A 144,179-nucleotide genomic window follows, 5' to 3' on the forward strand; every position below is an offset into this window, starting at 1 on the left:
CTTCCTGGATGGGCCGTTACTCAAAAATGCCTGAAACTTTGTTTTCAACAAATTAGTCCGCTCACTATAAAAGAACTGTCATACCCAGGGTTAGTTTATTTGAAGCAAAAACCATTTTTAACTTTACACAGTCAAAACTCACTTAACTGGTGGCGGGATCGCTTCGAAGGCGCCCCCCACCCACCCAACTCTTACCCCAGTGCATTGCGGGAAATGTAGTCTCGAGCTACAGTTGAATGGGTACAGGAAAACCGATAGAAAACTACAACTCCCAAGAGGAGACGAAGCGGGACTATTTCCCAGTCTGGCGGTAGCTCCGTGGGAGGGAGTTGGCACTCTCTCTGCCTACGTGGGAGAGAAGGCAGGGTTGGGGGAAGTGTGGAAAACCTCCGGAGGCGCTGCCGCCGAAGGAAGATTTGGTGGGAGGAGAAGTAGAGGGTTAAAGACAGGCTGGGAGGGGAGAGGTAAGGAGGACAAATAGGTCGCCGCTCCTGAGGCGGCACAAAGTTCTTCGAGATGTGGCTGAAGCCTGAGGAAGTGCTGTTGAAAAATGCGCTGAAGCTGTGGCTGATGGAAAGATCCAACGAGTACTTTGTCCTGCAACGGCGTCGAGGCTACGGGGAAGAAGGCGGAGGGGGACTTACAGGTAAGCGGCGGCCAGCAGTTGTGGCCAGCGACACCTGAGTTAGGGCTGTGTCCGCTGTCACTTAAAGGGTGGCGAGGCAAACAGTTACTCGCCGCCGCCCGCTGCCTCGTCCTAAACCCGCGGCGGCGGCAATGGACTGGGGATATTCTGCTCGCGCCACCACCTTTCTGCTGCGCCCACAGGGTCCCGACTGTATTGCACTGGAGTAACAGTTGCTCTTTGGGTCGGACCCGGGATGGGAGCAGCTAAGGAGGAATCCAGTAGTACCAGGTGGGTCCCTTCCCATGGGGGAGGGGCTTGATGGCCAGTGTCTAGCTTGACTAGTCCCGTTAAGACCGGCAATGGGAGCGGGTTCGCGGTTGTGAACTTAACTTTTTTCAAAACCTATACAAATAATCACCGCCCTGGGAGTGAGTGCGCGGGGGTGGGGGGTGGGGGACATTGTGAGGACGTGGGAATCCTAAGGAGAATGAAATGCCCCACTCACACACTGAGAGAGGCTTCAAGTGAGATTTGGGTCAGGGCTTGATGCCGGGCAAGTAGAGAAGCTGCCTCAGAATTACTCACCTCTCCCAGTATTGCATCTTTCGCTTTATATATATATCCAAGTTTTCAATCCTTGGGATCTCTGTTTGTGTTAAGCACGCGTTTCTCTCCAGTGAGTTTGGCACTGCCTCTTCTTTCAAAGATGTGTAAACCAAACCAATTAACCAGAAGGAAGTTCAACTCTTCCTTCCTAACCCACCCGTCCACAGTTCTTAATTTTAAAAATTCAAAACTGCTCCATGTCTGAAAAATCCAGAGAAGGCTATTTTGAGATCTTTTTTTCTTGGGCAGGGGCTTTCCAACTTTTGGACCTTGGGGAGGCAAGAGCTGTTTTTCATGCTAATTCCTGGCTTGGTATTAGGACTTTGAAGTGGTAGACCAGGCTTAATTTGGGGAAGGTAATGAATGGAGAGGAAAGAGACATAAATCTAAAAACCTGAATTTTGGTCCTATCCTTATCTCTTGGTTGTTGGATGACATTTGTCAAGTTCTTTCATATATGCAATCTTAAAGCACTACTGTATGCTACAATGAATTTGGTAATTATAATTCTGTTCTCTGCCTTTAAAGTGCTGGATTAAGGGTGTCAGGTGGAAGTAGAGGAGGAAGATAGCTGGTTTACTAGGAAATTATAATTAGAACCGAATGACTGAGGGTTGAATGAAGAAGACACTTGGCTTAAGTGACATTGATTTCCCTCTTCAGTTAAAAAAAATCCTGGTGCCTACTTTATGGAGTTTAGAGTATAACATAGAAGAGAGTGCTCACAAAGGTTTATTTATGTTAATGCAAGCTTCCCCTAATGTGGATACAATTCATATGTCCAATGAGATATATAACTTTACAAGTAACATTCATCTAAGCTCCAAGAAGGACCTCTAGGCAGTATGGGAACAAAAATTTCCCAGGTAAACCTAGGATTTAACTTTTTTTAATCTTTAAAAATTACAATTTATTTTACAGAAAAGTTTTCATTTAAATGGCAGTTTCATTTAAGTGAGAATTTCTTAAAGCAGGTCAGTTGTAAGTGGATTTTTTTCTCTCTATCCTAGCCACCCTTTTTATTAGTTCCCCAATTGCTAGAAAACAAGGACATTTGTCTGAAGATGTAAACAAAGATTTCTATCAATCATATACGTATGTCGTGACTTATGGTCAATTTGTTTCTGCATGATTGTTTTACCTGTGACATTGACAAGATACCTGAAATCACCACAAAAGTCATGTAAATTAAACAAAACAACTCAAAAAGGAGCAAAGAGCTATTTTAAAAGTTTCCTTGGTTTCCTTTGGTCCACAACAAAAGCGTATGCTGATTTTCATGGCTGTTTAACTAACTGTCCTCTTAGTTAAATTGTGAAACCAAGAGCTTTGCTGTTATATATTCATTAGCATGAGCTTTCATCAGAGCATGAGTATATACTGGCAAAAACTTTCTTTTGTCCATTTTGTTTACTTTATGTGTTGTGTTATGTGCTATCCCTTTATAAGATTAGTTTATAGGTTTTGTATAATGGAGAAATGATAATGACCACCAAGAAATGTTAATTATTGTACTTTAAGGTTTGTTTTGTCAGGCAGTGGTGGCACAGACTTTTAATCTCAGCACTCAGGAGGCAGAGGAAGATGGATCTCTGAGTTCGAGGCCAGCCAGGTCTACATACTGAGTTCCAGGACAGCCAGGGCTACAGAGAGAAACCCTCTCTCAAAAAAACAACAACAAAGATTCGTTTTATTTGATATGTGCTAACTGGCAGTAACCACCCAGTAATATAATGTCTTGAGTATGGATTTGGTGAAGTTAGTTGGTTCCATTTTCTGTGAGAGGTCTAATTATATAGCTCAGGCCAGCTTCAAACTCACTATTTTCCTTCCTCAACCTTCCAAGTGCTCGTATGATAGGCATACACCAACACACCAAGCCTCATGGACTTAGTTTTCTTTCATAATGATGTTTCTAACAAGAGAATTTTGACATTAGAATCACAGAGTCCCTTTTCTAAATTTTTTAGCAGCTTTTTAGTGGAAATTTGGTAGATTACTGACTGACCATTTATCATACTTTGTCCTCCTTAATTATCTTGGATCACCACAGAAGGGAATTTTTTTTGAAATTTTGTTATACCTAAGGTGGTTGTTTTTCTTTTATTTAGAGAATATTTTATCCTGATTTTCTCTAGTTGCCTCACATGCCTTCTCATGGTTGATAAAGGTAAAGACTTCACTACTGCTGCTAAATTTAGAACCTTGTTTTATATAATTAAAATAATTTATGCATATTTGGCTTATTAAGCACAAATAAGCAATTTTCTCTGCTTGGCGGATGAGAGCCACTACATAGACTGCATCCTGTTAAGTACTCTACTGAATGAGGCTTAGGAAGACCTGCCAATCAGGAAGTCTTAGGTAGTTTGTTGAGAGAATTTTACTCTTGAATTTTTCATACCTGAATAGTGGTAAGCAAGGTTCTTAGACATTAGATTTATAATTACCATCAGCAGACCTTTTTTTAAAATTCCATGTAGAGCAAAACTAGAAAATTAGCATTAAAACAAAAGATTTAAAATATTCTCTTTCCTTATTCCTTCTTTTATCTTGGTACTGTCCCTTTGAAATTGAAGCATCTGTATAAACTAGAACATGGTTACATTTGAAATAGGCATTTTATTTGAAAATATTTGAAGTAACTTTTTCGTTTTATATCTAGACTTTATAAATCACTGTAAATGATTTACTCTGAACACGTATCTAATAAACAGAACTTATAAAATTTTAGTGACCATACCACAGAAACCCAACGCTTTTCTTAAAAAAAAAAAGCTTTTAAAAAGCCCTCAACTCAAGAGTCCAACTCTGAAAATGTTCATTTTACATATGTGTTAGCAAAATACTGCCGCATTTCATGCTCACAAAGGAATCATCTGATAAAATGTTTGGTACCCAAAGGGTAAACATGCAATTTTATGATAGGCTTGGAAAGTCCTGCTCATGCTAAAGGTAAATTATCATATTGGCCTATTAAAAAGAAAATCCCACATGGCAAATAGTAAGAAGGGAAAAATCATATTTTCTGCCCCTGGCCTGATCCCTGTAAAATCAAATAAAAATTATCTTTAAAGATTTTCTTGGGGTTAGAGAGATGGCACAATGGTTTAAAGCAGTGACTGCTCCTCCAGAGGACCAGGTTCAATTCCTAGCACTCACATGGTAGCTTATAACTGTCTATAACTCCAGTTCCAGGAGATCCAACACCCTCTTCTGGCCTGCACAGACACCAGACATGCAGATATACATACCGGAAAACACTAAAAAACATAGAAATAAATAAAAAAAAACTTCTTGGAACAAGAAAAAAGGAGCTTTATAGGTTTTGAGGATTAAAATGGTCAGTGTTATCAATTTTCAAGGTTTTTTTTGTTGTTGTTTTTTGAGACAGGGTTTTTCTGTAGCTTTGGAGTCTATCCTGGAACTTGCTCTGTAGACCAGGCTGGCCTTGAACTCATAGAGATCCACCTGCCTCTGCCTCCCAAGTGCTGGGTTTAAGACCACCACCTGGCAATTTTCTAGCTTTTAAAATTAAACTAAAATTACTTTTCTATTTAACATATAAATCTATATCTTTCCCCCAAAACCCTTTGCACATAATCTACATATTTAACTCTTAAGGATTTCGGGTTCATGACCCTAAGGTGCACAGGAGCAAACATTCCAGTCTGTGCCACAAAGGAAGGGGCCCCAGGAGCAGAGAGGGTAAGTAAAATGGTGAGACGCATATCAACCAATACCTAAAAAAGCATGAGACTTATAAGACAGGCAATCAATAATCCTTATTTTCATCAAGAAAAAAAAATGACCAAACCAGCTATTTTTTTTTTTTTTGGTTTTTCGAGACAGGGTTTCTCTGTGTAGCTTTGCGCCTTTCCTGGAACTCGATTTGGAGACCAGGCTGGCCTCGAACTCACAGAGATCCGCCTGGCTCTGCCTCCCAAGTGCTGGGATTAAAGGCGTGCGCCACCACCGCCTGGCCAAACCAGCTATTTTATTTCTCAAAACTTCAACCTGACCTTTCACATTTAAAGAAATGATATATACCTTTGGGACATAAAGATTCAGATATAGATATAACACACATGTCACACACATACCACACACAATGTGTGTGGTATGTGTGTGTGCGCGCGTGCGTGCGTGCGTGCGTGCGTGCGTGCGTGTGTGTGTGTGTGTGTGTGTGTGTGTGTGTGTGTGTGTATCTTCAGAGGTATTAAGATGTTCCAGACAGGCAGGGGAGCACAGTGTGAAAGACTCCTCTGGATGTTAAATTACGGGATTTTTTTTCCAGCCTTCACATTGTGCAAATGCACCATCCAGTGATCGCACTTTCTTCATTAATCCTGTTTCTTTTACCTTCTTTGACTTTTTCATATGTATTTGGTTTCTTTACAGGTATAATATTTTTTACAAATAAAGGCTTAGAGTGCTCATCTGTGAAATGAAGATAACATTGTCTTCTCTATCTCAGATCACTGTAGTGTGGGTCAAATGGGTTTTGAAAGCTGTAGTAAGCATTTCATATTAGATGTTACCAAAGAAGTCAGTCTCAGTCCTCTCTCCCTCCCTCTCCCTCCCCCTATTTGCCCACTCTTTCCCCTAATAATTATTTTCTCATGTTGTATATGGAAATTGATTTGAAGTAATAATATTGAATATGTCCAACATAATAACACTGTAAGAGCAAAATACTGATAATCACTGGAGAATGTTATGATGCTGATTATGCATCTGTTATTTGTAATCAGAATAATGTAGACATTAGAATAATTTTTCAAGACCAAGTTCCCTTTGATCTATGATTGCCCTAAACCTAGACTTTCCCAAATAGTACTTTTATAGATCTAAGCATCACTTGTACTGCTGAACGGTATTGAAAAATACACATAATTTTAGTATTTTTAAAACATAATTCTTAAAGAAGGGATAGCAGTTTAAATATTGAAAGCTCGTGCTGCTTGTGGATAATTCAGGAAGGACTATGGGTATAAAGTAAGCTGAAAATAATAAAAAGCATTTGACGTTTGCCACATTGCTGTAATAGTGGTGACATGGGTTTTATGTTGCCTTTTAGTTAGAAAATTTTCCCTGTTTTCATCTTTTTGCCACTGCTATGTAAGTACAAAAGGTAATACAAAATATTAAATGTGATGGTGTATAATGCATTCACTGAACAAGCATTTACTAAGTGCCTTCTAAAAATCAAGAGTTGATTTGTATGTTTTTTTATTTTATGTTTATGGGTGTTTTGCATAAATGTATGCCTGTGTACCACATGAGTATGTGGTGCCTATGGAGGCCAGAAGAAGGCATCTGGTCACATGGAACTAGAATTAGAGTTGAGAGCCTTCATGTGAGTGCTGGAAATCAAACCCAAGTCTTCTGGAAGAGTGGCCAGTGCTCTTAACCACGGAACTATCTCTCCAGGCCGCAAGAACTGGTCTTAAGTCCTGAAGATAAAGCAATAATTAAACAAAATTATTTTTATATGGGGTCTCATTCTAGCCAAGAGCAGTTAATAGCCAGATCCTGTGTGATATGACTGGAGCTGATAAATAATATGAAGAATAAAGTGAGATATCATGACAGACAAGGAAGGGGTTTCATATTTTAGAAATTGATCTATGAGCAGAGAGAGACTGGAGGGACTTAGAAAATATGAGCCAATCATGTATTTGGGAACAGGATAAATTGAAATAATTCTTGGAATGATTTTACTGTGACCAGATACAGAGAAATGGGGTGGAAGCTGGTCATTGTTATAGATTTTGGTTAATAGAATAGTCATAGTTCCTACAAAGTTTGAAGTCTTCTAGAACAGTTGATAAACAAGTAAAACAAATATATTATTACTGGGATAGTCAGTAGCTCAATTTGTTGACTTATTTAATCTATGAACAAAGACAAAATAGAAACCTCCAATGCAATTTTCTATACCTAGCTCTGATATAATTTATGATTAGCAGAAGTGTTATTAAATGAAACAAAGTTTTCTTAAAATCAGTGATTAATAACAATAGCTGAAATACTTGTGGCAGAATTCCAGTGTGGCATCTGTGGAGCTTTTTGCCAAAGTCCAATTTGAATCATTTTTTATTTTAATCATCTGTCTATAAGCACTATCAATATCTGGGAGGCTGTTTGCTAGGGAGAACTGAGAAAGACATTCTAACTGGGAGAAATGACGCTATAAAGCATATAGCACTTTTGGGGACACCATAAATATTCCAGATACATTTATTTGGAATTGAAAGCATGAGACTCAAGATATGGTACTGTTAGTAACTATATAAAGATTGTTGAAGAAGAATATCTTCATCTATACCAGAGGAAAATCTGAAACAGTGAATTAAAGAGACCTAAAAATTAACACCCCTAAAGGGTCTCTGATAATCTTTCAATTTGAAGTGTGGGTTCTTGGGGGTTTTTTTATTTGTTTTTTTTTTTCATCCTTATATAGGATAAAAGAGTACAGTTTTAAATCAATGAATAATAACATCTGGGTTTTATTATCTTTGTTTTCTTCTTATTTTAAATGAACCAAAATAGTGCTCTGGTTAGTTTATGTAAACAAATATTGTATTATACTTTTAATTTTTTATTTTTATTTCTTTATTAAGAAATTTTCTACTCACTCTACATACCACCCACAGATCCCCCCTCCTCCCTCCTCCCACCGTCTAGCCCTCCTTCCCAAGCCACCCCACATCCCCACATCCCCCAAATCAAGGTCTCCCATGGAGAGTCAGCAGAGTCCTGCACACTGTGCCTAGGCAGGTCCAAGCCCCTCCCCATATTATACTTTTACTCATTTGCTATCATGCTTTCTGCTTTACACCTAGGAATTTTGGTGTTGTATTTTACTTAAATTTCTGAATTAGTCTTTTTTTTTTTTTTTTTTTTTTTTTTTTTTTTTTTTTTTTTTTTTTGGTTTTTCGAGACAGGGTTTCTCTGTGTAGCTTTGCGCCTTTCCTGGAACTCGCTTTGGAGACCAGGCTGGCCTCGAACTCACAGAGATCCGCCTGGCTCTGCCTCCCGAGTGCTGGGATTAAAGGCGTGCGCCACCACCGCCCGGCCTGAATTAGTCTTTTGATACATTGACATATGAGTCTTAAATAGTACGGTTTATAAACAAAGATGCTAAGAATCATCCTATTTTCCTATATTTTAATGTTGAGAAATGTCACTAGGTTTAATTAACCAAATATCTACTATTTTTAACCCCATAAGACATTAGAAACTTCTGTCTGTGACAGCAGTTGCTTCCATAAAACAGTTCGAAGCTCTAACTGGGCATGGTGGCATACACTTACAATCCTATCACTTTGAGACCGAGACAGGAGAATTTGTGATTTTTGAGGCCATTCTGGGCTTTGCGGCGAGATCCTGCCTCAACAAAAAAGTTTTTCTTTCTTTTTAGTAAATAAAGATTTCAGTTAGAGAAAGAAATGTGTGTGCATGTAAAAATTTCTAGTTTTCAAGTATATGTCTTTTAAAATGTTCAAGGATGAAGAATACAACCTAAAAAAGAATTAATTTTTATTAACTGTTTTCCAGAGCTCTTTGGCAGCTTTCAAAATGCCATGTGGCTATTGGGTTATTCTAAAATAAGCACTCACAGTTCTGTTTGGAGGATTTAGATCTGGTAGCAAAATAATAGAATCAGGAAAATGTACAACCTCTGTTGAAAACACTTTTCTTGTATTTGAATATATTTTTTTACTAAGTGCATTGGCAGTTTACTAATTAGTTTTCTCATTAACATTTAATGAGGTTGACATTATAAAAAATTCAGTAAAGGTGTACTGGCCAGACGTTGTAAGCATGGCAACTTATGATTAAAGGATCAGCTGTCAGGTTACAGCAGTTATTACTATGGACAAAATTTATAACCAAACATTTTACATAGACTAGAAATGAATCTAATTGGTAATTAGAAGTTCATTTACATTATTCTTTTGCAGATAGAGTAGCGTTGTCTTACACAGTGCCCTCAATCTACTTTATAAACAGAGCTGCTTGCCAAAAAAAGATACACAGTAGTTTGTGTACTAAACTCGCATATTGGTTGATGAACATATCATGGTTTGCTTTTTTGTTGCTATGATAAAACACTCTGACCAAAAACAACTTGGGGAGGAAAAAGGTTTATTTCATCTTGTAGTTTACAGTCCATCATCTGGGGAGGCCAAGGCAGAAACCCAAAGCAGGAGCTTGAAGGAGAAACCAGGGAGAAACACTGCTTACTGGCTTGCTCCCAGACTCTTACCTTTCTTATACAGTCCAGGTCAACCTTCCTAGGGATGGTACTGCCCACAGTGGGCTGGGTACTCCTACATCAATTAGCAATCAAGAAAATGCCCCCACAGATGTTCCTTCAGGCTAATTTGAAGGAGGCAATGCCTTAATTGATGTTCCCCTTCCTACATATGTCAGGTTACAGCCAGTATTAGCCATTACAAGCATTATCTTTAAACTGTAGCTGTGTCAATGGCCTTTCCTTTAACATTCAACCCTTTATAATTCCTTGCTTATCACAATCATTGATCCAATACAGAAAAAAGACATTCATTTCAAATTTGCAAGTATCTGAAAATGGAAGGGACAATGTCATTGATCTATGTACTTTTTTTTCAAATCCTCAGTTTATTTATGCATGTATACACATACTCATGTACATTATATATTTTTTTTTCTTTCTTTTTTTTTTTTTTTTTTTTTTTTGGTTTTTCAAGACAGGGTTTCTCTGTGTAGCTTTGCGCCTTTCCTGGAACTCGCTTTGGAGACCAGGCTGGCCACGAACTCACAGAGATCCACCTGGCTCTGCCTCCCGAGTGCTGGGATTAAAGGCGTGCGCCACCACCGCCCGGCCACATTATATATTTTTAAGTAAACATAAAATATTATAATTTCCATATTGCTTTTTTAGTGTTCCTTATATCTCCCATTCCTTCTCCCTCTGTATTGCCTTTCTACATCCCCAGACAATGCCCCCCCATTTCCCTATTCCACTCTTGGCATCATATATGCACTACTATCTGCTAATCTAGAAATCTTTGTGTCCTATTGATCTTTCACCATCCCTTTTTATTTTCCTGGTTTGAGGGTTACCCTAGGTTTTATTCTCACATGCAAAGATTGAGAGCTAAGAGCCACAAATGGGAGGGAACATGCAGTATTTGTATTGTACTTTTTATTAGATTTTATTTGTTTACTGTAGTATTTGGGGGGAGGGAGAAGAGGACAAGTGCGGGTCAGTTCTCTTCTTTAACATGTGTCTCAGAGATCAAAGTCAGATATCCAAGTTTGTCAGCAAATACACTAACCCACTGAGCCATCTCACCAGCCCAGATCTGTGTTCTTAACACTAGCTGCCTGTTATATTTGACTGAGGAACATTTAAAAGCAACTAAATGATATTGGCGTATTTGTGGAGAAATTGATGACTTGGATTTAATTTAAAATATTTCTGGAGGGAAGAATAAATACAAGTGTTGATAATTATTGGAACTAGATTATGAATACAGAGAAGTTCTGTTATATTTTATTTTTAGTGTTTGAAAACTTTGTAATAAAAAGTAAAAAGAATAATAACAACCTTATGAAAGATCAATTAAATCATAATCCCTGGGCTTCAGTGTTTTCAAAACTTAAGTTTTAAAACCCTTCTAAGCCGGGCAGTGGTGGCGCACACCTTTAATCCCAGCACTCAGAGGCAGAGGCAGGCAGATCTTTGTGAGTTCAAGGCCAGCCTGGTCTACAGAGTGAGATCCAGGAAAGGTGCAAAGCTACACAGAGAAACCCTGTCTCGAAAAACAAAACAAAAAAACAAACAAAAAACTCTTCTAAACGACTCAAATTTGTAGTTTGGGTTGAGAATCATTATCATGGAACATAAAAAATAATGAAGATATAGAAAGATCTGGACAAATTGGAGTGCTCAGGCAAAAGCAATGATATATAACCAATCAAACAGCAGAGTATAGAGCCCAGGCCTAATTGATACATCTATAACACAACTCCTGCACCTAAGGCTCAGGGATCACTGCGGAAGAGGGGGTGAGAAGATTGTAAGAGCCAGAGGAGCAGGGAGTTTGTGTCTCCTAGAAATGTCAGAAACTACACCCATGAAGTCTCACCAACATGACTGACTAAACATGAGCTGAGTAAGGAAGACAGCAACTGTAGACGTGCCAAAATAGATGGAGGGAAGACCATGGCCTCAACCCTACGCAAAGAACTACTGGCAATTACGGAATGCTGAGAATGGGAGAAATAGGCTTTCCTAGGGAAGAGCACACCAACTGGTTATCCATACCAAATGGTCATCCCCGAAACATACATACCAATGACATTTTACAGACTAAACAGGTTGTAATTATGTAATTATGCATTATACACATACATAACAACCATAACAATAACAACAACATTAAGAGAGGCCATGAAATTGAAAGAGAGCAAGGGGATGAACATGGGAGGAATTGGAGGGAGGAAAGGGAAGGGAGAAATGATATAATTATAATATTAAAATTTTAAAGGTTATTAAAAAGATTTCATTTTTGAACAAAGAAATCAATGATGTAAAATTAAAATGGGTAAATGTAAACATTTATATATATTTAAATCATTTCTACTGTACAAATAATACCTAGATCAGTGCTTACATTTATAAAAAGAATCAGTGTATTTTTATCACAAGCATAATTTAATAATTATGTAGTATCCAAAACAGCTAGCCATCTTAGGCTGCATTAAAAGAACCATGGGAGTTAACTGGAGATGTTGCTTAGTGGTAGAGTGCTTGCCTAGCATGCACAAGGCCCTGGATACTGAAAGAAAAAAACAATAAAAAGATTCATGGAGTCTATAATATAATGGTCTATGTATGTTCAGACCTTATCTGGTATTGAGGTGGGCTTGTTTTGGAGATGAGTCTCGGGTAGCCCAAGTTGATCTTGAACTTCCTGTGTAGCTGAGGATAATCTTGAACCTGTGACTGTCCTGTCTCTATCTTCAAAATATTGGTATTATAGAAAGGAGCCACCATGTCTGGCTTAGTAGTCAGGGTTGAGTGACAATTTTAACCACTATATCCAGGATAGGCCAAGTAGTTGGTGGGACCTAACTGCAAAGTGAAAACTAAATGGCCCTTTAAATCATAAGGATTTTAAGATACTGACAACAGAGTATTAAACAAAGCAGTCATTCTACACACAGAGCTCTATGTACAGATCATAAACCCAGATAACAGGCCCTGACTATGACCTTTGGAAATACAATTCCTTCTGTATTTTAGAAATAAGCAGCCTTGGTGAAGTAAAGGCAAGGGATACTGTATAGGAGGTACATGTGCTAGAAGTTAGATTCTATGACCAGTCAGGATGTTTACCACTTCCAAAGTCTGTGGTTCTTTATCCTGCTGAAAAGATTGGCTTGTGGATAGTAATTATTGTTCACAAAAAAGTGCCTTTTAAAAAATATGTAACTTGGCATTTTTGTAATATTACTGTGGCATTTAATAAAAAACATAATTCACATTAATTAATGTACTTATTTCCTTAAGAAGGTGGGTGTAACTTGTTTTTCAGGATGCTACCAAAACCCATGGACTTTTACCAGAATCTGTAACATTGGTTGATATCTTAGTTATAGTCATTAAAAGGATAATTGAGTATCTTTATATTTAAAATGTCTCATTCTGCCGTGCAGCTGACAGTGTCTAGTCTATTGTGAATTTGTGGTAGTTACAGAGGTTTCCCATGATGTTCAGGCAGGCAAATGATGAACCTCTGTGTGTATGGACAAGCAACCCAAAGTTGCTTGCTTATTTTCTTGTACTTTAGAACTCAGACATTGGCACATATTAATTCCTGTATGACTTGCAGGGACTTGATGATGATTACAGCTTAATGAGCTGGAAGAGTTCCCTAAGTGACTAGAAATGTATTCTAGTGCTAGCTTCCAAATTACTTGTTGCATAGTTTTATATTAACTGCCTAATTTCATGCACTTATAAAATCCTAACAATTTCCTTTTATATTATGTAAGACATAATGTCGTCAACATTTTTGTTGCCAAAAATAATAATAATAACCTTTCTTGTCAGTGATTTTGACCACTTTGTCCCTAGTGTCACAACCTATCAGAGGAGTGTTGTGTCACTTGGAAATGATTTTGTGTCCTCTCCTGTCTGTCTTCTCTTCCTCCTCAGATGGCCACACTGCCACTGTTCCTTCTGCCAAACTTTACCCACTTATTTTTCACCAATTCTTCTAAAATTACCTTTTATAATGTGCATGAATAAAGAAATAACAATTGAACTAGTTTTATTAAAAATCTCATAAATAAATAAATAGCTTTCCTTGCAGCCATATATTTTTTTCTTTTTTCCAAACATTGTTTAAAATTAAACTCTTTGAAGACAAGTGTCAAATAAACTAGCAGCCAAACTGCCCTGTTGTAAATACTTTTCCCCCCCTTTGAGATAGGATCTCACGTAGCTCAGGCTGACTTCACACTTTGTATATAGCCAAAGCTGACTTTGAATTTCTGCCCTTCCTAAATGGTAGGATTCCAAGTGTGCACTCCCACGTCCATCTTTTAGTAAATACTTTCGTAAGTTTTAATTTCTTTATCCTGACAACTTTGTCATATGCATATATGTATGGATACACATGGATTGATTTTTTTCAGCCAATCTCCTTTATCTTTTTGCTACTACTCTTTTGTCTTTTGAATATTTTCATTCTCCTGTCTTCAAATTGAGAACATTCTCCCTTTCTTCATTTCCTGAGTAATTTCACTCACATTACTCTTAGAAGACTATCTGCATAGGTTTAGCTCCTCTTTCCTTTACCCTTGACCAAATGTCTAACTTCTTAAAGCAACCACTTTGATGCTTAATTATCTTTCTTGTGATGCTGAAATCCTCTGATATTTCCCACCTCATTAGCTGAAGTATCATCATCTCCCCCCTCTCTCACTCATTCCCATTGTCTCTTATCCAGTATCTCCTCTGAAATAGTATCTGTCTAGATTTTCTGATTCTTGATGCTTCAATAAAATCTTCAATTCATACCTTACTTTTATTTTCCTTTAACAGTGCTGAAAATCAAACCCCAGGGTCTCCTGCATGCTAGGCAAGCACTCTGCCATCAATTCTATCCCCAGCCCACATCCTAACTTTTGACCATATCAAATAATTTCTTTCCTTTATAGTCCACATGCTGCCATTGCAGAAATCGTCTTTTTTAAAATCCTGCTTCATTTTCTTATATAAGGGATGGAATACCTACCATATGGACTAGAAAAGCTTGTCACTATACAATTTTAAAGAGGCTTAATTTAAGCCCACTGCAGGGTGCTATCCTAATTTGAAGTATGTCAATAGGTAAAACTTTAGTTCACTTGATTTTATTTTATTGACTTATTTTATTTAAAGAATTTTTCTTTTTGAGATTATACTTACATCATTTCCCCCTTCCTTTTCCTCTCTCCATACTCTACCATGTACCTCTCTTTGCTTTCTTTCCATTTTATTGGCTCTTTTTAAATAATTGTTTATATATGTGTATGTATATTTTTTCTTAAATATAACCTGCTCAGTTTGTATAATGTTATTTGCATGTATATCTTCAGGGCTGGACATTTGGTGTTAGGGTGCAGTGGTGTCATGTATGCTTCTTTTTAAAATTTATTTTTTTAATGTGTGTGCAATATATTTTGATATATTCTTTTTCCCTTATCCAACTACTCCCAGATTCTCTTCACCTCCCTACACACCCAACTCCATGCATTCCCTCATTCTCTCACTCTCATTCTCTTTCTCTCTCATAAAACAAAAGTGAAAACAAACAAATTTTTTGATTGATTTATTTTATGGACATGAGTGATTTTCCTGCATGTATATCTGTGCACCACATGCATGTCTACAGATGGTTGTGAGCCATCATGTGGGTGCGTGGTCCTCTGCAAGAACAGCCAAGTACTCTTAACCACTGAGCCATCTCTCCAACCCACAGGAATCCTTATTGAGAATTTTTCCCACTATCAAAATCCTTGGTCATATTACTAACTGACATTATGCTACATTTGTGACCCTTTTTATTTTATGCTTAGTCCCATATCCACACTCCTATCTTTTCAGCTGAGTCAAATTTCCCTTTCTATTTTCTATTCTCTAATTTGCTTCCCATTATGATTGTAATGATTTCCATATATGCCCTCTTACTTGTATTTTCAATGAAAGCTAATTTGAAATCTGAACTCTTTTCAAGTGGGTAAAAATAGGAAAAGAACCAAAAGCATGGTTTATAATTGTTTTTGATTTTTCTTGAAATAATATATGCTGAAATTATAAAGAAATGCTCATAGAGCAAAACCATCACTCAGCCAACCAAAGTTTTCAAAATGGAAAAGTAGATGGATATATTTGAGCCATTCCATGGCACAGTTAAGGTAACACCTTATGCACTATTATACTTGAAGTTAACATACAAACCCAGAGGTAGGAAATATAGTTATTCGCAGAGCCCTTATAATCTAGATAAGGAAGTACACATATTATATATGAAACACTTAGAAAGTAGTTGTAATAACAAACCTAGTAAGTAAATACTCAGTTATGTAGTATAGAATTTAACTGTTATAAGTATTCAGAGAAGAGGGAAAACATTATTGCTTGGCATTGCTACTAAAGATTTCATAAGGGGAGTGGATCTTAGAGGAAATATGCAATTTGGATTAGCTGCACTTAGCTAGAAGACTTTTGTTAACATTTCTCAGTAAAAAGATAATTGTTCAGCAAAGACCCTAAGGGAAAAATTAGCTGGCTATTTAAGAAAACAGAAAATTTTGTTCCAGGAAGTAGTAGGGAATATAATCAGATAATTACAATGGAACTAATTGAGCAAGAACCTTGAATTCAAAATTGAGGAATTAGGAATTGTTGAAAAGAAAATCATTTTACTGAAACATTCTTAATAATGATAATTGTATCTTATTTACATATTTAAGATGTTCTTATACAATACAAAGTAACTAATACTGAATATTTCACTATGTGCTGAACAGTGCTAAGTCAGTGGTTCTCAACCTGTGGGTTGCGACCCTTTTGGGGGTTGAATAACCCTTTCACAGGGATCACCTGTCAGATGTCCTGCATATCAGATATTTACATTATGATTCATAACATTAGCAAAATTACAGTTAGGAAGTAGCAACGAATATAATTTTATTGTTGGGTCATCACAACATGAGGAACTGAATTAAAGGGTGGCAGCATTAGGAAGGTGGAGAAGCACTGCACTAAGTGATAACTCGTTTCATCTTTATGATACCCTTTTGCACTTGATTCTTTTTTGTCCTCATTACTTTAAAAATGACGATGTAGAAATAGAAATCACTTTATCAAGCTCAAATTGGAGTAAGTGACAAAGTCAGAATTCATTCGCTTATAGTCTCTGGTACTAGATTCTACCTCCTTGTCTAATAAATACATAACCTTCTTATAGAAGTTAAATACTGCGAATAAGATATGTGGACAGTTAAGCTTCACATATTTTTATTGAAATAAAACAAACACTACTTATATTGATAAAGATTAGTCTTTCCATCCCAAATACGTATTTTTTGTTTGGTCTATATTATGTCTGGTTAGGTGTGGGTGTTTATGTGTGTATGCATGTGCTTGGAGGCCAGAGGACACCCTTGGATGTTGTTCCTTAGATGTCATCTACCTTTTTTTCCCCTTTTTTTCTCTTGTTGGTCTGGAACTCACTAGGTAGACTAGGCTGGTTAACCAATGATCCCCAGGGACCCAACTTGTGTCTGCCTCTCCAGTGCTGGAATTACAAAATATGTGCCATCATGTACGGCATTTTTAATGTAGTTTCTGGGGATTGAACTCAGGTCCATGACTGAACTAATCTCCCTATCCTCCATATATATTTACTTTAAGAAAAAAGTCTCAATAAAGGCTCTTTAGAGTAGAATTTTTTTTAAAATAAGTTCATTCATTTGTCATTTGAATCATTTTTTTTTTACATCCTGTAAAGTCCTTATTTTAACAATTCTTTTCTGTTACAACAGGGCTTCTAGTTGGGACTCTTGATTCTGTCTTAGACTCTACTGCTAAAGTGGCTCCATTTCGCATCCTACACCAGACACCAGATTCTCAAGTTTACTTGTCAATTGCATGTGGTAAGTATGATAGTTTAAAAAGCCTTGCAGTTCAAATATAATCAAGATACTAAAATAATTATAATAGAACAAATTGAGCCTCAAATTCCAAATTGAAGAGTTAATAATTACAGAAATGAAAATACTTTTGCCAAAACATTCTTATTAATGAAGATTTTAATCTTATTTAAATGTATAAGATATCCTTATCTAAAAACAAAATCACTAATATCAAATGTCACTGTACACTAAGCATTGTTACAAGTGCTTTGTATGTAGGAAAACTGAATATTCAAATTTACTTATACTCCTCAATTGTTTTGAGACTTGGAAGCAAGTTAAATACAACTATTCTTTGAGAGTATAATGATACCACTTCTGTTTTAAGAATGATTTTTTTTTTTTTTTTTGGTTTTTCGAGACAGGGTTTCTCTGTGTAGCTTTGCACCTTTCCTGGAACTCACTTTGTAGTCCAGGCTGGCCTCGAACTCACAGAGATCTGCCTGGCTCTGCCTCCCGAGTGCTGGGATTAAAGGCGTGCGCCACCACCGCCCGGCAGTTTTAAGAATGATTACAGGTTATTGGGAGATTAAAAGTCTAGTGATGTGAGAATCCTGAAGTATGTGGTCCAGCAGTATAGATTCTGAGCATGCTTTTTTGGTCAGTGTTATTGCTACCTGAGACCTTTTTGTTTTGTTTTGGTTTGGTTTGGTTTTTCGAGACAGTTTCTCTGTGTAGCTATGGAGCCTTTCCTGGAACTCACTTGGTAGTCCAGGCTGGCCTCGAACTCACAGAGATCCGCCTGCATCTGCCTCCCGAGTGCTGGGATTAAAGGCATGTGCCACCACTGCCCAGTTTACCTGAGACCTTTTCTAAACTTAGTAATTCCTTACCAACTGCTGGGAAGATTGGACCTTCCCTATTAAATATCAAGGTTCTCTTTTTCTTTTGTTGTTGTTGTTGTTCTTCTTCTTCTTCTTCTTCTTCCTCTTCCTCTTTCTTTTTCTCCTCCTCCCTTCACCCTCCTCCTCCTTCTCTTCTTCTTCACTGAGATACTTAGAACATGGAGTTTAATGTGAGCCCAAAACTTAAAGGTTCTTCCCTGAAAAAGTAGAAGGCTGACATTTGAATTTTTTTAATTCACATACCTGATATTTCTCAAAAGGCATTGTAACCTTGAAATATGGAGGAATGATTTGCAGGTAGTGCTATATAATCCTTCATACCCAGATGGTCCTGATCTTTCCACAGAGTATATTGTGGGTAGTGTGGGAAAGAGATTGTGATGAGTTTTCCTAATAATACAAATCAGAATACTTTCAACTCCTGTGTAATATTTGTCTTTCATTCCCATGTCATTTCATTTCCATTGTGATATTGAACAAAACTAGAATCTTCGATTTCTGGCCTTTTTAATATTGACTGATTTCTTCTTTTCTCCTCCCCTCTTTTCTAAAGTGGGTGTGTATGTGTTTGAGAAAGTGCACATGAATTTGTAGACTTCATTATTTGTGAACATATAGCATACGATTACATTAGGTTGTGTGACTTTGAAAGAAATTCCTCTCTAAATTTCCTTTAGTCATCCTGCTGAGTCTATTCTCCTGGCTTTTTAAAATTACATTCTATCAAAACTGAATGCAGGTAAGATTAAGAGAATTTCATAACCTCAGTTCTGAAGCTGATTAGCCAAAATGGTTTTGAAAAAAAAAGTCCTTTCTACTTTAAAAAGGTAAAATGTGACTGTTCTTGCAAATGAAACTGATATATAAATGTAGTTCTTATTCATATCATGAATAAAAGTCTGACAGGATTATGGAAAATGAACAGTTTTGCAGTGTCAATAAAATTTTAACTGTGGTCCTCTCTATATATCATGGGAATATTCTGTGAAGTCAAGATTATTTCTTTTTAATGAGATCTGTATAATCTACATTTCTAGGAAGGTTTTTAAAGATATTTGGTAATGGGAGGAGTGGGGCTGGATAATGAAAGTTTCTATAAGTGAAAGCAAACCTAGAAATAACAATATTTAATATGACCCTCAGTAAGACAGCTAAGACTGATGCAGTAGATCTTATGGTTTACTATTGCCACAGGGTTTCTGACTTCCATCATGCAATGTCTGGGAGTTCGCTAAGTTTTTTTAGTGAATGGACTGGTTGTTTATCAAAGAGTTTGTATGTTTAGTAACCATAGTAAAAAGTCCACATTTGTACAGCAATGCGAAGGACTGTCACATGCTTGCCATTTTCAGCCATGAAGAATTTAGACACAATGCTAGTAGTTGTATTTGACCACAGGGTAAAATGTGTGTGTGTGTGTGTGTGTGTGTGTGTGTGTGTGTGTGTGTGTGTGTGTATTTCCTACGTGTTTTCTTTTTTAAGATAATGATTGCTTTCTAGGCACTAATTACTGTTATCTTATTTTCAGAATTTTTATATTTCTTCTAAGTTATAATCACTTTTCTCTCATTTTATTAAATATTGCATTTTTTATTTATAATAAATATAACTACTATTTGTGCTCATATATTCATATGAAATAGAGAATAAATATGTCTTTATTTCTATATAGCTCTCATTTGTGAAAGTGACAAAATAGTTTTATTTCTTTTTAAAATAAATTTGTTTAAATATCAAGAGAAGGTTTATTAAGGAGTTTTCCTTGAATCTTTCTTCTCTATATTATTAATCAGGGGCCAACAGAGAAGAAATAACAAAACATTGGGACTGGTTGGAGCAAAATATCATGAAGACTTTATCTGTGTTTGATTCAAATGAAGATATTACTAATTTTGTACAAGGCAAAATAAGAGTAAGTGGAATGGATGAGTGAATAAAGAAGATGTAGTTTGTATTCACAGTAGAGTTATATTCTCCCATAAAGAAGAAATTATGTAATTTGTAGAAAATGTATAGAATTGAAGATAACTGTATGTTAAGCAAAAAGAAAGCTAGACTCAAAGCCAAGTAGCCCATGTTTCTTTCATATGCAGAATTTAAATTCTACACCACACACACACACAGACAGACACACACACACACAGACACACACACACACACACACACACACACATACTCACATACAACTTGAACGACAGTACTACTTAAAGGAAGGAGGGAAACTAATGGGAACAGAGAGAGAAATGGGGATAAAATGAAAGACAAATATTACGTTTCTCTCATACACAGATTTTAAATATATTAAAATCTAGATTATAGAAAGAGAAGTAGGAGAAAAAGACAAATATTACATGTTTCTCATACACAAATTTAAATGTATATTAAAATCTAGATTATAGAAAGAGAAAGGGGAAAAAGACAAATATTACATGTTTCTCTCATGCACAAATTTAAATATATACAAAAATCTACATTATATATATATATATATATATATATATATATATATATATATATATATATGGCATTGAAATTGGGAGTAGGAAGGGGTCTGTGAAGTAGAGATAGTGGAGGACAAGAGAAGGTAATGGAGGTGAATTGTGAGCAAATTACAATGATGTACATGCATGGAAATGGAATAATGAAACCCAGTTTTTATATATATTTACTTTTAAACAACAAGAAATTATGAAAATCAACTTAACTTTAGTTTCCTCATTACTTTAGTTGGTATGAGTTCTAAGCCCTCAAATAAAATGTGCATGACTCCAAAAAACATTGAGTGATATGGATTGTGGTAATAAATTTGTAATCTAAGATTACAAATAAAGCTTGCCTGAAGATCAAGAGGACAGAGCCAGCCACAGAGTTAGCCACAAAGGTCAGGCAGTGATGGCACACACCTTTAATCCTAGCACTCGGGAGGCAGAGGCAGAGATCCGTCTGAATTTCTGTAAATTCAAAGCCACCAAGGACTACAGGAGATTAATCCAGTCTAAAAGAGAAACAGTCAGGCGGTGGTGGCACACACCTTTAATCCCAGTACTTGGGATCACATACCTTTAATCCCAGCACTAGGAAGATTGAGACAGGAAGTGATATGACTGGGCAGAGAAAGGAACATAAGGCAGGAGGAGGCAGGAATTAGGCCCTTTCGGCTGAGGACTCAGAGGCATTCAGTCTGAGGATTGGTGGAGACAGGATCTTCTCTTTTAGGCTGAGGAGCTGACGAGGTGAGACGTGGCTGTGGCTTGTTTCCTCTGATCTCAGCATTTACTCCAATATTTGGCTCTGGGTTTTTATTGTAAGACCATTTAGGATTCGCACAACAATGGATATATTCTGTAAATGGAGCACTAAAATCTTCAGCCCTCTTAAGTAAAGATTGGAGGTGACACAGATGGTCATCCTCACACGAAACCTTTTTAGGACTATCAGAAGCACATGTCTGAATGCCAGAAATAAGTGGTGCAGAAAACTGTACAATGGTTTGGTTTTTTTGGTTTGGTGCTCTTGTGAATATTCCTAGTGGTGTTTTCATTTCACTGTCTCTTAAATAGGATTTTGAACAAAGCTTTTGTTCTTCATTCAGAAGATGTTTGACACCTACATTTGTGATAGCTTCTTATAAGGAAAAAAACCCTGCTGCAAAACTAAAGACAATGTGTTCATCTCTATCCTAAGAGAAGTATGTATATGCACACGTATATACATACAACCTATATATCCATAAAGGCCTATTTGATCAATACTTAAAATTAAAAACTTTAAATCTGCACTTAAACATGTAAAAGATTTTTGTTGCTAGGTGATGGGAAGTTTTCAGAAGCTATTTTATCTCTTCCAGGGACTAATTGCTGAAGAGGGAAAAGATTCTTTTGCTAAAGAAGATGATCCTGAGAAGTTTCGAGAAGCCCTTTTGAAATTTGAAAAGTCTTTTGGTTTACCTGAGCAGGAAAAATTAGTAACGTATTATTCATGCAGTTATTGGAAAGGACGGGTTCCTTGTCAGGGTTGGCTCTATCTAAGCACCAACTTTTTGAGCTTCTATTCTTTCTTGCTAGGATCAGAAAGTAAGTGTTTGCTTATTGCTTATCATGGCTTTCAATTTTCTGAATGACCTAGCAACTCAGTGGCATTAGGTTGTGTATACAGTAATGGAATTGATATTAAAAGTAATTAAATTATATGCTCACATCAAAGAGGTTTCAACCACAGAAAGAATTCCCTTAAGGCTCTCTATGTAAGACAGGGAACAATTAAAATGTGTATAGAAAATCTTAGACATTATGAGTAGCAGACGAATTTTAAATGATAAGCATCTGGTATCTAACCACTTCTGCCTTGTTAGAAGCTGTCCACTTGCTTTAATATGTGTTTTAATTCTTGTTTTAAACATACAACATAAGCTAGTAGCCATTGTACCTACATCTCATTTTGCAGCCACATATAATCCAATGGTATTATTTATAGCATATGTATAGCTTTTAAATCAATGGTTATATAATTAGATAATTGTATAAAAAGAAACAGATTTAAACATCACATCAAAAATCTTTTTCTAATTCTTTAAAATGATATCTGTTCCATGTACTGAGTATATAACTCAGTGGTAGAGTGCATGTCTGGCATGCATAAGGTCTTGGGATCAAGCCAAGTACCATTAAAAACAAAACAAAAAATCAAAAACATATATCTATTTTTAAACTCACTGATTATTATATATTTATGACAATGCTTCAAAATTTAAACTAAATTTGACCTCTAAAGTACTGTGTTATTTTTCCAGTGGTCATTATAAAAGTACTGAATTATGAACATAAATCAATATTGAAAATTTAATTGCACTTACTTACAACTCTTATTTGCAGTTAAACTCATTATCTCCTGGGATGCAATCTCAAAACTAGAAAAGACTTCAACTGTTATACTAACAGAGAGTATTCACGTATGTTCACAAGGAGAGCATCACTATTTTTCAATGTTTTTGCACATTAATGAAACATACCTTCTTATGGAACAATTGGCAAACTATGCCATAAAGAGACTTTTTGATAAGGAAACGTTTGATAATGACCCAGTCCTTGATGATCCTCTACAAATTACCAAAAGGTATTTAATATTAATGTTTACTTCTCTTTTCATCTATTATCTGTTGGGGGTATGGGGGAGTCATGCATGCCAAGGCATGGGTACAGAGGTCAGAGGATAACCTGTAGAAGTCAATTATCACCTTCCACCATGTGGATTCTGGGGAGTCATTTAAACTCAGGTTCTCAGCCTTAGAAGCAAGCACTTTTACTCTCTGAGCCATTTCACTGGCCCCAATATTTACATTTTAAAGTATTGTTTGACTGTAAGAATGGTATAATGTTATTAACATTAAAAGTTAAATGTTCTATGTTATATGATAGTTTTTCTTTGGGGTTGATCATTGATGCATATATTTGTAAGTTTATTTGAATACATTTCAGAACTGCTTCTTCTCCATGAAATTTAATTCTAAAATATAATAGAAGTTAGGTTTGGAAATTATTATTATTTTTTTATTTTGCAATACAATTCAGTTCTACATATCAGCCACGGATTCCCCTGTTCTCCCCCCTCCGGCCCCCCTCACCTTCCCCCCAGCCCACCCCCCATTCGCACCTCCTCCAGGGCAAAGCCTCCCCCGCAGACTGAGATCAACGTGGTAGACTCAGTCCAGGCAGGTCCAGTCTCCTCCTCCCAGGCCGAGCCAAGCGATCCTGCATAGGCCCCAGGTTTCAAACAGCCAACTCATGAAATGAGCACAGGACCTGGTCCCACTGCCTGGATGCCTCCCAAACAGATCAAGCCAATCAACTGTCTCACCCATTCAGAGGGCCTGATCCAGTTGGTGACCCCTCAGCCATTGGTTCATAGTTCATGTGTTTCCATTCATTTGGCTATTTGTCCCTGTGCTTTATCCAACCTTGGTCTCAACAATTCTCGTTCATATAAACCCTCCTCATTCTCACTAATTGGACTCCCAGAGCTCCACCCGGGGCCTAGCCATGGATCTCTGCATCCAGATCCCTCAGTCATTGGATGGGGTTTCTAGCACGACAGTTAGGGTGTTTGGCCATTCCATCACCAGAGTAGGTCAGTTCGGGCTGTCTCTCGACCATTGCCAGCAGTCTGTTGTGGGAGTATCTTTGTGGATTTCTGTGGGCCTCTCTAGCACTTTGCTGCTTCCTATTCTCATGTGGTCTTCATTTACCATGGTCTCCTATTCCTTGTTCTCCCTCTCTGTTGTTGATCCAGCTGGGATCTCCCGCTCCCCCAAGCTCTCTTTCCCTCGACCCTCGCCCTTCATTACCCCCACTCATGTCCAGGCTGTTCATGTAGATCTCTTCCATTTCTCCGTCATTGGGCGATCCCCGTGTCTTTCTTGGGGACCTGTATTAAATAGGATTTGTGTTAGAGTCTGTCTTAGTTCTGGTTTCTGTTGTTGTGATTAAACACCATGACCAAAGCAACTTGGGGAGGAAGGGGTTTATGTGGCTTACACTTCCATATTACTGTTCATCATTGAAGGAAGTCCGGGCAGGAACTCAAACAGGGCAAGAACCTGGAGGCAGGAGCTGATGCAGAGGCCATGGAGGGGTGCTGCTTACTGGCTTGTTCCCCATGGCTTGCTCAGCCTGCTTTCTTATAGAACCCAGAACCACCAGCCCAGAGATGGTACCACCCACAATGGGCTGAGCCATCCCCCATCATTCACTAAGAAAATGCCAGGCAGTGATGACACAAGCCTTTAATCTCAGCACTCAGGAGGCAGGAGCAGGCTGATCTCCCAGTTCAAGGCAAGCCTGGTCTACAGAAGAAGTTCCAGGACAGCAGGAGCTACATAGAGAAACTGTGTCTCGAAAAAAAAAAAAGAAAGAAAGAAAGAAAAAGAAAGATAAGAAAAAGAAAAGGAAAGAAAGAAGGAATGAAGGAAGGAAAATACCTTACAGGCTTGTGTACAGCCTGATCTTATGGAGGCAGTTTCTCAATTGAGGCTCCCTCCTCTGATGACTCAGCTTGTGCCAAGTTGACTAGTGAGCAAAGAGTAATTTCAGAAATGTAGAGAGTTTAATGTGGTTAGGTAACTCTAAATTTGTCTATTTGTAGTCTAGATAATTTTAATTATAGAGTAGTTAAGCATATTGTTTATTTTTAAATTAATTTAGTGATACTATTAACATTTTTATGTAGAGACAACTTAATAGAGCCAATAGATCATGGACTTTAGTTTCAGACTGGAGAAGTCTCTTGAAATTATCATTTCTCAGAGCCTCTGTTTACTTCTCTGTCATTTCTACCTCTGTGGGCCCTTCTTAGGAATGAATGAAATGTGTGGTGGCTAAATATAAAAGAATTACGTAAGTACTAATCATTATTAGTGCCTATATCAGAAGTATCTGACTAGGTGGAAGTGGGGACATGTGTATATAATCCCAGCACTTGGGAGGCTGAGGCAGGAGTTCTAGGCCAGCCTGGACTACACAAGGAGGCCTTGTCCTCAAGGAGGAAATAAAAAAAAAAAAGACTATCTGATCATTGTTCATCATTATATTCAGTTTGCTGAACAAAGTCAGTGAACAAAGTCAGTGAACAAAGCCTTTCATTCTAGTCAACACTTAAACATTTGACTGGAAGGGAATTGCCAAAGGGAAGAAGGAAAAGAAAGGATCCAGAATTAGCTACTGAAAGCCATGTGGGGCAAGGAAGATGAGGATATAGACTGGCAACGTTGAAGAGAAACCTAATCCAGAGTCCTCTAGATAGACTAGAATAAGTGATGCAGAGGTTTATTGTATACTACCCAGACCATTTGGTGACTAGTCATTTCTCACACAGTTCCTAAACTATTCCCAAAATTCAGATGCATAAAGATTACTTTGTGAGTCTGGGAGCTGAATTTTTATACTTTATTACCAAAGTCAGGTCTCTGTATGATTTATAAATAGAACTCTTTCATTAAGAATTCAAGGCTTGGGGCTGCAGAGATGGCTCAGAAATTAAGAGCACCAGCTACTCTTGCAGAGGACCCGGGTTTGATTCCCAGCACCATACAGTGGCTCACAGTTGCTTGTAGCTCCTGTTCTAAGGATCTGATTCCTTCTTCTGACCTCCATAGGGACCAGGTACACAAGTGGAGAACAGACATACATGCAGACAAAACATTCATACAATAAAAATAAATACAGCTATAATTTAAAAAAAAAAAGAGCTTAGGGCTGGAGAGATGGCCTAGCAGTTAACAGCACTTGACTTTCCTTGCAGAGGACCCAGGTTCAGTTCCTAGCATCCACATCAGGTGACTCACAACCACTTGTATCTCCAGTTCCAAGGGATCTGACATGCCCTGGCCTCAAACATCTCCATGCACATGGTCCAAATAAACTCATACCGGTACACCCACATTCACATAACTAAGAACAACTTAAAAGATTCACTTCATATTGCATTATTGTTAGGCATTTGCTTTTGTAATTTTTTTCCTTGATTGACCACTAGAAACATTCTTTTAAAAGTTATTTTATTTTCTCTCACAGGAACTCACCCCTAGGTGAAGAAATACAAGTAATTAGTGACTGCTGAGAAAGGGAGAACTAGTTTTCCCCAGAGATGAGCCCCTAATTGTTACCTAGTACCAAGTGAGCAGCCCTAAAATCATGTGCATACAAGTAATACTAAACAGACTCAGCAAGTTATATTTATCTATATATTATACATATATCAACATATATATGTGTGTGTGTATATACATACATATCTATCCATATATACACATATATCCATATATATATATATATATGTGCATGTAAGCATGCATACGTACATATACATAATAAATAAAAAGAGACCATGAATTTGAGAGAGGGTGATGGGGATGGGAAAGGGAGGAGTTGGAGAGAAGGAGGATATAATGTTTTAATTAAATATAAAACCTGGGGCCTGGAGAGATGGCTCAGCAGTTAAGAGCACTGGCTGCTCTTTCAGAAGACCTGGGTTCAATTTCCAGCACCCACATAGTGGCTCACAACCATTTGTAACTCCAGTCCCAGAGGAATCCAACACCCTCTTCTGGCCTCTTCAGGTACTGTGTGTACCTGGTACACTGACCTTTATGCAGGGCAAAACACCCGTACACATAAAAGTAAATTTTTAAAAAAGGAAAAAATACAAAATTAAAAAAAAAACTTTTAAAAAGTAAATTCATATATGTTAAAATATGGTCCAAGAGATCATGTGTCAATGAATTGTCCATTACCAAGTCTTTATTTAAATGAGGTAGAATAAATTTTGTCTTTATATATCTTTGACTGGGTGTATTGAAAGCCACATATATCTAAATCCCTTTCTCTAGTAAGTTAAGAATAAATAACTTACATAAAAAGTCTTCAGATCACAGTTTTAATGGAGCATCTTTATTGCTTCTGTTTGCTTTACAAGTAAGTGCTCTATAATGTAAACAATCTGGAAGCACAATTGCAAGCATTTAGTGTATATCCATTCATGTGTTTTATTACATAAATTTGAAAATGTTTGCAAAAATAGGGCTTAACACACCATACTTCTCTTCCTTTTATAATAATATGTCACAGAAAATTTTCCATCTACACAAATGGACTGTGATCAGTCACCCATTTAAGTAACAGTGAAATAGCCCATCAAATTACAACTTAAGTAGAGTAAAAATTACATGGGTTTCTGGTTATATATATCAGGATCATTTTGTTAGACATGATAAAGTACTACACTTTCTAACAGTAGGTGTAGGAAGGCTGAATTTAGTTTCAATTTTTCTGGCTTTGAGTTAGAACTTGCATAATTTCCTTACTACCCCAGATGGCATCGCTGCTTAGCACAAGGTATTTAGTGCCCCTAGAAAAATCATGCTCTTTAGAGCGACAGCTTTGTATTTATATATTTATCTGTCAGTTAACAAGGTTCATCTCTGTTGACCAACTCCTGTCCTGTGCCCAGCATGGTGCAAGCACTGTTGTTTTGTTCTGTTCCAATTTTGGATGTTTTTAAACAATCATGTAAAATTCTGCCTAACCGAATCTTGATAGTCTGTTTTTCCTCTTTAAACTTTAGTGCCACCAATTTTAATTACTTGATTTTATTTGTATGAGTACAGGATTTTCTAATAACCAAATATGTAAATTACTGTATTCCAAGGTTTGTTTTAGCCATATTAACATATTATTAGTATATTATAATACTAGTCCTTCAGAAAATCACTCCTAATGTTATTTTGAGACCTATATTATCTCTAAATTTTATGCATCTTAATCTATAAATAAAATAAAATTGGGAAAAACAATAAATGAAATAAATTATCAAGAATCTGCGTGTTATTTTATTTTTCCATTTAAGAAGTCATTGAAGAAAATACTACTTGATGTTTAATCTTTCTGCTTTATAGTTTATATAGATTAATCAATATAGATATGTGCATACTTTAGAATTCATCATTTGAGCCCCTTCCTCCCATTTTTTCTTTCCTACAGAGGTTTGGAATATCGGGCCCACAGTGAGCAATTCAAAGCCTTTTTTAGGCTACCCAAAGAAGAGACTTTGAAAGAAGTACATGAATGTTTCTTATGGGTACCATTCAGCCACTTCAGTACTCATGGAAAAATGTGCATTTCAGAAAACTACATCTGCTTTGCTAGCCAGGATGGGAATCTATGTAGTGTAATCATTCCATTACGAGAGGTAATATAAATTTGGGTACATATAAGTTTTTAACTTATGGAATAACCTTTAATTCTATGAATTAGTAAAAGGCTCAGTAAATGTATCCTCTTAGCAATTTAAAATAAGCACTTAAGTATAAAATTACTCTTCAAGTTAAAAACACTAGCTTGTGAGATATTTTTAAATTCCTTTTAGTACAGCTTTGCAGAAAATGAAAATGGGAAAAAATCTTAAAGCAGATAAAGTTTTAGGGTGACACAAAATAAGCTTGATCATTCTGACCCTTAAGATATGATTACCAACATTTAGACTGTCACATTTGATGTACTTGTTCAGAAACAATAGAATTGGTAACTTTCATGTCAGTCAAAAATTAGTTTTCATCACTGAATGTTTTGTTTGTACTGTCAATTTTAAAGGCCATGCTACTTAAGCTTTTCCTTGCAAAGTAAAGCAACTTGAACTGAGGAGATTTGTATCATCATGAGCACAAATCTCTCTTTCAGTAAGTCATACCACAGACCAAAACTTTGAGCCATGACAGAGTAAGCCAAACACATACTATCTGAATGTGTCAGCACTAGGAGAAAATGTGATTCACTTATTTATCTTTTTACTCCCCAGGTCTTAGCTATAGATAAAACTGATGACGCCAACAGATCTGTCATCATTAGCATCAAAGGAAAAACAGCTTTTCGTTTCAATGAGGTTAAAGACTTTGAGCAACTGGTGGCAAAACTCAGGCTCAAGTGCCGGGCAGCTTCAACTCAATATGATGTTAGTACAGAGGTAATTTCTATAGCAATCACATAATTTTGAAGAAAAGCCTGTATTTAGAATAGCCGTTCTTTCAAAAAGGAATCCATAGTAATTTTCCTTTCATACCCATATTTCTTATTGTAAAAGCCTAAATCTAAAGGAACTCTATATTCTATACTATACACAGAAGTAAAATTTAAGGACTTTAAAGTGTTTAGGAATTAATACTTTAAGAAATACTATAATCTGATCTTTCTCCTGTACATACTGTTTTTCAATAAGCACACCTTGTATGTTCATGCAACTTGACTTTTAACTCAGTCTGTGAGAATTTAACAGGCCCTTAATTGTTCTCTCTTACTGGGACTGGAGAGATGGTTCAGTGGTTAAGAGTACTGGCTGCTCTTACAGTGGACCTTGGTTCATTTCCCAACACCCACACTGGTTAGCTCAGAACCTTCTGTTACTTCAGTTCCAGGGGAACTGATGCCCTCTTCTGGTGTCTGAAGTAATTGCATGCACATGGCGCATACATAATGTGCAGGCAAAACACCCATATACATAAAATAAAATTTAAAAATTAAAAATTTCCCTCTTGTTACTGCAGAGATAGCAGTCTTTACATCATATTAAATATTTTAATGCTTAATTATTCAGCTTTACTAACATAATTTAGTTCTAGATTTTTTTGGCATAGGTATTTACTAGGAGAGAGGGATGATGAGATGGCTTAGCAGGTAAAGGGACTTGCCACACTCACCTGACAACCTAACTCTCCTTCCTAGAAGCTAAAGTAAGGATGAAAGAAGAGAACTAACTCCACAGAGTTGTCCTATGATTGCTGTACATACACACAAGTATTAATCAATAAAATCATTGTTAAATACACAGAATGACTTTTCCATAAACTTTAAATTATAAAAATATTTAAGAGATAATAAATACTCTGAACAAAGAGTACTTAGGACCCAATCTTTAATAGGTCTTTCAAAGAAATGTGTACCAATTGAATTCAAATGAATTTTCAATTCAGAATCCAGGAGCTCTGTGTTTTTACATATTTATAAATTGTACCAAATTTAACTAAATATATTTTAATTAAAGATTCAAAGGTAAATAATCAACATTGACTTTTCTGGTTATATTGTTTTACTTAGATTGATATATAGAGCCCTTTATCACTGTAGAGCGAAGAATGACTATATGCTGATTCAATTATAATGCAGAATTAATAGATTAAGGCTTCCCTCCAATAAACCACAGTATTTTAATACATGTGTGTCATCTCAGTACCAGGTACAAAATCCTCATGCAGGGCAGGAAGAATTTTTCTTGCCTGTACTTTTACAAATCATTTTTTAGAATTTCTTTAGTCAGTATATTCCTTAGCTTGATGCAAGAGCACAAATAAAATTTAATCAGTTTTAATAATTACTCTCATATTCTTCCTTATATCAAATTTGTCCTGTCATTTTTTCTTTCAGGTTTAATCTGTGATAGATCCAGTATTCTGGGTATCCTTCCCTCACCTTTAATCTAATGTGGGAGGAACTACAAATTTTTCTTGGAAGCCTCACATGCCTCTGCTAGTTATATATCCTCCATTGTCAAGAAAAGATTTTGTTTCAAAATGTTTACCATTTCTCTAGATAAATCAGAATCTCTATCTCTCTCTCTTTCCCTCTCTCTCTCTCTATCCCTCCCTCCCTCCGTGTGTGTGTGTGTGTGTGTGTGTGTGTGTGTGTGTGTGTGTGTGTGTATGCTCTAGCATGAACACACTTCTTAGTGTTTATGTGGATATCATAGGATAACTTGTGGGAGTCAGTTCTTTCCTTCCATCATATAGGTCGTGGTGATTAAACTTAGGTCACCAGACTTGGCAATAGGCACCTTTACCTGCTGAGCCATCTCATCAGTTCATAACCGAAGATTTCCATCTTAGCAGTGGTAAAGAATTTTGACCCATTTTAGTATTATCTGTATATATCTAGCTTGTAACAGAAGTTTTCCCATGTCCTGCCCGGTTCCACAGCCACTCGGTCCCAAGTAAACACACAGAGGCTTATATTAATTACAAACTGTATGGTCTATGGCTCAGGCTTCTTCCTGCCTAGTTTTTACAACTTAACTCAACCCATTCCTGTTAATCTGTATTTTGCCACGTGGCTTCATAGCATTACCTGCTCTGTCACATCTTGCTTCTCCTAGCTGTGGCTTGCAGCTTCTGCCTGACTGTATTCTTCTTCATCTCCGTCTTCAGTTTGAATGTACCACCTAACCTTATTCTGCCTCATAATTGGCCAAACAGCTTTATTTATCAACCAATGAGAGCAACACATATTCACAGCATACAAAAAGCCATCCCATAGCATTTTCCCTTTTCTGTCTAGTTACTTGGGACCGAGCAGGTGCGGGACTGGGCAGGACACAGGAAAACTTCCACTACACAAACTATATCTATATTCATCATAACAATTAGTGAAGAGAACACCTTTTAAAATGAGATAGGGGTAGGGACATATCTCAGTGGTATACTGCTTGTTCAGCATGGATAATGTCCAGCATTAAATGCCTAGCACTTAAAAAAAAGCCAGTGCAATTTGATTTCTAAATAACAGAAGTTGTTGCTTCATTCTTTTATAGCTATAATCAACTTACCTAAATAATGAGAAAAATGCGTTGTGTAATTTTAATAAATCCAGTGACTTTTGTACTATAAGACTTTTAAAATTGAAATCTAGAGTCTAAATCAACAAATCTAAATCTGAGCATAGAAAGGACTTCAGGAAGTTTGTCCTTTGTCATAGGACCTATGAAGACATAAAAATATGTTACAAAGGACAAATGCTTCCATAAGTAATTGGGATTATGCATAAGCACCAGCTCTGTCCAAATTTTAAGTAGCTATAATTACAGTGTCCCACAGTTTAATAAATTATACCAAAACCTGAACAGGTTTTATAAAATTCTGACTAACTGCTTAAAAAACATACTAGTCATTTGTTTTATGTGTATAATAAAGAAACATTACTAGATAAATTTTGAAGCTACTAAATATAGGAAAATTGGGCTCTTTTAGCTTAGCTTGAGGCAAAGAGACTCCAAGACTAGAAAGCACTACTAGAGATCCCTTACTTTATTTTAATGCATTACAAATGATCATAGGACTATAGAACAGTGGTTCTCAAAAATTGTGGGTAGCAACCCCTTTGGGGGGATTAAACAAACCTTTCACAGGGGTTATCTAAGATCATCAGAAAGCATAGATATTTGCATTATGATTTGTAACAGTAGCAAAATTACAGTTATAAAGTAGCAACCAGAATAATTGTATGGCTGGGGGTCACCACAATATGAGGAACTGTATTAAAGGGTTGCAGCATTAAGAAGATTGAGGACCACTGCTATAGAATGTCAAGAAAAGTAGAACTGGTCTTATGCCTTAACGTGTTTAGGTAGGCAAATGTTTTTGATAGATTATCAAAGCACATGTAAATATATCTAATTAGTTGTTGATTTTTGTCTGAATTTCTATGTTTTTAATTATAAGTATTGAGTTCCAGGAACACTTATTCTATTTGATAGAATGATGTGTTGTCTACTTCTAGAATTGCAAATAAAAGACCATAGAGCTGGGACCTGTAACCCCAGCTACCTGGGAGGATGAGGCAGAAAAATTACAAGTTTAAACACAGCCTGTGTAACTAAGGGAGTCCCTGTTCAAGAATTAAAAAATAAAAAAGGCTAGAGATATGGCTGAGTATTACTACACTTATATTTCATGTATATCCCTGGATTCAATCCATATTTAAAACAAACAAAGGAGATTTCTTTTCATCAAGGACATTTTATCTTTTTATTATTAATATATTTTATTATCTGAGGACTTCATACATGCATACAATATATTTTGATATAGTCACCCCTGCTCCTTCTTATTCCTCCCAAATCACCTTCCAACCCCTCCCAACTTCATGTTTTCTCTTTTTTTTAAAACAACCTACTGAATCCAATTTGTGCTGCCCATATATTCATGATTATGGAGTTACCAGCTGGTGCATGACCACATACCAGTGCCCACACTCTTAAAGAAAGCTAATTCTCCCTCCCCTAGAAGCGATCAACTTTTAATAGCTCCTCAGCAGGAAGTGGGACCCCTCACTTTCGACTGGAATGTTGACTGGCTTGGTGTTTTGCAAGTCTTGTGCAGGTACCCACCACTGCTGTGAGTTAGGATGGCAGTAAGTGGTCCTGTCATGCCTAGAAGACACTGTTTCACTGACATCCTTCTTTTAACCTCTAGGTCTTAAAGCTTTTTTTCTCCCTCTTCTAAAATGTTTCCTGAGCCCTGGGGAAAAGGGATATATTTATGTCTCATTTGTGCCTGATGACTCCAGAGACATTCATTCTCCGCACTGTATCTCGTTGTGAGTTTCTACATTATTTCTGTCCACTGTACAAAAAAAAAAAAAGCTTCTTTGATGAGGAATGAGAGCAGTACTAATCTATATATATAAGAATATGTGTTTAGAGGGCAGCTTGATATTATATCATTCATTTAGCAAAATAATAGTACTAGGTTCTCCCTGGGACCTGTGCGCTTCCCCAGCCATGGGTTCTTTGTCAGATTTACAGTACTAGACATATATTTCTTCTTTTGTAGTGGGCCTTAAATCCCATCAGAAAGCAGTTAATCACCCCTGTAATATTTGGACCAATATTAGACCCATCAGTGTATATTACTAGGCCATTCACAGGATTCACAGCCTTTGGTACTATGAAAGGTGGCCAACAAGGGGGAAGTGCCCTGGCCAGTACCAGTGTAATTCTGCATGTCCTATGAACAAAGTATTTGGTGTTCAGAAATAGCATTCGTAGCATCAAGTTCTTGTGACAATCAAGAGCAGTGGAGATAGCCTACATTTTTAGGTTGTCTCTAGGATAACTTAGGGAAGTATCCCAAGCCTGGCACTGGGTTGTTTATTTGACAACCCATGGCTTCTGTGAAGAACATTTTTTCCCCTGTGCTGAGTAACTCTAAGTGTGTGTGTGTGTGTGTGTGTGTGTGTGTGTGTGTGTGTGTGTGTGTTCTTCTGTGTTACTCTCCCCTCACCACTTGAATCTCCCTCACCATGATTCCCCTTTTCCATTTAATATCACCTGTGTTCTACTAATTTTTCCCCAAAGGAGAATTGAAACAAACAAAAAAGGAAAAAAGAAAAATAATTAGTTATTTATTATACATAATAATACAGACAGAAATAGTAATTAAACCTATATAGCTGATTTTTGTTTGCCTTAAGAATAAGGAGATCTGGAGGGATGACTCAGAGGTTAAGAGCACTGGCTGCTCTTCCAGAGGTCCTGAGTTCAATTCCTAGCAAACCACATGGTGGCTCACGGCCACTTATAATGAGATCTGGTGCCCTCTTCTAGCCTGCAGGGATAAGTGCAGACAGAACACTGTATACACAATAAATAAATACATCTTTAAAAAAAAGAATAAGGAAATATTAGCTAGAGACTTCCCTCTCTAGGTAAAGGCATTTGCCACGAAGCCTGACAACCTGTTTTTGATCCCTGGGAGAAAAGAAAAAATGATTTCAGCAAGTTGTCCTTTGACCTACACACACACACACACACACACACACACACACACACACACACACACACACACACAAATAAATAAATAAATAATAAATGTAATTTTTTAAAGAATAAGAAAGTGTGTTTTCTGTGACTACAATTACAAATAAGTATTTTAGCTCAAGGGGAATAGATTAATTTCTGAGTTAGGAAACCAGAAATTTTTTTAGAAATAAAATTAATAACCTGTTTTAAATTATGGAGTATGAATGGGATGCCCTTTACAGTAAGCTTCTGGTATTTTGAAAGAACTGTTCCTTTGTAACTTTTTTTATAGCTTAACCCTGCTTCCCAATCACTATTAATTGTGTTGTGTTTATATGTTATGTCTCTAGATAATATGATATGTTAATTCTGTTATTTTATAGAAAGTTTATACACAAAGAAATATTAACCTTTGCCCTATATTTCCTTTACTGTTAAAGCCATATCCTATTTCTAAAATCAGTGCTTGATACAAAAAAAAAGAAAAATGGAAAAAACAGGCGTAAGAGAACTTGCCATAAAATAAACAACCTATGTTTCTTTCTACATGGGATTGGATTTTGCTCAGAGAACAAAAGGTCTGAGTTCCAAGTTTATTCCTCTCATAATTGTGAGCACCCAAATCCAATGCCATTTAGAAATAGTAATAACCATGAAGTGAAAGCCAGAGGGAAAAAAACAATTCACAAGAATTAAGCTGTGTTGCTTAAATAATCTACTCCATTACACTCCTTAACAATTCAAATATTAAAGTGTTTTAAGCCACTGTCTTTGTAGATGAATGTGATTTTATGCATACTTCAGGGGCAGTTATGAATACAACTAGAATACTTGCTATTACTCTTGAAAATTTCTATTTAGGGTTTTTTTTTCACTTACGAGCTTATTTTTCTTCCTCCTCTTGAATATTTTTCTAATAGTTTGAATATACTATCAATATATAATTGGCACCTTGGTCGTATAATAATAATGTGCATTGCTTGAGATTTGGCCTGCAGGCATCCATTTTTCTGTCTGTATTTACAAAATATAAGATGCTACTTTCCATCTACCTCAGCCATGGACATCATTTTTATCTTCCTTAAGCTGGTAAAATTTGAGGGGTCAAATGAGTTTTCTTTTAAATCACTTAAGATCTCTGGCATGGTTAATTTTCAGAAGCTGGATAAATGATACACATTACAAGTAAAAACAGAGGTAATAAAAATCACATGGAAATACAAATAATTTAGGATAGATAAACCAATACTAAAAGCTGAGCAAGATGGTGCATACCTGTAATCCTAGCACCCCAGAAGCTGAGGCTGGAGAATCCTGAGTCCCAGGCAAGCTTGAGCTGTGAGACTCTGTCTCAAAAATAAAAGTAAAACAAGCAAATAAAAATCTGTAGTACAGAACCAGGGATCCCTGATTTTAAAATGCACTATACAGCTATAGTAAATACCATTGTGATCGAAGCATTAGGATGGACATATATGAATGTAATATGTTGTTGGTTTTTTTTTTACTCTTTACTCTTTGGGGGGCCCACCACCCAGCTCCCAAGTAATTACATGGAGACTTTTTCTTATGAATGCCTGGCCTTAGCTTGGCTTATTTCTAACTAGTTTCTCTTAACTTAAATTGTCCTGTCTACTTTTTGCGTCTGGGCTTTTAGTTTTATCTATTTTTGTATATCTTTTCTTTTCTTCTTATTCCATGTATGGCTGGGTGACTGGCCCCCAGCATCCTCCTCTCTTTCTCCTTTTCTCATTCCTCTCTCTTCTCTTTTTCCCCTTCTATTTATTCTTTCTGCCAAGAAGCCCCATCTATCCCTCTCCTGCCTAGCTATTGGCTGTTCAGCTCTTTATTAGACCAATCAGGTGTTTTAGACAAAATAACACAGCTTTACAAAGTTAAACAAATGCAACATAAAAGAATGCAACATATCTTTGCATCATTAAACAAATGTTCCACAGCATAAACAAATGTTACACATCTTCAACTAATATTCCACAACAGTAATGAAATCAATAGTGTAGAAATAAAGCCTAACATTTATGATCCATTGACTTTCAACAATGAGAGAAGTTAATTCAGTAAGGGATTAAAATCTTTTCCACAAATGGTTCTGGGACATAGATAACCATATACAAGAAGTGTACTTGGACCTTTTCTTTGATAACCATATACAACAAGTGTACTTGGACACTTTCTTTAAAGCACTTATAAAATTAAGTCAAAATGAATCAAAGAACAAAACTGTAGGTCTGAAACATCATAAGTCTTAGAATAAATGTAACAATGAGTCTTTATGCCTTTGAGTTGAGGACAGATTCAAACAGATATTTCTCGAAACAGGATAATGAAATGACCAAATAAGCACATAAAAAGTGTTTCTGTATTGTGTGTTGCTAGGGAAATTCAACTCAAAACCATAATAGGGTGCTATCCATTCATACCCGCTAGCATAGTTATTATTAAGAAGGTTGCTGGTCAGGCGGTGGTGGCACATGCCTTTAATCCCAGCTTTCAGGAGACAGAGGCAGGTGGATCTTTGAGTTTGAGGCCATCCTGGTCTACAAAGCGAGTTCCAGGACAGCCAGGGCTACACAGAGAAACCCTGTCTAGAAAAATAAATAAATGAATAAAAAGAAGGTTGCTAATAACAGTTCAGGAATATATAAAGAGTCTGAAAACCCTATGGACTGCTTCTTGGAATGTAAAGCAGTATACTGCATTGGAATATAGTTAGGTAGTTCCTCAGAATGTTGAATATAGATTTACCATATGCCCAGTAATTCTACCCATATATATTGAACCATGAAGACTAAAATGTTCTCACAAATACTGTTCATTGATATGCCCAGTGAAATTATTCATAATCACCAAAAACTTGTTAAAATATCATTGTCTACAAAATTATGATTAAATGTAATGACAGTGGCATATTGTCTTAGGGTTTCTATTGCTGCAACAAAACACCATGACCAAAGAGCAAGTTGGAGAGAAAAGGGTTTATTTGGCTTACACTTCCATATCACTGTTCATTATAGAAGGAAATCATGACAGGAACCCAAACAGGACAGGAACCTGGAGGCAGGAGCTGATGCAGAGACCATGAAGGAATACTGCTTGCTGGTTTGCTCCCCATGGCATGATTAGCCTGCTTTCTTGTAGAACTGAAGACCACCAGCCCAGGGATGGAACTATCCACAATAGGGTGGACCCTTCCCCATCAATCACTAATTAAGAAAATGCCCTACAGCCAGATCTTATTGAGGTGTTTTCTCAATTGAGGTTCTGTTGCTAAAGTTTTCCTGCCTGGCCCACAGTCAGAGCAAATCTCTCTCACCTGCCAGTCCCACAGCCACTCAGACCTGACCAAGTAAACACAGAGACTTATATTGGTTACAAACTGTATGGCCGTGGCAGGCTTCTTGCTAACTGTTCTTACAGCTCAAATTAATCTATCTCCATTAATCTATACCTTGCCACGTGGCACGTGGCTTACCGGCATCTTCACATGCTGTTTCTCATCGTGGTGGCTGGCAGTGTCTCTCTGACTCAGCCTTCCACTTCCCAGCTTTATTCTCCTCCTTGTCCTACCTACACTTCCTGCCTAGCCAATGGCCAATCAGTGTTTTATTTATTGACTAATTAGCAACACATTTGCCATACAGAACATCCCACAGCAAGGTTCCCTCCTTTCAGGAGTTTGTGTGTCAAGTTGACATAAGGCTACCAGCACACATTATAGGGCAGTAACAAGAAATGAAGTGGTGATTTGTGCTATTCCGTGTGTAAACCATGACATATGCCAAATGAAAGAAGTCCAACACAACACAACACATAATGTAAGATTCCACTTATATCAAAGTCTGAAATATGCCAGTTTATAAATACAGGTAGTTGTCTAGAGTCTGTGTGGAATGGAGAAGTGATGGGGGTGACTACAAATAATACAGGGTTTTTCTTTTGGTAGTTTTAATAATGCTAGTAAGACCATGTATGTGAAATCTTTGAAAATGTTTGTTTTTCTTGGGAACCTGTTTAAGGGTGAAGTTTCTTACAAGTGTAATGATTTTAACATTATAAGAAGTTATTTTTAGTAGAATACATGATTTTATATGTGAGAGTTCCCATTTTATAACCACCACAATTTATATATATATATATATAAATATATAAATACACACACAGAGATATATACATATATATATATGTGTGTGTGATAGTTAGTTAGTTAGTTAGTTAGTTAGTTAGTTAGTTAGTTAGTCAGTCAGTCTGAATTTGAGACAGGACCTCATTTTGTACCCTAGACTGGCTTTTAGCTTGCAGTGTTTTTCAGGCTGGCCTTGAACTTGCAATCCTACCTCGGCCTCCTGAGTAATAGGATTATAGGTATGAGCCATGTTATCCAGCTTATTTATGTTTATGTTTAGTTTAGCCATTTTTATTCATGTGATATGGTATTTCACACTGGTATAAATTTGTATTTTTAAACAACTGACAATTTTTAAACAATCATTGATCCTATTTGGTGTGCTCTTAGCTTTGATGCTTTTCAAGATACTTTTATTGGTTAACATATTTGGAATAGATCATCTCTACTGTATTCTAGCCTCCCAGGATGATGACAAACATTGTAGTCTTGATTTTACTGAGAATTATTATTATTATTTTTTTTTGAGACAGGGTTTCTCTGTGTAGCTTTGCGCCTTTCCTGGAACTCACTTTGGAGACCAGGCTGGCCTCGAACTCACAGAGATCCGCCTGGCTCTGCCTCCCGAGTGCTGGGATTAAAGGCGTGCGCCACCACCGCCCGGCGAGAATTATTTTTTTTTAACATGCTGCTTTTTTAAAAATTTTGAGGCAAGGTTTTGGCATCCCAGCCGGGTCTAGAACTCACTGTGTAGCCTAGGCTGGCCTGGACTGGCAGTGATCTTCTTGTCTCAGCCTCTTGAGTACTAGGATTACAGGTGTTTAACATAAGTTGTTTATCACTTCTTGCTTTCAGAATTCTCTCTTTGGATTTGACTTTCATAGGTTTGGCTATGATGTATGTAGGTGGGTGATTTCTCATTTTTTCCTCTGAGTTTGTTGAACAGCTTCTTTTTTTTTTTTTTTTTTTTTTTGGTTTTTTGAGACAGGGTTTCTCTGTGTAGCTTTGCGCCTTTTCCTGGAACTCACTTGGTAGCCCAGGCTGGCCTCGAACTCACAGAGATCCGCCTGGCTCTGCCTCCCAAGTGCTGGGATTAAAGGCGTGCGCCACCACCGCCCGGCTGTTGAACAGCTTCTTAATTGGTATTCTGTGAGTAACATTTTATGAAAATTGGAGCGTTGTTTGCCATTGTCTTTTTTCAGATACTTTCTGCTCTGTCTTACCTCTTATCCTCTCTTGGGACTTGTGTTACACATAGATCATTGCTTTAATGTTTTCCCCCGAGTCTTTGAGACTCCATTTATTTTTCTTTATGTATTTTATTTTTTCACTTGTGGATAATCTCTACTGATTTGTCAAGAATGCCAATTCTTCTGTTTGCCAATTGAAATACATTCTTTGAGTGAACCTTTGAGTTCAGTTATCAGCTGTACAATCTGTACTTTTACCATTTCTGTACCTTTATCGATGTCCTCTATTTTGTAGAGCATAACTTTGTATATTTTGTCTTTTGAATTAATAGATTTTATTTGAGCAGTTTTGGTCATATAAGAAAAATTAAACAGAAAATACAGTTTCCTTGTACTGCTGTCTGCTTTCTCCTCTGACAAGGATTTCTCTTATTACTGACATCTTATGTTGTTTTGGTAAATCAGTTAACAATTGATAAGCCAGTACTAAAATATGTTACTATTAAATGATGTCCATAATTTACAGTAAATTTCATTTTTATACTATACAGTTTTGTTGAATTCACACTATAATGTTGCAGCCATCACAGCATCATACAGGAGAATATCATTGCTCTAAAAAATCCCATGTGCTTTTTACATTTTAAACCCCTTGCCAACGTCTGGAAGCTATTATCTTTTTATTGTCTCTATAATTTTGTATTTTCTAAAACAGTATGAATTGAAGCATATCAAATGTAGCCTTTCAAATTGACTTCTTTCACTTAGAAAGATGAATTAGTCTTTTCTCAATACTGTAATTTGGTATCAGATCTATTTTAGTGCTAAAACATACCCCATTTTTAGTTGTGCCACAGTATTTATCCTTTCACTCACTAAAGGACATCTGGTTGCTTCCAGCTTGGGGCAATTAATGAGTAAAGTTACTCTAAGCATTCACATGTGTGTTTTTGTGTAGATGTGTATTTAACACATTTGGGTATATGAGTGGCAGTATCATTACTGAACTGTGTGTTAAAACTGTGTTACTTTTGTAAGAACTGCCAAACCATCTTGCCAATTAGCTATACCTTTTTTTTTTTTTTTTTTTTTTTTTTTTGGTTTTTCGAGACAGGGTTTCTCTGTGTAGCTTTGCGCCTTTCCTGGAACTCACTTGGTAGCCCAGGCTGGCCTCGAACTCACAGAGATCCGCCTGGCTCTGCCTCCCGAGTGCTGGGATTAAAGGCGTGCGCCACCACCGCCCGGCCCTTTTTTTTTTTTTTTACTAGAAATGAGTAAGAGTTCTTGCTTCACATCCTCACAGTCACTTGGTATTGTCAGTGTTTTGATTTTAATAGGTATGGATTGTTTTTTAAAATGCATGTACCTAATGCTATGTGATGTTGAATATTTTGTATATTTATTTCGTTTATCTCTTTATATCTTTTGTCTACTATTTATTGGATCATTTATTTTATTTTCCTCTGGTGTCCTCTCAGTTCCTTCAATTCAAGCTACAAATCGTCCATTTAAAAATTATTTGCCCTCTTATGAATCCTTGTAAATACTTCCTGATTTTCATTAAGCCAATGCCATAGTCTGACTTTTTTTCTTTGTTCTCCTGGACAGGCTAGCCTTTTCTAATGTTTAACAGAAGGAGTTGTTAACATATTCTTAGTTAAAAGGCCTAGGATGCACCAACTTAGTCTTTATGATATCTTGCCAAAAGGTTCTTTAGTTGTGCCCTTGGGTTTTACTGCTTTATTAATAGTGGCTCTGGCTTTTATCTTTGCCTTAGGAACCAGATCTTGTTTTGAGAATTGTCTTATCATGTATGGAAACTGAGAATGAAATAATACATTTCTAAGCCAGCAGATTATAGCTCATTTGTGTTTAAAAGTTCATTCCCTAGTTTGCACCCATGCTATGTGGCCCCCAAAGCTTGTCCCTGAGGGTTGGTGATGTGACTGTTTGTCCTGAAAGCGTGAGGTCCTGGATTTATTCCCCACATGCCAATAAATTAAGCAAATAAACTTGTACTCTTGCCAAAGGGCCTGTTACTTCTTTGTACAGTGGAGCAAATACACATTTCATAAAATCTCAAAGGAAGGGTGGGATTTAGACAGGAAGAGAATAAATGTCAAGGGTTCCACTTGAGTCAAGGTGTAGAAAAGGAGAGAAATGCAAGGTATATTATAAGACAGCTGGGCCACCATGAACACAGTGCGATTCTATTCCTCTTCCCTTTGCTTTCTTATTAAAACATTGAGGCCGGGCGGTGGTGGCACACGCCTTTAATCCCAGCACTCGGGAGGCAGAGCCAGGTGGATCTCTGTGAGTTCGAGGCCAGCCTGGGCTACCAAGCGAGTCCCAGGAAAGGCGCAAAGCTACACAGAGAAACCCTGTCTCGAAAAACGAAAAAAAAAAAAAAAAAAAAAAACAACATTGAATTCCTAGTTTGCATTTTCTAGTGTCCATTTTTACATCCCTTTCCCAGTGCAAATACTACATTCAAATCTTCTGTTATTTGGTTCACATGGGTTGTCTTTCTTTAGAATACCCTTCAACTTGCCTACCAGTACACTGACTTACCTCTCAAGGCATAAAATGAACACCACCTTCTCTGTAAGATGTGTGTACACTCTCACACTCACACACACGTGTGCAGAACAAATACATGTGCAGTTCAAAGCCAAAGTACCCATGTGGAGGTCAGAGGACAACTTTGGTGTATCTGTGTCTGCCTGTAATCTTGCCTAGAAGTGCTGAGGCTACCCATATATATTATTGCTTACAGCTTTGCATAGGCTCTGGAGATCTGAAGTCGGATTTTCATGCTTGTATAGTAAGAACGGTTTTTTTTTTTTTTTTTTTTTTTTCGAGATAGGGTTTCTCTGTGTAGCTTTGCGCCTTTCCTGGAACTCGCTTTGGAGACCAGGCTGGCCTCGAACTCACAGAGATCCTCCTGGCTCTGCCTCCCGAGTGCTGGGATTAAAGGCGTGTGCCACCAGCGCCCGGCAAGAACGTTTTTATATAAATTTATTTATTTTATATCCTGACCATTGCTTCCCCTCCCTCCTCTCCTTATACTCCCTCCCCCCTACTCCCTTCTCCCCTCTCCCCCATCCACCCCTCTTCCATTGAAAGGGTCAGGCCTCCTATGGGCTTCAGCAAAGCATGGCCTATCAAGCTACCATAAGACCAAGTACTTCCCCTTGTATTAAGGCTGGGGAAGGTAATCCAGCATGAGGATTATGTTCCCAAGAGCCAGTCAAAGCACCTGAGACAGCCCCTGAACCCATTGTTAGGAGTTCCACATATAGACCAAGCTATACAACTGTCACATATATGCAGAGGGTCTAGGTCTGTCCCATGCAGGCTCCCTGGTTGTTGATTCAGATTCCATTGAGTTCTCATGAGCCAGGTTAGTGGTTTCTGTGGGTTTTCCTGCAATATTCCTGACCCCCCTGTTTCCTATAATCCCTCCTCCCTCTCCTCAGCAGGACTCCTGGAACTCTGACTAATGTTTTGCCTTGGGTCTCTGAATCTGCCTCCACCAGTCACTGGATGAAAGCTCTCCAATGACAACTAAGGTAGTCACTAACCTGATCACAGGAGATGGCCAGTTCAGGCTATAGCAAGAACTTTTGCACACTGAGTCATCACACACCCGGCCCTTTGAGGTATTTTTTTAAAGACCCACCCATAAGTCTTCCTTAATAGGTAGTGTATGTTATAATAAAGTAAAACTACTCCTAAATCTTGGAGTCTTAACATTACAAGCATTTATTTCTTAGGTCACAGCTGAATGAGAGTTGACTAGGATAATGCCAACAAGCTTCACTCCATAAAGTTCATATGGGGTCCCAGGTTCCCAATGGCTTCCCCACCTTCTAGTATGGAGATTGGCAACCTGTAACCTGTTGTGGTAAATAAAATTTTGAGACATAGCCATGCCATTCAATTATGTTTTGTCAATGAGTGCTTTAATACCACAATGGGAAAATTGATTAGGGACTTTATGGTCCATGAAACTTAAAATATTTGTCTCTGACCTTTGCTTAAAACTTTTGTTGATCCCTCGTCTGAGATTCTCTGGGCCTATGAAGAGAGAATCTGGGTCCTTTATTTATTAAATGTAATTTCTTCAACTCCTTGGATGTGTTGATAATATCTGCTTTATAATCTTTGTATATGAAATCTAACAGCTAGTCACCCTCAGGGACATTTTCTGTTGGCTCCTTTTTTTAAGTTCTTGATTTTATTTTTAAGCCTACCTTCCCAAGATCAACTTCTGAGTTAGCAGAATTTAGCAATCATCCCATTATGGGTTAGATTTCCTTAAGTGCCTTGAACTTTTAAGTCTTCCATCCTTTATCCAAGGAAATATTTTGTGTGAAGATGTTACTCAAACATAAGTTTATAAATCATGAATCTTTTCATTTCCCACTTTCAAAGACCCTTTTCTGTCACATTTATTTTCTTGAGCAGCTCAGAGGGGTGCACATGTGTAGATACTTCTAAATACTCAAGAATATATCTAAGCCTTTCAAAGTTCCAGATGGTTATCTGGTTATCCATATCTTCCTTTTGGATTTCTAGCCACCCCTTTTTGTTGCCCCAAATGAAATGACAGAGTTAAACACCTGTGATATTAGAAGCAGGTCACCGGGGTTTTCTTTAATGCCCTGGAAACCGAGCTCTTTTTCAGAGCTGAGCTGTGAATCAAATCAAATAACACCTTAGAAGTGGAGATTTGCCAGGAGCTGCCAGTTTGATCAAATATTGACTGTGCTGAGGATAAGGTGTCACTTAGGGGGAAATCCAGAAGATCCACTGACTGCCTTACTGCTGGCTTTTTCTCATGGCTACTGCACATCTGAGTTAGGGCAGGAACAGCCTCAAGTTAAAGCCGCTCAGGCTCTGGTGTTCTTACTAAGGCTCATGAGGGGTTCTGATGCTTCCTTCCTCTCCCCATCCTTTTCTGTGTATGCTGGGGATGAACCCAGGTTCCTAAGCTTGCTGGGAAGTCACTCTTCCACGAGATATAGCATCAGCCTGCATTACTTTTCCTTGAGTAAATTCTTTAAAGTCATTCTTTACCTTTGGTTAACTTGTGGCATTCTGAAATGGTTTGTGATTGAGAGTATTGTGTTGCCTTTGTTGAGGAATGGGCTCATTGAGATTCTGAGTTTGTTTTTTCCAAGATCACTTTGTTGACACCCTTAATTTTGATAAGAAAATAATGCTTCTGAGACATTTCCTTAATATTTTAATATATCCATAGATTGTGGCTTATGAATGGCAAACAGAACATTAATGCATTTTTTCTTTGTTTTGTTTTGTTTTGTTTTTCAAGACAGGGTTTCTCTGTATAGCAGCTATGGCTGTCCTAGAACTTGCTCTGTAGACCACACTGGCCTCAAACTCACAGAGGTTCAACTGCCTCTGCCTCCCAATTGCTGAGGTTAAAGGTGTGTGCCACCACAGCCCAGCAATACATTTTTCTTAATTAAAGTTGTGAGCATACAATGAGGACAATCACATTCTGACTTTCTTTTTCAGGTTGCTATTAGTTCTGACTCTACAGGCCCACCTGATAATTTTGGGGAGCAACCTTTGACATGTCAAAAAGAATGCAGCAAAACTGTGAACACTGAAGCTTTAATGACAGTATTTCACCCTCAAAATTTGGAGAATCTTGATTCTAAAATGGTAAGAAAACAAAATAATAATTGAATCTGTGGATTAGAGCAGTCAATGGAAAAAAACTTTTAGAACATACTAGATCAGTGGTTCTCAGCTTTCCTAATGCTGTGACACTTTAATACAGTTCTTCATGTTGTGGTGACCCCCAACCATAAAATTATTTCTGTTGCTGCTTTATAACTCTAAGTTTGCTATTGTTATGAATTGTAATGTAAGTATCTGTGTTTTCTGATGGACTTAGACAACCCCTGTGAAAGGGTTACTTGATCCCCACCTCCCAAAGTGGTTGTAGCCCACAGGTTGAGAACCACTGTACTGGATGGTATCAGAACAGAAAGCTTTACTTTTGAGGTTGGAAGTATGCCTAGTTTGGTTCCACAATACTCAGGCTATTATCTATCAACAGTGAAGAGAAAAGAGGAATGTTGGCTATTCAGCCTTAGTCACGTGGGTTTCTAATAATCTCTGCTAAACCCAATTTGATTTTGGAAGAATAATGGTTCAAAGCTTTTACCTTCCATGTGTTAGGCTTTTGCAATTTTAGGAGTTTGCATACATTTAAGTTTTTTTATGTTAAGGATTCAGTACTTTACTATGTGAATATGATTTTTGATTTTCTAAATTTTTGCTCTGCATATATTATTTCATGGTAAACAGAATGAGCAAGTTATCTTAAAGAAATTCATTTTTCACTGTTCACTTTCCCTGATTTTTCTGTTACAGTTGAAAGAAAAGATGAAGGAACAATCTTGGAACATCTTATTTTCTGAATGTGGGCGTGGTGTTAGTATGTTCCGGACAAAAAAGACCCGAGATCTAGTTGTAAGAGGGATTCCAGAGACTTTGAGAGGAGAGCTCTGGATGCTTTTCTCAGGTATTATACTTATTTGATTCATTCATTTAGTAGACATTAAGTATGCTGCTTCTAGGAGTTATGCTCTAAGCACAAAGATGGCTAGGATGTGAGTTCAGACTAGTTAAAGAGAAAAAACTGTATTTACATGTGCTTACCTAAATATCTACGTATCTACTATCTTACAAGATTAATTATTAGGCAAGATGTGTATAATTGGGGGTATAGGGTTCATATCTGTAGCATCAAGGGAAAATTAAAAGAAAAAACTTAATAAAAATGTTATCCTGATAAATAATGACAGCTATGGGTGGTCTTTCTGTAAACTGTGAATATGTGTTGTTCTCATTGGTTGATAAATAAAGCTGTTTAGCCAGTAGCAAGGTAGACTAAGGTTAGGTGGTACATTCAAACTGAAGATGGAGACGAAGAAGGGTGGAGTCAAGAGAGATGCCAGCCCGCTGCCCAAGGAGCAACAAAATGCTAGCAAACCAGTAATGCCATGGCTACATGGCAACATATAGATTACTAGAAATGGGTTAATTTAAGATGAAAGAGCTAGCTAGCAAGACACCTGAGTCATAGGCCATACAGTTTGTAATTAATATAAGCCTCTGTGTGTTTACTTGGGACTGAACTGCTGTGGGACTGGGCAGGACACAGGAAAACTTCCATCTACAAATGACTTGATGTTGTAGACTCATGAATTGCTTCCCTTTTCCCTCATTTTCTTTCTTTTTTGTGTGTGTTCAGATATTATTTGAGCATAAAGCTAAACCTCAAGGTAATAAAATGCAAATATACCACTATATGAAAATCTTAGCTTTGTTTGTTATATTATTCATTTTATATGTGAATGCAATTGTCCTTGCAGGTGCTGTTAATGACATGGCTACTAATCCTGGCTATTATGCTGAAGTGGTTGAACAGTCCTTAGGGACCTGCAACTTGGCTACTGAAGAAATTGAACGTGATTTACGTCGCTCTCTGCCTGAGCACCCAGCATTTCAGAGTGATACTGGCATATCTGCTCTGAGGCGGGTACTGACAGCTTATGCATATAGGAATCCCAAAATAGGATACTGCCAGGTATAACTTCACCGTGATCTCAAATATTATGTGCATATTTCAAATGATATTATCAAATTCAACTCTAGAATTTTGGGACATATGATAATGAGAGCAGAGATAGGGCTGAGATTGATAGTAGATATTATTAAAGTAAGTAGGATGATAGTGGGAACATTTTAAAGTATTGATATCTCACTATTTTCTTTATTTTAAAGATTTATTTTTATTTATGTGTATGTGTGTATCTCTGTGTGGGTATTTGCCACATGTGTGCAGGTACCCTTGGAGGCCAGAAGAGGGCATGGGATCTCCTGGAGCTGGAGCCACAGAGAGCTGTAAGCTGCCCAACATGGGCACTGAGAGCTGAACTCAGGTCCTCTGAAGAGCACCAAGAGTTCCTAACCACATTTTTTCATAACAATTGGATTATTGTTCTGTAAAAGACACTGTGTCATGTGCTATATAAAGATATATCAGATAAAGATCTTGTCAGCAAAAATATGTATATATATATAGGTCTGAGGAGATATATCTAAGTGGATAACGTGCTTGTAGTACAAACATGAGGACCTGAGTTTGACTCTCTAGCATCAATGTAAAAAAAAAAAATCAAGGTACGGCAGTGTGCATCTGTAACTCTAGTGCTGGGGAGAGGTGGAAACAAGTGGATCCTGGGGGCTTGCTCTCCATCCAGTCTAGCTGAAATGGCAAGCTTTGGGTTCCGTTAAAAAAAAAAGTGTCTCAGCCGGGCAGTGGTGGCGCACGCCTGTAATCCCAGCACTCGGGAGGCAGAGCCAGGCGGATCTCTGTGAGTTCGAGGCCAGCCTGGTCTACAGAGCAAGATCCAGGAAAGGCGCAAAGCTACACAGAGAAACCCTGTCTCGAAAAACCAAAAAGAAAAAGTGTCTCAAAAATAAATAAATAAAGTGGAATAATGACTGAGGATGAACTCACGACATTGGTCTTTGGCCTTCACATGTACCTGCAACAGGAGAGCACACCCATACACCCGTGTACATATGCACACAATAGCTAGATAGTTAAATGAATATTCATTGGGAAATTGAAAATCAAGGGAGACAAACTGAATGCAAAGTGAAGTCAGGATTTGTAATAAACTATTTTCATCTGGGAGTATCAGAGAGGGCTTCATGGAAGAGCTATGTAGCTTTTGCAGGTCATGGCAGTTTGTGAATTTTCGACATATAGAAATGGAATTAAAGAACTTTCTAAGTGAAAGGATTGGTGCAGTCTAATACAGATAGAGGTAAGTAAAGAATATGTGTAAGGTCATGTACTGTTTAATAAAGGGGGGTGAATAAAGCAGTAACTTATTTGGAGAAAACACTGGGTAGTTTGGGGTTGGTTAGGAGTTTAAATTTTATTTTATAGACAATGGGGGAGTCCTTGGTAAAAATCCTTTAGGGGTTCACTGTGTTAATTAGGTAGTTGACTGCTACCAGACACAAATAGATAGTAACTGAAATATTATAGAATATTATTTACTAAAGGAGGAAACAGAAACAATAATTTAGGTCAGTAGACAGTTCTCTTTTGTGAGATTAGTAAGGGACTTGGGCTATAGGTTGAAAATATACTGTCATCTTAGAAATAAAACTGAGATTTTGATAGCCATTACATGGAATCTACAGATCAACTTGAGGAGTATTACATATTAACAATATTAAATCTTTCAAACTATGAACACAGGGTGTTTCCTTCATTATTTAGTAGGTCTCTGGTTTCTTCTTCTGAAAAGATATTAGATAGCTTTCAATGTAAAATCTTAAAACTTCTTTTGATGATAATTTTATTTCTAAGTATTTTTATCCTTTTGAAATTATAGTAAATGGATTTTTGTCTCTATTATTTCTTGTTAGCATATTAAAATACAGTTCATTTTTTGTATACCAATCTTGTCTCCTTTAGCCTTGCTGAACTTATGTTGATTCTAGAAGATCATTGGTAGATTTCTTTCATGTTTCAATATATGTGTCTTTCTTAGGGTTTCTGTTGCTGTAAAGAGACACCATGACCACAGCAACTCTTCTAAAGGAAAAACATTTATTAGGGTGGCTTACCTTTTCAGAGGTTCGGGCTGTTATTATCATGGCAGGACATGGCGGCATGCAGGCAGACATGATGCTGGCCACATCTTAATCAGAAGGCAACAAGAAGTGGTCTGTAACACTGGGCATGAGCACATATGAGACCTCAAAGCCCGCCTCCTCAGTGACACGCTTCCTCCACCAAGACCACATCTCCTCCAACAAGGTCACACCTCCTAACAGTGCCACTGCCTTTGGGGGCCATTTTCTTTCAAACCACTACAATATGAAATCATGGAAGCTGCATAATGATGTTTTTCTCCATTCCAATCTGAATACTGTTCTTCCTTTTTTCTTGCCTAAATGGATAACCTTAGATATAATGCTAAGTGGAATTGTTAATACTATTATTTTACTTTTTGAGATGGCATCTCATTATTGTCCCTGCTTGTCTAGTTCTCCTGGACTTCAGTGATCTTCTCACTCCTTCCTTTTGAGCAGCTGGGACTTGTTACAAGTGTACCCCAGCACACCTGGCTTTATAGTTGTATTGAAAATGAATATTCTAGTCTTGTTATTTATCTTAGAGAGAGCCAGTCTTTTGTCAAATAGTATGTAATTAACGGTAGAGGGTTTAGTGTAGATTATCAGGTTGAAGAATTCCCTTTATATTCCTAGTTTCTGAACATTACTTTTAAATATGAGAAAGAGTGTAGATGCTGAGTGCAGTGAAACATACCTATAATCCTAACACTTAGAGGATAGGGCAGGGGATTTTGAATATGAATTTAGCCTGGGCTACATACTGAAACTCTGTCTCTAAAAAAAACAAAGCAGAAAAAGGAGTATTAGATTTTTAATATTTTGATATTTTAATTTAATACAACATTTCTCCCTTCCCTTTCCTCTCTCCAAAACTTCTCTCATAAACCCCTTCCTGCTCTCCTTCAAATTCATGGCCTCTGTTTTCACTACTTGTTATTGCATGGATGTGTGTGTGTGTGTGTGTGTGTGTGTGTGTGTGTGTGTGTGTGTGTGTATCCCTAAATATAACCTGTTCAGTCCATATAATGTTACTCACATGTATGTTTTCAGGGCTGACCATTTGGTACTGGAGAACCATTGATATGCTCTTCCCTGGGGAAAAGCACCTCTCCTATTCCCACTTTTCTCAGTTGCCTATAGTTCTTTGTATAAGGCTGAGGCCTCACGAAATTTTGTAAAAAAAATTTTTCTTTGTGTTCACTGACATTATTATGTGTTTTTTGTTAAAATGGCATATTTCATTGATTGGTTTAATTATTTTTGCACTACTCTTGCATTTCAAGGATAAATCCCAGTATATATTTTTGTATACTCTCAAGTTTGGTCTCTTATTGTCTTGTTGAGGATTTTACATTCATATTCTTGCATGTGTGGCCTTCCACTGCAGCATGGTAGACATCAAGGGCTGCATTCATAAATACACTGCTGTGTAATTAGTTGTCTCGTAATATCTGTGTCTAATTTTGGTGTCGGTATTTCTTAGAATGAGTTGGATTATGTGTCTTGCTCTTGGTTTTTACATGGCTTGTGAAGGACTGGCGTTACTTCTTTAAATGTTTATAGAACATGCCAATAAAGCCAGCTGTTCTTTGCTGTCTTTGTAGGAAGTGTTGCCATTGCTATTTCAATCTCGTATTGTATCTCCATTCTTCCTTTTCTTTCCTCTAGAACTGGTTTTAGTAGTTGGTATTTTTTAAAGAAATTGCCCATTTTATCTAATTTGTTAACGTACAGTTGTTTACCACATTCTTTCTATTTCTGTAATATTGTTTGTATGTTACCTCTTTTCAGATGGTAATAATTGGAGTTCACCCTCTCCTTTTTATCTTTTTGCTTAGGTTACCTAAAAGTATGTAGTTTTAAAGAATACTGTTTTTAAAATATTTTGGTGAGCCTAACTTATTTGTTGAAATTCCTTTTTAATATATATTTTCATTAATCCTTTGAGAATTTTGTACAACATGTTTTAATCACATTTATCCCCCCTTCCCCTACTCTTCCCAGATTTACCCTCTTTCCCTTCCCACCCAACCTTGTGTTCTTTTTCCTTCCCCTGCCCAATCAAGGCCAATTGGTGCTGCTTAAACGTTCTTGCATGTGTGGCCTTCCACTGCAGCATGGTAGACATCAAGGGCTGCATTCATAAAGAAAACTAACCCTTCCTCTCCAAGAAGCTAAGAATTGCCAGGAGCTCCTCAAAGAGGGTTGGAACTTTGGGCCCAACTATCCTCTCCATGCTGGGATTTGCTCTGCCTTAAGCTTGCATAGGTCTTGTACATACTGTCACAACCACTTTGAGTTCATATTTGCAGATGCCCTCCTGTATCCAGAGGACACTGTTTCCTTGCAGTCATCCACGACCTCTGCCTCCTACTCTTGTTCTCTCCCCTCTTCTGCAATGACCCCTGAGCTTTTGGAGGAGGTGGTGCAATACATATGTTCCAGTTATACCTGAACATTCTGTATAATCTTATTCTCTGCACTTTGGCTAGTTGTGGCTCTCTGTGTTGACCCTCATCTACTGCAGACTTTTTCTGATGAGGGTTTAGGAGATACCTTAATGTATGGGTATGATGATATCGTTAAGCATTGGTTTAATACTAACACTATGTTTATTTGGCAGAATAATAGTAGTAACTTCTCTACTAGGAGCTATGATCTCTGTAGCTATAGGTTCCTGGCCTGATAATGGTTTCAGATATTTCAGGTATGGGTTTCATTTTATGGAATGGGCCATAAACATAAACAGAAAGTGGTAAGTTACTCCCACAACATTGTTTCCACTGTTGCACCAATGGGCAATGTCTTGCAAGGACAGCCATTATTGTAGTTCGCTGAGCAAGACTGATGTTGAGTTCTCTTTTCCTATTCCCTACCACTTTATGATTGCCAAAAGCCCAAAAACTAGCCAGTGGTGAGAGCTTGACCTTCTTCTTTCTTAGCGTACATGCTGGCTGGAATATAGCTCAGTGATACAGTGTTTGCCAAAGCCCTGGCTCTCATCCCAAGCGTCTCCGAAAAAATACACATAAAAAGTATACATAAAGCTATAAGTATACCTAAAGCAATATCCATGAACATGGATTTTTAGACAGCAATGGATGTGCTAGAGTTTTTCAAAGCCCCCAGATTTTCTTCAAATGTTTTTGTTAATTTCTTGTTTGGCCCAGCTGTTACCCATTGCCTCAGGCAGCCGCATGCTCAATAGCTACCTCTGATTATTTTTAACAAACACTCCGGAGAAAAGGCTTTTGTGCTAGATGAACTCTGTGTCAGGTCAAGTAAAGAGAGCTTTGTAAATGGAGTATTCCAGAAGGGTACCAGACAGATTGGATAGTGGCAGTCTACAAATGGTACTTTGAAAGAACTCCAACCCCTTTCTCTTCCTTCCAGTATAAGCAGAAACTTAGGTAGCAATGGAAATGGAGAAGAAAGAATATATATAAAAAATCACTTTGTTGCCAGGTGGCGGTGGTGCACACCTTTAATCCCAGCACTCAGGAGGCAGAGCCAGGTGGATTGCTGTGAGTTCGAGGCCAGCCTGGTCTACAGGACAGGCACGAAAACTACATAGAGAAACCCTATCTTGGAAAAAAAACCCACTTTGTTAATAGAAACTGTAGGATTTGAATCAAAATTGCATGTACCAGATAAAGAGTTTCTACAGTGATGAAAATTGAAATAACTAAGAAGACAAAGTATTTAAAGACAGGTGATATTTAGTTTTGTGAATAATGAAGTGGTTGGTTTGATTTGATATCTAAAGGGATAAACTCCAGGAGATAGTTTTAAAGTTTGTTTTCTCCAATATTAGGATATAATTCACAATTATATGTTTTGTTTTAAAGACTCATAATAATTAAGATATTTTAACCCATTGATGATGTTTATAGCCATGATATTACTGCTTCATTTCCCTTTAATAGTACTGTATAAAATACCTGACTACCAAGTGTTAACCTTACTATACATTGCTTTGCTTTGGATTAGCTTCAAGTCCTTAGATTGCCTTTATTGTTACTCACTTGTCATTATTGCTATTGCAAAATTCTATGCTTGAAGAAGAAATGCAGTTATTACCTAAGCAATAATCACTTCTTTGTTTCTTTTCTATGAAATGTAGGCAATGAACATTTTGACTTCAGTATTGCTTCTATATGCAAAAGAAGAAGAAGCTTTTTGGCTTCTGGTTGCTGTATGTGAACGAATGTTACCCGATTATTTTAATCGTCGAATCATTGGTAAAAACAAATATAAAAAGAATACATACACACAAACATACATACATATATCTACACATGAATGCTGGCTTAATCTATTTTTGCTGCTATCACCAAATGGCACAGACAGTAATTTATAAAGAATAGACGTTTATTTTAACTAGTGATTCTAGAGGTTTAACTAGATGTTGGCATTGTGCCAACATCTGCTCAGCGTGTTGTCAGGGTCTTATTGCATCATAATAATGTAGCATAGGATATCAACTGGCCAGACAGAGCAAGCACACTAGAATTAGTTGCTTTTTATAATAAATACACTTCCATGATAACTTACTAATCTATGAATTAGCTAATCTATTCATTAAGGCAGAGCCCTTGTGACCCAATCACTTCCTGAAGGTCCTAACTCTAAATAGTATTAATATGTGAATTGAAGAGTGGTTTAGTTTCTAACATAGGAATTTTTTTTTTCAATCACAGAAGACTTAGTCTTTTCTAACAATTTTAATGTCTGTTGTCTCTTTGGTGGGACAGTGGTTTTGTTTGTGGATTTGGGGGACATTTGTGTGTTGAGACAAAGTCCAGCTGTATAGCTCAGGATGTGTAGCTCCAAGTAGCAGTCTTCCTGTCTCTCCCAAGTGCTGAGAATATAGATATATACCACCAAGCCTGGCTTCTTACCTATTAAATTACCAATCAAACTGAAGAGTTGGTAAGTTAGATTGAGAAAGACAGAAAACACAAGCAGTATCAAAATGTTACATTGACTGATACTCTTAGGCAAAGACCTATGAATATCAAAAGTGTAGTTGGAAAATTATTTTATATGTTACTTTTTCAAAATTAAGGACTTGGCCTGCTCTGTAATGAAAAGGAATATTTAATTTGTGTTTATAAACACTAGATTGCCAAAATAATGATGATTTGAGACATCCAGAGCTACTAAGGAAATTTTTAATAGTTTCTTGATGGGAGGGAGACTTAAAGTCTCCATATTCATATGAGTTTATATATAAAAAAGAATCAAATTTTTCTTTATTAATTGTGTGGTATTATCTTTAGTTATCAAATATATAAAAATCTGTGACCCCATTTTAATACCTATAGAGTACTGTACCTAGGTCTTGATTATGTTGTCTTTTGTTTTAAGTTATGTGTGCATTTACCTTTACTTCAATCAATATTGAATTCTAGTAGGACTAAGGATGTAGCTCGGTGATAGCATGTTTGCCTGTTATGCACAGGCCCTGAGTTATATCCTATGACCACAAAAGATACTAAATTCTTTGAAGATGATCCCACATCATTAAATAGTATCTAGTGCATGTCTCTGACTGTAAGAAGGACTAAGGAATCCCTCAAATGAATTGAAATTGAATTTCTCAAGTGTTCTTAGGTTCATAACATTCAACTAGCTGTTGCAGAGATGTGCAAATTATAGAAAGGCACTAAAGAGTTCCTATTTGAAGGAAGTGAGATGAGCTGTATCAGGAAGCTAATGAAAGGGGACAGGACCACAAAGAAAGCTTTTTGAAAGGTGGTCATTTTTTAAACTTGTTTTGATGTTTTCCAGGTGCCTTGGTGGATCAGGCAGTGTTTGAAGAACTTATTAGGGATCACCTTCCTCAGCTGACGGAACACATGACTGATATGACCTTCTTTTCCTCAGTTTCTCTCTCATGGTTCCTCACACTTTTCATTAGTGTGCTGCCTATTGAAAGTGCCGTGAATGTGGTGGACTGTTTTTTCTATGATGGAATAAAGGCCATTTTACAACTAGGATTGGCAATACTTGACTATAATTTAGACAAACTTCTGACATGTAAAGATGATGCTGAAGCTGTGACAGCACTAAACAGGTATTGTAAGAACTATAGCATTGAAATCTGGAGGTGGGCCTGGGAAGATGGATTAGCAATTGAGAATGCTTACTGCTATCCCAAATGAGTTCGATTCCCAGCACCGTGTCAGGCTGCTATCCAGATCCAGGGGATCCAATAGCCTCTTCTTGCCTCCATGGGCATCCCAACATGTATGGTGTATAGACACACAAACACATAAGTAAAAATTTAAAATCTTTAAATCCAGTGGAGATCTGAGTGATTATGTTGTTCAGGCTGCTTAGTTTACCAGTGAGGAAACTCAGTTCTAGAAACGTCAAGCAATTTGCTTTAAGTCACAGAGGTGGTTGAAAGAAACAGCCAGGCCCAAAGTACTATCCTTTGTATTTAAATAGAGTGCAGCAAGAGTAAATCACTTTGATGTGAACAGTTAGGTTCCTTACACGTTTGTGCTAACATCATTAATTCAGTAAATCATAACATTAATAATTCTCCTTTAAACTAGAACGTGTCTATATAGAAAGTAATCTGAGGGGCAGAGAGCTAGTTAGCAATGTTAAAGCATCCAGTGGGGAAAATTATCCTGGTTTCCAGGTGGTATCAATCTGGTCGGTTGAATTTTATTTTCCTGGTGGATTTTGTATGAATGCTGCTCTGTGTTGGGGAACATGGGGTTTTGAGTATGTAGATGTATATTCATACATTTGTATGAGTTACATGAATGAAAGTTGAATTGGCAACTGTTATAATGCTTCATCAAACCCAGTTCTGTACAGAATAATATAGACACCTCCCTTTGGCATTCAGAACTCTAAGATAAGGCCTCAGTTTTCCTTTTTAAAACTCATTTCCCCTTTCAAGCTTCTATAGACCTGATATTCTTTCCATTCTGAATGTGTTTGGAGTTTTTGCCAGGTATGCACTGAACCTGTTCACTTCCCTCATGTTCTTTCTCACTCCTGAAGTGATTTTTGCATCTCATTCCTTCTACCCATTTTCTTAATTCCCAACCATCTTTAGATTCTTCTTGTTCATACTCCTTCCCTTGTGTTCTCAATTAAAATTGACCTCTGACTGATAGCTGTGGTTTTCTCTGCTGCAACTATTTTAGTTTCACTAATTTTTATGTTATTGTCACTTTTGGATAGGTTCTTTGACAATGTCATTAATAAGGATAGCCCATTGCCTTCAAATGTTCAGCAGGGTTCAAATATCAATGATGAAAAAAGCAGTCATACTAAAGTGGATATTACAGATTTGATTAGAGAATCCAATGAGGTAAGTTTTGTGTACCATAAATATGATTACATAGTATATTTAAATATTTATAAATAATTGCATGGCATACTTATATATTGTATATTAAGAATACAGTAACAATGCAAACAAACAACTTAAAAATCTAACTTTATTATGACATTGAGTTCTGTGAATTGATCCTAGGTTGTATAACTTCCTCTGCCTCAATTTATTTTTCATTAAATGATATTAAATTTACTTGCTTTCACAAATGATGACCACTTTTAACTGTGTATCACTCTATGAAAAGTTAAAACTGATTCTCTTTTGCAGACTAAGATTTTGACCAATGTTCTTAGTCAAGACACATAATAGATGGATGTAATTTTCTCCAGTGAACACATATAAAAAACTTAGATGGCAACGTGCGAAGTCACTGAACAGATCAGGAAAATAGTTAGAAATAGAATCAAGGCCTCAGAGAATTGAGTCTGGTGAAATTCAGTTGTAAGAGAAGTGGATGTTTATTATGAATTAGTATCCACTGAAATCATTTTTTGCAGAAATATGGTAGTATTCGCTATGAAGATATCCATAGCATGCGCTGTCGAAATAGGTTGTATGTGATACAGACCCTGGAGGAAACAACAAAACAGAATGTGGTGAGTATACATACACCCTGTGGGGGAAACCCTGAAGTAACTTTTCTTTAACTTCCTTTAAATTTAACCTGCCACGTGAATAAAATGAAAGAGCTAAACTTTAGAGCTAGGTTCTTGCCTTCGCTTGCCTAGTTGTGAGTTTTTAGAGAGAAATGTTGTTTTCTTCTGGCTGAATGATTGTGTTTATTTCAACATGTTTTATATTATTTGACCTTCAACTGTACTGTGAAGCAGTATTGAATGCTACAATGTAGGCATTTGAGCAACAAACATTTGTGGCATGCAGCTTCAGTAAGAATAGCTTGGTCTGGAGAGATGGCTCAGTGATTAAGAACATGTACTGCTCTTCCAGAGAACCCAAGTTTGGTTCCTAGCACCCATATCCAGCAGCTCATAACTGCCTATAGCTCCCCCTGCAGTGAGTCCAGCCCCCTCTTCTGGCTTCCCCAGGCATTGCACTCAAATGTGCTCAAACCCACAGATAGACATATACACGTAATTAAAAATCAAAATAAAAAAAATAGCTGACCCTCATAACAGCAAATGCTTCTAATAAATATTATTTCTCTGTCATACCTAAAGGAAAATTAAAAGTGTATAAAACGGAGTTCACTCTTAAAATATTTCTATGGTTCCATAGGTAACTGCTAATATTGGTTTCCTCTGGTCAGTGAGATGAATAGATCACTGATCCCAAGGGGAAGAATTTTACTTTGCTGTTTATATTGTTCTACACTGTTTGATTTTTTATCATTATGATTTATTGTTTTATAAACCTCCTCACTTAAAAACTGGGTCCTCTGTCAGGCAGTACTGGTGCATGCCTTTAATCTCAACACTTGGGAGGCAGAGGCAGGTGAGTTCCAGGACAGCCAGGGCTGTTACACAAAGAAACCCTATCTCTAAAAAGAAAAAAAACTGGGTCCTCAGAGATGCAATCTAGGAAGATTAGCATTTCTGAAGACTCTAGGTTTAGATTTCAAGTAAATAATTCAGTAATGTTACTGTGATATAGGGCGGAGAACCTCTAAATATTAACTTAAAATATTGGTTACATATGTTTATCACATATAATTCAAGCATTAAAGAAACATAAAAATGAAGTTTCCTTACCCCACAAGTAACTATCTTAAAATGTTGGTAGGGGGAGGAAATATAGATTTTTAAAAATGAGATCACGCCGGATGGAGTGGTGGTGGCGCATGCCTTTAATCCCAGCACTCAGGAGGAGAGGCAGGTGGATCTTTGTGAGTTCGAGGCCAGCCTGGTCTACAGAGCAAGATCCAGGAAAGGCCCAAAACTACACAGAGAAACCCTGTCTCAAAAAACCAAAAAAAAAAAAATGAGATTACACATTATACCAGTCATTCAAATATATAATGATCATTGCATATAATTAGCTCTAACTCATTCTTTTCAGTGCACAAAGTAGTATACCATGATATAATTAATTCTTCAAGAATTTCATACAGTGTATTTTAATCATGTTCATTCCCCTCCACCAACTCCTCCCAGATTCTCCCAACCTCCCTATCCACTCAACTTCATGATCTGTCTCTTTTAAACCCACTGAGTCCAGTTTTTTTGGCTGAGTATTCCTGGGAATGGGGCTTGCCCTGGAGTACAGTCAATACACTAGAAAATTGTCATTGCCTCTCTCAATAGTCGTCAAATGCTAGCCTCTCAGCTAGGAGGATTTTGTGCCTACCTCCCCTCCTACATGCTGGGATTTTGTCTGCTTTGAACTTGTATAGGTCTTGTGTATACTATCATAATCACTCTGAGTAAATATGTGCACCTTCCCTGTGGTATCTGAAAAACAATTTCCATGAAGTTATCCATGACCTTTGACTCTTACACTCTTTCTGTCCCCTCTTCTGCATAGATATCTAAGTCTTGTGAGGCAGGGTGTGATATAGACATCCCACTTAGGGCTGAACACTGCAAAGTTTCTTATTCTCTACCCATTGACCAGTTGTAGGTTTCTATATTAATTGCTGTCTACTGCAAGAAGCAGCTTTTCTTTCATTTTTTTATTTATTTAAAAATTTTCATTTTACATATCAATCCCAGTTCCCCCTTTTCTCCCACACCCACCCCTCATGCCATCCTCATCCCATCCCATCAAGCCTACTCCCACTTTTACCCCAGGGTACTTTTGAGGAGGGAGAAGTGAGAAATATTTAGATGGAAAGATAGAGGTGAGAGAGACAGATAGAAACACAGGATAGCTCGGGAGGGCCTGGATCTTTATCCATCGGCCCAGAACTTTATTCAAAAGGACTTTGTAGATGTAACCAACCGTCTTATTAAATAAGAAACACAGAGCCGATTCAGAGAAGAAAGCCACGAGGTCAGAACTAAGAGCCTCACCCTTCCTGCTTCAGCCAAGAGAGCTCTCCAAAAGGGGCCTACTTCCTGTCTGTTCGTCTTTATATAGACTGTCTGTTCTGCCTTCTTATTGGTTGTAAACCCAAACACATGACTGCTTCGCTACTGCCTGTATGTACAGCCCTCCAGGTCCTCTATGGTATTGAGATTAAAGGCGTGTGTCTCCAATGTTGGCTATATTCTTGAACACACAGAGATCTACCTAGCTCTGTCTACCAAGTGCTGGGATTAAAGGCATGCGCCACCACCGCCACGCTCTTGCTATGGCTCTAATAGCTCTGACCCCCAGGCAGCTTTATTTATTAACATACGATTAAAATCACATTTCAGTACAAGTAAAATACCACCACAGGACTTTTTATTACAATGCCAAGGGGCGAGGTAAAAGACATCCCCCTGCTAGATACAGCCAAGTGTAGACCCTTCCAAACACCTGATACATAGGTCCATGGTCCAGTCATCCTCTTATGCAGTCCTGCTAGTAAAGCAAGCTCAGATCTCATTAGGAAACCTCTGTAGGCTCCCACACCCATCCCTTCCTCAGAGAGGGTAAGGCCACACATAGGGAATCAACAAAGTCTGGCACGTCAAGTTAAAGCAGGACCAAGCCCCTCCACCCTGCATCAAGGCTGAGCAAGGTATCCCTCAATATGGAATGGGTTCTAAAAAGCCAGTTCATGTACCTGGGATAAGTCCTGGTCCCACTGCCAGGGACCCTACAAACAGATCAAGCCACACAACTGTCACCCACATTCAGAGGGCCTAGTTCGGTCCCATGCAGGTTCCCCAGCTGTCAGTCCAGAGTCCATGAGGTCTCACTAACTCAGATCAGGTGTCTCTGTGGATTTCACCATCATGATCTTGACTCCCACCACCCTTGCTCCTATAATCCCTCCTCCCTGTCTTCAACTGAACTCCAGGAGCGCAGCCCAATGCTTGGCTGTGGGTCTCTGCATCTGCTTCTATCAGTTACTGGATGAAGACTCTCTGATGACAATTAGAATAGTCTCCAATCTAATTACAGGAGAAGGCCAGTTCAGGCACCCTCTCCTCTATTGCTAGGAGTCTTAGCTGGGGTCATCCTTGTGCATTCCTGGGAATTTTCCTAGCACCAGGTCTCCCTCTATCAAGATATCTCTTTCATTGCTCTCCATCTCCAGCTTGACCATCCCATTCCCTCGTGTTCTCATCCTCCATACCCTCCCCTCCTGCCAGTTTACCCAGGAGAGCTTAACTATTTCCCCTTCCTGGGGCAATCCATGTGTGTCCCTCTTAGGGTCCTCCTTGTTACCTAGCTTCTCTGGGGTTGTTGATTGTAACCTGATTATCCTTTGCTTTGCATCTACTATCCACTCATGAGTGAGTACATACTGTGTTTATCTTTCTGGGTCTGGGTTACCTCACTCAGGATGATTTTTTCTAGTTCCATCCATTTGCCTGCAAATTTCATGATGTCATTTTTGGGGGTTTTTTTGTTTTGTTTTTACCACTGAATAATATTCCATTGTGTAAATGTACCACATTTTCTTTATCCATTCTTTGGTTGAAGGACATCTAGGTTGTTTCCAGGTTCTGGCTATTATGAATAATGCTAAGAAGCAGCTTTTCTAATGAGGCTTGAGTGGTGCACTGATATGTGGTTGCAGCAATAAGTTGTTCGGAATCATTTTATTGCTGTGTTCATTTAACAGAATAATAATAGATTCTCCCCCTAAGACTTACGACATATACAGCCACAGATTCTTGGCCTCCTTGAAAGTATCAGTTATGGGTTCCATCTTGTGGTGATCCTTAAATCTGAGAAAAATGTCATTAGCCACTGTTGTACCAATGGGCATATCTTACTAGGCAGAGTTCTCAAGTGGATGTGACTAAAGATGTGTAACACTTTCCAGGACCAGCTAGATTTGTCCATGTTCTGTGACTCAGGTATGTGCTGAGTTCAGCCATAGGGTCTTACTATCAAGTTCTAGAGGATAACCAATCTTTTTTTTTAAATATTTGCTATTGATGCACACTTAAAATTTTTCCATTTTTTTTTTTTTTGGTCATGGTGTTTATCACAGGAATAGAAACCCAGCTATGACAATAGTTCATTGTTGTCTTACTTTCTACAGTGGACAGATACTATTTTTTTTTAAGATTTATTTACTTATTATGTATACAGTATGCCTGCATGCCAGAAGAGGGCACCAGATCTCATTATTGATGGTTGTGAGCCACCATGTGGTTGCTGGGAATTGAACTCAGGACCTCTGGAAGGAGCAGACAGTGCTCTTAACCTCTGAGCCATCTCTCCAGCCCAATTTTTCCATTTTTTGTTCTTATAAACTATACTTCAGGTAAATGCTCCTATTCATATATTCTTTTTCTATTTTTTTACATTTATGTGTGTGTGTAAACACATACATGCACATGTAGAGATCAGAAAACAGTGTGCACAAATAGGTTCTGTCCCTTCACTGTGTGTGAGTTTCAGGAATCCAACTCAGGTCATTAGGTTTGGTGGTGAGCACCCTTATCCACTGAGTCATCTCACCAAGATTTCTATAAGATATATTCCTGGAAGTAGAAGCTGAGTCAAAGGGTATCCTTATGTAAAATTGGACAGATCTTGCCAAATTATCCTCCAAAAGATTTGCACCAAATTATAATAACAAACAGTGTATAAGAATATCCTTCTGAGCCAGGTGGTGGTGGCGCATGCCTTTAATCCCAGCACTCGGGAAGCAGAGGCAGGTGGATCTCTGTGAGTCCGAGGCCAGCCTGGGCTACAGAGTGAGTTCCAGGAAAGGCTCCAAAGCTACACAGAGAAACCCTGTCTCGAAAAAAAAAAAAAAGAATATCCTTTTCTCCACAGTTTACCACTAGGTATTAAAATATTCAGTTGGTCCTAATTTGGTAGATAAATATCAAATGTCATTTTAAGTTTCATTTTACTGCTTGTATATTTTTTAGCTTTTTCATTTCTTGGTTGCCTGGTTGTAGCCTTTGCCCATTTTCTATGAGATCATCTTTTTATCCGTGGTGTATAAGATCTCATCGAATATAGTAGTAATATTCCTTTGACAATTGTATTTGTAACCTAATATTTCTCCCTTGTTGTCATTCGTGGTTTTTATGTCTATCAGAGTATACAAATTACAGAGGTTTACATAGTCAAGTCTTTCCTTTTTTTACATAATGGCTGGTTTTCATTTAAAACTTAGTCTTTCTCTAGCTAAAATTATACAAATTATAAAAGTACCTAGTTGTTACAAGCTCACAGTACTGATGTTAGTTTTTATTTTAACATTTACTATTTTAACATTTAACATACAGGTTAATATACCTTGAGGATTTTGTTATATATGATGTTAATATTTTCCAACTAAAATCATTCATTGAAAACTATTAAATGGTCTATTCTTACTGTATTATACTTTTTCATATTCTGAATTCTTATATACATATGTGGGAGCACTACTTTATTTTACTTTTTGTTATTGAAACTATGTCATATATTTGAATTACTGTACCTTTATAGTACATTTTGAATTTTGGTGAGACTTTAAAATTTTCTTTTTAATATCCATTGTAGTTAGGTGACTTTTTGGATGTCCTTTGGCAAGCATTTGTAGTTTTCATCCTGTACATTGTCCTAGTTAGGAACACCATGACCAAAAGCAGCTTGAGGAAAGGCTTTATTTCTCTTACATTTCCATATTACAGTCCATCACCCAAGGAAGTCAGGGCAGGGACCTGAAGGAGGAAGAAGCTCATACAGCTTCCATAGAAGAGTACTGCATACCAGCTCGGTCCTCAAGGTTTGCTCAGCCTGCTTTCTTCTAGAACCCAGGGGTATTCCCACCCACAATAGGCTATACTCTCCCCCCATCAATCACTAATTAAGAAAGTGCCTTAGAGGCTTGCCTGCCTACAGCATGATTGTATGGAGAAATTTTCTCAATTGCGGTTCCCTCCTCTCTAATAACTTTAGATTGTGTCAAGTTAAAATAAAGCTAAGCCACACATAGGCCTTAAATATTTCATTGATTTTTTTCATAATTCATTTTGTGACTAAAATGAATGAGATTTTTTTCTTTACATTTTCCAGTTACTTATTTGTGTAAGTCCAAAAGCTCTTGATTTGGGTTTCTTGCATTTTGCTGTGGTCACAACCCTGGCTGACTGATTGTACCATCTTATACTGACTTTTTTGGTGTCCTAAATAGAGAGAGTATAATTTCCAGTGCTAAGAATTTTGACCCTTCCTAATAAGTATGCTTCTTTTCTTTTGTGTGTATATTACCTTATGATCTTGAAACCTTGAAGAAATATTGAATAATAACAATAGAAGTGGGCCTTTTAGTCTTATTTCTAAATTTAATAGAGATGCCTCTCATACTTTATTGCTATTGATTTTGGAAGGATGTCCTTTATTAAACTAAGGAAGTCTTATTAAGTTTCTGGGTTGAAAGGATTAAGATGAAGCTCAGTAGTAGAGTGCTTGCACACAGAGTTCTAACTGAAATGGAAACAATTCTTTTTAAAAATTAATAGTGAGTTAATTTTTTAAATTATCAAAAGTTAACTTTGATAGAATGACTTTGATATCTTGAGATTGTATGCCTTTTTACTTTATTAATATAGTAAATTTTATTAAGGAATTATTTGAATTCCAGAAACAGAAGAAACATTGCCAAATTCTTTCTATGAGGCCACAAACACCCTGATACCCAAACCACACCAAGACCCAACAAAGAAAGAGAATTACAGACCAATTTCACTCATGAACATAGATGCAAAATACTCAATAAAATACTGACGAACCGAATCCAAGAACACATCAAAAAGATCATCCACCATGACCAAGTAGGCTTCATCCCAGAGATGCAGAGATGGTTCAACATATGAAAATATGTCAATGTAATCCATCATATAAACAAACTGAAAGAAAAAAAACACATGATCATCTCATTAGATGTTGAAAAAGCCTTTGACAAAATCCAATACCCCTTCATGATAAAAATCTTGGAAAGATCAGGGATACAAGGAATATACCTAAACATACAATATACAGCAAGCTAATTAAATTAAATGGAGATAAACAAGAAAAGGCATTTTTTCTTTTCTTTTTTTTAAAATTTTATGTGAGATTTTCTAGTCATTTTACATATCAGCCACAGATTCCCCTGTCATCCCTCCTCCCACCCCCCAGCCTTCCCCCCAACCCACCCCCTATTCCCACCTCCTCCAAGGCAAGGTCTCCCCTGGGGAGTCAGCCCAGCCTGGTAGATTCAGAAGAAAAGACATTTTTAAATGAACCTTTTGGCTATAATATCTATTCATGTTCTATTTTGATAATTTGACTAAATAGTTTAGCAAGGTTCTCTGCATCTGTGTTAAAATTACATTGATTTCAGAATTTCTTTTGCTTTTTTAGAGACATGGTCTCAGTGTATAGCCCTAGCTGGCCCAGAGCTGGCTATGTAGACCAGACTGCCCTGAAACTCACAGAGAGCTGCCTAATTTTGCCTCCCAAGTATTAAGATCAAAGGTGTGTGCCACCATGCCCAGTTAAGAATTTCTTTTTTGTGAATGCTAATTTTTATATCAATTTTGCTTATGTTACATAATAGATTTTGTAGTAAACCCCTGTTTTCTATGCTCCAAAATACTTTAGAGTTAACCATTATTAGAAAGCTTGAGAGAACAAGCCTAGAAATCCTTTTAAGTATGCTGATGTCTGGCGATAGTAGCTCTTTGGTTACCATTTCTGTTCTATCTATTCAAATTGTTTGCACATTGAGTTAATTTTGGTGACATGTTTCCCAAGGGAATTATCTATTTTATCTCAATTTTCAGATATATTTGCATAACACTTTGGAGTTCACTTAATAGATATTAAATGCTGCATTCTGTATGGTGGACACCTTAATGACTTCTCTATCCATCTTTATATGTTATCCTTTTTAAATTTCTTGTTACATTTATTTATTGGAGGGGTGGACTCATGTGCTATAGTATCCATGTGGAAGCCAGAGTACAAATTATGACATTTTGTTCTCTCTCTCTACATGGGTCCCTGGGACTGAACTCAGGTCATCAGTCTTGGTAGCAAGTACCTTTATGCACTGAGCCATTTTTGTCAGCCCATATACTATACCCTTCTTCTCATTGATGTTTATTTATGATATCTTTTATCGCACCAAGATCTATTTTAATTTTTCAATTAATTGACAAAATATTAATAAATAGTCTAACACTATATAATGATAGTACACTAAAGTCAAGTAGGAATTATATCAGAAACACAAGATTAATTCAATAGTTTAAAAAAATCAAGAAATAACTTAGCAGTTGTTAATAGAGCTGCAATAAAAATTGATACATAGGTTTAAAAAAAGAAAGAAAATATCTTCTTGTAGAGGAAAACTTCAAGTGAGTTCAAAGGCTTCTTAAAATGAAATGTTACAGTCTAAATTGCTTTTAATCTTTTTAAAGTTGCGTGTTGTATCACAAGATGTGAAAATGAATCTTCAGGAATTGGATGAACTTTATGTCATTTTTAAGGTACGGCTGTTCCTCTTTAATGAAGACTAATCTTTTAGCAGAATTTTATTACAGTTACTGTTAAATATTTTTTAAGTTTTAACAGACATATTTAGAAAAACATCTTTTACTTTTTTTCTAATTTAATGACTTTCCTTTTTGATTTGTTTTTCATAGAAAGAGCTGTTTATATCTTGTTATTGGTATTTGAGTTGTCCAGGATTGAAGCATCATGACTCCAGCCTGTCATATTTGGAACAATATCAGATTGACTGCCAGCAGTTCAGAGTGTTGTATCACTTGTTGAGTCCCTGGGCTCACTCTGCAAACAGAGACTCGCTAGCCTTATGGACATTCAGATTATTGGATGAAAACTCTGATTGCCTTATAAACTTCAAAGAATTCTCCTCTGCAATTGGTAGGCCCTTCAACTTTCTAAAGCAAAACATAAATATCTTCTCTATCCCTGCAAAATATTCCCTACCTGCCTATTACTGCTAGTTTAAGCAGATTATTTCACTTTGGATTACATTGTCTTCAGGTTTAGTAATTACGAGGCTTTTTAAAAAGGTGTTTGCTGCTAAACCTATGCATATTGACCTCTTTTGTGATTTATTTTTATTTTCTGTGCATTGAAGTTTTGCCTACATGAATGAGGATGTTGGATCACCTGGAACTAGAGCTACAGACAGGTGTGAGCTGACATGTGGGTGCTGGGAATTGAACCCAGGTCCTCTGGAAGAGCATTCAGTGTTCTTAACCACTGAGCTATCTCTCTAGGCCCACATATGAATTTCTTTTGCCCCAACCCTCTCAAAGAAGCAAGCTGTTAGATGTGGATGGTTTAATGTTTTAACAGGAAGGAAAAGAATATCCAGGATTTTTTCACACCAGATAGATAGATGCAATAGAAGGATTTTCCCCTTGGGTAAAAATCTAACCACATGGCCTAGATAAGTGATACAGAAATACTAAACAAATGAGTTGTGCCGATAGTCGCTATGTTATAGATTTTGTTCCCTTTTTTTCATACCCCCAGCAATGATTTCTTTGCACAGATTATCGTGAAGAGCAGTTCTTTCCTCAAATGAATCATAAGGCTTCATTCAAAAAGAAAAGGGAAATATGAGGTTGGGAGAAAGGAGCTAGTGAAGAGAGCATGCTATTCCCCTAGTGGAGTATTTCAGTTATGTGCTTGGAAGAGAAGATCTTACTGATTGAGTAGTTAACTGTTAGTTTAAGAAACATCATGTTGCCGGGCGGTGGTGGCGCACGCCTTTAATCCCAGCACTCGGGAGGCAGAGCCAGGCGGATCTCTGTGAGTTCGAGGCCAGCCTGGGCTACCAAGTGAGTTCCAGGAAAAGGCGCAAAGCTACACAGAGAAACCCTGTCTCGAAAAAAACAAAAAAAAAAAAAAGAAACATCATGTTGCCAGGCGTTGGTGGCACACATCTTTAATCCAGAGGCAGGCGGATCTCTGTGAGTTTGAGGCCAGCCTGGTCTACAGAGTGAGTTCCAGGACAGGCACCAAAACTACACAGAGAAACCCTGTCTCGAAAAAACCAAAATAAATAAATAAATAAGAAAGAAAGAAACAAACAAACACCATGTTGCGGGTGGCGGTGGCGCACACCTTTAAGTCCAGCACTCAGGAGGCAGAGGCAGGTGGAGCTCTGTGAGTTCGAGGCCAGCCTGGGCTACAGAGTAAGTTCCAGAACAGCTAGTGCTGTTACATAGAGAAACCCTGTCTTGAAAACCAAGAAAAAAAGAGAGGAAAGAGAGGGAGAGAGGGAGGGAGGGAAGCAAGCAAGCAAGCAAGAGAAGGAAAGGAAGGAAGGAAAAAGGGAAGGAAAGGAAAGGGAAGGGAAGGGAAAGGGAAGGAAAAAAGGGAAGGGAAGGAAGAAAAGAAAGAAGGAAAGAAAGAAAGACCATGTTTTGACCCTAATTCCTGGCTACTGTCTGTATCTTAATCACTTTGGTTGGAATTGGTTGAATGTGTAGATACATGAGTTTTCTAACTGAATTTTGTTGAACAGATGTAATGTACAATGGAAGTTTTACTGAGAAGCTTAAGCTGCTTTTTAAACTGCATATTCCTCCAGGTAAGAATTTAACAGTCCTTAATGGTATATATTAAGAGTTCATTCCATTGTAACAGGCATCATATAATTTCATTTTAACAAATAAAACAATCTTTCACATAATATAAGGTTATTGTTTCATTGTGGCCATCAAGTAATATTACAAGTATTTTTTCTGGTGTAGATATAGATATAGAGGGAATGAAATCTATTGAAGAGATTCTGTATAACAGGTGGATCCTCAGTTTCCTGTTAGTAGGCAATCATTTATTTATATATGTATGTATAGATGTATGCCATTTGAGATAGGGTCTCAGTGTATGTCCCAGACTGACTTCAGCCTCAGAAGTACAAGGATAACAGGCCATGTGCCACCATGTCCTGCTAGCTATCTCTTAAATGATAGCTTATACAAGAAATTCTGTGTCATTGAAATATTGAGATAATGTTGAATTTCTGCCGCCATTGTCATTAGGATAAAGATTCACTTTAGGCAGATTACTATACTTGCAGGTGGGTACAAATTAGCATGTGCTATGTCACAACATTCACTTGACACCCAATGTCAACCTTAGGCCTCCTCATGCATGCATGGACTCACACATAAAATATATTTTATATGCAGTCTCTTATTTTAGCCTCATATTTCTGAAAGATTTTATTATCCTTCCAGTTTTTGCAAACAGGAGACTGAGGGATGGGGAGGTTCAACTATGTGCCAAGTAACACATAGTTAATATGAGATCCATCTGACTCCAGAACTCTTTTTCCTGTTCTCTCATACTTCTTCAAAGTCACCATGCTCTTCCAGTTTTCATATTTTTCTTCACTGTCCTTAAGACTATTTCCCAACACATCCCTACTCTGAAAATATTGTGAAAAGTAGCTTGTATTTGGTAATTCATAAAATCGAATAGCACCTCATAATTTGTCTAAGGCTCTCCCTGGCTCCATTTTAAAGCTTTTTTTTAAAGACTTTTCAGGTTAGCAAGGAATCATTATTTATCAGACCAAAGAACTAAAGCCATCTTTAATCCTTCAGACCCAAATCACAAACACAGCATTAAAAACAAAAGACAAACCACATAATAATTGAATTATAACAATAAATTTGATTAGATTACTTTACCATTTGAATATTTAAATTGTCCATTTTGTACATTGTTGGCAGAGGGATTGAAAGTAGGAATATGAAATAGGATGAAATATGAACTAGGGAACACTGTGTTTCTGTTGAATAGCAGTGGAGAAACAGTACAACACTCCGCTTCATGTTTTCCTTATTACTGCAGGAGTTTTAAGCATGTTTTATGTTTTAAGATTTCATGTTCAAACATAATCTAAATATCAGATTTTCTTCTTTCAATTCATAGTGACTCTCAGAAAACTACAAAAAAGCAAGTAGGTTACCATGCTCCTATAGATGGCCCTTGGCATCAAATGGCCTTAGTGGGTTTTATAAAAGAGCCCATGAAATTAGAAGGGAATAGTGGTAGTGGAAGAGGGATTGCAGGGGAGGAAATGGGGGGATGGACTTGATCAAATATAGTATATGCATATATGAAGTTCTTAAGCAATAAAAAAAGAAGAAAAGCAAGTAAGAGAAGTCCTAGAACTCAAACTGATCAAATGTTTATTTGGTACACGACAGAGCAAAGCAATGTTATTTCCGCATTTCTGTATGTGCACATTTCTTAAACAGTTCATCTAATGTATACTCTTCAGTTTGTCTGGGTGTGAGAACCACTTCTCTGTCCTTCATTGTTAGTAAATGTGATTTGGGTTATATGCTTTCAGCTTATACTGAGGTGGTGTCTAAGACTTCTTCAAAGGGCGATGAGCTTTCAACAGAAGAATTATTTTACTTCAGCCAGCTCCAGGGTAAATATTTATTGAAACTTGTAACTGAATTTGTGTTGTTTTGAGGTGAGTCTCAGACTTGTCTCAAACTCTTGGGCTGCAGTAATCATCCTGCCTCAGTCTCCCAGGTAGATAGGACTATGAGCATCTTGATGATTGGCTACTTGTGAAGATCTTCTTGAATTAAAGTAACTTTACCTTTCACTTTTTGATACTACAATAGCAGTTAGGGTAGTCCATAAATATTTGACTGACTAGACTGTGTTTAATAATTTTTATTTTTTTGAAATTGCTTATTATTTAAGAGAAAGTATATATATTTTTGTTTTTAATTATATTAAAGAAATTTCTAGTCTGTATCAGACCATTTTTTCTTTCCTTTTTTTATTAAGAAATTCTCTATTCATTTTACATACCAACCACAGATCCCCCTCTCCTTCCTCCTCCCATCCCCCAGCCTTCCCCCCATCCCTCATTCTCACCTCGTCCAAGGCAAGGCTTCCCATGGGAAGTCAGCAGAACCTGGTACATTCAGTTGAGGCAGGTCCAAGCCCCTACAACTGTACCAAGGCTGTGCGAGGTGTCCCACCATAGGCACTAGGCTCCAAAACGCCAGCTCATGCACCAGAGATGGTTCCCAATCCCACTGCGAGGGGGCCCCCTAAACAGTTCAAGCTAAACAACTGTCTTGCCTATGCAGAGGGCCTAGTTCAGTCCCATGGGAGCTCCACAGCTATTGGTCCACATCTATTGGTCATGAGTTCCTACTAGTTTGGCCTGGTCGTCTCTATATATTTCCCCATCATGATCTGGAGCTCAGCCTAGCGCCTGGTCATGGATTTCTGCATCTGCTTCCATCAGTTACTAGATGAAGGCTTTATGATGACAGTTAGGGTATTCACTAATCTGATTACCGGAGTAGGCCAGTTCAGGCACCCTCTCTACTATTGCTAGTAGTCTAAGGTGGGGTCATCCTTGTGAATTCCTGGGAACTTCCCTAGCACCCTGTTTCTGCCTATTCCCATGATGTCTTCATTTATCATGGTATCTCTTTCCTTGCTCTCCCACTCTGTCCCTATTCCAGCTCGAACCTCCCATTCCCTCATGTTCTCATTCCCCATCCCCAACCCTCTATTGCCCTCCTCACCTCCATGTTTGCTCATGGAGATCTCATCTATTTCTACTTCACAGGGCGATCCATGCGTCCCTTTAGGGTCCTCCTTGTTAGCTAGCTTCTCTGGAGCTGTGGGTTGCAGTCTGGTTACCCTTTGCTTTACATCTAGTATCCATTTATGAGTGAGTACATACCTTGTTTGTCCTTCTGAGTCTGGGTTATCTCACTCAGGATTATTTTCTAGTTGCATCCATTTGTCTGAAATTTCATATTGTCATTGTTTTTTGCTGCTGAGTAGTACTCCATTGTGTATATGTGCCACATTTTCTTTATCCATTCTTTGGTTGAGGAGCATCTAGGTTGTTTCCAGATTCTGGCTATTACAAATAATGCTGCTATGAACATTTTTGAGCATGTGTCCTTGTGGTATGACCTTATTGACCATGTCCATTGCCCTACAAAAGCTTCTCAGTTTCAGGAGGTTCCATTTATTAATTGTTGCTCTTAGTGTCTGTGCTACTGGTGTTATATTTAGGAAGTGGATTTTGTCAAAGGCTTTTTCAGCATCTAACGAGATGATCATGTGGTTAATTTCTTTCAGTTTGTTTATATGTTGTATTGCATTGACAGATTTTCATATGTTGAACCATCCTTGCATCCCTGGGGTGAAGCCTACTTGGTCATGGTGGATAATTTTTTTGATGTGTTCTTGGATTCGGTTTGCCAGTATTTTATTGAGTATTTTTGCATCAATGTTCATCATGGAGATTGATCTGTAATTCTCTTTTTCTGTTGCATCTTTGTGTGGTTTGGGTATCAGGGTAACTGTAGCCTCATAAAAAGAGTTTGGTAATGTTCCTTCTGTTTTATTGTGTGGAACAATTTGAAGAGTGTTGGTATTAGCTCTCCGTTGAAATTCTGGTAGAATTCTGAACTGAAACCATCTGATCCTGGGCTTTTTTTGGTTGGGAGAGTTTTAATGACTGTTTCTATTTCCTTAGGAGTTATTGGTCTGTTTAAATTGTTTATCTGGTCTTGATTTAAAAACTTTGGTATATGGTACCTATCCATAAAATTGTCCATTTCTTTTAGATTTTCCAATTTTGTGGAGTACAGGTTTTTGACGTATGACCTGATGATTTTCTGTATTTCCTCATTCTTTGTTGTTATGTGTCCCTTTTCATTTCTGATTTTGTCAATTTGGATGCTCTCTCTCTCTCTGCCTTTTGGTTAGTTTGGATATGGGCTTGTCTATCTTGTTGATTTTCTCAAAGAACCAACTTTGCTTCATTGATTCTTTGTATTCTCTGTTTCTATTTTATTGATTTCAGCCCTCAATTTGATTATTTCCTGGTGTCTATTCCTCCTGGGTGAGTTTGCTTCTTTTTGTTCTAGAGCTTTCAGGTGTGCTGTTAAGTAAGTCACTAGTGTGAGATTTCTTCATCTTTTTTTTTTTGTTTTTTGTTTTTTTGTTTTTCGAGACAGGGTTTCTCTGTGTAGCTTTGCGCCTTTCCTGGGACTCACTTGGGAGCCCAGGCTGGCCTCGAACTCACAGAGATCCGCCTGGCTCTGCCTCCTGAGTCCTGGGATTAAAGGCGTGCGCCACCACCACCCGGCTTCTATGTGGGCATTTAGTGCTATGAATTTTCCTCTTAGCACTGCTTTCATAGTGTCCCATAAGTTTGGGTATGTTGTACATTCATTTTCATTGAATTCTAGGAAATCTTTAATTTCTTTATTTATTCCTTGGCCCATTGGTGATTCAATTGGCATTATTCTGTTTCCATTAGTTTGTAGGCTTTCTGTAATTTTTGTTGTTGTTGAAATCTAACTTTAAGCCATGGTGATCCGATGCAATACAGGAAGTTATTCCAATTTTTTTTGTATCTGTTGAGATTTGCTTTGTGACCGAGCATGTGGTCAGTTTTAGAGACGGTTCCATGGTGTGCTGAGAAGAAGGTATATTCTTTTGTGTTAGGGTGGAATGTTCTCTAGATATCTATTAAGTCCATTTGATTCATAATATCTGTTAGTTCCCTTATTTTTCTCTTGAGTTTCTGTCTGGCAGACCTGTCCATTGGAGAGAGTGAAGTGTTCAAGTCTCCCACTACTAAAGTGTGGGGTTTGATGTGTGATTTAAGCTTTAGTAATGTTTCTTTTACAAGTGTGGGTGTGCTTGTATTTGGGACATAAATGTTCAGAATTGAGACTTCATCTTGGTGGATTTTTCCTATGATAAATATGTGATGTCCTCCCTGATCTCTTTTGATTGATTTTAGTTTGAAGTCTATTTTGTTAGATATTAAGATTGCTACATCAGCTTGCTTCTTAAGTCCATTTGATTGGAAAGTCTTTTCCCAGCCTTTTACTCTGAGGTAGTGTCTGTCTTTGAAGTTGAGTTGTGTTTCTTGTATGCAGCATAATGATTGATTCTGTGTTGCTAATGTTTTCCTGCCTGGCCCACAGTCAGGACAAACTCTCTCACCTGCCAGTCCCACAGCCACTCAGACCCGACCAAGTAAACACAGAGACTTATATTGGTTACAAACTGTATGGCCGTGGCAGGCTTCTTGCTAACTGTTCTTACAGCTTAAATTAATCCATTTCTATTAATCTATACCTTGCCACGTGGCTTGTGGCTTACCGGTACTTTACATCTTCCTTGTCCTGATGGCGGCTGGCAGTCTCTCCCTCACCCAGCTTCCTGTTCTCTCAATTCTCCTCTCTGTTAGTCCCGCCTATACTTCCTGCCTGGCCACTGACCAATCAGTGATTTATTCATTGACCAATCAGCAACACATTTGACATACAGACCATCCCACAGCAATTCTGTTTTCATATCCATTCTGTTAGCCCATGTCTTTGTATAGGCGAATTGAGTCCATTGATATTAAGGGATATTAATGACCAGTGATTGTTAATTCCCATTATTTTTTGGTGGTAGTGTTGTGTGTTTTCCTTCTTTGGTATTTATTGGTGTGGGATTATCTATTCCCTGTGTTTTCATGGGTGCATCTAACTTCCTTAGGTTGAATTTTTCCTTCTAGAGCTTTCTGTAGGGCTGGATTTGTGGATAGGTATTGTTTAAATCTGGTTTTATCATGGAATATTTTGTTTATTCCATCTATGGCGATTTGAGAGTTTTGCCAGTATAATAGTCTGGGTTGGTATTCATGGTCTCTTATTGTCTGCATAACATCTGTCCAGGACCTTCTGACTTTCAGAGTCTCCACTGAGAAGTCAGGTGTTATTCTGATGGGTCTGCCTTTATATGTTACTTGGCCTTTTTCCTTTGCAGCTCTTAATATTTTTTTCTTTATTTTATGTTTAGTGGTTTGATTATTATGTGGTGAGCTGACTTTTTTTTTTGATACAGTCTATTTGGTATTCTGTAAGCTTCTTGTGTCTTCGTAGGCATTTCCTTCTTTAGGTTGGGAAAGTTTTCTTCTATGATTTTGTTGAATATATTTTCTGTGCCTTTGAGCTGGTATTCTTCTCCTTCTTCTATCCCTATTATTCTTAGGTTTGGTCTTTTCACGGTGTCTCAGATTTCCTGGACGTTTTGTGTTATGACTTTGTTGGCTTTAATGTTTTCTTTGACTGATGAATCTATTTCTTCTATCGTATCTTGAATGCCAGGGATTCTCTCTTCCATCTCTTGCATTCTGTTGGTTATGCTTGCATCTGTAGTTCTTGTTTGTTTACTCAGATTTTCCATTTCCTGCATTCCCTCAGTTTGTGTCTCCTTTATTGTCTCTATTTCAGTTTTCAAATCTTGAACTGTTTCCTTCACCTGTTTGATTGCCTTTTCTTGGTTTTTTTTTTTTTTTTTTTGGCTTTCTTTAAGGGATTTATTGATTTCTTCCAATTTTTTATTTGTCTTTTCCTCAATTTCTTTAAGGGAATTTTTCTTTTCCTCTTTAAAGGCCTCTATCATTGTCTTAAAGTCATTTTTAAGGTTCATTTCTTCTGCTTCTTCTGGGTTGGGATGTTCAGGTCTTGCTGATGTAGAACCACTAGGTTCTGGTGGTACCATATTGGTCTTTATGCTGTTGACTGTGTTTTTGCACTGGCATCTACCTATCTCTTCCTTCACTCAGTGTAAGTGGTGTCTATGTCTGAGGGAGCCTCTCTTGGTCCAATCGATAACTTTGGTCCAATCAGAGCTCTTGGTCCAATCAGTGATGGTGGACTCTGTGTCTCAGGGAACAGCTATGGTCTTGGAGGGTGGGTGGGTTTAAGGGGTGGGGTGGGGCTTGTAGGTTACAGAGCCTGGTGGGGGATGGTGGTAGTCCAGGCTGCCTGCAGGAGACCTGCCTGCTGGCCTAAAACTGGGACTGCAATGAGTGGTAGTGTTAGGGGCACAGGGTTATGCCCTTGGGCCCAAAGCCTAGAGGCTTGGGTGGTTGGTTATGAGAGGAAAGACTCACCTCTTAGTCCAATCAGCACTGGCAGACTCTGTCTCAGGGAGCAGCTGCGGTCTTGGAGGGTGGGTGGGTTTGGGGGGGGGCTTGTCTATATCAGACCATTTTTATGTTTTAATAAAGGACAATGAAGCTGATAGAATCATCAATGATTTGTAAACCATAGCTTTTGTTCAAATAGTGAATACTTATAAATCAAGTGTAAGATACAAGAATGAATCTGCTTTTCTCACATAAATTGGAAGTGATACATGCTTGTGTGTGTCTTTTCATTCATTTTCATAGGTACGTGGTCTTACAGAGAAAATTTATGTGACTATTTGTTTACTACATATAAAATGAGAATTACAAATCCTCAAAAACCATCTATTTAAGTCTGCCCACTTTATGTAGAAGAGCACTGAGTACAGAAAGAAGTGAATTGTGCAGGGTTTCACAATGAGTTGTTGCCTTACTAGGGATGCGTGGCTTGTTCTTCAGACTCCCATTATGTGTGGGGCTTTCTTCCCAGTAATAAATCTTATATTTTATTTTATGTGCACTGGTGTTTTGCCATGGGTGTCAGGTCCCCTGCCACTGGAGTTACAGACAGTTGTGAGCTGCCATGTGGGTGCTGGGAATTGAACCTGGGTCCTCTAGAAGAACAAGCCAGTGCTCTTAACCCCTGAGCCATCTCTCTAGCCCCATTTTTTTATATTTTATTTTTACTAATAAATCTTAATTTGAAGGCAGTCAAATGGAGAAACTATCACTCAGAAGCAAATACTTAAATTTGATGTATTGCCCTCTAGAATTTTTTAACATTAATATACAGTGTTCTTTTCTTTTTCTATGAACATTTTTGATACTTTGCATTCTAATGTCAGGAGGTCAGGTCACATAAAATTGCTTTGGTGGGTCAAAAAATAGTAAGTGCTTATAAGTATACAAAATATTAGTTTGCTTTGAAAAAGATACTTTTTTTTTACCATTTTACAATATGCAGTTGTCCTCTTTCCCCTTTAGTTTCCAAGCATGCAGATGGGAAGGAAACAGAATCAGGAAAAAATACCCCTGAAAAAGGTACTGTGATAAAAATCTGGGACTATCATTCAATTTATTAATTTTTTAATTCTGTAAATAGTGATAGCTATAACAGGGGAGGAGGTAGAGTTCTTTAAAGGCTATAGATTTGTCCTGATATGGTTTTTAATTACATCATGTTACTATAACAATTTATTATTTCTTCTTGTGATACTTACATCTCAGACGTTATGAAAATTTAATAGTAAATGATCCGTATTCATTTTTATTATTTTAAAGATTTTATTTTAATTACAAAAATAATAGGTAATCTTTGTGGCAGAAATTCAGACAGCATGTAGACTTTCTTACCCCCACACAAACCCCGTCAGAAGTAAAGACTGTAAACATTTTTGGCTATATTCTTTCACACTTGTTTCTTTGTATACATAAACATATTTAGACATCTCTCCTTTTAAAATATCTATAAACACTGTTCTACTGGGTGCTATTTTTTATTTTGTAATATACCATGGATAATTTTCCATCTCTACTCATTTTGATCTTCCTTTTGACTTTTAAAGGGAACAGAACATTTCATGATTTGGTTGCAACATAATTTGTTTCAATTACTAGCTCAATACTGATGGACGTTTAAGATGTTTCCAGTTTTTTTTTTTCATTGCAAGCTGTGATGCCAAAAAATTAAACATGTAAATTTCAGGATAATTTAAGAAAAGTTTCTTTAAAATGAGATAAATGCAGAGGAGTATAAAAACATCGAATAAAGTAGTATTTACACTTGATATTTTGATAGAGACTCTGAAATTATTCATTTAAAGCTCATCATTCTACACTTTAAAACATTTAGTTAAAAATAATTACTGAAGATTGTATTGGCTAATTTTTTTACTCTTTTGGGTCTTTGGGGGCCCTCTACCCATCTCGCAAATATATACACAGAGGCATATTGTTTCTTATGAATGCCAGTCCTTAGCTTGGCTTGTTTCTAACCAGCTTTTCTTAAATTATCCCGACTACGTTTTGCCTCTGGGCTTTTTATCTTTCTCTATTCTATATACCTTTACTTCACATTCCATGGCTTGCTGTGTAGCTGGGTGGCCGGTCCCTGGAGCCCTCCTCCTTCTCCTTCTCTCATTCCTTGATCTTCTCTTCCCAGATTTTTCCTCCTATGTATTCTCTCTGCCTGCCAGCCCTGCCTATCCTTTCTCCTGCCTAGCTACTTGCCATTCAGCTCTTTATTGGACTAATCAGGTGTTATAGATAGGCAAAGTAACACAGCTTCACACATAAATAAATGCAACATAAAAATGCAACACATCTTTGCATCATTAAACAAATGTTCCACAGCATAAACAAATATAACACATCTTCAACTAATATTCCATGACAGAAGATCTAGTTGAACATAACTCCTCCAGTATTTTACCCAGTTTTCATGAAAATTTAAATAAGAATTGCAAGGTCACACAAATATCATCTTGACTGAAACCTTTAAACAAATGAATCAATAAGTAGTGTTTTCAATTTTTGAAAAGAGCCACCATTAACTACTTTCAGATGTACATATGAAGAACTTGATATAGAAAAGATTAAGCATAGAAGGATGTATGAATATGACTACATGACATACATGACTACATTAATTGTCATGTAATCATACTCATATACTCATGTAGATCTAAATACATCATTTTACCCCCCCTCTTTTTCTGTATTTTTGCTATTTCACAAGTTTCCCAAAGTGAAAGTTTTGGTCTAAGTGGAAGTGGGGAATGTATTCTAAAAGCCCATGAGTGAGATCAAAGCTAAATTCAGATTATATCCTGGACTGAAAGAGATGGGCTCTTTTATGTCAGAGAAATAGCTATCAATTTTAGTTATTCTTTTTGAGATTTGGGGAAATATTATGAGTTGTTCATTATAAAATTGCTTGTTTCTTTCATTCAGGCAAAGGAAAAATTGATATTCAAGCCTATTTAAGTCAATGGCAAGATGAGCTTCTTAAAAAAGAAGAAAACATTAAAGATTTACCAAGAATGAATCAGGTATAGAATTTTCCAAGTGAAAATCCTTAATTTTTTTTTGTTAATATGAGTACATGAAGCCCATGGTTCAGTCACCAATACCACAAAAGAAAAGGAAAGAACTTACCTACTATTACAAAAATAGTTAAATAATCTAGAGGTTGTCATCTTTATAAGGTTCAGCTAATCGTGAAAGATGTGAACAATTTTTTTGAATTATTTTATACCTTAAACATTTAAATGTATTTAGTGTTTCTATAGAAACTTTTGTATATATGACGTATCTCAACATTAAATATATACATGTATTAAGTAGTCATTTAGTTAATACCTACCCGATGTCAAATCTATTGCTAGTTACTAAGAAATTACTAAGAGAAATTTCACTTTAATCCCCAATGATCTTGTATTTGCACTGCATAGGCAATAGTAAGGACTAGTGTAGACATTATTTAAATTGATCTCTTTCTTATTCATTGCCCACATGTTCTTATAGTCTTAAAAGAAAGGCTCATTGATGCAGATACTGAAGTTCCCTGGAACTTTACCAAAATGAAACTATCAAGCAGCTAAGAGGGTCTTAATGGACTTTCCAGTTTGAGAGTAAAATAAATGCTTTATAAAATAAACCAATTTGGGATATTTATTCTAAAATCATTATAAATGAACAGAACTATAAAAGGAAGGAGTAAAGCATTTTACATTATATTTTATGAGTCATATTATTTGTACTTGTTTTATGTACATACACACTTGTAAGGTTGGGCGGCTGAATTGGGGAACTCTTGGATTTGAATAACTTTTAAACTGACAGGTATTTTCTAGGAATATCTAAAATTATCTGGGGGCAGTTAACAAAGTAACTAGATTCTCTTAACTTTGTCCCATTATCTGCCTTTAAAAACAAAGGGCTTTTCTGCACATCCAAAGGTCTTTCTTAGAGTTCTTGCACTCCTAGTTAGGTCCCAAAGTCATTCCTCCCTATTATTAACTCATCTTAGCTGAGTGTCCATTGTAGCCCTTTGGTATCAAATGGAAGTCCTTAATCCTTTTCTTAAAATTGATTGATGAGAATTACATAGATGAAAATATGGAAGTTTGCATAATCAAAATTATCGCCCAACAGTAACTAATACTGTCAAGTCAACAGCCAAGAATTAGTGTGGATGTAATAGTCTTCAATTTGACAACGTGTGAGAGGGCTTAAGTGAAATGTTCTTCCATGGTTCATCCTTAGCTTCCTAGAGCAAAGCTGTATCATGGAATTAGTCTTCAGTTCTATGGTGAAGGTTACATATTATAAATTTTTCACAGGATTCTATCCATTTCTAAGTTCCATTTATATTTACTAAGTCTAACGTTAAAATGTTATATTTCCAACTTGTGTCTTCTAGTCACAATTTATTCAGTTTTCAAAGACCCTGTATAATTTATTTCATGAGGACCCTGAAGAAGAGTCACTCTATCAAGCCATTGCTATTGTTACCAACCTTTTGCTCAGGATGGAAGAAGTTGGAAGGAAACTCCATAGTCCCACATCATCAGCCAAAGGATTCTCCAGGACAGCCGGTGATTCTGGACCCAGTGAGGGAAATGCAGAGAGCAATGTGGAGAAAGATCCTTCTTCTCCCAGGGAAGAACATCAGTGGTCTTTTGCATTCGAACAGATTCTTGCTTCCCTGTTAAATGAACCAGCCTTGGTGAGGTTTTTTGAGAGACCCTTAGATTTAAAAGCCAAGCTAGAGAATGTGAAAAGCTCCCAGTTAAGGTCTAGAACCAAGTTGTAAATCTCTGCCATTGTCAGGTGCCGGTACCATCAGCTTGATTCCTGGGAATACTTCTCAGGGATATATTGTATTACTTATGTGCTTGAAGGCAAAAAAAAAGAAAGAAAAAGAAAAAGAAAGAAAGAAAGATTCTCAGAAGCACAATGATTCATTCCTTTGTATTAATTGCAGTTAAAAAGAAAACTCTCCCACTGTGTCACAAGATCGACAGCTCAGTGGAACCACCAGAGGGCACCACCATACCACTTTAGTGAGTCAGTTACAAATGTGTGCTGCTGCTCTTTCCAGATTGCTGCTTTTTCTAAAGGTGGTGATGTGTTTATTAGTAGTACTGTTTTGGCATATTGGTAAACTTGGTTTTTCAAATTGCCCCAGTCCTGTAAAAACACATTAGAAAACTGGGCTTTAGAACTGTAGCCTTATCTAGGAAATTGCCCGTTTAGGGCCTTGATTTCCAAGTTATGTAACTGGAAGTTTATTAACTTTTAAAACTTAATTTTCTTCAACACAGTAATATATGATTTTTTAAAGCAACTTCTGAATTCTCTGTTCTTGAGGGATTCAGAGTTTGCTGGTTCACACTACTAACTCTGTTACTGATAAACACAAATCAAGAAGTCTAAATTCTGGGCTGATATAAAGAAAAACATCACTGGATTTAGACTTAAAAAGAATAAAGCCAGCATTTTGAAAAGGTTAAGAAACAGTTCAGTTGACTATATAGCTCTTTCATTTACAATCAGACGTGAATAAAAAAATCTTTAGAGTGCTGTTGTTTGTGCAATTTGTCTCAGAATGGCTTGTGATTGCTTGTGTTCCGGCCTTATATTTTGAATTTTCATCACTTGTGTTTTAATTCATAATAGGTAGTGTGGAACAGTTACACTAAGACTGAATTGCTTTATTAGTCTGGCAAGCACATGAAGTATAGTTCACATGTTCTTACTAAGGTACTATGTAGAATTGCCAGCATCTACCTGAAAGGGTTTGACTCTGTGACTTAGATGAGTAATTTTTGCATACTTTATGCTTCTTCTAGGTCAGACATTACACGATAATCCATTTAAATATATATGGACTTTGATAGCACTTTAAAAAAAATCAAACCACGTGGACCTGTCCTGTCTTCTGCCATTTCTAACAAGAGTAATTTATGGGGCAGAAATCACCCTGAGGAGCTTCTGTCTTAACACTAGACTTTGATTTCAAGCCCTCTGACTTGGCTAGAAGCAAAAAAATGAAAGGGTAGACCTCCTTTATGGTGACCAAGGAAGTCTCCCTGTCTGGGAACTGGTGTGATCAGCCTTGGGCAAGAATGTACTGTGAATACAACCTAGCACAGAGGGCTATGTCATGGAGCATATATTTTTTTCAATGAAAAACACTTTTCAAGTTGAGTCTTTAAAAATTCCTAAGTTGGATTGGCCAAATACTGGTAGCATCTTTAAGATTTGATTATGCTGTCTTTTCAAGGAAATGACTACTTTAAAGAGATAATTTAGAACTAAGCTTTTCTGCTGTGATTCAGAATTTATTTGCTAAAATCCGTCCCAATTTTCAATCTTAGTTAATAGTTTATATGCGAACCGTCACATCTGCTATTATGTAATGATTGTTAAATTATACGACAATAGCTCTAGAAAAACATATGGTTCATGCTTATATGCAAAGGCACTGTTATACACACTTTGTTGAATATTTTGTCAGTTGTATTTACAACAAATCCTTTCTTAAAGAATATGTTGTTAATTTTTGATATTATTTTAAAGTCAGAATAGTGAAGATTACTGAATATTGTATTTTAGCCTAGACTAATTAAAAACAAATACTTAAAAGAGATTTTTGAGTTTCAAGAAGATTATAAATGAAGGTTAACAAGACAATGTATTTTCTGAGTCTGCAGGAGAGATGAGATAAACACATTATAGTTTTATAGCTGCTGCCTGGTTAAGCAAATGAGTTGTTCCTAATATTCAAAATATTTTGTTGTGTCAAACTGGACCAGTGCATTATGACTTTTACATTAAATGTTATAAAGTGACTTTGTCTTTATACTTATAAAACTAAGTATTAAAATCTATTATATTAAATATGAAAATGTTTATTTAAAAGGTGAATGTCATTTATTATGAATTTTACTTGCACACAGCTAAAATATCATCGAGGATGTCCTTTCTACATCAGTTTAGAGTCTAGTTGCAAGAAAATTAGAATTCATTCTCAGTTAGTTGAGGCAAGAAACTGTTTCTTACTGGATATTAAGTGGCTTGTGTCATTCATTATTAGAAGGACAAACTTAGTGAAACTTTCAAAATAAGATCCAAGGCCACAGCACTTCCAGCATACCAGGAAAGCTGCTGATTCTCCTATGATTAGGAAACTGCATACATTACTGCTCTCCTGCTACCTCTGAAACCATGATCCATCTGCAAATCAATGCCAAGCTCCTTGTCCCTCAGCACCCGTGCACTCACGACTAAATTGCAGTAGAGCAGCCAAACATCTTCATAGTCATCTTCAGCAGCGGAGATGTCGGAAGCACAGGGTCCACTTTGCTTCTGCCAGCCAAGCCTCAGAAGTCCAGAATCATAATTGTAAAGGAATGTGGGAAATGTACTTTTAGCTTCTGAAGTACAGGAAACACTCCAATAGACTGGACTAGATATTGAGAATTGTGTGAGGTTTTTTTTTCTCCTCTATTGCTGCATAATGAATTAGTACAATGCACATTTATTATCTCACCATTTTAGTATGTCATGACTAGGGACTCAGCCTAGCTAGGTCCTCTGGGTAGGATTAAAAGGCTGTGACCAAGGTATAATCAAGACTGGTTCTAAGGTAAAGGTTCAACTGGAAGAGAATCTACTTTCAAGTTGACTATGTCCTTTATATCTAGGTCTGAAAGCATAGCCTCTTGTAGGTGGCCACCCTCAGCTCCTAAAGACCTCACACAATCCCTAGCATTTACCTTTATCATCTATAGGTCTTACCACGCGGGCTTTTCCAACATGGTTTTCATCGTGTCAGAAAAGATAGCCTCTAGAGTGAGTATGCCAGAAAGAGTGTCTTATATGTGACATAATCCCAATAGCTGTACCCCTATCTTTGCCATATGCTTTTGATTAAAAACAAGTAACCAGTTCTACCTATGCTCAAGGGGAGAAGATTGCATAAAAACATGAAGACCAGCAGGCAGAGATAATGAGAGGTGCCCCTAGAGTCTTAGAATCGACCTGCCGCCAGTACTGATCTGTGTCATTGTCTCTATTTTCTGCTGCATTCACTGTGCAGAACACTGTAATAGCAGCAGCAGCTGCCCCTGCCCATCATCGCATAAACCTTCCTCCTATGAGCACAAGTCCACCAATCTCTCCTAAAGGAAGCTCCAAGTCTCTGTCAGTTACTTGAATCCACCCATGGCTGATGTTCATTCCCCTTTGTTCATCCTCAGTCCAATCTTGATATTCCTACAGTGTGTAAACTAAATTATAAAGTTAATATCAATTGATACAAAACAGTAGGAGGACAGACTATTGAAGGAAATTGATTATTGTGTATAAATAGATACCTAAAAGAGATGTAGAAAGTGGGTGGCTCCTGCAGTCCTCATTATACAGCCAGTCAAGGCTATCATTGTGGTGGGGAGGGTCTGGTCTGATCATACCATAAACAACTTTTTCTGGTATATACATCGGTGACTCTTAACACATGCATATTTGTATTGCATCAAGATACAAACTACTTCCTTCACCCTAAAAGCAAACTCCCTCATGCCATTCGTGTATGTATTCTCTCACACCCCTAGCCAGCAGCTGATCAGTTTTTTTATCAACCTTACAAAACACCAGATGATTACTTTCCCACCAGCTCTGTCCTTCAGAACCATGTAACTGAGGAATGGCTAATTAGATACTTGTCCCTAGAATGTTTGAATGTACAGCAAGCCATAGGAAAGGCAGTACGTCTGATGATGGAGGTCTTGATACAAGCACTCCTTGTATCAAGATTCTGAAGTAGGGCTTAAAGTGATTTGGAATGCCAACAATTTATCTCCCCACCCATTTTCAAGCAGATCTTATTAGTATTTCAGTAGTTTTCATTTGTCTTTGTTTTGTTTTTTTTTTTTATCAGCTATATTCTGTTTCAGGGGCTTGAAGTAGACGTACAGGTGCCCGTGGCACTGAATCTCTAAAGGCAGAGCAAATTATTCCCGTAACTACATTGCTAGGCATATAATCAATCATCAGAGGAAACACATTTTATTCTTCAGCTTACATTTATGCTGCAGTTTCTATTTCTGTCACTAGAACTACATCTTTCCAACCATCTCATCCATCAGCAGACTTCCTAATTCCACTCTTCTCCTTTTACAGGTAACATTGTTTTCTTGTGACTAATTTTAAGATATTGTTAATTTGTGTGTATGTGTGCAGTGGGCATGGACACATGAGTGCAGGTTTCTTTGGAGTCTAGAAGAAGGCATAATATTCCCTGAAGCTGGAGTCACGGGCCAGTTGTGAGCCATCTGATACAGTAATGGGAGACCAATTCCATTCCTCTGTAAGAGCAACACATGCTCTTAGTTGCTGAGCCATCTCTCTGATTCCTGCTCTTAATAATTTTTTTAAAGATGTATTTATTTTTATTTTATGTGCATGAGTGTTTGCCTATGTCTGTGCACCACATTCCTGTCTGGTGCCCACTGAAGCCAGAGAGGGTGTCGGATCCCCTGGTACTGGAGTTGCAGGTGTTTGTGAGACGCCGTGTGAATGCTCGAAACTGAACTTGGATCCTCTGGAAGAGTAGCAAGTGCTCTTAACCACTGAGTCATGCCTCCAGCTTCTTGCTTTTAAGATCATGATCTTTCCAGTGTTCTGCAGTTTCTTATTATTTATCTGGTTCTTAAACTTTTTTTTTTTCATTTTATTTTGTGTATGTATGTTTTGCCTGCATGTATGTCTGTGGACCACTTGTGTACCTGTTATACACAAAGACCAGAGGGGGGCATCAGATCCCCTGGAAATGGAGTTACAGATGGTTGTGAGCTGCCCTGTGGGTGCTGGAAACCGAACCTGGGCCTGTTGGAAGAGCAGCTAGAGCTCTTAACCACTGAGCCATCTCTCCATTTCAAGTGTGTTTGTTGTTCAAATTACTAGAGAATGGGAATAGAGTTGAACAGTAAACCACGGCCTTCTTTCTTTAGTGAAAAGCATATTTTTTTCTTGAGCCTGATTCCAGAATCACAGGAAATCCAGAATTGGTCAAGTGATCCTGTCTCTGTTCTCATGTTTCTCTGGATCATTCACTGTTTCTAAATGTTCTCAGGCTTTATGAGACTTCTGTCTTAGCTAGGGATATTACTGCTTTGATAAGCACCATGACCAAAAACAACTTGGGGAGGAAAGGGTTTATTTGGCTTACACTTATATGTCGCTGTTCATCATCAAAGAAAGGCAGGACAGGAACTCAAACAGGGCAGGAACCTGGAAGCAGGAGCTGATGCAGAGGCCATGGAGAGGTGCTCCTGATTGCTTATAGAGCCCCAGTGGGATGGACCCTCCCACATCAATCACTAATTAAAATGCCCTACAGGCTTTCCTACAACCCAATCTTATGCAGGTATTTTCTTAATTGAAATTGCCTCCTCTCAGATGACTTCAGCTTGTGACACATTGATATAAAACTAGCCATCATGGCTGCTAAGACTGTGACCCAAAACTCTACCACTTTCTAATAGAAATTAAACCACATTAAGAACAGGATTTTCCCCCTCACAATTTATTAGGTCATAGAAGAAGGTCACATCAAGGAACACATGAACATCTTCCATCTCACTGGGTCCCACCCTTCTCCCTTTTTATCTTAAAGTTGATCCCCTGATGATCACATGCTTCCAAAAACTTGCCCTCTGCATATATGACTTTTCCTTTGATCTGAAGCATTTTGAGAAACACAGTATACTCCCTTACTCCCTTAACTTTTTTTGAATGGGGAATCCTACTAGCCCTGTGATCACTTTTCCCAGGATCCTGTGAAATTCCAGTGAACAATAATTTTCATTTCCATTACATGTGTTTGAATTTTCTAATTCATTTAATTTTCAATATTATATTGTATGTATCTTATTTTCTCATGCATTCTAAAAGAATAAGAAAGGGAAATTAATTGAGAACTGATATACATAGGTTATAAAAAATAACCTTGTTCTTTCCCACCTATAATATCCTAAGACCTCCGGAACATATTAGAGTTGCTGATTCCCTAATTCATGATTACTGGTATCCTAAGCATCTGATTTTAACTAATGAAACTATCTCATTTCCTTGCTTACCACTCATGGAGGAATCTCTTTACATGATTACAATTAAAAGTTGCAGTTATCTATGGCTCTCTTATTTACACTGGCAGCCAAAGGCCACAGATTATTAATTGTTCCTCTCCTAAGTCAAAGTATGAATGAAAACACGGAAAGTGAATACAGATGGACTTTTGGTCTGAGTACTGATTTGTAATGTACCAACAGTGGAATATAGCAAGACTGAAATTGGAGCCCATAAATTTCTACTTTCTCTCTCCCATCCTCTCTGTATTTTTCATCATTTCTTTTAACAATTTTCAGTAGAAGTTATTCTTCAATTATTAATATTTATTTAACAATAATTGTGTATATTTATGGGACATAATGTGAAAATTTCATGTATGTATATTGGAACGAATAAATCAAGCAAGTTAACATATATAACTTCAAATGCTTTTTGTGATAAGAATAGTTAAAATGGCCAGGCGGTGGTGGTGCACGCCTTTAATCCCAGCACTAGGGAGGCAGGGGCAGGTGTATTTCTGTGAGTTCGTCCAGCCTGGTCTACAGAGTTCCAGGACAGGCTCCAAAGCTACACAGAGAAACCCTGTCTCAAAAAAAAAAGAAAGAAAAAAGAATACTTAAAATGGACTATTTCTGAAAATTTAAACTATTTATTATGTTATGTCCCTATGCTGTGCAATAAATATGTAAAACACTCATTTCATTTTGATCCCTCATCCTCTTTTCTCCTTTCCTCCTCACCTATGAGGCTGTGGCCTCCAGTACTCTGAGTGCTCCTGAATATGACCTCTTCTATTACTCCACAAGTCTTGAAGAAAAGATACAAACCATTCTTATATCAACTTCTATGAGTTTGACTTCTTTTTAAAATATACATATACCATTATGTTATTTGTCTTTCTGTACCTGGCTTATTTCACTTAGCATAGTGTCCCAGAGTTCATCCATTTTATCACAAATCCAGCATTTTCTTCTTTTTAAAGAAAAAGTGTATGGCTTTCGGCACTACTCTGGGACGGGTCCATGTGGCGTTGTTCTTGATTCCCGTTGTAACTGAAAGGGAAACTTACGCAATGTCCGAAGCCCTTGATGTCCTGCAGATGAAGGAGGAGGATGTCCTCAAATTCCTTGCTGCAGGAACCCACTGAGGTGGCACCAACCTTGACTTTCAGATGGAGCAGTACATCTACAGAAGAAAAAGTGATGGTATCTACATCATAAACCTGAAGAGGACCTGGGAGAAGCTGTCGCTTGCAGCCCGTGCTATTGTTGCCATTGAGAACCCTGCTGATGTCAGCGTCATCTCCTCCAGGAACACAGGGCAGCGAGCTGTGCTGAAGTTCGCTGCCGCCACTGGAGCCACTCCAGTTGCTGGCCGCTTCACCCCTGGGACCTTCACTAACCAGATCCTAGTAGCCTTCAGGGAGCAGCGCCTTCTAGTGGTGACTGACCCTAGAGCTGACCACCAGCCCCTCACAGAGGCGTCTTATGTCAACCTGCCCACCATTGCGCTGTGTAACAGAGACTCTCCTCTGTGCTACGTGGACATTGCCATCCCATGCAACAATAAGGGATGCTGGCCCGGGAAGTACTCCGCATGCGTGGCACTATCTCCCGTGAGCACCCGTGGGAAGTCATGCCTGATCTTTACTTCTACAGAGACCCAGAGGAGATCGAAAAGGAGGAACAGGCCGCTGCTGAGAAGGCCGTGACCAAGGAGGAATTTCAGGGCAAATGGACTGTACCAGCTCCTGAGTTCACTGCTGTTCAGCCAGAGGTGGCAGACTGGTCCGAGGGTGTGCAGGTGCCCTCTGTACCCATCCAGCAGTTCCCTACTGAAGACTGGAGTGCCCAGCCAGCCACTGAGGACTGGTCAGCAGCTCCCACAGCGCAGGCCGCCGAGTGTGTTGAAGCCACCACTGAGTGGTCCTGGGCTCCTCTGCAGACACCTAAGCAAAGGGAAAAAGGGTGGAAGGAAAATAAAGTTCCTACAAGCTATCAAAAAAAAAAGTGTATGTGAGGGAGAGATTTTCTTTAACCATTCATCAGTTTGACAGACAAGTTTGTTCTGTTTCTGGACTGTGGTGAGTAGGTACTGCTGCACAGTACGCAGGGGTGCAAGTGTCTCTTGGACATACTGATTTCATTTTTCCTAAGTAGAATCCCCAGGAGGGAGATTGCTGAGTCCTACGGTACAGAACTTCTCTTTCCAGTTCTCTGAGTCGCCTCCATGTTGGCCACAGTGACTGCATACTATTCATCCCCACCAGCCGTGGTCCTTCTTCTCCATGTCATTGCTGATGCTTATCTTTAGTCTTTTGGATGCCGGCCATTCTAACAGGTGGAAGGTGATGTCACACGGTGGGTCCAATTTGTATTTTTTGTGTAGTTACTAATGCTGAGTTGTTGGGGGGTTGTTTGCTTTTGTTTTTGAACAGTACATGTGTTCATTATTTATCTTATTTTAGAAATATCACGTCAGGCCTTTGTCCATTGCTATAGTTGGAATGTCTGTGTCTCTCCTTACCAAATTCACATATTGACACATAATCCCCAACACAAAATAGTATTAAGAGGTAGAGGCAATGCTAATTAGGTCACAAGGCGTTAGTCCCCCTTGGGAAAGAGAGCTGTCTTTTGTGCCCTGTGAAGACAGGAAGAAGGGTACCATTTCTGAAGCAGAAAGGAAGCCTGCAACTGAAGTAGCTTGCTTGCCTCGTGGTCTTTGACTTTCCATGTCTCCAAATCTGTAAGCAATAAATCTATGTTCTATATTCATTATTTTGTTACAGCAAGCGAACTAGATGAAGAGAATAATTTTAAACAGGTTTCTCTTGCTGATGAGCTTCCTTTTTTTTTTTTTTTCCAGAGCTGAGGATGGAACCCAGGGCATTGTGCTTGCTAGGCAAGTGCTCTACCACTGAGCTAAATCCCCAACCCCGAGCTTCCTTCTTACAAGTTTTGCATAGCGGCCCTTTAGCAAATGAACAGATTGCAAATGCTTTCTCCTAATTTGTGGGTTGTTTCCTCACTCTCGGGCTCTTTGCTCAACTATATCAGCGTGTAACATGAATTGCTAAACAGTCTTATTAATAAAAAAATCCTGGAGCCAGATATTGGGGTGAATGCTGAAAGATCAGAGAAACAGAATGAGCCACAGTCAACTTCACCTCACCAACTCCTCAGACCTCTTGTACCACCACTGCCTGGCCTCTATGTCTAATTTAGTGGCTGGTTCTGTTCTCTGATCTCCACATAAGTTTTATTTGTTAAAGCACAAATAAAATGTCACTACATCAGTGCTTTTAGGTTTTTTGTTTGTTTGTTTGTTTTTTGTTGTTGTGGGGTTTTTTGTTTTGTTTTGTTGGTTTTTCGAGACAGGGTTTCTCTTGTGTAGCTTTGGCACCTTTCCTAGAACTCACTCTGTAGACCAGGCTGGCCTCGAACTCACAGAGATCCTCCTGCCTCTGCCTCCTGAATGCTGGGATTAAAGGTGTGCACCACCACCGCCCGGCTGCGCTTTTAGTTTGATGCAATCCCACGGTTTAGAATGTTGCCTGTTCTTTTGGATTCATAGTCAGGAAACTGCTCATGACAATTTCATAGAGTTTGTAGCCTTTAATCCTTTTTGAGGTGATTTATATGGTTTGAATAAATATTCCATTTTCATTCTCTTGTTAGTAGGTATTTAATTGTCCTAATTTATTAAAAAAAACTTTCTGATCTGATCAGCTTCATTAAAATCAACTGGCCGGCCGGGCGGTGGTGGCGCACGCCTTTAATCCCAGCACTCGGGAGGCAGAGCCAGGCGGATCTCTGTGAGTTCGAGGCCAGCCTGGGCTACCAAGTGAGTTCCAGGAAAGGCACAAAGCTACACAGAGAAACCCTGTCTCGAAAAACCAAAAAAAAAAAAAAAAAAAAAAAAAAAAAAAAAAATCAACTGGCCATAAGATGGGTGTGGTGGCACATGCCTTTAATCCCAGCACTCAGGAGGCAGCGGCAAGTGGATCTCTATGAGTTTAAGGCCAGCTAGGGCTGCACAAACAGACCTTGTCAAAAAAAAGTCAAAAAAAGAAAAGAAAAGAAAAAAGATAAAGAACTGGCATAAATCCAGTTTATTTCTATATATAAGCCTGTTCAAAAAATTGTTTAGGGGCGGAGCTATGGCCTTTGGTAGAGCACTTGTCTAGCATGTACACTGCCCTGTGTTCTAATCTTCAGCAACATACAAACAATAGATGAAGAATTGTGTAGGGAAGGGGATGCCATACCTTCCCTTGATGTACGCTTCAGTGAGGAGCAATCCTGTCTGCTCCTAAGTTTTGTCCTTCTATTTGCTGCTCCGTGTAAATTCTTGTGCTGATTCTCAGTACTGCTCAACTGTCTTTCTTTCCATGTATTACACTAGTTTAAAGTAACGAAGTCTAGACAGAGTCTTGAAAAGCCAAAGCTACCGTGATACAGAGGAGACCAATGGCTGCCCCAGGCTGTGAGCAGAAGGAACCACAAAGAAGCAACATGGGAGAGTTTTAGGAAGAGATGGAACTTTTCTGTATCCTGTAGTTAAGGCTGGCCTCAAACTCATAATCCTCCTGCCTCTACCCCTCAGTGCTACCTGCCTTACTACCATGCCTGATTTTTTAAAAAATTATCTGGGGATATTTTACAATTTTTGTTTTTTTTTCCTTTTTCTTTTTTTATTATTAAGAAATATTCTATTCATTTCACATACCAACCACAGATCCCCCTGTCCTCCCTCCTCCCGCCCCCAGCCTCCCCCCCCAGCCTTCTCCCCCAACCCACTCCTCATTCCACCTCCTCCAAGGCAAGGCCTTCCATGGGGAGTCAGCAGAGCCTGGTACATTCAGTTGAGGCAGGTCCAAGCCCTCCCTCCTGCACCAAGGCTGTGTAAAGTGTCCCACCACAGGCACTGGGCTCCAAAAAGCCTGCTCCTGCACCACAGGCGGATCCTGATCTCACTGCCAAGGGGCCCCCTAAGCAGGTCAAGCTACACAACTGTCTCGTAACTTGATTTTTTATGTGTGTGTGGGGGGGGCACATGCCACAATGATCATATGGAGGTCAGACAACAGGTAGCTTTCAGGAATTGGGTCTTTCCTTCCACCATAGGTTCGTGGGATCAAACTAATGTCATCATACTTGCACAGCAAGAGCTGAGCCATCTCGCTAGCCTTGTGAATTTTTTTAAAAATATTTTTATTCAATATAATCTGATTATGGTTCCCCTCTCACAACTCCTCCCAGACATACAGACCCCCAACTCCATGCCCTTTCTCTCTCTCTCTCTCTCTCTCTCTCTCTCTCTCTCTCTCTCTCTCTCTCTCTAAAACAGAAAAAATAAAAAATATAAGAAACATACACACAAAAAACCCATAAAAATACAAATACAAAAAATACATAAAAATACATAAAATACATAAAAATACAAAATTGAAAAGCCAGTTAAGAGCACTGGCTGCTCTTCCAGAGATCCTGCGTTCCAATTCCCAGCAACTACTTGGTGGCTCACAACCATCTACAATGAGATCTGGCGCCCTCTTCTGGTCTGCAGGTGTACAGGCGGACAGAACACTGTATACATAGTAAATAAACCTTTTTTTTTTTTTAAGGAAACCGTAATATACACACAAAAGACCAATAAGACAAAACATGCCCAAACAAAGCAATATGAAACAAAAAGTGTACAAAAATACCATTGAATTTATCTTGTGTTGGCCATATACTGCTGGTTATGGGGCCCATTCTTAAGTGTGATCAATATACCCAGTGAGGCTCCATTAAAGAAAACTAATTTTTCCTTTGCAAGCAGATCTCAATTGGAGATAGATTCTTGGTTGTATATGGGCGTCTTTGTCCACTTCCCTCTGTCAGAACTAGGACCCCAGTCACGGCCCTGGAAATTTTAAGTGAATTATTTTGCTTTATGAACCTAAGCACACGATTAAATGGATGCAGTCTTGTTGAATGAACGTATTACTTGGACACATTATACAGCCTCCTTCCCCTCCTGCTGAGATTAAAATAATACTGATTTCTAAAATCACAAAGTTGTTTCGCCCATTTTTGAAAATTGTATGCATGGGATCTCACAGCCATGATGAAATATGTATTATTGTGTATTTAGCTTCTTTGACTCAGCATTATGCTCATGGAATGCATTCCTATGGTGTCTCAACAGAGTTTCCTTTTATTTTGCTGTGATGTTTCATTGTATAGATATAGTAAAAAAAAATTCCATTCTACTTTTGATGGAAATTTGGCTGTCCAATTTGGGAGTATTATAAATAATGTGCCTGTAAGGATTCTTGTATTTGGATTTTTGTGCCCATATTTATGTATTTCTTTGAGGTATATCTATATCTAGAAATGGAATTACTGAGGCATATGGTAAGTCCCTGTTGAATATTTTAAGGCACTGACAGATTGTCCTGTAGCATGCTTGGACTGTTTTACATTGTCAGTAGCACTGGATCAAGTTTCCACTTTCTCTGCACCCTGCTAGCACCTGTTATTTCCTGTCTTTTCATTACAGCTGTCTTGGTACATAGTAATATCTCATTGCAGGTTTTACTTTGTATTGCCCCGATGCTTAATATTGAACACCATTTTATGATCGTATTAGTTGTTATGAGATGATCCTGTGTCCACCTCAATCTCAGATATGGAAGCCCGATCCCCGTTACCTCCTAGTGTGAGCATATTTGGAAACAAAGCTTTCAAAGAGGTGATTAAGTCAAAACTAAGACCTTGTTCCAGTATCCTTCAAAAGCCAGTAGTCCCCCAGGAAGAGACAGGGTCCCATGAGCCCAGTCTTAAAGGGGGTGGAAGGGGGGAAGGAGAAAGTGGAGGATAAGAGTCATCAGGATACATTACACACATGTATGAAGTTGTCAAAGATATATTTAATCTAAAAATGAGGTCTATAGGGGTGTTGGGGTGTTAATCCAACAACAAATGGTTTCATGTTAAGAAAGACAAACTTGCACAATTTTATACATACCTGAAATTATTTTTATCCAATTGATAAAAAATTTCTGGCATGCATAAGGAAGGAGCTCACAAGGCCCCAATCCTAGCTAAGGAGCAGTTACTAGTTGACGGCTTGGTGGAAGAAGAATCACTTTTCTCTAGGGGTGTGGTCACTAGTAGGTTTTCCATGTCCCAGTTGGTGGCCACACAGCCACGTGCATATGCACATCACTAATTGGACTCAGTGAGACACACACACACACACACACACACACACACACACACACACACACACACACACACACGGATGGACGGATGGATGAAAAATTGGGAGGCACTGGGGAGTGATGGGGATGAGAGTGGAGGGTGAATATCTTCAATACATTATATCCTTACATGACAATTTTGAAGGATGGATACACATATGTTAATTTTTTTAAGAAAAGAAAATTAGACACTGGGGTGGGTGTGTGCACAGAGGGATGAGAACATGGAGAAGCAAGGAGAAGGCAGCCATCTACAAGCTGAGGAGAGAGGCTTAGAACCCAGCATTGCTAACATCTTGGTCTTGGCCCTCTAGCCCCCAGAATTATAAGAAAGCTATTTGTGCTGTTCAAGTCATACAGCCTGTGCTGTTATGGCAGACCTAGCAACTGAATGGAGCTGATGATGCCAGCCATCTTCCCACGTGCTCTTTTGCCATCTGTATACCCTCATTGGGGAGGTGATTGTTGATGCCCTTTGCCCACTTCCTAACTGACTCGTATAGATCTTTTCTTTTTCTTGTTGGCTTTTTGCTGCCGCATTTTGAGGACTCTCTAATAGAGGTGCCAGTCTTTGTCCTTTGTTGCATGGGAATAATTTTCAGACAGTCTGTAGCTTGTCTTTTCTCTGATGCAAAGGATCTTTAACAGAACAGGACTTGTTATTTTAATGAGATCCAGTTTATTCATTTTTCCTTTGTAGTATCATAAATTTGATGTTGGCACTCTGCCTGCTTAGAGATCTCAAAGATTTTCTGTTTTTGCATTGATCTATGATGCATTTAAAAAATACATGTATTTATTATGTGTAGGTGCCATGTATTTATTGTATGTGTGTATGTGCATGCACACACATGCCATGACATACGTGTGTAGGTCAGAGGACATCTTGTGGCCCTCCTTTTGCATTGTGTGGGTGTGGGGAATTTAACTCAGGTCATCACATAAATTACCTTTATCTGCTAAGCCATCTCACCAGCCCTATGATACATTTTTGAGTATTGGTTTGGGTTTTATTTCATATTTATTTTGTCTTATTTGTGTGTGTGTGTAGGGAGCAAGTAAAGTCCTGAGTAAATGCGTATTGTTTGACATGAGCGTGGTCATGTCAAAGACCCCGGTACCTCAGACCCATAGGAGTGGAAAAGCCTTCCCTAAGTGGACTTCAGAGGGGTGGCAAAGCCGCCTTCTGGCCTATGTGTGGATGTTAACAGTGTGTGCAGAAAAGTCCACTGTAGCTTTCTCCCACCCCTAGGTGTTTATGGCCTGAAGAATACTTCATAATAAACCCGCTTCCTTGTTCAATGTTATGCAATAACCCACCTCCCTGTTCAACTGTATATGATAAACAGGCTGTCCTTTTGGGGTGCTGTGGCTTCTCCATCAGAGAGCTCAGTGTACCAGTTCTTGGCTTTTATGGAATGTATCTGTCTTTTCTTCATTCACTCATGCCTCTGGTTAGGATTCTGGAACCCAAGCTGTGTAAACACTTGGCACGTGTGCACTCTGTTTTTATTGTTAGGCTTTTGAGTCCTGTCTCAGCCTCCCAAGTACTGGTATCACATAGTGGCATGTGCCACCATGCTGGCTCTGTCAGCATTTTTCAAAACTACAATGTAGTGTCCATAACCATAGTCATCATACTGAGCAATATGAACTCACTTGTCAGTAACTGAGATTCTGTGTCCTTCCGGCAGTATCTGTCCAAGCGCCCTTCTTTGCTCTCTGACCTCTGCCCTAAGCAATCATCGTCCTATTTCTATGAGGTAAACTCTAGGAAATGAAATCTGTGTGTTGAAGAGATGTTTATGCTCCTATGGTCCTTCTAGCGCTCTACACAAGAACTTATGAATAGATGAAGCAAAGGTGACGTGCGTGCATGATGAATCCTGTTCAGTCTTTAAATGGAAAGCAATCCTGCTATTTGTGATGGATGACTGGAGGGTACCATCTTAAGTGAAGCCACCCACAGAGAGACAAATGGCAGATGATCTCACTTATATGTGGAATCTGAAAGAGTTGATTCACTTTGAATTTTTTAATAAAATATGAGGTTCAGTTCGAGCTTCAGGTTTTGTGCCTCTGCCCGTACAGTTGTTCCAGCACCATTGTTCTGGACAAAATCTTTTCCCCCCAGAATTGCTTTTGTGCTTTTGACAAAACTCAATTTGCTGTATGTGTGGGTGTATTCACTTTCCTTTTTAAAAGACATTTTTGCTGGGTATTAACTTCTATATTACTTTTTTGTTTTTGTTTATTGTTTCCAGGACTTTAACAATATTATCCTGCTGTCTTTGGCTCTTATTGATTCCAGGAAGCTGTCAGTTCTACTGTGGCTCTTTTGAGGCTAATGTATCTGGTTTTTTACCCTCTAGCAGGCTGAACTCTTGACTTAAAGACAAAAAGACCAATGTAAGCCTTCTATGGAGCATTTGGGAAAAACAGAATATAAATTAAAATCTTACAGGTATGTACTCATAGATATTGTTTGTGTATTTTAAATGGTTAGGTTTTAACCCACTTATTTCTTTTTTCAAATATTTATGACTTATTTATGAATTAATGACAAGGTCTCACTATGTAATTAAGGCTGGCCTCAAACTCACAGACTGCCTGCCTCCATCACTGCCTCCATTACTGTTTAAGGCACCATGCCAGCTTTATTCCTCTATTCTTTTAAACAATGTGTTTTTATTTTATTTTATTTTAGTGTGTGTGTGTGTGTGTGTGTGTGTGTGTGTGTGTGTGTGTGTGTATGTGTGTGATGGCCAAATCCTCTTCAGATCTCCAACTCCTTTCAGCTTTGTTGACTCTTTCTCTTGCGCTGGTTCCACTCGGTTAGTAGCTCTCCTCAGTAGGTATCCCACGGCTCTGGCATCTTCAACGTCTTGGAGTCTCCAAAGTAATCCAGGCTTCAACTTCACATCTTCACACAATGGCCTCTCTAGGCCTCCATTCACGGACACCCCTGACACATGCCCAGCCTCAGCAGCTTTCCTTAGTTGAGGAGGCAAATTCCATAGCCCCTTTCTTCCAGAACTACATGGCCGAAGCTGCCAAGTTCTGCCGCTTGCTGGGGCTGGAACATGGCCCTCTCGTTCAATTTTATCTTCACCAACTTTCTGTTTTCAATGGTTTCCTTCTCTGTCAAAGCCTGGCTGTCCTGAAACTGGATCTGTAGACCAGGCTGACCTCAGACTCACAGATCCACCTGCCTCTGTCTCTGGAGTGCTGGGATTAGAGGCATGCACCACCACATCTGGCCCTAAGCTTTTCTTTAATTCCTTGTCAGGAGTTGAAAACTCAGCTGGATGGGATCTTGCCCTGAGGTCATCACTCCCTTTATTCCATTTCTTCATCTGTTTATCTCTTAAACACGGGATTTATCTTCAATCCACTTTCTGGTGATCCTTTTCTCCTCAATTTGTACATTTTGTAATTTACCCTGCTCTGCTTGCTCCTTTTCGTTATAACTCTTCATCAAAGTTAACACAATATTCATATGACAGAGTCTATACTAGGATGTTTTGAGATTTCTTCTGCCAATGGAATTGGCCTCAGGCACAATCTTTGGACAAGGACAAAACAGCTACATTCTTCACCAAAATATTGCAAGAACAGTCTCTAGGCAACATACTAACATTCTTCTCCTCTGAAACCTCAGTTCATCAGATCACACTCAGCACCACTGTCTTCCATGCTCCTACTAGTATGGACCATTAAGCAGCACTTAAATCATTCAGTTGCTTTTCTAATCCACAGTCCCAAAGTCCATATTCCTGCACACAAAAATACGGTCAAGCCCATCACAGCAATACCCCAGTCCCTGGTGCCAACTACTATGATAGTTAGGGTTTCTCTTGCTGTGAACAGACACCATGACCACAGCAATTTTTATAAAGGAAAACATTTAATTGGGTTGGCTTACAGTTTCAGAGGTTCAGTCCATTATCATCATGGTGAGCTATGGCAGCATGCAGGCAGACATGGTACAGGAGCAAGAACTGAGAATTTCTACAACTTGATCTGCGTGCAACAGGAAGTGAACTGAGCACTGGGCCTATGTGGAGCATAGAAGATCTCAAAGCCCCCCCCCCACACACACACACAAAGTGACACACTTCCTCCGACAAGGCCACACCTTCTCCAGCAAAGCCATACCTCCTAACAGCACCACTCCCAGTGAGCTTATGGTGGCCATTTTCTTTCAAACCACCATAGGAGGGAAGTTAAAAGCAGGAAGATCTGTAGCTCAAAGTTATCTTCTTGGCTGCATAGCATACTCAAGACAAGCCTGCCGTACATGAGACCCTGTCTCAAGAAACAAACAAAAGAGAATCATTCTGTTTTGTTTTGTTTTAGCGTGGATAATAGTTTCCCAAGAATGCTCTACTGATCAGGCAGGTTTCCATGGTTGTGTGCAGAGGGAGCTTTCACTGTTATCCTATGACAAAGCCCCTACTCCAAGACAAAGAATTTCACTACATGATGATTATGAGAGTGCTGTGAACTACTGACAGCTCACGACAGTGCTTAGATTGAGTAAGAGGAGCAAGTGCCATGTGTTCTTACTTGCATGTGGAAATGTTAGAGTCTCAGGGAACTAGAGGATGAGAAGAGTGTGAGAGTATAGGAACAAATGAGTATTAAAGGCTGTAGCAGCCGGGCGGTGGTGGCGCCCGCCTTTTATCCCAGCACTCGGGAGGCAGAGCCAGGTGGATCTCTATGAGTTCGAGGCACCAAAAGTACACAGAGAAACCCTGTCTCAAAAAAAACCAAACCAAACCAAACCAAAACAAAACAAAACAAAACAAAAAAAGGCTGTAAGAATACAGTTGACTAGGAAAAATGACTCCTTATGTTCTATGTAGAATGGCGGGACAGAACAGAGGAATTTTAATGCTCCTAACACAGAGAAATCTTTGTAAGGATCGATAAGCCAAATATCCTGACCCTGTCTTTACTTGGCATTATAAATGCACTGGAATGCCTACCAATAACATGAATAGTTACCGTGTCAGTTTAAAAGCTATTCACTTATAAAAAGAATTTGAATTTAATTTGAATGTATGCTCCAGTTCCTCAGAAGTCAGTTTTGTGTGAGGAAAATGAATATGTGCCCCCTTTCTGCCCATGGTGGACACAGGCTGGGATAGAACTGAAACCCTAGGTGCTTTGGGTTCAAAGTGAAGTTTTCATACCTGAATCTTAACACTTGCTCTTCTCTCCAACAAAGCGGTAAGTACTAATAAAACCTTGGTTTGAGAGTTCAGCATTGGCTTGTTGACATCATGTTTCCCCGACTTTTTCCATTCCAAGGGACTCTGGTTTTGAGAAACTGGGAAAATGCAGCATAAGGATACTTCTCTCTGAGCCCGAGAAGCCAAAGTTGGCCTGACCTAATAATCCAGTAGCAGATGGACCATGTACTCACAGAAGGGTATCATTTCTCGCTATGACTATGCTCACTAATGACAGGAGGTCCAGTACTTGACCTCCAGCTAATCTGATTGGTAACTGTCATGTAGAAAGATTGAAGATAGTGATATGTAACGTGCCTGGAATTACAAGTGAAAGGATTTGCTCTCTTCCACAGACTATGGCTAAAGCATGGAGAGAGGGTCAAAACTGTTCTGCTTCCCTACTATGAGACAGTGTGCACTTACTGCTCCACAAATGCCTGCCTCTTGGTAAGGCATTGATCTCAATGCTGGCTCCTTCACTTGGGGTTGTCATGGTGATGAGAGAGTGAAGATCGAGTGACAGTGCAAAGAGAAACTCAGTGTCATTCAGAAATCCAGCAGGAGGAAGTAACACGATTTCCCCCCTCCACAGAGCCATGCTTGCCAGGGCTCCTGTGTCAAATAAGGGATATGGAGGGCGTCTCTGGGCTCAGTCATTTATCTCAGTCCTGCTTGGATGGTTGCCAGGGTGTTAGAATAAGAGGAGACAGCCTCTGGTGCTGTCCAGCCTACATTCTCTGCCCCTGAGTCGTGTCAAGTGACACTGGCAGCTTTGAGTTATTTATTATCACTCCTCTCCCCTCACCACCCCCCTCCCCCCATGCCTGCAAAGAGATACTGTCGCTGGGATTCATGCTGATGACACACAACAGCACTTCGAAATCTTTGCATGGACTAGAGAGACAGGTCGCCCTTCTGAGATCCAGTGGTTAGTTCTAACACGAGATGAGAGGCTAAACCAAGCTGGCTGTGAACACAGCCAATTGCTCAAAAGTGCACAGTGCTCGGCTGAGGAGATAATGTTCATATCGCTTCAGACCTGTCATCTAGCCTTTGATTGTACTCTTGGCATGGGTCTAAGATGTGGCTATTTTTGGTCATCAGGTCCGGCAACAGGCTGTCATTTTTTTTTTCTGTGACGATTTCTAGTTTGACAGTTTACCTGGAAAACAACTTCAGCCTCTGTGGACGCAGGAAATGGGGTATCAGAGTACAGCAATGTGAAGTCCAAGAGTCAGCCATGTCCTGGGGTACAAATGCCTCATATCTGGATGGAATTCAGGACCATGAGTGACTGCAAGGGCTGGTGGAAAGTGCTGAGCTTGACCGGAAGGCTCTGGATGCTGGTCCTGACTCTTGTGCAGCCTTGAATATGGCATTTCCTTTCTGACCATACTCCATTTCTTTAGTGAGTATGGTAATAACCAAAGGAGAGCATGGATGCAAAGTTTCTCTAAAATACAGAAAGACACAAGCACCTGTGTGAGGCAATATTAACATCTGCAAGAGACAGGAGCTATGCAGTTGAGAGTCTTAAAAATATACATGGAGAAAAACAAGTGTGTTAGCCTGTCTGGTCCCCAAGTACTGAAACAGACATCTTAAACCTTTTTCACTCATACCCCTTTTCACTCAATAAAATTTTGCACAGTCCTGGGTATGCAAAAACATATGATAGTTATACACATCAAGCATTTACCTATAATAAACCATGAAGATTTGTTGTCTCATTTTTTACTCTTCGGTATGTATGTAGTTTGACCATTTGTTAAAGAGGAAAGCAGGGCTGGTTTATTGGGTATGATGCCTCGGGAGGTAAAAGACTTGCTGTGCAAAACTCATGACTCGAGTTTGATACCCAGATCCCATGATGGAGGAGAGACTTGACTGTGGAAAGCTGTCCTCTGACTTCCACATGAGCGCCGTGGTGTGCTCACTCACACAGGCACACACCGTGCAAGCAGACACAAGAACAACAACGACGACGACAGTAAGTACGAAAACAAACTTGCTTGCAGATGAGATAGATGTGCTTGTCTGGTTTACATAAAGAATGAAACCTTGGCGGAGTATTTGACCCTGCACGCTCTAGAGCATCTTTCACATTCTCCAGAGTTAGTTGATACGTTTGGATTTCATGATTGTCGGTGCCACTTTACCTAAGTGTGTAGTACAAAATGGTAAGAGCATGCTTCAGACCATTGCAGAAATTGTTGGAAATGCTCTATTAATTCCAAGCCAAAGTTCATTTGATGATTGTTTTACTGAAACTAAAATTGGCAACAGCAGCAGCAAATTTTAAAATCAAACATTCTAATACAATTCAAAAACTAACTTGATGCACCCTGAGAAATGCTGGAAAGAAACTGGTGGAAGTCTGTTGACTAAAATCAAACAGTAATATTTCTGGACAGGCGCTTCAGACAGCGTTGATCGGCACTGCGTGCCGTGACAGCATGTACCATGCAAAGTGTGAGTGTCATGTGTCTGGCAGGAAGGCTGCATGTGACACTCAGTGCTCCATTGTGAGCACTGCACAAAACACCTCAGCCTCATGCCATGTTTGACTGGGAAGTAGTCAATCACTTCTTTTAGTCACACAATGTATTTTGCTTGTGTTTTCTCTTCCTCCAACGCCTGCTAGATCTTCCCCTCCTCCCACCCACCCAACTTGATATTCTCTCTCTCCTTTCTCTCTCTTCCTGTCTCCCTCTCGCTCAAAAAAGAACAAAAATGAAAATCAAAACAAAAAGAAACCCAATGATACCAAAAATGTAAAAACAAGAAATTCGCACACACAGGCACACATACACAAACAAAACAACAACAACAACAAATGCTACAACCAGGGAGTTCCTCTTGGATTGATCATGGAGCCTGCCCTGGAGTGTGGGTGATATACCCAGTGGCACTCTACTGGAAAAAAAACCGATCTGGGGAATTACATGTTGATATATGTGTTCAAAAAACTTTTATTGTTGCCAAAAAAAGATTTCTACCCCCTGATTCAGTTACATAACGCCACACAGGGTCAGGACCCACAGTTTAAGAAGCTCTCTGCCTTACGTGATTGTTGGCAGTGAATCCTTTGAGGCAACTGGAGACATAACAGAGAAAAATGAAGAAGGCCAGCAAGGTGGGGAGGACAGTAGAAGTCAGAGACGTGACGAAAACAGTCCCCCTGGCGTGGTAGCACATGCCTGTGATGCCAGCACTTAGAAGATGAAGTCAGGATGGTCAGGAATATAAGGGCATATCCAGCTGCTATGTAGTGAGTTCGAGGCCAGCCTGAGTCACCTGAGGTGGTCTACAAACATGTGTGTATGTATGTATATATGTGTGCATGTGCACATGTAATGTGTGCGTGTCTAAAAGAAAGGAAGAGAGAGTGGAGAGAAGAAGAAAAAGAGGAAGGAAGGAAGAAGAAGGAGAGGGAGGGAAACATAGCCTTAAGAATTAATGTTCCAGTGACTGCTTGGCTAGTCACTGGGTATTTGAATTGAGATCTGGTTAGATGCCACAGCCCAGCCCCATGAAAAGCAGGCACTAAAAATTGCTGCCCACGTGTAGTGCCGCCTTCCCTTGGGCTCGCTCAGCTCGTTAAGTGTGAGAAGTAGAAGGAGAGTTTAAACTCAGAAGATGAAGGCCAGCAAGACCCGCAGGAACATCGAAACAGCGTGCAGTGAGGTGCCTTCCTCTTGCAGGTTTTGTTGAAGTTTGATGGGTGATGATGCATTTTTACATCAAACCACGTAGTAAGCCTTTCTACTTGCATTTTAAGCTGTACTAAGATCGATGGACAAATTGAAAATCTTGCATAACATGCCAATAGGCTACAACTTTGTGTTGTTTTTGAACAGTGGTCCTACTGAACTTTTGGAAATGATTGTTGTCTATATTGATGGTTCCGTGCTAGTCTCATGTGGCAAGTTCTTAATATTTTGTGTAGCCCTTCTTTTTCATGGAGAATTTTAAGTGATATTTTATCTTTTTAAATTATTTTCTTCAACTTTCATGTGTACCTCCTTCAAACAAGATTTCTGAACGTGTCTCCTAGAATTTTTACTGTTGCAGACAACTTGTAGATGTCAGCTTTTTTCGTTTACTCAGAAAACACGCAGCTTTTCATTGTTAATATAGGTAAGAGCAAGTTAGAGCCCTGAAACTGTAGGTTTAGGGCTCAGCCACGAGAGGGCGCTGTGTCTCTTTCTGGTAACGGACAGCAGTTGAATCCAGAGCACAGGGCCAGCTGTTCACGTCTTGTGATTCCATTTCATTCTAAGGTTGTCTCTCAGTATTTTAAAATCTACACTTCCTCTCAGGCTTCAGGTGACAGTTTACACACTTTGCTGTAGTCTGTGGAAGGCAGCTTGCCTGTGGAGCTCTTGAAGCTTCTCTGGGGAAATGGAGAGAGGACCCAGCAGTTACAAGTCATGACACTGTAGTTGCACTGTCACAGGTCTCCAGCTGTCCCACTGCGTGACCATTGGCCGGGCCACTCCACTTCTCTGAGTCAAATAATGAGGACAACCTCACACACTCTGCCGGGCTTTGGCGAGGCGCTTTCTGAGCAGAGTGGGAAGGATGAGAAGCACCACACTTGTCATCTAGGGAGTACTCAGCAGTTGGGAGTTCTGCATGGCTTCCCAACCCAGCTGGAACATGGTCTGGGCAGCTGAGGCCTGGCTCATTCTCAATTAGTATAGCACTCATGTCTCTCATCAGTACCCTGCCTCTGGTAGCACGGTGCCTATAGCTAGGATTCTGAGTGCTTGCTTCTCTCTGCCCAGCACCAGACCCCAAAGTCCCTCTTTCTGTGACTCCTTTCCGTGGCCTTCAGCTTTTCCTGGCTACTGGCCCAGAGTTCCTCACATCCTCTGACTCACTTCTCTCCAGGCAGTACCTAAACCTTTTTTTCTCGGCCCTCACACAGAACCTTTGCCAAGCCCTGTTCATTTCTCCTCCTCAAGGTATAGGGCTTCAGACCTGAGGGCCCCAAATCCCACTTCTAACACTTTCCACCACTGTAACCGTGGACGAATGCTGTCATTTCTCAAATCCGTGCTTAGCCACCTAGAATATCTGGAACTGTGAGCAGACTCCTTATTATCCCTGAACCTCCATTTCCTCGTTTATAAAATAAGGATGATAATGGTTGTTATACTCGGGGATGTTGTAAGGTTAAACGAGACGATTCACATGAAGACCTTGGCACTTGCACTTGCCCAGGTTATTGGTTTTTATAAAACCATTCTAAGCCTCAGCGTCCCTAATTTCCCATCCCTCAGAGCTCTATGAACGTTTCAGGCCTGCTGCTTAGCAACACTTCAAGAACTATCCGTGGTTCCGCCACGCCCCCAAGTCCTTCTCCCACCAGTGCCCTTTGGGATGCAGAAGAGTTGCCTCTTCTGCCTCAGTGGCATCACCAGCCACCCACACACCCTCAAACTGGACCTCTGTGGTTAGAGGGGACAGTCTGCTCCCTTTTCTCCTCAGTCTCTGGTAGTGAAAAATTTCAGCCTTGAGGCTCAGGGGTTAAGAGCACTGGCTGTTTTTCTAAAGGATTGGAGTTTGAGTCCCTGCACACATCGTGACTCTCAACTGTCTGTAACTCCATTCCAGGGGATCTGATGCCCTCTTCAGGCCTCCTCAGGCACTGCATTTGCATGGTGCATTGATATAAAGGCAGGTGAAAATCCATACATATTAAATTAATTTTTAAAAATTGTTGGAGGTTACTTTTTTCATATTATATATTTTGATCATATTCTTTCTCCTCTCCCAACTCCTCCCAGATCTTTCCCACCTCTTTATTTATTTATTTTTTTATATCTCCCCATCTACCTTTTTTTTTTTTTTTTTAACGTGGCAACCTTACTTTATTGTTTTGATCTCTCTGGGTCCTGGCATTTGTTGTATCGATGTCCATATTTCAAGGCCCAACTCAAACATGCACAGCCTCACCTTCAATGAATGTTTTTATCAAGGAGGGAACAATCCATGCTGGGGTGATGTTGAATGGGACGCTAAGGGTGGGACAAGTAGGAGGGACTAGAAGTCCTCTGAATTTGGTGCAGATATTTTCTCCTGAATCTACGCAGTGACATTGGAGTTGTTATGAGGCAGGGCTCACTGGCTCTGCCTAGCAGAACAGAAACTTACCATCACTAAGCAACTGCGAAGGGGGAGGGGGCTTGGAAGCCGTTTCAGGACACGAGACTGGGAGGAACATAAGACAAAATGTCAGTCCAGTAAAATAGCACATGAGCAGTAAGGGAGGAGAGGGAGGCCAGTGAGACGCACTCCCTCAGAGTTAGGAATTACTATTCCACGGGTTTTAGGGTCTTAAAGCCCATGAGGATTTACGGATTTGTAATTCTATGCTATATAATACTTTAAAAGCAAGGATGTTGGGATTCCAAGAATTTTAAATCCCTATAACCTATGGTAGAAGAAGAACTTGAGCAATTTATGAGCTCTGCAGTGCTAGGAGCTTAGGACTCAAAACAAGGCTTTTAGACGGAACACTGGACATGCTAAATTACTAATTAATCCTCCTTGGGTTTCCAATCGTTCCTGACTTAACCCTTGGGACAGTGCTTCCAAACTGTCTTCCTCACGGTCTGGGGATCCTTGAAGGGATTTCACCAGAGAAAATGAGAGAGCCAGTTGACAAGAGATAGAACAACACGGGGTAGGGGAGATTCTGCAACCCCCCGCCTCATAGTCCACTGTGTGCCTTCCCTGGGGCAGCTCCATTTGTATCAAGTTTACATGTTAGTCTTTTGCATTCAATTCAGAAGAAAGGGTTTCTTGCTAAAGACTGTCAGGTTTTAGAACTTCTGTCCCAGGACAAAGGAACCTCAAATCTAAGCAACCACTTGACTGTGGTCAGCAAGCCACAGCAGACCTCTCTTGTCTTTTAATTGTTTATAAACACTGCCAGCTTTGCTCTGACTGGTAAACCATCAAATGATGACAAAGATTAACCCAAGAGGCCTGAGACATACTCGTTAGTTAAATAAATCAGTCACCATCTCCCTCAAGTCTGGACACAGATTTCTTTTATACGATCAGTAATTCCTAGAACAAACACTATCACTGTGACCACTGCTGTCTTGTGAGTAGTCATCCTATGTGCCTGGCCTGGGTTGTTTTCTTTATTCCGTCTCACTGAATCCACACAGCCCCACCGACAGCAACTGTCACCCATATCTTCATGACGAAGATAAAGAGAATGAAGCTCAGGGTGGATCAGTAACTCACCCAAGGTCATGCATCTGGCTCCTGGGAAATTCCACTTCACTTACCAGAAGAAACAGAATGGGCTGAAGGAATGAGAGGGGTCAAAGTTCAACTGCCTGACAGCCTTCTTCCAAGACCAAGGCTCAATTTTAGCCGATAGATGGCAGCAGTGCTTGAGTTTGGTGGCTTAACTCCAAGCTGGCCGTCCCATTTAGGGAAGTTCCAGCAAGGGCTCAGAACTGGAGCAACTATCTCAGGCTGAGAGAGAAGGGAAAGGAAAGGAGGCGCCATTTTGCTTTTCAATAAGATGCCATCAGCCTTTCCCCTCCACAGTTAAGGAAAGATTCAAGAAGGTGGGCAGGTGCATCGACCGTTTTGAGAACATCCAGGCAATTTTCCTTTATGATATTCTGAGCCCTCTTTTGTGAGGGGTGCTAGGCTAGGAAGTTGCATGGGATACCAAACACGGGTTCCTGCAAAAGTAAGGCGGAGGCAGATGCTCTCATAGATGAGACAGTGGGTGTGTGAGGTTATCCATCCTGGATTTGGGGGCCTGGAGACGCTCCGCACAAAGAGATAATGTGAGGTACTTCTATCGAATGACTGAGAGTTTAAAAGGCCTAGAAGAGTGGAAAGCCCTTGCAGGCAGGAGTTTAACACCACGGAAGAGTTCGAACGCATGCTAGATTCAAGGGTGAGCAAAACTAATTTTAAGGGTAGAAAGATGAGTCTGAAAAGACAGGCAGAAATTGGATGATTAGCACCAGGCATTGGGACCTACGCCTATAATCCCGGCAGTGGAGAGTTAAGACAGAAGGACTGCTGTGAGTCTGTAGCCAGCCTGCACTAGAAAGTGCCAGAACAGCTACGGATACATAGCAAGACCTTGTCAAAAAAAAAAAAAAACCACAAAAGTAAATGATTAAAGAATCCAGAATACCACAGTAAAGACTTGATTTGTGAATGTAGAGCATTTTAAAGTATGTCTGCATGTGCTTTCCTAAAAAGCCGCAATGCTTCATGGTAATCTGTATCACCCCCCCCCCCCCAAAAAAAGAGCAAACCATAAGGCTAGCTGTTGGTGAGGCAAGACCATGACCTGATTTGGTGGCCCGTGTGCAGACAGATTGTGAAACAGAATGCTGGAAGTAAGAAAATGCGTTGAAGAGTAATTGGGACAGGAGCAAACATGAAGGGCCGAGCTATGGTAGATACTGGGGGAGCCAAAGAGATACAACTGACAGGATTTGGTGGGTGCTCAAGTGTTCCTCCTCATATGTGACAGCAGCCCCAAGGACTAAATGAGAAAACGTGTCTCACCTTTACCCCAGTCCTCAGGTTGCCCCATGGGGGGCTTTCCCCTCACTTTTCTAAGCTGCCCTTGAGGTTTAATCAAGCCTGATTTCATAAGTGAACAGAAAAGGCCTGGCCCAAGGCTCTGTCCCCAGCATTGCATTCTCTGAGGAGAACTGTCAGCTGACCTCAGGTAGAGGTAGAGCAACGAACTAACCTCCACCTGTGGCTTCACAACACGGGCAGAGTTCAGTTAAGAAATCAGCACAGTTCCAAGAAAAAGGCAAACATCATTCCATTTATTTTTCTCCTGATTCATCTTATGCCAATACCCAGACTGAATGAGTAGCAAGCAAAGTGGATGCAGGTCCCCAGACAAGCAGATTCTCAAGAGGCCTCCTTCCATTCCATTCCCTTTCCTCAAGGTGCCCCAGTATTGCTTGGATCTGGTGTTGGTGTCTCTGGAAGTCAGCCTTTCTCCCCCGGACACTGGCTCACATGGCTACCTTTGAAAACTAGGGGATCAAAGGGCCCTGGGGAGTGCCTGCTCTCTTGTCCAAGGGCATCTCCTGTCCCGCTCTACTTCCTGAGGGCTTCAGAAATCAGGTCTTCCTGATACCCTTCCAGGTCTGAGGAATCTCCTACTGTTGGCACAAGGACAGCTCAGACAGGAACATACCAGAGGCCTGGACTCGCAGGCCCATCAGGGGAGCCAGGGTAAGCTAGACAGCTTGAGGACACTGGTTTCAGTCCAGAAAATCTGTGTCTGGAGACTCTTTGCTAATCAATGCCCTTGGAAACCTGTCAAGTGTAACTGGGACTGCTTCAGTTTGGACAGGTCAGGGGTTGGTCAGGGGAATGAGCTGTGGCCTTGTGTGGTGTGGCCTCTGGTACCCTCGCACACCCTTCTGGCCCTATTTCATTGACCTCCTCCTCCTCTTCGTCCTCCTCCTTGTCCTCCTCATCCTCTTCACTGTTGGAATCCTCATATAAGTTGATGGTGGCCTGGACAGGGAAATTCTGTAGTAACATCTCCCCAGCACTGTACAGGTAGTCAAAGGAGCGGGATTTAGGCCAGAAGAGCCTGTGGACAAAAAAAGAAACAGGGCCCCTAACTTAGGCAACTCTCAAATGTAGAGGGACCAGTAGGGCCAAGAAGGATGCAGACCCTTAGATTTAGTTGATAGCTGCAGGAAAGGTCTGAGAGGGAAAGGAAGAAGCAGCTTTGGCACAGAACCTTTACAAGTGTTACAAAATGGTCCCAGGAAGGCACGTCACCTCTGACAGGCCTACAGCTGTGGTAGAGGGTAGGGTCCCCCCCAGCGTCTTTCAATTCTAGCACTGACACCATTAACCTCTCCATCACTCCATCCCTTCTTTTCCTACCAAGGATTCATCCTTAGGGCTCAGTGACAGGGAAGTCCTCTGGGGAAAGTCACTTTGGCCTGCTAAGTCCCATGGTCTCTTTCCTCCTGAGTCATGGCCTTGTCATGAACATTCATAGCGCTCGTGGCTATTTGCCGCATTCTGAACTTGAACAACAGAGGCTTACCTGACAGGGTGATGGAACTCAGCCTTGGTGGCCTCAGCAGCTGTTGACCCACCAGCAGCCTGTCCAAAGCAAAAGCTAGCATGTGGCTTAACTGCCTCTCCCCCAGCAAGGGTCAGAGACCTGCAGGTTCCGACAATCTACACAAGACTCTAGGCATCTCTTGAGATCCAGCCACCTCCCAGCCCTGCCCTACAGCAAGGGGTCTGCCTTGGATCTGATTTAAAAACAAGTAGAAAGTGTCATGGGTCTTGTTTTCTTCCCTGACCCTGTTCCAGTGCCTGTTTGGAGGCTGTCCAGGGGACAGAGTTCTCTTAGAGGACAAACCATCCATGAAGCAGAGTGGGAGAGCCCTGGGACGAGGTATCAAGAGACCTGGATTCCAGCGCCAGCTCTACCACACACTGTGCGTCCAGCCCAGGTCCCTTGTGAGTCCAGCCCAGGTCCCTTCCCCACTCTAAGCTTTGATCTCCCAGTCTCGTTTGTCATGGAAACCTTGGCCCTGCCTTCCTCAGAGCTTCTGTGGGGGTAAAATGTTAGCAGAGTTGGCAAGATGCTGCCCCAGATCCACAGCCTTGGACTGGAGTCAGGAGATGTCTGAGAAGAACATGGCTGTGACCGTGCAGACAGGTCACAGGGCCTCAAACTCACCCAATCCACCAGCATCCTCACCTGCCTTGGTTGGTCATTTACGGAGGACAGCCAGGGTCTCCAAAGACAAGTTTCTCTAGGGCAAACAGAACAGATCAGTTGGGAGAGGAAGAGACCTAAACACAGGCTTCCTCTGATCACAGAAGTGGTCTCCTGAAAGCTTGGCTCACAAGCCATCTGCTCCAGAATATCTTTTGTCCCCTGACCACTGAGCCAAGGCTGTGACAGATACCCCTCATCTCTACTCCAACAACATTATCACTGCTCTTGTCCCACTGTTTTGTGATTGTCATTTGAGTCCCTTAATCTGAATGATGTGTACGGGCATATCTGAATCCTCAACCCCTAGTATGATGCCTTGTGCACAGGAGGGGCTTAACCGTTTGTTGGATGTGAATGTGACACATTTGGAGGAGAGAATGACTGTCGTATAGGGAGTGTCTTGCTGCCTACCTCCCGCATCAAGCGGTAGAGAACAGAATTCTGCCGTTTTCCTAGCTGAAGAAAGGGCTCGGAATACTCCTGGGCCCATCTCTTCTTCTCTAGACTTCTAGAGGCAAGGACAAGCAAATAGGAAACTTGTGGCATGCTCAGGACAGAGGCAGCACCCCAACCAAAGGCCTCTTTGGACTTTGTCCCTCTCACCCTGTGTCACCTGCCACCATCTAGGTCCCATAGTCCAGGTTGCATTAAGCCCAGTTTCCAGGACAACACTCCTCCTGTTCCCTTGGAGAGTTGTACAGACTAGCCCATGAGGGTCAGGCTGCTTGGCTTTCGGCTTTGACAATGGCCACTGTCTCTCAGTCCACTCCTGTCACCAGGGGTGATGAGTGAGGTAAAATATTCCAGCCAAAATGTGTAGAGGGAGGTCTGGGGCTCTTCGTTGTCTCCCCACTTTAAAGAGAACAGGGCCACCATCACCATGGGCATCTCACCTTCTCCAGGCTTCATCTCCCTAACCCTGAGTTCAGGCTGTCAAAGGCCAAGTTCCACTTACCTTTCATTCCCAGAAACTTCTTGTCCATTGATTTGTGCTAGGGCGGGGGCTTGGGCCAGGGCCAGGCCCCGGGGAGCAGCAGCAGGAGCAGCAGGGTCCATCCTTGGGACACCAAGGCAGACGACTGGAGGCTATTCCAGTTCTCAGAACCTTCAGCACTCTTGGCTATTCCCCCCTAGGGACCCTTTTATAAGCCCTGCCTTGACTCATCAGTTATTCAGGCGGTGCAGGCGTGGGGGAATGTGGGACGGTCGTGAAGATTTAGGGAGGGGGATCCTGGAGAGAGAGCTATGTTCTTGGGTGTTAAATCTCTCCCAGTTGAATAAACAGGGTCCGGGTGGAGGTGAGGGGTCTGCAATAGCTCCAAGTCAGAAAGGAAAACAAAGAAGAGGCAAGTTTCACACCATTTGTGTGAATTCCCCAGGCAGTATCAAGGCCCCAGGTGGGAAGGAGGGCAGCTCATTAGCTCCCAAAGGCACCCAGGCTTGTCTGGGACAGGGGGCTGGGTACATGGGCCTTTAGGAAAGCTGGTTCCCAGTGAGAGAAGAAGGTGCCAGCTCCAAGAACAGTGGAGGACTCACCAGGTATTTCAGCTCAAATCCCAAGCAGATTTGCCAGGTGGACCTGACACAGGGTCACTGCCATGAAGCATGTCACGTGGCTTAGGATAAAGAGGGGTTCTGGATGGAGCAGGTCCAGTCTCTTGCAGGGTAAACCTCAGGTCACCTTTCAATGCCTACCCACATCCTCCCCTCACTGCTCAGTTGACTTCAAAAGTGCCTAAAGCCCCCTTTGGCCTCGGCAGAGAGTTGTGTGGTGTGGGGAGCAGGCCCAGGGAGTTTGCAGGGCAGATTCCAAATGGCACAGCTCAGCTTCTAGTTTAGGAGCCCGGGTGCTGGAGGCTGGGAGGGTTCTGGCCAGCACTGTGCTGCCAAAGGGACCATCCCAGACCTCAGTCCTCTCACGTGAGATGAGGGTGCTGGCTCAGTGGTCCCCAAGGCCCTGGCAGCCTGAACACTCTGTGACAGGAGCTGGGTAATGGGTACTGACCTCAGCAAGCCAAAAGGTTTGAGCAGAGCGTTTGGCATTAGCCACCTTTTGGGCCTTAGCCAAAAAGCTTCCAGTTACAACAACTGGCAGGCACTTCATGCTTAGAGGTTTCAAAAATATTCCTCCTGACCTCAGTGGCCAGCACCTGCCTAGATTTAGTGTCTTGGATGTTCATCACAGCCTGGTTTGTAATGTTCAAAAATTAGAAACAACCTCAGTGTCCAAAAATAGGAAACCCGTTAGTTTTATTAATTGTGGTCCATCCTCGCAGCCACACACTCAGCAGACAGTCAAAAATCATGGTATCGATGCAGAAAATGTAAAAGCTGGATGCTAAAGAGTGTGACTAATGCGGTTCAAGGGCTCCTTATCCAGCTCCCACCTGCCAGCACTCTGCTTGAATTTTAGCCCCACTGTGATTGATCTGTACAGCAAAGAAAAAAAAAATCAAGGCGGAGTTGCGGCTATGGCTCAGCGGTGGAGCGCAGGCACAGCAGGGGTTGACCCCCTGTACCACCACCGCAGGCACAGCAGGGGTTGACCCCCCGTACCAGAAAAACAGTGAAGAAAACACCTTCATATTAAAATTGTCGTGGTGGAGGAATTCGTAAACAGCTCATGTATTCAAGAGTGAAATGCATAAGTTTCAAAACCATCCCTTAGGACGATCCCATTTCGATAAGGAAGAAATGTGGAATGTACAGTATGCACAGAAGAAACCAGGCTAGTTACAAGAAAACATGTTGCTGTTGTCAGCTCAGGGAGTAAAAGAGTCAGGTGGAGCTTGACTTCATTCTTTACGATTTTGGGATGTTTTGAAACAATTTCCACAGGTGAACTGATATTGTTTGGTGAACAAAAAGTAAAAATAAATAAAGATATGAAGTTGAGTGGGTATGGATTGGGGGTGGATCTGGAAGGGGAAGAGGGGTTGAAAAATATGATGCATGAAATTCTCAATTAATAAAAAAAGAATATATATATATGTCTATTTTAACTGATTTATAGAATTGTATGTATTTTTTAAAACATAAACAAAGAACATTTATTTGTGACGCAGAGAAAACTCTTGGAGAGATGGCAGCCATTTTGAAATGCCTGAGGATTAGACAGCAGTGAATTATACTTTTCTGTGTGACTTCAAAGGGCAAAGCTAGAGAGAGGCCCAAGGATGGAGCTACAGGAAGACTCACTTTGGCTCAATCAAAGGAAAAGTTTCGAACAGCTCAACCACCTCAGGGCCTGGCACTGTACCTGCTGTCCACAAACAGAGGTTTATTATATGAGATGAAATGAGCCCTGTGGAATGCGCTACCTAGGACTGGGCTAAGCTCTCTGAGGCTGAATTTTGTTAAGTTGGAGCTGGATGCTATATCCTGAAGAGGGGGATCCTGTGGAAATTTGCTAAAAGGAGAGAGAAGGAACTTGGAGAAGGAACAAAGCCAAAAGAACTGGGCTGAAGAGAGACAGCATGCAAAGCGGAGAGAGCCCAAGACATTCCGAGACCCTGGAATCTTTTTGACCTCTAGGTGACCTCTGACAGCAAGCGGGAGGTCAGAGGGAAAGGGGGAGGACACACATTTCTCTGGAGGTCCCAGGTCATGCTCAGCCTGACTTAGTCAAGTCACCCACCACGCCACCTTTGACCTTGAAATTGTATTCCTCCAGCCACTCCCTTCCCTCACCACAGCAGGCCTCACAGGATGCCTTATGCTCAGCTTCCAGCATCCTCTCCTAACTCGGACGCAGCCTTCAGCCCTGTCTCCACGATTCTCAGTTCTCCCTAGACACCTGCTCTGACTGCTGCCTCCTAAGACTCACCTTAGCATCACTCAGCCATGGAGGAGATGAAGGCATCGGCCCCTGTTGGGGGATGAGAGCCTGTTGCTGAACCAAAATATCAGAACCTACCCGTTCTCTCGTGTACTCAGTACAGAACAGGAATGGGGTGGTCAAAAGGATAGCAGGAAAGACCAGGATAAGCCAAACAGGGGAACTTCCAATAAAGGCAATGAAGATAACAACTAATTTCTTTACCGGTTGTAATGTGCAGGGTTTATCAGTGATGATTTGCCCAGATTTTCTGGGAGGAGAAGGTGTACTCTCTGAGGCAGACGCTTTGTTAGGCTTTGCTTGGCAGGGAGATGGGCTAGAATGAGGAAGGTGCTGTGGTTCCTGCCCCAAGGTGCTCACAGCTTAGAGGGTGGAGAAAGACAGACTTAATTAGCCTCTGCCAAACCTGAACCCCTCCACCAACCTCAGACAGGTTCCCTTGTCAAGGCCCCAAAGCAGCCTCCACGTTTCTCTGGGCCTCATTCCAAATTTCCTTCAGTTCCCTACCGTGTTCCTGCCGCACCCTTCTCCCTGCTCAGAACAACCTCTCCTCCTACTTCCCTGAGAAAACAGAGGCCTTCAAGCATGGATTACCTCAGTGCCCTGCCCCAACCCCCAAAACTGGCTTGCCTCTCCAACATCCTTCCCACCCTCCACCCTCCCCTAACAAGGGACAAGGTGCCCCTTTCGTTAAAGGCTAATCCCTTCTCTCCTGGGCCTTGGCCTCATCCACCCTCCTGTGGGCCCTCTCTCCAAGACAGTATCCTCTTTCCCTTCAGGAAAACCCAACTTCCCTATACCAGAGTATAAACCTCTGTTTCTGTGAGTCCCTAAAACAAACTCCCTCCCTCCTCACACTTCTCCCCCAGTCTGCTCTCCCTCGGTTTCTTTCTCTTTCTGCCCCCTTACCACCCTCTTTTCTTTCCTTCGCTCTCAAGTTTGTTGAAAGTAGAACCTAACTTCTAGACTTAGACTTTCCGCAGCTTCCCATTCACACTTCAGCCAAGGACAATTTGGCTCTGGTCCCATCATCCCAGCGAAAAGGCACTGACAAAGGTCACCAATGGCCTCCTAATCGCCAAATCCAATGAACTATCTGAACAGTAGCTCCTCTTCCTAGTCCATCCCCTTGCTAGGCGATGCCCAACAATAGACATTGTTGGCCAAGCAAATCCATCTTCCTCTCTTGGCCTCATGATCAACCTCCCCCTTCCTTTCCTTCACTCCCTCTCTCCATCTCCCCTTCCTCTCTGCCATTTCTCTCCTGGAAATTGAACCTCATAGTCTCTTTCTATTGTTTTGGATTTTTTTTAAGTCAGGGTCTCGCTCTTGTAGCCCATATGGGCCTGAAACTCGGGCTCCTTCTGCTTCTGCTTCCCTCTACGGTTACAGGCATGCTCTGCCAGGCCTGGCTCAATCTTTGAAGCTGACCTCTCTCTTCCTGTGCTCATTTCTGCCCTCAGTGGTCCTCAGATCCTGATGGTACAGTGATGTTTTCAACGGGTCACAGCAAACTTCACCAGGAGAAAGTTCACTAAGAGAATTTCTCAACAGTTTAAATGTATTGAATTCTAAACTGTCCTTCACTCTAAGGTTCTATTCTTTCTAGTTTGGGATGATAAAATGATCTCTTTTTCAAAGTGAAGGTGATAGTGAATGCTAGTTTATTTCATTAATGTTCCCACTTGGCACAAGGAAACATTAGTTTCTTAGTGTTGGTTTCATAAATATTTATAGAAGGAATGAAAGAACAAGAGCTGTATTTCCAGCCTGGAATTTTCCCAACGGGCATTTCAAATTCATTCCAAAGTTTAACGATTCTTCTCCCCCAACAAACCTCCTGTGTACCCACCTTGTAGTCAGCATCACATTGAGCCAGTCACGTGATCTAGAACCCTCCACCTGTGTGTGCTGTCAGTTTTGTTCTTTGCTGGCTTTTCCTCCTGGCTCCCCCAGCACATCCAGGCTTCCATTTGTCGAATGATGGCTCCTTCTGTCTACTCTCACCTGCACGTTGTTGGGTTGCTATAGAAGTAGCTATGGTTTCTGCATTGTTGAAGTTTGTCATTTGATGTTAGACTAATTCTTTTTTGTTTGTTTGTTTGTTTTGTTTTTGAGACAGGGTTTCTCTGTGTAGCCCTGAGTGTTCTGGAACTCACTCTGTAGACCAGGCTGGCCTCGAACTCAGAGATTCATCTGCCTTTGCCTCCCTGAGTACTGAGATTAAAGGCATTAGCCACTACTGCCCGGCTAATACATTCTTAAATAAGTGTGGTTATGTTATATACCATTTTAACACACATTCTTGTTTTACGTCTTTTTGTTGATGACTTATTACATATTGTTTATTTTTTTTTATTTATTTATTTATTTTTTTTGGATTTTTCGAGACAGGGTTTCTCTGTGTAGCTTTGCGCCTTTCCTGGAACTCACTTGGTAGTCCAGGCTGGCCTCGAACTCATAGAGATCTTCCTGGCTCTGCCTCCCGAGTGCTGGGATTAAAGGCGTGCACCACCACCGTCCTGCCATATTGTTTATTTTTATTTCTATTTTTGAAACAGGGTTTCAGTGTGTAGCCTTGGCTGTCCTGAAACTCACTCTGTAGACTAGACTGGCTTCAAACTCACAAAGATCCACCTGCTTCTGCCTCCAAGTGCTGGGATTAAAGACATGTGCTACCATGACCCGCTGCTTGTTTTTTTTTTTTTTTTAATTACGATTTATTTATTTTTATTTTATGTGTATGGATATTTTCCCTGCATCAATGCATGCAGTGCCCATGGGGGCCAGAAGAGGGCATTGGATTCCTTGGAACTGAAGTTAAAGATGGTTGTGAGCTGTCACGTGGGCACTGATAATTGAACCTGTGTCTTGTGGAAGAGCAGTGAGTGCTCCTCCACTGGGTCATCTCTATAGGGCCTTCCCTTGGTGCCTATTTCATATTTATTTTATACTATGTAAATGGTGTTACACACAAAGCAAATTCTAATGATTTTTCTTATTCAACTTCAAAGTGATTAAGACAACTCATAACATGATCAACACATTTAGCCCAGGAACAGCTAAGGAACATACAGAGCAGTGGTGGTTCAAGAACTTTTACAGAGAGCCGACTAGAGCTTTGAAGATGAGGAGCATGATGGTTGGCTCCCAGAAGCTGCCAGCGATCAATCAGAGCTGATCCTCTTATAACTGCGGTAGACATTGCCAAAGAATTCATCTCAGACTATTTAATAGCCATTTAGGATGGGAAGAAAATAGGAATAGTGTATAGACTCAATTATTTGTTTCCTCCTGAGTTGTCTAAAAATATATTTTAAATCATCAATTTAAAGTATCATCTTCCCTTATTAGTCTAGTCAACAGCAATGAACAATTTCTCAATGGGCTTAGTGACAGGAGGTGGATTTTATTGGACAAACTGGTGACAATAATCTCGGTCATTGGAGTGATGAATTTGAAAATACTTCCCCATGCCAAACTTGTATCAAAAACTAAGTCATGGGCACCATTGGGTGGTGTGATACCTACCTGATCCAGTACAGCTTTCTGGCCCCTAATGAAGCCATTACATCTGAGCAGTATGTTCAGCTCATTGATGAGATGAACAGACAACTACAGTGTGTGCAGCTAGTATTGTCAAGAGAAAGGGCTCAATTCTTCATAACACCTGATCTCAATCAAAGCTTAAAGGGGATGTGTATGGAGAAAGGGTATTGGCGTGGTTGAGAGGGAGACCAGAAAAAAAGGTGAAGAGTGAGAGTAATCAGAATGCATTGTAAGTGCGTATTAAATTATCACTGAACAAATTTAATTAATAAAGAGAGAAAATGAAAAATTTGAGCTTCCTAATCTTGCCTCATCTGGCATTTTCAACTAACCTCTCAGCAACTGGCTACATCTTCAAGCATCTAGACAATATTTTGCAGGGAAAACCCTTCCCAATCAGAAGGATGCAGAAAATGCTTTCCATGACTTTGTTGGGTCCTGAATCATAGACTTTTATGCTACAGGAATAAACAAACTTACTTCTTGTTGGCAAAAATAACTTGACATTATGGTTTCCATTTTGATCCGTGAAGATATGTTTGAGACTAGTTTAAATCATTTAAAACCCATGGTCTGAAACCACAATTCTTTTTGAAGAAATATAGCTTCCTGATTGTCCTTGACTTAGCATTGCCCACTCAGTGTCCTCTCATGTGACCCAACAATCTTCCTGTAGCAGTCCTGTGGGTGATCTTCCTCTGCCTAAAAACTTCCAGTCACACCCAGTTGCATGCGGGAAAAAGCCAAATTCCTCTATATGGTAGTCCCTTGTCACTGGGGCCCAGCCTGCCTCTCCAGACTCCCACCTCTTCAGACTCTCTGAAATTCCCAATGATTATCCCCATTTCACAAACAAGAGATTCCTCTGGAATTACACTTTGCAGCCTATGGAAACCTTACTTTCACTCCGGAGTGTATTAGAGAGTCTCCAGGTTATCCCTGAGGCTGTGTGTCTCAGACCATGGGTCATAACTCATGGTAGGTTTCAAAATCAACTTAGTAGGCTGAGATCAGCACTTGCCAAAATGAACAGCAAATGTAAGAAGGAACCCCACCTGGGTGTGGTGGTGCACACTCCCATTACCAGCACTTAGGAGGGAGAGGCAGGTGGATCTCTGTTTGAAGCCAGATTGGCTTACATCATGAGTTCCAGGACAGCTACGTAGTGAGACCATAGCTCAAAAATAAAATATAAAAATATAAAGAGAATGAATTCCACTTAACAAGGATGAGTAGTAGTATTCTGAGAAACTTTTATTTTACTCACATGGATCGATAGGTAGGTAGGTAGGTAGGTAGATAGATAGATAGATAGATAGATAGATAGATATAGATATAGATAGAGAGATAGAGAGATAGAGAGACAGAAACACAGATTTGTGAGTCACAGTAAAAAAAATGACAGCATTAAAGTAGTTAATGAAGATATTATTCTGTAGTTCATTTTGTTCACATAGTCCTTTGCACTTAATAGAATGGTCAATTCCAGTAAAACTATTGGGTGTGGGAGCAAGTGGGAGGGCTGTGTTTAAGGACACATCAAGAAGGAGATGTGATGTTGGCAGGGAAAAGTAGCACAGAGCAGGTAAGAAGAACAGAGAACATTAGTTAAAGTTTGATGTGCTAGATATCGTTTTAAGCACTTTATGGGGCTTAATTTGGCCTCACAAGCAAACTTAGAAGAAAGATGTTATTAAGGGCTTCATTCTGCAGGTGAGATTAGACATTTGCCCAAGGTCAAAGAGCTCAAAGGGACAAAGCTGTGATGTGAACTCAATCACTGTGCTCGGCACTGCCTTACAGTGTTGCCACCGGAAGCCAGAGAAGAAAGGGGCTACCAAGGGTGCCGGAAGTGTCTCAGCCAGTAGGCACGGATAATGCATCCCCTGAAGGCCGAGTTGGAAGTCCCCATCACCAGTGTCCTCTCGTGTTTAAAAACTGCACCCTATTCTTTCTTTAGAGTGTCCACTTCTTGAATCAGCACCCCGTGCTGAGGATACAAAGCCTGGATGTGCAGTTGAGGGTGCTAGGTGATGGAGGCAAGGAACAGGACAGGCAGGTTCTGCTCAGAAAGACGAGAAGAGAAGGTCTTGTCCCCAAGTCAAGCACGTTCCCATAGCATAGATAGCAAATGGTGCCTGGGGCCTCTGCCCTCAAGTCCAAATGTCCCAAATGTGCCAAGTCTTGGAGCCACCCCCTCAGGTTGCTGGGACAAGGAGTTCCCTCCAGAGAACAGTTGGTTACCATACAGCTCTCCTTGTGCAGCCTCTGCCAGAGTCCTGCCCACCATTTGAGTCCGGGCTGTGGCCCATGTGGTGTTGCTCTCTTGTGCAGAGCCTCTTGCAGCTCCCCATTTGCTCCTCATTTGGACTGCAGAGGCCTAGAAAAACAAAACTATAGGGGAGGGAGAAGGCTAGAATGGAGAGGGTCTACAAAGGTCACTCCCACTTTGACAGGCCTGGTCTAGGCCTGGCTCTGCCATTCCAGCCTCCCCACCCTACTCCTTCTGATACTGTCTACTTGCCCTAACTAGCATGAGGCTTTCTGAAGATGGGGCTGAATTCCCTGTGATATACTCTTTTTTTTTTTCTTGTTTTTTAAATCTTCAGACCCTGAAAACCACTGACAGATGCCTTCCTGGGAGGTGGGTCCTGGGAAACTCATAAAATGGCAATAACAAAATTGTTAACAGATTTACACGCTCAGTATTTCTCAAGCAGTGTGGCAAGTACTTTATTATCTTATTTCATTTACTCCTTCTACAAATCTGATGAGGGATTATTGTTCCCACTCAGAGATGAGCAGAACACGGAGGACGGAACGCTTGATCAGCTAAGGGTCCAGTAGCTGTGAAGTGACTTGCTGGCCACTTGGCTTCAGGCCTTGATCATGTTATGCCTGTGTTTCTGCAGGAAACCTTGAGGCAGGAAATCTTGGCTCTCTAGCTAGATTTGGGTGTGAGGATGATAATGATCTCTACCTCAGAAGCCTACAGAGACGACTGAACAAAATAGTGCATACACTTTCCTCAAAGCCTGATGTGAATCTAGCACTCGGTATACTATGACTCTTCCATTTTTGTTATTCTATTTTCCCTCCATCACTGTGGTTACTCAGAGCTTAGACTGCAGAGGCAGAAATTCCTATGTTGGAAGGACTTTCCTGTAGATTACCATCTGGGTGACTTTGAGTAAGTTAATCCATCTCTCTGAGCCTCAAATTCCTGCAGATGAAAATGCGAAGGCCCACCTCATGGGGCTGGAGTAAGAAGAAAGGAAGTACTGGAGATCAGTTGCTTTTAGTTCTTTTGGTCTCTCACACCTTTCGGTGTTTTCTACACATTGGGCCAGATTTGGCTTACCTGATCTGGCTTCCATCCTGTTCATCCACATTTAGTAGTAACTCGTGCCTGGCAAGAAGAGATTGGGCATCCATGATTTGTTCTCACCCTTTCAGTCTGATCCCCAACTCCACACAGCTTCCTTATCACTCCCATTGCTCTTATTAGTACTGTTGATGCACAGTCTAAAATGTCTCCCTCACCCCTAGAACAAGAAATCGACCTCTCCTATGGGCTTGTCCATGAACTCACATGGATTTCAGGGAGCCTTCGAGCCACACTAGTGTCTGTCTTTCCCAGAGGCCCCTCATCTGAAGCCCCCTCCCATGAAGGGGTACTCCCCTTTCCCTTCAGTCTCCTCTGCAGTTGTGAAGTAAGCTGCTTTATGGAAGTGTTACCGGAATAGCCATTGGCTAAGTGACGCTTCCTCCCTCCCGTTAGCACCTGGCACTGGACTGCTTCCGCAGCAGGTGCCTGCTCTTTGTGAGTAGAATGGTGGTTGGCACAAGGCATTTGGCCTAAGAGACAGACAGCTCTAACTGGACTAGCAGAGCCATAGGGAACCAGGGTGGACTAGCAAACAGCTACGGCAGATGCCTGGGCCATGACAGGATGCTCTATTGGCTTTTTGGCCATTTGATACAGAACATGTAAGATCTCAGGATGCAGACAGCCTTAGAGAGCAGCTATTGCCTTGAGACACAAGGTGAATTGGGAGTAGGAAGGGGCATAGTGCAAGTCCTCAGGAGAATGAATCTAGACAATTTTCCTTATAGCCAGCCATTTCAATTTTTTTCCCATCCCTCCTAGCCTTGGCTTAGACCAGCAGCCCTAAAAATGCAGTCCAAAGAAAAAGGGGGCCCCTAAGATTCTAGAGGCTCAATGGACTTCTGTAATGCTCAGACACTATTTGCCTTTTTCTGTCAAGAGCAAAAACAATGAGGGGAGGGGGTAAAAGTTCCATTGCCTCAGCATGGATGAAGCCTGTGTTCTTACTCAGTCTTCATGACCAATGCACTTACTCCTGCTAGAGGAAATGTCACCTCAGAACATCTTGACGAAGTGATCCAAATCACTGCATTTCAACCAGGTGTGGTAGCCACGTGCCTGGAAGCCCACTACTTTAGGAGGTTGAAGCAGAAGCGAGCCTGATCTCTTAAAACAAATATACAACATGGTCTCCAGGGCTTCATAGAATGACTCTGTCTCAGGACTGGAGAGATGGCTCAGCAGTTAAGAGCATTGGCTGCTCTTCAAGAGGACTCGGGTTCAATTCTCAGCACTCACATGGCAGCTCACAACTGTCTGTAACTCCAGTTCCAGGGGATCCAACACCCTCACACGTACATACATGCAGGCAAAGCACCATTGCCATAAAAAAGTGGGAGAAGCTGGAGAGATGGCTTAGCAGTTGGGAGCACTGACTGCTGTTCCAGAGGTCCTGAGTTCGATTCCCAGGAACCACATGGTGGTGCACAACCATCCATAGTGAGATGGTGATGCCCTCTTCTGGAATAAAGATGTGCATGCAGCTAGAGCATGCATACACATAAGAAAGAAAGAAAGACTGTCTCTTAAAACAAGCAAAAATATAATGGAGTCAGAAAGCCAGCTCAGTAGGTAGAGAGTAACAATTGCTCCCCACATCTGGTGACCTGACTTAGATATCTTGACCCCACACACAGGGGGAAGTGAAGAAAACAAACAAACAAACAAACAACAATGAAAACCAACCCAAACCCAAACCTCCACAAGATTCTCTTCTGGCCTCCACACATGCACCACGGTACACACATCCACATACACATCATAATAAATGATTTAAAGTTAGGTTTTATTCTATATCAAATCATTAAATAGATCTTTAATAGTGTGTGTGTGTGTGTGTGTATGTGTGTGTGTGTGTGTGTGTGTGTGAATAGGAAAGGAGTTCCACCTCACACTGAAGTATGATGACTTTCATGAGCAAAAGCATTTGTGTCTCTAACTGAAAGCCAACCTGGCAAAATTCTATCCCCCCCTCCCTCCTCCCCCCACACACTCCTTTTAATTAACACTATCCAACTTTTCGTGGAGCATTTTTTTTTTACTTGAAATCAATAGACAGGCTGTGGTTATTCAAAGTTGAATATTTGGCTAGTGTTTTGTTGAAGATCAACAAAGTGATCTTGTCACTATAAGGAAAACAACTGATAGTATTTACTGTCAATCATAAATTTTAAGCCTTCAGGCAAACTGTAGAAGTCTGAGAACCTCTATCTCACACTGTGAGCTTGAGAACTTCCTTATACCCCTAAAGACCTTCATGATAAGATTAGTAATAATATTAGGTGAGCATGAACTCTTTATATTGTGTAGTCAAGAATGAGTCAACAATCAGAAGACCTCTATAATGACTAATGCATGATGTTCTAAAAACCCTGCATGGATAATTGATCCATTCAAAGTACAAGATAAACCAATAGATTTTAATGTAACAGAGTACAAAAAGTTCGTTGATACAGTTTTAGTTTCAACACTGCAAATAAATATTAAGAAACTACCACTTGCGAAGTTTAGTTATCATAAAGAATCCCACACAATTCATTTTCTATTGCTGCTATAACAAATTACAACAAACTTAACAACTTAATACAACACCCATTATCTCACAGTGACGTAGGTCAGAATCCAGATGGATTCCTCCGTGTTCTTTGCTTAGGGTCTTACCAATGTTGAAATCATATTATCAGTTGGGCTGGGCTCTTATCAGGAGGATCTGAGAAAACATTCCTTCCCAAGGTTGTTATCAGAACCCACTTTCTTATGAGTATGGTTTGAGGTCCCTGTGGTCTTGCTGGCTGTCACACAAAGGCAGTTCTCAGTATCTAAAGACTATGCACATTTCTTCTCATGTAGCCCCTGTAGTTTGAAACGATCAAGGACACATGAAATACTTCTCACTTCCAAAGACCTATGACTTCCTTGTGTGCTGCTGGGAGACTTCTTTAAAGTGAGCTTATAATTAGATCATTTCTATTTGTCCCATAACTAACACAATGTTAAGAATATCTCATTATAAATATCTATTCTCAAAGGTAGGAAACTCTCCATAGTTAAGAGTTGTTTGTAGGTCAATCCTAGAATTGTTCCTGGAAAGGTTTAAAATGCTTCTCTTTGTCAACTATACCCCAGCTCCAAACAACATACAGCAACAGTTTGAGTGTAAGAGTCAAGTTGAGAATCTGGCTGCCCTTCATCCAGCCAATTTACAAACATGTAATATAATGCCTTTTCTGTTTTGGAAAATACAATTATTTTTTCATGAATATATGCTATTTATCAGATAATAGATTTATAATATGCAAGAATACACACACTTCACTCTTTTTGCTGTTCAGTTCTATGAAGTTTTTTTTTTGAGACAGGTTCTCAGGAAGCCTAGGCTGGCCCTGAGCTCACTGTGTAACTGGGGATGGACTCCTGATCTTCCTGCTTCCAGCACCCAAGAGCTAGGGTTACAGGCACACATCACCATGCCTGGATCCACAAATGCATAGGGTTGTTGGCAACAACAGTTAGAGGTCCAATAACCAAATTAATTTCCTATGCATATCATTTCATTCAACTCTTTCCCCATTCCTGCCCCAACAATCTCTTCTTCATCCCTATAATCTTGTTATTCTGAGAAGGCTGCACAAATGGGATTATACTGTAAGCACCCTTTGGAGTCTGACTTTTTTGACTGATAAAAATACATTTGAGCTTCATTCATGTAGTTGTGGGATCTGTAATACCATCAGTAGTAGTCACTGGAGATGAACTACCTTTCGGTTAACATGTCTTTAAATTCATCTGTATTAAACTTAGTGAAACCCCACTACTCTGAGATGTGGGTTGTCTGGCAGCTGAGGAACTTGGAGTTGGCCTTTCATGATGCCTCAATAACATATTCCTTATTCTACAATTTGATGCAGATGGACATGATAATCTTGCCAATGTGAACCCTTGGGCTTCCCAAAGGCGCCCTACATACCTGTCTGGAGTTTGTTGGCCCCAGCACAGGACAAAAGCTTGTGGCTGAATTCCCAGGGTAAGACTGATTTTCCGTCTCTCAGCAGTCTTTAATTGCATATATCTCTTTATCCGGGGGTGGGAACTTGTGAGATGGCCATCCAGCTTCTCCTTCCTTCCCAAACTCTATGTACTGTGCACCAGCACACTATAACCACCTACTCCACATATCTCTGTCTGCATCTTCAGATCCATGTACTCAAACACCATTAGACTCTCTTGTCTCGAAGTCCGTAGACCTTTCTCTTGCACCCTCAAGAAGTCTTCTCCATTTTTTTCCATTACAGAATCCTCTCACATCTCCCTCTTCTCTCAGAGTCCTCCCATCCATGGTACATTCACCATTCCTCTTGTTAGCACATCGTCTTCTCAGTTCAGTTGAGTCGGTTTTAGGGAACCCTTACTATGTGCTAATGACTGTAGACTAGATTAATGAAGATGACAAGGAAAAGCCATGCTCTCTGGGCAATTACAGACCAGTGGGGCAGAAGCAGCCACTACATCCCAGGAAGATTGGGGTGGTGGTGGCAGGACAGAGACAACAAGGTGCTTTGAGTGCAGAGAGGAAGGATGTCCAACACAGGGACACCAGGCATCAGGTAAGCAATGCATAAACTGAGAACTCGGTGATAAGTTTTCTAGACAAAGCAGGAGTTCCAGGCCAGTACATGGCAGGTTTGAGAAGCTGAAAGGAGGCAGTGGGGAGTGTCTTGAGGGAGAGAGAAAATCAATGTGGAGCACTAGATCCTGCGGAGATACTGTAGGCAGAACTGACAGAAAGCCACGAAGGGGGAAGGGGAAGCTGTAGCTTTGTTTGGGCAGGAGACCCTGGTAAGAAGGCAGGAGTGGAGACCAGTTCGAGGAATGAAAACAGTATAGGTGGAAGACAGGATTGGGAGGGCATCCGGGGGAGAGGAGCTGAGGAAGTTAAATGAAGGCCAACTTTGAGGTTTCTGGCTTTAGAAACTGGCTTTTTCAAAGACAGGATCATGAAGGAGGATTGGTTTTAGTTCAAAGAGGAATTAAGGCCATCATTTTGGGTCAGCCATGGTTGTAATTACCTGTAATCCAACTGCTTGAGAGGCTGAGGCAGTGAATGGTGAATTTGAGTTCTATCTGGGCTACACATTAAGATTCCATCTCAACAAAAAGGGGTATGATTTGGGGCATAATGAGCTACTAAAAAGATATCAATGCAGAGAACTCTAAAGCTCAGAAAAATCAAAATTGACATTGACGGTTTGGAAGCTCTCCAGTTATACAGACTCATTGAAACCACTAAGGACACAGAAGACTTCCTAGAGTGAGAATGAAGAATAAGATGAGCAAGCTTGCCAGGCAGTGGTGGCGCACGCCTTTAATCCCAGTACTTGGGAGGCAGAGGCAGGCAGATCTCTGTGAGTTCGAGGCCAGCCTGGTCTACAGAGCGAGATCCAGGACAGACACCAAAACTACGCAGAGAAATCTTGTCTCGGGGAAAAAAAAAAAGAAAAAAGAAGAAGAAGAAGAGGAGCAAGCTGAGCCAGGCTCTTGAGAAACATGAAATTTTATCAATAAATTTTGCTCTTTGACAATTTTAAACACGTATATAATGCACTCCAATTATTTCCTCCACTTTCTCTTATTTCCCTCCCACTCTTGCTAGAAATGTCCATATTTTAAAATAATTTTGGAGGTGCTGGAAAGGGAACCTTGGGCCATAAGTATACCGAGCAAGGACTTTACCACTTAGTTATAACCCCAGCCACCTCAAATAGTTTGGACTTGTAATTGGCACATAATATGGAACGCAGTGTGATGTTTTGATACATATGTACAGTGTGTAGATGCAGTAGATACTTGTTCTAGCTATGACCTTGAAGCACCACCCCTAGGGATGTAGCAGGCAACTGTCCTGCCAACCTGTGACATTGAAGTACCTGCCCCTGGAGCATAATGGCTCAGGGCTACCCCTAAGACCTCAGACACACATATGCCACTCTCTTCTCTCCCTTGAGGACTTGGATGCTGAGACAGACCCAGGCAGGAGATCAGCACTGGACTGTACCTCAAACTTCCAGTACCCTAAGATAAATCTTCCATGCTGTAGTGAGTCTTCCTCCCTAATAAATTCATTTACCCTTTTTTTTCGGTTTTTCGAGACAGGGTTTCTCTGTGTAGCTTTGTGCCTTTCCTGGGACTCACTTGGTAGCCCAGGCTGGCCTCGAACTCACAGAGATCCGCCTGGCTCTGCCTCCCAAGTGCTGGGATTAAAGGCGTGCACCACCACCGCCCAGCTCATTTACCCTTTAAGCAGACTCCGTAGATTACATCAGGATAACTGATGCAACCCTAACTCCAGAGAAGTCTTTAGAATTCCTTTGTATTTTATTATTTCATGTGTATGGATGTATTTCTGTGCACATGTGTATAGTGCCCTCAGAGGCTGGAAGGAGGCATTGGATCCCCTGTAACTGGAGTTACAGATGGTTGCAAGCAGCCATGTGTATGCTGGGAATCAAACCAAGGTCCTGTGGAAGAGCAGTCAGTGGTTTTAACAGCCAAGACACCTCCCCTCCCCCAGCTCAAATAATACTTATTTCCTTGTATGAGAAGCATTCACGATCCTCTTCACTAGCTATTTTGAAACATTAAACATTAATTGTTGTCAACCATAAGTAACCTATGATGACACGGCACATTAGAAGCTCTCTGCCCTATACAATTGCACCAATGTGCCCATTAACCATTGACTCCCCATTGCCCTCGTTCCATGTCCTTCTGAGGCTCTGGTAATCATTATTCTACTCTCTACTTTTATGAAACACCAATCCTTATTGTCTGACAGAGGAGAAAGAGCCAAGGAAAAAGGAGTTCAAGAGGTGGGGTGAGAAACCATGGGAGCGCTGTGTCAGCAGCCAAGAGGGGTATCTCACAGGCCACTTATGGAGGGTATAGAAAGCTGTATGGAAAGGAGGGAAGCTAAGGTCTCAAAAGTAGCCATTGGACTTGGTGGCATGGGGCCAATGGTGACAAGTATGTCTTGGCCTGGTGGAATGGTCAGGTAGCAATCTCCCGAATCTCTCCCCTGTCCCACACCCCCAACTCTTCCCAGAGTCCTTTCCTCCTTATTTTTGTCTCAAGTTGCTGCTGTTTCTCCTTCTAGACAACTTTTGTTTCCTTCTTGTTGTTCTGTTCATTATTATTATTTGAGATATAATCTCATTTTGTAGTCCAGGTTAACTTGAAACTCACCATGTACCTTAGGTTAGTCCTGAATCCATGGCCATTCTGCTTCAGCCTCTGGTTGTATAAAGATCATGGGCATAAACCACTGGCCAGCTTTGTGCCATGCTGCATAGAACCCCAGGCTTCCTGCATGTTGGGCAAGCATTCTACCTGGTTTTGTTTTGTTTTGTTTTTCGAGACAGGGTTTCTCTGTGTAGTTTTGGTGCCTATCCTGGATCTCGCTCTGTAGACCAGGCTGGGCTTGAACTCACAGAAATCCACCTGCCTCTGCCTCCCGAGTGCTGGGATTAAAGGCATGCACCACCGCCACCTGGCTAACATTCTGCCTCTTAAGCTATATCCTCAACTCCAGACTTCTCTTTTCATCACGTGGTCTCTTCTCTCTCCTTCAAGACCTTGCTTTACCCACATGACTTACATTCTCTTCCTCGGACTGCTCTCACCTCTCTTCCACTCTCTTCTCCTCATCGCTTTTCAGACCTTTAGTTTCCTTCTTTTGTTCTCACACTACACACCCTTCTCCTTAACCAGACACTCCTCTCCCCAAACGGCTGCTCTCCTCTTTTCCTTTGCATTCTACTCCATCCTCTACCTAGGTAGGTTGGCTGGATCTCAGCTGGGGGTCTCAGCAGAATGATTACTAAGATCCTTCCCAACCTCGAAACCCAGGACTTATACACTTTGGCGTGAGGCCACCAGGATCTGTCAGTGCCGACCTGTATGAAGCATTGTTAGAACCTAGTCCTTGAATGCTTGCCAACGCAGTAACCACATCCTTCGAACACAGTGCCCTCATCCGCCCTGGCACCTGTCCCTAAGATTCTGCCTTTCCTTAGTTGCACAGTATCACTGAGAGCTGATAAGCTGCCCCACCACCACAAAGTCAAACATCTTGCCTTCAATCAGCATTTTCTAAGTGTCAAAACGCTTTCAGATTCATTAGTTCAGGCTTGAAGAGTCAGCTGTGGGGAGCCTGGAAAAAAGAGGATGGAAAGATTTGCTCAAGGTCACAGAGCTGGTTAGAGGATTAGCATGTTATCCTTCTTGCCCCTACAGCCTTGCCTGCTTTCATGCTGAGTCCCCAGGCCTGACTTCAGGCCTCACTGACCTTAGCTTGTCCCAGCCTGCCAAGGGGGACAATCCTGAAGAGCCTCTTGTGCAGGAGTACTGTTAGTGGGATCAGTGACCAGTTCATACCTGCTAGGCAGGGATGGGCCATCTTAGGAAGGAGGATGAATTCTGATTTGCTTCACTGAATTCTCCCTAGGCAACAAATCTGTTTGCTTTGATATTACTTTAAAAAAAAAAAACACCTAAAGTACACTGATTAAGAGTCCAAGTCCAGAGTGGGCCAGGGTTAGTACTCAGGAGTGCTTTTGCTCTGTATTAGCTCAGTGAGAGATGCGTGGGAAAAGCCCCCCCCCCAAGTACTAGCACAGGGCCTAGTACCACCAACTGCATAGTGGCCCCTGACCCGACCCCGGCCCATTTCTATACAGGACTCCCTAGGAGTCACAGTGTGTTCACCTGAAAGTTGACTCAACTAGACACCTAGATACCAGGTCCAACTCACCTTGAGTTGCCGGGTACTTTGTTCTCTCACCTCATGGGGCTTAAGTTTCTTCATTGGCAACAGCAGCAAGCATCTTAGTTTTGTAACACAGTGTATTAGCCTTTAAAAGTAAATCGTTTCTAATCAAGCAATTCTAGGCCTAGGAATTTGTTAGGAAAGATGTGGAAAGATGAGATTTTGTACTAACAAAAGTGGTATATGACAAAATGTCTGTTTATGATTAAAGACATCATTTTACATGATGGAATGCAATGTATGTATTGGAGATTTAAAAAGCTCTGGTTTTTAATTGATATGGGAACAGCTCCATGATACAATCTTTAGAAATGATAGGTTACAGAATCATAAATATAGTGGGGTTCGGTTTTGCAAAATGTATTTCCATTAATGGTTTCAAAATGTTAGCAGTGATTCTCACTGGCCAGTAGCATTATGGGAACATTTCAGTCTCTGAATTCTTTTCAACAGCATCAGACATGATGATTCATGTGTGTCAATCCCAGTACTTAGGAGATAAAAGGATTGCTGCAAGTTCTAGGCCAGGGGGTACATAGTGAATTTGAGGCTAGCCTGGGCTACATAGAGAGCCTGTCACAATTAGAAAAAAAAGGAAAATTTTTGTTCCACTTGGTGAGGAACCCTAATCATACAGAACTTTTGAGGGGGCTCCAATGGCAATTTAGTATTTCTGTGTTTGGTGGTGAGAGGGAGGAGGCCTATTATTATGGTGGCTTCATCAGGCTCACTGTGCAGGACCTGCTCTGAACCCACAGAGACTGCATCTGTAATCTCTCTTGGTAGGAGAAAAGAGATTCTTTTTCTGGGAGAGATAGAGGAAGGAAGAGAAGAAGGAAAAAGGGCAGGAGAGAGGGAGACTACACTCAAGCATTCAGCTTAATTGTTTTAGGTCAGGTCTCACATAGCTCAACTGGTCTCAAACTTACCTTGAACTTCTGAACCTCCTGCCTCCACCTCCCATCCCAGGTTACGGGCCTGGGCTCCATGCCCAGTTTTATGGGTGCTAAGAATCAAACCAAGCTCTCTACCAGGCTGACCTACATTCCCTAGCCCAGAGAGAATATGTTTGAAAACGAGATGCCTATGTCTCTCCCTTTGACTATCAGACCATTGAAAAAATCAAGCAGAAAGAACAAAAATTTCCCCAGGGGTCTCATGCTGGGGGAAGGGTAAAACTGAAATCTGATGGGAGACGGCAAGGCTGAGGCCTGATGGGGAAGAAGCCTTTGCTAGGCAAAGGAGGAACTTGCTCCCCAGGAAGAGATTTCACAGGGGTTATCAGACCACCTTGCAGGACAGAGATGGCTAGGACTGCCTCATGCCCAGGATTGCTCAATCATGCACGTTTCTTCTACAGAAACCTAATCCTCACGTCAACACCCTGAGGATGGACTTGCAGGATCCCTGAGCCCCCTTATTTCTTCTTCTTCCCAAAGTTACCCTACTGAACAAATCTCCTTTCTCTGCCTTTTGCTCCAACTTGTGTCTTTAATTGGTGTAGTAGAGACAGTGGTTAAACCTAGTTTGTGGGGCCTGCGAGAGCCCAGGTTTTCACCGGAAAAATTCAGATCTATGGCACACATGCTTTCTTTTGGGAAGTTGGCTTTGGAGGGGGAGTAGGGCTGGGGACCTTACCAAAGAACCACAGTGAGTTAAAGAGTTCCTGGAGGCCTGGCAGCACAGGACTGTAGTGCCAGGCCACACTTAGGCCCTCCTTCACCCAGGCTGTGTTTATGAGGCTTACTTCCTGCTGAGCCTTGGGGCTGCAAGCCAGGGACACCTAATGGGCATAACAGAACACCCTTCTCTCCCCTCCCCCCAAAGCAGGAATGTTCTAAATTCCTCCTTGGCCCAAATCCCCCTCCCCACAGAGGTCCACCACACAAAAGCCCAGCTGGAGTTTTTGACAGGGTAAACATAAAACCCACCAAACATTTCTTAAAGAGTACCTCAATCTGTTCCAGCCTCCAGGGGTTTAATTCCCATCTGTAAGAAGGCTCAGATTTACAGGTGGATTTTTGAAAAGCTGTGGCTAACAATTAGAAATCCCTTATCACCACAGCCTGTGGCCCCTTGGAAGCAAGCAGTTTGCCTTTCTCAGGACCCAGTCCTCTGTCCCCAGGAGCATCTCTTCAGCAGGAGCTCTTCCAAAGAACAGCTGCTCTGTAAGTATCCTGATGCAGTTGCCATCCTTCAGGCTCCCTTAGGTGGGTGGTTTCAAACCTAGCTGCAGTCACCAGAGCCCATGACATGACGGAGTCAGGGTGGGCTCCCTTGGGATGCTGAGGGAAGGCTATGGAAGTGGGCACATGGGTTGGTACTATGTGTTTTCTTCAAGTTGTAACAAGGTTTGCCGTCTTTTAAGGTGAAGGGCCAGAAGATCCATTCTTCAGATCAGAAATGAAGGAACTCAGGAGAATAAGGGAGGAGAAGGGCTGGAGCTTTCCCTTTTGCTGGACCACAGGGGGCTAAGCAGGATGGGAAGCTCCAATGTCGTCCTGGGCATGAGAGCTTATGGGGCAGCAGAAAGTGGGTTCCCTGTGACTCTCCTTTCAAACCCCTCAGCTGCTCTCCATGAATGCCCCCATCTCAGGCACTGTTCTTTTCAAGTGCTCTTCAAAAATGGAGTTGGAGCCAAAACACTCATAGCACTGATAGGTAGGGAGACAGTGGCTGGTTTTTGCCTCACAAGTCCTTCCTTTCTGTGTTTCCCAGTGCTTTAAAGTATACTTGCTTTGACTTTGGTGATCTGGACAAAAAGAAACTTCTTTTTAAAGACAATTATAAAATCCCTCACTTTGGGTGCAATCCCTGTAGCTGTCATCCATCAACTGGTGCAGAGAGATGGACTGCAAAGAGATGGCTTCCACACCCACTCGAGCCCTTAGGATGTGGCAGTGGGGGACAGGGGAGAGATCGACAGTCTCAGATTCCTCCGAGGGGCTCTAAACTCAAGGGTTGGGAACATGAGGATGACCGGCAAACAGAATCTGATGGCTTCTGTTCTTAACAGAAGGCTACACCAGGTCCTTCCTTGAGCCAGAGACTCTTTATGGTCCTGTCACACTCTTGTTTTTAAGAGCATATTCCGTAGAGACATACCAGGCATCATAGATGGGGAAACTATCAAGAGACTGCCCTGGTGAGAAGGAGTTAAGTCAGACTTGACCCTCTTAATCTTCCCCTGCACTTCCAATCCCTCCCCTAAGGAAGATTAGGTAAGGGTCCAGAGGGAAGCTTTCTTGGCCAGCTTTTGGCCATGGAGGATGTTGGCTTCACTCCCAGGAGACGAATTCAACTAGCAAGGCCTAGAGTCTCTGGCACCTGGCTTTCAGGAGGACCCCTGAAAGATAGGTTTCTTGTAAAGCCCTCTGCTTCAAATAGCAGCTTTCTAGTCCTCTGCATTTGTAAAAAAAAAAAAAAAAAAAAAAAAATGACCTCCTCTCTCCACTACCTAATTCGAGGCAAAGAAAACCTTACTGATGAACAAAGTCAGGCATAAAGAACTCGCATTTCTTCAATAAGTTGTAGGTACAACTGAGACAAGAAACAAGAGCTTTGGCCACTCAGGCAAGACCATTTATCTTCACAGTGTCTGCCCTCAGTGTTACTGCTCACCAAAGATGAATCCAGCCTAGCTCACCCCATCACCCAGTCACTTGCTAGTTTATCAACCTTGTCTTCCTGACCCTACGGGAGAATTAACTCCCAGGGAGCCACGTTTCCCATTTGAGTAACCTCTAGTAGTGCCCCTTCCTGCTGCTCAGCTATGGCAACTCCCTTTCTGAAGATTCCAGCCTTCAGGTAAGGCCTTTTCTTGACTGCACTCACAGATACTTTCCTCTCACAACTACTAAGTCAGGCCTGGCTCTCAGGAGAGGTTTTCCCCTTGGAGAACCTTTGATTTTCTTGGGGAAACTGAGGGTTGCTGACTTGGTTTTGTTGTTGTTGTTGAAGACAGAGTTTCTCTGTGTTGTTTTGGTGACTGTCCTGGATCTAGCTCTGTAGACCAGGCTGGCCTCGAACTCACAGAGATCCGCCTGGCTCTGCCTCCCCAGTGCTGGGATTAAAGGCGTGCGCCACCACCGCCCGTCTGCTGTTTTGGTTTTGCTTGCTTGTTTTTGAGACCGAGTCTTGCTGTGGTAACTGACACTGACCTAGAACTCCCTGTGTAGCCTAAGTGGGCCTCTAACTCACCACACTTCTTTCTCTACCTCCTGAGTGCTGGAATTACAGGTATGTGCCACCAAGCTGCTTCTCTGAGAGCCAGGAGTCCTTTCCTATCTTTAAGATAGTTCTCCACCCTTCTGCGTGTTTGAAGGGAAGGTATTCAACTCAGCCTGGACAAGGAAGGAATGGAGGAGGGTCCAAGAACAGTTCTCAAAAACGGATGATTATAACACTAAAGGACGACCAGCCAGTCTGCGGGCAAATGGCGGATGGCAAGGCTTGACTACAAAGGCAGATGGAGAGAACTGCAGCTGCCCAGATACAGCTGAAATGGTGTGCATGTGTGTGGACATGCATGCGGGGAGGTTAGTCTAAAGGCATACGGCACGAAATGGGAGGTTAATGGTTAGAGATGAAACTCAGAAGAAAAGTATGAGGTCAGACAACAGAAAACGTTCCCTGGTTTCCTAGGAGAGCAAACCTTATCTTGAAAGGAATCAAAAGTCTTTTAAGCATGGCAAGGGGTAGCATGACAGTTATGACTGGATTTACACTTTCGAGAGATCCTTTGTGACTAGCCTGATGATTGATTGCAGGGGCAGAGCTGAAGTGGAATTAGCGAGACCAATGTGAGGGGCCTACGTGATTTCCTGTAGACAAGAGATGGTGGCTGTGTGGTCTAACCTAAGGTTTGGGCAGTGCAGAGGGAGAGAAACAGATACATTCGTGTTTTATTTTGAAGGTATATCTGGCATGACTTCATTATGATTATATGTCAAGAAATGTGAAGAAGTCAACTGTGGGGTGGCACATTCTTATAATCCCAGAATTCAGAGACTGAAGTGGAAGGGTTGCCACAAGTTCAAGGTCAGCCTGGGCTATATAGCAAGACCTTATCTCAAAACCAAAAAAAAAAAAAAACCCCAGAAAACTGAAGAACCAAAGCTTACTGGCTTGGGTTACTAGATGGCTGATGACACTACTGCGACAGGACATACTGTATGAGGAGCAGTCTAAGGATGGGAAAAGACGAGCAGGGAGTCTTCAGCTTGGTATGTGTTAAGTTTGAGGTGCCATTAATACATTAATACATTCATGGATGGTCATTCCAAATGCAGTGGACTATGCAAACCTTGAGTTCCAAAGAGAGATCTACGGGAGAGGTACGGAATTAACAGCCATTGTCAAACTAAGGCAAGAGGATTTGCTAGGAGTTCGAAGCCATCCTGGGCTACATAGTGAGTACCACACCAGCCACAGCGACATTTGGAAGTCCTGTCTTCCAAAAGAGAGAAAGAGGAATGACAACATGGGGAGCACCAGAGCAAACAATGGAGAAGTCAGCTTTCTGAAGACGAGGGGCAAAGAAAGGCGGTAGATACATGAGTATTAGATGTTAGACTGAGGAAATGGCTGACTTTGACCAGAGCATTCTGAGTGGGGGGCAAAAGCAGAAGAAGCAAGGCTCCAGCAGAGAAGTGTGTGCAAAGGAGAAGTGGAGATAGCAGTATTGAAAGGGTTAAGAAGGTTGGCTGAAAAGAGAAAGGTCCAGACTGACAGGAATAGCTGCATAATGAGGTGTGAGGGGGGAAGGGGGCTCTAAAATGTATTGGAAATGTGAACTATTCACCAGGACAATGTCCATAACGGAGAAGCAGGGTTGCCGAAGGCCTTGCTGAGATGTGCATCCGAGACCTGGATAGGCACAGTTGTGACCAGAAGAAAACCAGTGCCAGGAAAGAACTTGCTGTTTGTCATAGCTGTTAATGGCCGAGTTTGCTAAATGTGCACCTTGCTTTGCATAGATACTGCTGTCACAGCAGTGCAGACGAACAGGGCTAACCATGGGTCCTAGGCTGTGAGAGCAAGACACAAGTTTAGCATGCTTTTCACCTTCAACTACATAGGCAACATAGTAAATGGAGAGAGAGAGAGAGAGAGAGAGAGAGAGAGAGAGAGAGAGAGAGAGAGAGAGAGAGAGAGAGAGAGAGTGTAACTATTTCTTCATCTTATGCTCCTTTTCTTCTGATCCCCTTCATTCTCTGCACGGGTAACACTTTGGTAATCCTTTCTCAGCAATGTTCGCTGACTCATTATAGTCTCCTGGGGGCCCTTCACACCTGCTCACTGCTTTTAGTCTTTCATTAAGATGATGTGTTCGAAGCTAGGGGAGCTGGTGCCTGCTTGTAGTCCCAGCATTTAGTAGATAGAGGTAGGAGTTCAAGGGCAGGCTGGATTACATAGCAAGTACCAGACCAGCCAGGGCTACATAGAAAGACCCGTCTCCATTTTTTTTTTTTTTTTTTTTTTTTTAGCAAAAGGTATGTTTAAAGAGTTATTTGGGGGGTAGGGCATTGTGTAAGGCACATGAAATACAGACATAAAAGACATCCTTGATGCCATCAAGTAGCCCCCATACCAGCAGAGAGGAATGAGTTTAGATAGGAACTTACAATATAACACAAGTATGTCACGACCTTAGTTTCCTCACCTATTATACAGCAGAGAGCATTGGTAAATCGATCATGAAATAGTTGATAATTACATGAATTAACACATATAAAGTACTTACAATAGTCTCACGAGAAACACTATCTGGGCACACTGATGCATGCCTGTATTCCTAGCACTTGCATGGCTGAGGAAGGAAGATCACAAGTTTGAGGCTGGTTCGGGTTACGCAGTGGGTTCCAGGCAGGCCTGCCCTACACAGTGAAATGCTTTCTCGAAACAAACAAAACAGAAAACGACAGAAAGCATGCAACAGGCAGTATGTGTGTTGCTCTTATTATTGTTACTACGGTGATGATGGAAGTGCATGAACATAAGGTACTATAAGAATAGAGAAGAGTGTCCCGGAGAGATGGCTCAGTGGTTAACAGCACTGAAAGCTCTTCCAGAGGATCCAAGTTCAAATCTCAGCACCTACACGTTGGCTCATAAACATCTGTAACTCCAGTTCCAGGATATCCAATGCCTTCTTTTGGTACCCAAGGGCCCTGCACATATGGGCACACAGACATCCACACAGGCAAAACATTTACACACATAAAAATAGACAAATCTTGCTGGGTGGTGGTGGTGGCGGCGGCGGCGGCGGCGGCGGCGGCGGCGGCGGCGGCGGCGGCGGCGGCGGCGGCGGCGGCGCACGCCTTTAATCCCAGCACTTGGAAGGCAGAGTCAGGCAGATCTCTGTGAGTTCAAACCCAGCCTGGTCTACAGAGTGAGATCCAGGACAGGCACCAAAACTACACAGAGAAACCCTGTCTCGAAAAACCAAAAATAAATAAATAAATGAAATGAAATGAAAATAAATAAATAAATACATCTTCAGAAAAAAATATAGAGGAGGGGCACTGAACCATGTCTAGAACGGAAGATATCCAAGCTAAGTCCTCAAGATGTTCCTTTCAGTACAGCCTGTACTCAGACGTGGGAGCAACACACCGCATGACATGATTGAAGAGCTGAGAATAACCTAGTTCAGCCACAATATGGAGTATGAGCAGGTGGATAGCAAGAGGTGACTCTTGGGAGGTCATGGAGTTCAAACCAATCTGGATTTTATCCTTTGAATTCTATCCTTTGGTCAACAGTGGCCCATCGGAATGTCTTAAGAGTAGTGACTTGTTGTGAAAGCATGACGACTTGAGTTCAGATCCCAAGAAGAATGTAAAAAAATAAATCCGGGTATGGAGGTGTGTACACTCAGAGTGGGTGAGGAGGAGGGAGATCACAAGGTTTCACTTGCCAGCCAAAACAACAAGCTCCAGGTTCAGTGAGAGACCATCTCAAAAAAAAAGACAGAGGTTGATGATGCAGCTTAGTGAGTAAAGACTTGCTGCCAAGTCTAATAACCTGCATTTGATCATCAGAACTCACAGATGGAAGGAGAGGACCAACTCCCCACAAGCTGTCCTTTGACCTCCACATGCACACACATGTATGCATAGGTGCATGACAAAATAAATTATCAAAAACTCAAAACATGCCAAGTGGTGGTGGTGGAAAGCCTTTAATCCCAGTACTCAGAAGTCAGAGGTGGGTGGATCTCTGTGAGTTCAAGAACAGCCTGATCTACAAAGCAAGTTCCAGGACAGCCAGGGCTACACAGAGAGACCCTGTCTCGAAAAACAAACAAACAACAACAAAAAACCATAAGATGGAGAAAAATCAAGGAAGATACCTGAAGTCAAGGTCTAGTCTCTACAGGTTTATGCATCAAGTGGCATCCCTCCCTGCCAACCCCGTGAATATTTGTGTGTGTATCCACACACCTACATGTAGGCACATGTAGGCACACATGCAAACGACCTCTTCAGATTAATGTGTTGAAGGATCATCCTGGCAACCATACGGAGACTGAATTTGAAGAGACAGGTCTGGAAGGAAAAGCAGTTACAAAACTGGTGTTTCCCCAGGCCAGGAAGGGAGAATGACGAAACCGTGCATTAGAAAGCGGTGGTGGAAATGAGAAATGAGAGTCCCACACTTCGAGTAATTCAGAAGACAAGACTAGTGTAACTTCCTAGTTATAAGATGCAGGGATAAACAGGAGCAGGGCGGCAAGGCAAGGATCACTCTTGGGATACTGGTCTGAAGAGGGTTACCATTTGGTGACAACATGGGACCCAGGCAAGAATTGGTCAGGAGGTACAGAGGGAGAGGTGCTGTGTTCTTTTCAACATGTCAAAGGAGGTTGTCATGAAATTTTCCATGCTCCCACTGAGCTAAACCCCAATCTCCTCCTCCCAGAATTTTTGTTAGATCCCTTTGCCTCTGTTGACTATTAGGAGAGTTACCACCGAAAATTTAGATTTGGATAGGGAACAGATTAGGTAATAGAGTAGGTGTGCTTGTTCATCTTTAGAGTTTTAATTCAGGAAAGAATGGATCCCTGAGCAATGGGAAAGAGAAATTTAAAAACATTTATGTTTTATTTTATGCATATGAGTGTTGTGCCTGTATGCATGTCTATGTATCACTTGTGTGCCAGGTGCCCACAGAGGCCAGAAAAAGGAATCAGAACTGGAGCTGGAGTAACTGACAGTTCTGAGCCCCCATGTAGATGCTGGGAATTGAACCTAGGTCCTCTGAAAGAGCAACTAGTGCTCTTAACCACTGAGCTATCTCTCTAGGCCCCCCAAATTTTTTTTGATGAAGGTGAAGATGGAGTAGCAATGTTGTACTGGGTTGAAAATTTGTGGGCTGAACAGTCCTGCAGAAGGTGGGGGGAGGTGTGTGACTTTGACCTTTGTATCTCGAGCCTTGGAAAAGAGTGAGGAATCTCCTAACATTGCAAAGTCCCATATATCACCAAATGCCTGCCTACCCCTTGCAAAGCCCTCTAATACTGGATGGAGCAGCTTCGCTTCCCTTCCCTCCACCTATTCTGCCGTCTCCAAGAAGCCAGGGACCTTGAGGATTCCTGGGACCTGGAACAGCTTTTTCTCTAGAGTCCTCCCATGTCACTTGAGAGGCTGGTCATGGGATCATTGTTAGGAAAGGAGACAGGAAATACCTGGTGTGTGTGCTACACCTTTAGGGGCCCTTATGCTACCTTGCACGGGGGGATCTGAGCAAAGCTAGAAAGACCTGATCTCTCAGAGAACGGAGAGAGAGCTTTGTTACCCACCCTCATCTGCCCTGGAAGGACATTATTGCCATAGGCAAAAAGATTCCTGGCTAAGTCTCTACTCTTTAGTCCCTTGGCAATTCAAGTAGCCTCTGACAAACCGGAGTCCAAGGCCACATTCTAAGACTTGTTCCACATGATCCAGTCTCCTGGAGTTTGGCCTCAGTCTGCAGTTGAGGGGCCCCATGGTGTGGTTGCTTGGCAGTATGTTAAATAGCAGGCCTTGGAGACTAGCTGTGGCGTTAACACACCACAACTACTAATGCCATCACTACCTTCTCGGAAAGCAGCCACCTGTCTTGCCCCTGCCTTTTGTCTGGCTGCCAACCTAAAGCATGTGCCTACGCAGGAGGTGATGACATTTTGGCTCTACTTCCAAAGTTTTTTTTTCCTTTCTCATGTGTTATTTTTAAAGATAACAAAGGTCAAAAGGCATCCAGCGTTTTCTGGTTTCTCATAAGCTTCTGGTCAATATTTAATCTGGTTTATGGGTTTTTTTTTTAAGGTTTTCTAGATGCCTTCTTGAGCCTGCTTGTGGCCACCCACAGATACTTGTAAGGAGGAAAGAAGTCAGCTGGCCAGAGACACTGTGAAATGAGGGATTAGAGTCCGGGATCCAAGAAACAAGAGCAGCAGCCAAAAGACAAGCGAACGGGCTCCGAAGGGACTTCTGTTGAGAGGTCTGCCATGGCCTCCCTTGGCGTCCAACTGGTGGGCTACATCCTAGGCCTTTTGGGGCTTTTAGGCACATCGATTGCCATGCTGCTTCCCAACTGGCGAACGAGTTCTTATGTTGGTGCCAGCATTGTGACAGCGGTTGGCTTTTCCAAGGGCCTCTGGATGGAGTGTGCTACGCACAGCACAGGCATCACCCAGTGTGATATCTACAGTACACTTCTAGGACTTCCTGCTGACATCCAAGCTGCCCAGGCCATGATGGTGACATCCAGCGCAATGTCCTCACTGGCCTGCATTATCTCTGTGGTGGGCATGAGATGCACAGTGTTCTGCCAGGATTCTCGAGCTAAGGACAGAGTGGCTGTAGTGGGTGGAGTTTTCTTCATCCTTGGTGGCATCCTGGGTTTTATCCCAGTTGCCTGGAATCTTCATGGCATCCTTCGGGACTTCTACTCACCACTGGTTCCTGACAGCATGAAATTTGAGATCGGAGAGGCCCTTTACTTGGGCATTATTTCAGCCCTCTTCTCGCTGGTAGCTGGAGTCATCCTCTGCTTTTCCTGCTCGCCTCAGGGAAATCGTACCAACTACTATGACGGCTACCAGGCCCAGCCTCTTACCACAAGGAGCTCTCCAAGGCCTGGGCAACAGCCCAAAGCCAAGAATGAGTTCAACTCCTACAGCCTGACTGGGTATGTGTGAAGAACCAGGGGCCAGAGCTGGGGGTGGGGAGGGGTGGTGGCTGGGACTGTAAAGAAAAAGTAGCAGACAATGCCCTGAGGGTCACAGGCATGGTATGTTGCCACTGAATCATGTGTAAGGCGCTGCTGAGGCTAGGCTGACTTTGGCCATCGGATGGAGTGAAGGCAGAGATGGAGACGGGTGTGGCAGCATGTAGGTCCAATTGCCAAGGGCCCTCACCAAGTCAGCTTTTCTATTTTCCTTACCCTGCCCCACCAAGGCACCTCCTGTACTTTGACTGCTCAACCCCAAACTCCAAATCCCATCCCTGCCACTTTTGGCTAAGCCCAGAGTTGCTCCTCTGACCTTTGGTTTACCTGGAAATCTGTGCCCCCAACCTACTAATCCTACTGACTGACCATCTGTGAGCAGAAGACCCTCTCCCTCTGGCTGAGGTTGGCTCTTAACAATTGCTGGGGGACAGAAAGAAGGAGTGGTGGCTTCTGTGAGCATGGCTCTAGCTCCCTTCTCAAACCTCCATCCAAAGACATGGATTGATCTGTAGCAGGCCTAAGCCTCTCTCCCACTTTCATTATGAATGCAGCGTGTCCAGACTGGGCTGTGAATGAACTGAAGGAAAGACACCTCGTGACATCCAGCAGAAAGCAACTGGGTGCAGGATGGAAGGCAATCTGGGACCCGCAAACCGTCGGAATCACTTCTCAGGGCATGTCCTCTCATCCCCATACCCTTGGGGAAGCATAGCTGCAGAAAAGCCCAGGAAGAGAATGGGAAAGCGCAAGGCTGCAGCACTCCGACTGACTCCACCGAGGAATTGCCAAGAAGCTGCAGTTAACAACTACTACCAAAGCCTCTGCCTCCCTCTGGGGTGTCTGACCTAGCCTCCTGGCTAAACCACAAGACTTGGAGCTCTAGACAAAGGTTTCCTTGGGAACAACAAACCAGTTTTTCTAGAACTGCCCTTCAACATGCGAACTGCAGAGGACTAAGAAAGATACTACTCTTTAACCCTGGCCAAGAAAGAATAAGGACTTTGGTATCCGAGAAGCTGGGTGAACATGTATGGTGGCTGTGTGTGCCCCTACTGTTTCAGAGAGGCAGCCCTACCAGAACCTTCAGACTTAATGGAAAAACAACCTCTTGGGTCTATACTCAGAGCCCTACAGTGCCTCCGAAAGACCACAGCACCAGATAGGTCATTGGTCACTTTGGATCCTCTGTCATCGCCCTTCAGGAGGTATTTTGGCCGGTATGCAAGGTCCCCAGTGTGGCACATCTGTTTATGACCTGAGTGACAGGCAGACTGCTGCCTGGGATTGTGCTCCAAGTGGGAGAACAGAGAACGGTTCTCAGCCCAACGGTTTCACTATCAAGGTCTTAAAATGCTCCGTTTCCTCTATGATGCGTGGGGATCAGAAACAAGAGACTTTTTTCCCCCACCAGCCTAATATCACCAGCTTCAGAAGATGTCCATCACACCTCGTCAAAACTTCAGTGCCAGCAAGGGAGGCCTGTACGTGAGGTTTCCTCTAACATGCCTTTCCTATTTCCACCATGTTCAAGCTGGTTTACCGACCTGGAAGCCATTTCCTCTTTACTAAGTCATTCCCATGCTTGGAGAACTTGCTCATCATCACCTCCTTCGAGACTTCTCAGACCACTCCTTTCTGCTCTTACCTCTCCCTCCTCCAACTCCCAATATATAAATCACTTAATGCTTATTAGTCATAATTTTGATTGATAGTTCTCGTATGTGCACGTGTGTGTGTGTGTGTGTGTGTGTGTGTGTGTGTGTGTGTGTGTGTGTGTGTCTATCTGTCTGTCTGTCTGTGTGATCTCAAAAGTTCACTGTAAGTACTTGGAGGGCAGTTGTCATATCTTAGACCTGTCTGTATATATACCCAAGACTGTAACAGTGCTGGGCACACACAAGATGATCAATAAATGCTTGTTGATTGAGCAATTGTTTTATTGATTAAAAGGGGGCTAAGACAGGGCACATGTGATAGAAAGGAATTGGGTTAGGAAGGGCAGGTGGGAACCTGTCTTTGTGTATACAAAGGTACACAGAAAATTCCAGGTTTTGTGAATACAATCAGAATACACGACAATATCCCTC

At 40.4% G+C, this 144,179-nt stretch overlaps 3 protein-coding genes and 1 pseudogene across 6 annotated transcripts; 3 read left to right on the forward strand and 1 right to left on the reverse strand.

Moving 5' to 3' along the window:
* Nucleotides 1-335: 335 nt before the first annotated feature.
* Tbc1d8b (TBC1 domain family member 8B) lies at nt 336-83,768 on the forward strand. 4 transcript variants are annotated; one of them, XM_052736620.1, is made up of 21 exons: nt 336-646; nt 17,333-17,443; nt 20,121-20,239; nt 22,175-22,400; nt 23,199-23,439; nt 28,857-29,064; nt 29,671-29,823; nt 46,315-46,464; nt 47,182-47,332; nt 48,186-48,400; nt 54,599-54,716; nt 56,269-56,554; nt 57,685-57,814; nt 58,339-58,437; nt 67,315-67,383; nt 67,540-67,780; nt 69,399-69,464; nt 71,241-71,324; nt 77,847-77,903; nt 79,815-79,912; nt 81,286-83,768. In XM_052736620.1, the coding sequence occupies exons 1-21, from the start codon at nt 517-519 to the stop codon at nt 81,676-81,678; spliced, it is 3,345 nt and encodes a 1,114-aa protein (XP_052592580.1). In that variant the 5' UTR covers nt 336-516; the 3' UTR covers nt 81,679-83,768. The 4 variants fall into 4 exon arrangements, with proteins under 4 accessions (XP_052592580.1, XP_052592587.1, XP_052592594.1 ...); XM_052736613.1 differs by having other exon boundaries at nt 337-646; nt 29,671-29,835; XM_052736627.1 differs by lacking the exon at nt 71,241-71,324 and having other exon boundaries at nt 29,671-29,835.
* A 5,305-nt stretch (nt 83,769-89,073) lies between these two features.
* Nucleotides 89,074-90,020, forward strand: LOC128117336 (40S ribosomal protein SA-like; annotated as a pseudogene).
* Nucleotides 90,021-109,859: 19,839 nt separating this feature from the next.
* On the reverse strand, nt 109,860-112,332 carry Ripply1 (ripply transcriptional repressor 1). The gene is made up of 4 exons (XM_052749262.1): nt 112,232-112,332; nt 111,235-111,310; nt 110,587-110,645; nt 109,860-110,118 (listed from the first exon to the last, which is right to left on the reverse strand). The coding sequence occupies exons 1-4, from the start codon at nt 112,330-112,332 to the stop codon at nt 109,860-109,862; spliced, it is 495 nt and encodes a 164-aa protein (XP_052605222.1).
* Nucleotides 112,333-141,212: 28,880 nt separating this feature from the next.
* Cldn2 (claudin 2) lies at nt 141,213-143,942 on the forward strand. Its single transcript, XM_052746442.1, has one exon. The coding sequence runs from the start codon at nt 141,368-141,370 to the stop codon at nt 142,058-142,060; it is 693 nt and encodes a 230-aa protein (XP_052602402.1). The 5' UTR covers nt 141,213-141,367; the 3' UTR covers nt 142,061-143,942.
* Nucleotides 143,943-144,179: the final 237 nt, after the last annotated feature.

Source organism: Peromyscus californicus, unplaced genomic scaffold (genome assembly GCF_007827085.1).
Source record: "Peromyscus californicus insignis strain IS unplaced genomic scaffold, ASM782708v3 Scaffold_10__1_contigs__length_136768540, whole genome shotgun sequence".
Classification (NCBI taxonomy): Eukaryota; Metazoa; Chordata; class Mammalia; order Rodentia; family Cricetidae; genus Peromyscus; species Peromyscus californicus.

What these genes read in the sequence shown, in the direction of transcription:
- Tbc1d8b (XM_052736613.1), top strand. Translation starts at nt 517, where the DNA reads ATGTGGCTGAAGCCTGAGGAAGTGCTGTTGAAAAATGCGCTGAAGCTG. An exon ending in AATATGATGTTAGTACAGAG is followed by an intron (nt 29,836 to 46,314) that starts GTAATTTCTATA and finishes TTTCTTTTTCAG; the next exon opens with GTTGCTATTAGTTCTGACTC. An exon ending in TAAACTGCATATTCCTCCAG is followed by an intron (nt 69,465 to 71,240) that starts GTAAGAATTTAA and finishes ATATGCTTTCAG; the next exon opens with CTTATACTGAGGTGGTGTCT.
- Ripply1 (XM_052749262.1), bottom strand. Translation starts at nt 112,332, where the DNA reads ATGGACCCTGCTGCTCCTGCTGCTGCTCCCCGGGGCCTGGCCCTGGCC. An exon ending in GAAGTTTCTGGGAATGAAAG is followed by an intron (nt 111,311 to 112,231) that starts GTAAGTGGAACT and finishes TGTTTGCCCTAG; the next exon opens with AGAAACTTGTCTTTGGAGAC. An exon ending in TGAGGATGCTGGTGGATTGG is followed by an intron (nt 110,646 to 111,234) that starts GTGAGTTTGAGG and finishes TGCTTTGGACAG; the next exon opens with GCTGCTGGTGGGTCAACAGC.
- Cldn2 (XM_052746442.1), top strand. Translation starts at nt 141,368, where the DNA reads ATGGCCTCCCTTGGCGTCCAACTGGTGGGCTACATCCTAGGCCTTTTG.